The sequence below is a fragment of the Schistocerca americana genome, chromosome 6 (genome assembly GCF_021461395.2).
Source record: "Schistocerca americana isolate TAMUIC-IGC-003095 chromosome 6, iqSchAmer2.1, whole genome shotgun sequence".
Lineage (NCBI taxonomy): Eukaryota > Metazoa > Arthropoda > Insecta > Orthoptera > Acrididae > Schistocerca > Schistocerca americana.
Window position 1 is genome coordinate 355,474,749 of NC_060124.1, and position 144,179 is coordinate 355,618,927.

Consider the following 144,179-nt stretch of genomic DNA (forward strand, 5'->3'; position numbering starts at 1 on the left):
TGCGCCTACATTCCCCATGCCCATGGCCTTCAGCACCCTTTAGACTTCAGACTCATCAACCAGCTGTCTCGTGAATGAATGGCCATTGCCAAATGGTGGCCAAGAATAGAGCTTGACAGCCAACGGTGAAACACACTGGTGAGCACAGCAAGCTCAATTCAATGGCTGCTTCACAACACTGCCATGTGCATTCTTCCCTCAACACCAGCTTCTCTGAACTAAGTAGATGGTGTTGTCCTTGAAACGTATCCTCATCTCCCACAATCCTCCTGGCCTTAGTTTCCGCTAGTGCCCTGTCCCACACCCACCTCCACCCTGCCCCATTCCTACTGCTCTCAGTTTCCTTTGTCTCCTCACCCACTCCACCTGACACAATCCTTCACTCCAGTCAAGCGACACAACTAATTTATTTACATTCTACGACAACTTCCCATTACCACATCAATTAAACAAACACTACACAAATACTATAGAAAGTTGTATAAACAAAACTATTACAGAAAATAAGTTGATACCTGATTTAGTGTCGTGAAACCATGCAAAAATATAATAAAACTACCGGAGAAACCCAGCACTGCCTAGGCATTTATTTATAACTTTGTGTCCATGCCTGTACCATGCAGCATCTGGCCTTGTGCTTAATGTTTATAAGGTCATATCTCCTGAGCTGTGTGTCATACAATGATATAATTATGTGGATATACTCTTAGACAAAAAAATTGATTGCTGGCTCACCGCTGCAGAGGCAAAGTCCAAGTTGTTCACTTAAGGGGGCCAGTAAAGTCGATCGCCCCTCAGAATTCTAAGTCCAGCGATATGTACGATCAAGCAGCACTGTGGAATTTGGAAGTGTTTTCCTTTCCTCGGGAGGCTGCAAAGCTGTAACTGCTCATGCTCTAGTGATAAATGTTGTGCAATATATCCAGGAAGTCATGAGATTTAATCCACTCCATTCCATTTTTTTTAATCATATTTTGGTTGTCTGCAGTCAATCTGATGGAGCTCAAATATAATTCCCTTTACTTTCTAACCCTCCTGTGTATGCCAGAAATCTCCACAACAATTACCCCCACACAGGGCTCGGCTGTGTCAAGACCACGTTTGTGCTTGGGAATTTACTTGCACATTTGCCAACTTACTCACGTGTGTTACTACCAGATGAAGGCATTGCTATGGTTGTGTTTGTCTATGGTCATTTTCTAATTTGAAGTTTTTTTCATCTTGCAGTTAAATATTGGACTTCGCTTGCTCAAAACTTATGAACTTTGTTCAAGGGTTGTAAAATAGAGCTGCAAGTGGAAAAAGTCTAATATTTACAACATATTGTTTTCTCTCGTATTAACAGGTGTGAAGGTAGCTCAAAACACTTGCACTGTGTGCGGAGCAGGTACTTTTAGGCAAGACTCTTTAGCAAAGGGTTTAACTGTTTCAAGAAATGTCATTTGTTCTGTCTTGATCCATTTTCTACTTTCAGGAAGTCTCAATAACTGACATATGTGATAAACCATGATGATTTAACCATAGTACGCTATTTGTATTCTGTAGACGAGATTCACATCATAATTTCGTTCATTGAAAATTCCTATGCAGTATTGTTACTGGTGTCTAGTTACGACATCTTTATGTTAACTTAAAGGAAATTGGTGGCTGAGCCATAAGAGAAGACATTTCCTTGAGAAAAGGGCAATGTGAACATAATATTTTGCAGCTGGTGGCTCAGTAAGGATGTTGTGCACTACAAAACACAAAAGGGTTGTGTCTATTGCAACTGGTCTTTGTTGCCAACAACTAAGAACTGTTATTCAGCTTATCACAGTAACCTTAACAACATAAGTCTATTCTAATGAAACAGAAAGTACTGTAACATAAGTGTGGCTACAACAACGTGAATGATGAATAAGATATTACTCATTCTGGACTTCAAAATGATTTGTGTTTATTTGTTGTCCTACGTCAAACTGAAACAATATGCAAATTTAGCATTTCATAGTTATAATTTATTTATTGATTTTGGATATGACTACCTGTAGCTATGTTATAAAATGGCTAAAATATCTTTCTTTCAGTGAGATTGGAACCATGACCCAAAGCAGCCATTGCTTCAGAACCGAAAAGTGGCTAGAACTAATAAACTGCAATGTAAAAGATAAAATTAGTTGTGATTTCCACAAGGAATGACCCACCTAGACTCGAAAGCATAAACTGAGATATCACACCTTTAAAGCAAATAACTTTATTCAATCAAAGTGATGAGGAAATATCAAGTGAATTTGTCAGCATATTTGTCTGTCATTCAGGAAGTAACTCGGCAGTCACATCATTGCCATACATATTCTGTGTTGTTGCTATGTTTCAGTTATACTACAAGCAGGAAGAATTCGTTTCATCAGACAATGTGAAGCCTGGCACGGAAGTGCGTACCTCTTGTGTATGAAACACAAGGCGAATGAGGAACTGGATACCAAAAATATATGTCAATGGATTTTATCCCTGTTTTTGATCTACAAGTGCAGTTAATAACAGTTACTAATAATACTCAGATGCTCCGACTGCAGATTAAACATCATAAATCAGTAACTGTCACAATTATTTCTGTTTTTCTTTCATAAGCACATTAAAAACTGAAGAGCTAATTCATGAATTGTGATCCGCATGTTTGGAGCATATCGAGTAGTTAGTTAAACTGCATATATTATGACAAAGTAAAATGTCTTTTGAGTGTTACAGACTCTGAAAATGTTTCTCTTAAGAATGCTGTCATTTGCACCACCACCAAAATAGAGGAACACAAATAAAGGACAGCTCAGTTTTTATTGCAAATCATGAATATTTGTAAACTACAAATAACATTATGTTCCAAATCAAGAATTAGCTGCAATGCAGGCTCAAAAAACTGTAAAAATTGGCACTAGTGAATAAGCATAGTGTTAGTTTGATTCAAGCTGCTGCCAACATGAAAGGAGAAGTAGTTATCATCAGAACAAGGAATAAGGAACAAAAAATGCAGACAGTAATGGCTGAAAAAATCATCCTGAAGCAACACTGTCATTAAGTCTATAAATACTGAAAGAATGACAAGTATCTACCCATAGTGATTTCAGTATAACCACTGCTGGTGTTTTGTCGTAAAAGCAAAGAGTATCCTGAGATAACAATATGTCCACCATGCTGAGCATTGTGCTAATTTTCTATGCAGTGCTTCACAGTCAGTGCACAGTTTTATTACCTGAGTCCCTGGTGGTATCATTTATGAACAATGTCTCTGTCCTACCACAATACTCAGATGAGAATTATCAGGGTGTAATATGACAGTTCTAGTACTTGCAAAGACTATCTATATGCTGTTGATTCATGATGCTAAACTGTCACTATGTCGGATTATAGCTCAGACTTATTTTCTGCTTGTGAAAGAGTTGCACAGCAGTGGGTGAATAGCATCGACACCCTGGTGCCCCACACATAACACAGACCCATGATGTGGCAGTAAATCACATTGAAATGCCATATGCTTGTGTCTTTCTGGCAGCACTTTTTTTCTTCTTTTGCAGTATACTTTCACCTTATTTTGGAAGTGATAAACAACTGTTACAATCTACCACACTATAACTCACACCCACTCTGTCCCCACCCAAACACAATCACAACCCCAGATGTTTCTTAAACTATGACACTGGATGCAGTTTCATACCTACCTTATTGGCTTCCTGTTGTCAGCTTTTTTACTCTGAAGATGAAGATGTCAGGTAAATACTAACATTTTATTGTGGTGAACATCCAATGTCCCCATCCTTCCAGCTCCACCATTCAAAATGCAATGAAAATGAATGACATAAATGCGCCTATGACTGATAAACAATATTATATTAACAACTAGTATAATGTAGCGAATTCTATCGGTCCTCTGACGATTACAAACTTGAGTGTTCTATAGGATTACTTTAGCTGATTTCATTGTGGTCATTTTTAATTAAAATAGAGGAAGAGGAAAAACATCTGGCTTTAAACATGTGATTGTAGATCTGAATGTATGGCTACAGTTGCAGCATACACAGCCAGTGAGATATCAAGAAGGTGAACATTCTCTCATTGCTTTAGTCCAGGCTAAGGCCAAAATTAATGGTTACAATTATTTATTTTACATTTAATTTAAAGTACTGCAACCATTTCAAGCATGTTCTGCTCATTGTCAGGCATTTATGCACACTAAAGATAGTTCTTGAAAGTAAATTATCTTAGCATGAACTGTTTCATTCACTGTTGTCACTGAAGTAGCTATTGGAGTATTTGAAGGGAAGTAGTGCCAGTGATTGGCCAGATATTGATCGCCAGTGGTGCCTTTGGTTGGCGTGGAGCTACATCTCATCATTTGTCATGATTGAAATCACAGCCTGTGTGGGTTGCATATAGTGTTTCCTCAGCTGTTGTGGTGCAATATTGGGTGATACAGTTTTTTAAAGTCAGTTGTTCACTTACATTTTTGGCATCCCACACTTCATCTGCATCCATGGCATACAGTTTTTTTAGTGCACTTTTCAGCTAATTTTGTTCTGGCACATAACATTAATCATAGCTTATGTAGCCTCTCCTTGGATGTTCATGTTTTGCAATGAAAGCTGAGCTGTCTTTTCATTTGTGTTCCTCTGTTTTGGTGATGGTGCCTATGACAGCAATCTTAAGAGAAACATTTTCAAAGTACGTAACAATCAAAAGACGTGTTAGTTTCACATAATGTATGCAGTATAACCACTCGAGATGCTTCAGATGTGTAGATCTTGTTTGGTAAATTAGCTTTTCAGTTATCAATGCATTTATGACAGAAAGACAGAACTAATTGTAACAGTTACTGATTTATGATGTTTAATCTGCAGTCGGAGCATTTGAGTATTATTAGTAATGATGCTGTAGTTCAGAAACACGAATACATCCATTGACATATACTTCTGGTATTCAGTTCCTCATTTGCCTTGTCTTTCATACACAAGAGGTACTCACTTCCATGCCAGGCTTCACATTGTCTGATGAAATGAATTCTTCCTGCTCGTAGTATAACTGAAACTTAGCAACAACACAGAATGTGTATGGCAATGATGTGACTGCTGAGTTACTTCCTGGATGACATATAAATGTGCTGACAAATGCACTTGATATTTATTTGTCAGTTTGATTGAATAAAATTATTTTCTATAAAGGTGTGACATCAGCATATAATTGTTTGTTTTTGAGTCCAGGGTGGTCATTCTACATGGAAATTGCAACTAATCCTGTCTTTTATATTTCAGTTTATTAGTTCTAACCACCACTGGGACAATTAGGAAGGGTCATTCATAGCAGCACTATAGTGGCACTGGGGTGATATGTTTGCTTCTGCAGTAAGGGCTGCTTTGGGTCACAGTTCCAGCCTCACTGAAAGATAGGTATTTTAGTTGTTTCGTAACTGGGCTACTGGTAGTCAGATCCAAAATCAATAAATAAATTATAATTACAAAATGCCACATTTGCATACTGTTTCAGTTTGATATAGACTGTTTTGAAGTCCAGTGTGGTGGCCTGGTGTAATGTTAAGCTCTCTCTATACAGCTTAAGCATTTTTGTGGACTTATTTTTTGAAGAATGACAGTTCTACTTTCTTGCAGTGCCAATGTCTTCTGCTAGCACCAGACGCTTCTCCGAAGATTTCACTGCTAGGAATGGGAAATTTTCACTCTCTCGCTCTCTCTCACTCTCTTCTTATTTAAAAAATACGCTACTCTTGGAATATCATTCAATGCACCAGAGCATATTTATTTCCACTATGTACAAAAAAACACCTAAACTCTATCACGTAAGCCCACACATTACCGGGCACCCAGAATCAGTTAATTACACATTTTTGAACACAATTAATACATAAGCTTTTATCGTGGCTGACTATCCACGTCCAGTCCACGTACTCTCAACGGCAGTTCAACGTCTACTAAACAGTCACTATCACGAGTCGCTCCATTTGTTTTTTAACAATCCAATGCTACATTACTCTTTGTAGCCGGCCACGGAGCTTCCGGGCCGTATTTGTTTATTCTTGACAGGTCGCGCTGAACACTTGCCAGCGCCGATGAATTATCTCCCTTCCAGTTTCGCCTGCACAAACAATAAATGGGTGCAGTATACCGTGCTCATCCTTACGCCCTGCTTTAAAATAACGCGTGTTCAAAAAGGCTGGAACACAAGTGTCTCCAGACTTTCGTAAAATTCTGGGGGCACTACATATCCCTCCCCTTAGCTCGAATACTCATTATTTTGCACACAACATATATTTTAATAATTTTTCCTCTGTCCACATTCATATACTTCTATCGCTGAAGTCCTTCTCTTTTCCGTGATTTCTAAAAATCTTCAACTAAGAACCTTAGTGGGCTGAAGAATCAGGACGCACGGTCACACTTCCACACTCAAACAATTAAATACAAGGCGCAGACAAGTAATACACAGGGAGATGTAACAACCGTCACAGATAAGGGGGGAGGTAGTGCTCAGGAAGGGCTCGAGCACATGTGCTAAGTAATGACGGTTGCACATCTCTCAAGTGAAATGGTATAGTAAGCTTAAGCTAAAGGAACAAGGGGGGACGAAGTGTATATTCACCTGTGTTCATAGCTATAGTAGTACAAAGTAATATGAATGGAGATTAAAAGAAATAGATATTAAGCCAGAGGTATCGAGTCAAATAAGCTAAAAGACAAGAGGGGACGAAGTGTATATCCACCTGTGTTCATAGCTATAGTAGTACAAAGTAATCCAAATTGAGATAAAAAGAGATAGATATTAAGCCAGAGGTATCAAGTCAAATAAGTTTCTGATGAATAATAGGATTGTGCAGACCAAATAGCCCGAAGAAAAGAAATAAAGTTACAACCATGGACAAAACATATTTAGTTATTAAGGCTATATAAGTGAGCTTTAAGCAATGAACAAGCGAAGAATTTAAGCAGGTAGGATGAAGGACTCAGGAGGAGGAAAGGAGAGGTAGATAGAAATTTTACCAGGAAATTTTAAATAAAATAGTGTGCAGAGGAGTACAAAAGAGACAAGAATATGAATCATTGTTAGAGAAGATAGGGAGGGCGCATCCAATATAGATGAAATGAGAGAAAGAGAGGCAGGTAGGCAGACCCAGAGGAGGCTGACCTATACTGTGCGGGCAGGGGCACCAAAATGGGGATTGACCTGTACCATAGTTTAGTATAAATGGAAGGGGCATACCTACCCAAGGATGAGGAAGAAGATGTTTCCATAGTATCAACCCTTATGTGGATTGGAACCCAAAGGGAAAGGGTGGTATAGTGACCTGAGAGAGTAGTGGAAAGTTTCTCCTGGTAAATTTGAATTCTAAAATTTTTTAAATAGAAAAGGCAAGTCCTGCACGAGGAGATAGAGTGGTACTCTTAAGAGAAGTAAGAAAGGAAATAAAAGAATTGGTTGCTAAGATAGAAGAAAGAAAGAAAGAAAGAAAGAAGACATCCCCAAAGACAGGAAACCCTTCCCACCCCCCTTCCCCAGGATCCCCACTTTGCCGGTACTTAAGTGAGAAGCCGGAGGGGATATGATGTTCGGCGTCTCCTGCAGAACGGACATTCTCAGCGTCACCTTTGAAGTCCCCAAAGAAAAGATCTTAGCAACTCCTATGGAACGGCAAATGATGAAGAACCAGTCACACATGTTTGTGAGGGTGGTATGAAGGGCGTGGTGTGTAGGTCGTGTCTGTGCCTATGCTACCCACCCCTTTCAAAATTAGATATAAACCCTCCCCAATCACATCACACTTTACAAAAAATATAAAACATTCTATAAAAATAGAAATTATATAACTATAATCAAATAGTTATTCAGTTAATCACTTCACTTTATATTTCATACACATGTTCAGTTCATGTCGTCTAGGTATCATTCTTCCTACACAGTACCATCGTATTATATCTCCTGTTAGAATGTTACCCTGTTAGTTTTATCTCATGCTTAGAGGTTACTGTTTATTGTGACTCCTTAAATTAGTCATAATCGTGTAGTCATAATTGGTCTCTTTTAACACTAATATGATAGGATAGCTTAAGGGCTATAAATAGATTACAGGATAGTTGAAGCTTGAAATCTTTCCTCAAAGTTTCTAAGTCTTTCTTGGTGTTATCTAAATCAGAAGTTACTATAGGTGAAGAGATATCAAAACTTAGTTTCTCTTCAACCTTTCATCCTATTAATTCTTCTACTTTTTCTTCTAAGCCATTCAAATTTATAAGGTCTACAGTCATTAACTTTTCTTTGAAGTTCTGTTCTACGGTTTCCACCCGTGATTTGACCCCTGAAATTTGCGCCTGTACTATGGGGAGCAACTTATCTTGTTTCTGGACATTGGTTTTTAGCGTAGTTAATTCTCGTTCAACCACCTCAAATGTAACATTACATACATTTTTCAAAGAGTCATATTTTTCGTTAAATAGTGTTTCCAAATTACTACATTTACAGTCTACATCATATACTAATTTTTGCACTAACCCTTTTAGATTAACTTCATTTCTTTGTTCTAAATCCTTAAATAAAATATTTGTCTGTTCACTCAGGTAATCGGACAATTCTTTTTTCAATTCTTGCATCTGATTACTTAGGATATTAACTTGTTCCTCTAGCTTTGTGTTTTGCAAATCTAACTTAGAGTTTAATTCTGCCTTCAGTTTGTCCTGTTTTGTGTTCTGTGATTCAAACTGCACTTTGATAAACCTCATTAATTCGCCTAAATCTGGCCCCTGTTTTTCAATTCCCATAGCCCCAACAGACTCTATGGATTGATGTTCTTTTTCCATTGTGTTTTGTTTTGCCTGTAATCTAGTGATCAATAAAAGTACACTTGCTTATTTCCACAACCCCCCACACTTCACAAACAATCAAAGGTCAGTAGTAGTTCACCCGGCGTCGGTGGAAGTCGGCGTCGGCACCAGTGTACGGCGGCGTCAGCGTAGGTGGATGACAGTGTCGGCTTTTGTGGACAGCTGCGTCGGTGTTGGTGTGATGTGATGTCGGCGTTGGTGTACGGTGGCGTCGGCATAGGTAGACGGCAGTGTCGGTTTTTGTGGACGGCAGCGTCGGCGTTGGTGTGGTGCAACTTCGGCGTTGGTGTGCGGCGGCGTCAGCGTTTGTAGACGGCGGCGTTGGCGATTTGAGACTAACTGCAGCGTTGTGCGATTTTCTTGATTCCCTTAATCATTTCACCATTTGTCAACACTGTATTTCTGGATAAGTATCGTGGAATCGCTCTTCAGCCTCGCTGTTATCGGTTGCTATGGCAACTCCCAACAGTTTTTTTTTCTTTTTCTTATAACTTCTTTAATATTTTCCCTTCTTCCTCAGGTCCTTTCTTTATGTCGCCACGTTCTTGCGGTGGCCCGGTGTAATGTTAAGCTCTCTCTATACAGCTTAAGCATTTTCGTGGACTTACTTGTTGAAGAATGCCGGTTCTGCTTTCTTGCAGCCGATGTCTTCTGCTAGCACCAGACGCTTCTCCGAAGATTTCACTGCTAGGAAGGGGAAAATTTCACTCTCTCGCTCTATCTTCTTATTTAAAAAATACGCTACTCTTGGAATATCATTCACCCAGAACATATTTATTTCCACTTTGTACAAAAAAACACCTAAACTTTATGACGTAAGCCCACACATTACCGGGCACCCAGAATCAGCTAATTACACATTTTTGAACACAATTAATACATAAGCTTTTATCGCGGCTGACTATCCACATCCTGTCCACGTACTCTCAACGGCAGTTCAGCGTCTACTAAACAGTCACTATCTCGAGCCTCTCCATTTGTTTTTTAACAATACAATGCTACATCACTCTTTGTAGCCGGCCATGGAGCTTCCGGGCCATATTTGTTTATTCTTGGCAGGTCGCGCTGAACACTTGCCAGTGCCGACGAATTATCTCCCTACCAGTTTCGTCTGCGCAGACAATAAATGGGTGCAGTATACCGTGCTCATCCTTACGCCCTGCTTTAAAATAATGCGTGTTCAAAAAGGCTGGAACACAAGTGTCTCCAGACTTTCGCAAAATTCTGGGGGCAATACACCAGAATGAGTAACACCTTATTCATCATTCACATTGTTGTAGCCACACTTGCGTTACAGCACTTTCTTTTCCATTAGAATAGACTTCTGTTGTAAGGTTACCGTGGTAAGCTGAATTACAGTTCTTAGATGTTGGCAACAAACACAAGCTGTGATAGATATGACCCTGGGGACAGTTTCGTAGTGCATAACATCCTTATGAGCCACCAGCTGCAAAATATTATTTTCACACTGCTCTTTGCTCAAGGAGATGTCTTCTCTTACAATTCAGCCATCAATTTCCTCTTTAGAAGTTAACACAAAGATGTCATAACTAGATACCTGCAACAATACTGCACAGAAACTCTCAATGAGCGAAATGACAATGTTAATCTTGTCTACTGAATGAAAATGGTGTACTACAGTTAAATCATCACAGTTTATCACATATGTCAGTTATCGAGACATTCTGAACTTAGAAAACAAGTCAAGACAATACGAATGACATTTCTTGAAACAGTAAACTCCTTCGCGCAGAGTTTTGCTCAAAAGCACTTGCTCTACGCACAGTGCAAGTGTTCTGAGCTGCCTTCATACCTGTTAAATCCAGAGCTAGCAATATGTTGTAGATGTTAGCCTTGTTTCGACTTGGGACTCTATTTTACAATCCTTGAACAAGGTTAATAAGTTTCGAGCATGCAGTATCAAATATGTAACTGTAAGATAAAAGAACTTCAAATTAGAAAATGACACACTAATCACCTGGTTGTACGACACCTAAGTTGGCGAGTGGCGTGTGGCCAGATACCAGGAGCTGATGTAGGGTAGGCAAACTCCCAAGCATAAACTTGGCCTCAACAGAGCCATCACTTGTGTGGCAGAAGTGTTATGGAGATTTCTGCTATTACAGTTGGGTTATAAAGTGAAGATATTTATTTTTGATCTCCATCAAACTGACTGCTTTTCCAGATAACTAAAATGTGATTAAAAATGGAATGGGGTGGATTCGATCTCGCAACTTCATGGCTACATTGCACAACATTTACCATTAGATCATGAGCAGTTACAGCCTTGTAGCCTCTTTAGGAAAGGACAACACTTCCTCCAGACACTTCTACAATCTATAGTGTCGCCAGACCACACATATGACCGCACTTACAATTCTGAGGAGCAAAAGATTTTATTGGCTATCTTAAGTGAATGACTCAGACTTAGCCTCTGTGGCGGCCGTCTGGTGGTCAGATTTTTTTGTCTAAAACTGTACATTCAGCAGCATATGTGAATATTTTCTGCAAAATAAATTGCAAGTGGAGTTAGTAGCAGCGAAGTAGTAAATTTAAGCACCCTGCACAATGCGGCAGTTTTTCAGGCATCTCACTGTTTATAACATTATATTTCATGAGTTTTGTGTCATACAATGATGTAATACTGTAAGTATATTCAGCAGCATATGTGCCTATTGTCCACGAAATTTATTGTGAATAGAGTTAGTAACAAATAAGTAATAAATTCAAATATCATGCAAATACAGTTAGTAGTAAATAATTAATAAATTATAATTTCATATCTCATGCAGTAGTTTTACTGGAGGAAGAGTGGGAAATTAGTATGCAATAAACATCTTTCCTGTCATCATTTTGTAGGGACTGTTTGTGAGGAAAAAAAAATACAAAGTTTTATTGGAAGCTGCTAAGCATTCTCATTCTCAAATTCTGGGCGAATGACGTCTGGGAACTCATATGTCATGTGCTACACTTCTTTTCCACTCCCATCCCTCTTGTAGTTAGGTCAATAAGGTATTTGTGTACCAACTTTGGTTGAAATCAGTCCATACACACACACATTTTTATATGTATGGATTCCACTGCTATCAGTGCAATTTTATATCAGGCTGGAAACTTCCCATATTTTTCCGTCATGCTGATGTTAATTAATTTTGTGAGCTACAAAACAATGGGATTTACAAAAGTATAGGCGCAAATAAGGTATCTAAGTTTTTATCCTCCTAGTAATTAATGTACCCATACTTGTGAAAAATGAATAGCATAACAAAAAGCGCAAAATTGGCTAACACAGTTATCAATAGATTGTAGAAAGGTAAGCAGTGTGGTCTGTTAATAAATTGAATTTTCCCTAATGAAAATGACAAGAGAGGATGAAAGTGGGGAAGGAACAGCAGGAAGAGGGAAAGGGAGGAAGGGGGGAAGGAGGGGGGGGGGGGGGAAGAGAGAGAGAGATAGAGATGAGGATACTCTTCTTCTTCTTCTTCTTCTTCTTCTTCTTGAGTAAGTACGTAAACCTTTGCAAATTAAGTCATAAAGATTAGGACAATAAACTAAAATGAGATACAACATTGCACAAAAAGCAGAGCAGTCATAGTTCTTTTACAAATTTATTTATTTGTTTTTCTGCTGTGTTAACTAGATATCACTTCTTGTGCAAGAACCACTGTGGAGGGTCTGAACTTAAAAATAAGTACAAACACAAAGACCACAAGTAATAAGACAACTGCCTGAGAGTGAAATTGTTTTGGGTCATCAGCTCATTGGAATTTTCTGTTGATATGAGTGCAAGCTGTTATTTTCATAGCAAACTATGAAAACCTTTTTAGTAAATAACATATTTCATCTTGTAAAACTTATTACTTTGAACATGAATCAAATAAGGTGCACATAATCATTAAAAATTTGATGGAGTTAAGGACGCAAGTTCTCCTGCTGTTATGTTTTGTAAAGAGGTTAGTGGGCTAGTTTGAGCAGCAAATCCCTGATAGTTCATGGTAGTTTGCAAACTGGTTCTTCTATGCACACTTTTCTACAACAGTTTCACCATCTGCACTGCTTAAATGCCGTGTATCACAAGGGCACCCATACTTGGAGGCACGTGGGGGCCGCAGCTCCCCTAGCTCTCACACACAGGATAAAATATACTGTAGTCAGGTGTTTTTCTTTCAATAAAATGATTTAAAAGGTGGTATTATGCAGGATTTTAAAAGGGCTTAAGCTGAAACTTTTTTAGGACTATTTACAAAACACAATTCACCTTCCAATATTAAAAATATGCCATATCCCCAGGTCTAGTGCTCTCACCCCACTACAAACTATTGTATAGGTGCCCTTGGTATATCACTTGGAGTACTGTTATTTAATAGGATAGATAAAAAATCTACTCACGAAGCAGTGGCTGAACACACACATAAAATACTGTTGTGATTGGCAAGCTTTCAGAGCCAGTGGCTCCTTCTTCAGGCAGGAGGGTTGTAGGGGATTGAAGAAGAATGAAGGAAAAGGACTTGAAGTACTGTGAATCATCTGAACTCTTGACACATTCCTCATATGATGCAGCTTTAGTTATGGCTTTTTGAATGTATTATCTCTTAATGCACATTTCTGTGTTTCAAGCAGTTTGCTGATGAGAAACAGCCACGAAAGATATACAGATGCAGGAATGTAAAAAGTTAAGCTAATTCATTAAAGCTTGTACTTTGCGAATGGTGGATGAAATCTTTTGGTTGCTTCTTCATCATTCTTAAACATATATATAAAAAATATGAAGAGCACAGAAAAAGAATGAACTTTGTCCACATTAGCAAATTGTTCAAGGTAGCAATTTTAAAGGTTTGAAACCAAATTACATTGATACTAATTGACAAAGTTAATGAATGCTAAAGTCATTTGGAAGAAAATGTTACAGACTTTATATTTAATATAAACTAATTCCTCAAATATTTAAATTCTAGTTTTTTTTGCAGAGTGTGTAGAGATTTTCAGGGCATGAAATCATGACCATCTCATTATGTATTTAGTTATATTCATCACTTCTTGAAAATATGTGGGGTATGATGGCAAAAACACTTTTTTATGAACCTGAAAGCTGGTTGAAATGTAAGCTGAATGTAATAATTCTTATATCACTTATACTGTATGTCAGACAAATAATGGAGCTATGTGTGACTTGTAGTCACCATTCATCAGATGCTATAAAAACATTATATCTCTCACTAGGATGGGCACGACTATTTTCAGATATATAAAAAAATTGTTTTAATACACAAATGTAGTGGAAATTTATAATATTCCTTAAGAAAATATAACAATTCTGAAGGTACGAAATTTATGCCTCACGTACAACTTCACAGTAAAAGATTCTGTGTTTAGATAAGAAACTTAAACTTGAAACTTCAACATCTAAAACTTCAGCTTCTTCTTTTGCCTTTTCTATAATCATTCTTTTTTATTTTTAAGCTCTTTTATTTCTTGAACTGTTTTCATCAGATTTTTTCTTTTTTCGGGCATCTACTCTTTTTGACGAAGCATTCTTCACAGCTAATATCACTGATTTTGTTATGTACACATTCAGTTGTTTCTCACTATTAAGCAAACCATTGAAATATTATACTACATTGCAAATGCTTCTTTCTGCAACAATTGTACCTTCTCCTAAGTTTTCAACTAGAACCTCTTTGTTAATAGCAAAGCCTCTTCCAACTGCAGCATTTCCATGAAACATGCATAACAACTTCTGCACAAACTTGATGAAGTCATGGTTTGTACTTGGCAATAAATTCACCAGAAAGTTATCAAGTTTATCCTTCTTAGGATTGAATTGTTTCAGTTGTTTTTCAGAAAATTCACAAAATTTAAAGTATTCTCTCTTCACTATGTCAGCTGTTGATGGAGTTATATGTTTTTTGACACGAATTTGCCCACACAATTGTCAGTTGAGAATTGCTCAGACTAGAGCTCTGCATAACTACGACTCAGGGTGATAAATGTCAGCCACCTTTAACTAATTTAATTTCAAATAACTCTTCTCAGCAACTTTTAGATACAGACTTTGTAAAATACCAATGCACTCATTTCTGAAAATACCCACTTATAACTCAATGAAGCCACACCTCCAAATTTCTCCATCTGTACCTGCAAACCAAAATAGCAGATTTGCTAACATGGCTTGCACAGACTGACAAATATGTCCCCTACAGACAAAACTCTTAAGAATTCTGATGAATACCAGGTGTACCTACGAAGAAGTCGAAAATTGGGTGTCTGATTGGTTTGCTTCAAAAGACAAACATTTCTATTGGCGTGGTGTCCGCAAATTGCCAGAAAGGTGGTCAAAATGTATAGAAAGCAATGGTCAGTATTTTGAATGTTTTTACTTTTCAATTCAAAATTAGTGTTTTATTTTCACAAGAAAACGCTCATTTCATACCGGTACACCTGGTACATTAAAAGGACTACTGGATACATGTTTGGGGTTAGCATTAACTTACTACTCCCTTCTAGAACCACACCTGACTGACACACAAAACAAAATGCATGACCACCCACTCAATGTCATTACTTTCATGACTACCTGCTCATTTTCACAACTTTCATAACATGTAGACACCATGTATTGGCATGATATGTAAAGTAACATCTTGTGTTACAAGGGAAAAACATGCTACTTGTAAATAGTGGAATAGAAAATATTGCAGATAAAAGTAAATTTTTATGGTAAACATTGTGTGTAAGATTTTTTCGCAATGAAAAACTATGTTTGAAACAAAGATATTTCTTGGAAAGCAGCTTTTATTTGCTGTTTTAACTTCATGTGATAAGTTGGTAATAGGAAGAAAATAGCATTACTTTGTTCCAACATGTGCTTCTTGGCCCAATGTGAAAGGTCTGTGTAGAGCACTTTCACTTCTTGCCTGCAACAATCCTTCAAAACCTGGAGTTACTTTTTTCTTTTGATGTTACCAGAGGACTGATAAAAACAAATTATTATTATTGTTTTATTATATTTTACCTCTGCAAACAGAAGATTGGTATTCTCCACACTGTTGCTCTTCAAGTCAAAGTGAAGCTCTCACCACCAATGAAATCTGAGCTCCATTATAAGTTTCTCAATGTTGAAAAAGAGGGGGATGTTTTTTTGTGATGACTACCTCTCTGACAGGCTTTGTCAGGAATGGATATTTTCTCAAATATTTCTTCTTCATAAATGACTCCCAATTTTGTATCAAATGTTGATTAACACAACATTAAATGGCTTAGGTTTACATTGAGCTTCAACTGTGATCTGCTCCCAATTCTTTGGAACTTCTGCTACTGCTAATGTGTTAATCAGTCCCATATTCTTATCATACTCCATAGAAGTGTCTTCTCTAATAGGAGAAGTTACTTTCACCATCTCCAAAAGTTTCAGATCACTCATAGGATAATTAAGATACCTAGGTACAGTTTAATTCTTGCTATGGCCTGAAAACAAATCACAAAGAACTTCAAGATGTTTGATTTTCTTGTGCAATAATTTTGTCACAAAGTCATTTAAAAAGGAAACAACTTTACTAGCCCCTTTTCTTCCAACATTTTTAGTGTAAGTAATAGAACACTTAAGCTGCATCTGAAAGCTGAGTAATATTTAATGACTAAACAGACAACTGCCTTTTACACGAGATTTCACAAGTACTTATGCTTGGTAAGTACACATTCTTTTGGTAGTACACACAGATCACTTCTGTATTTGACTTGTGGCCTCTTAAACGAACCTCTCTCTTTCTGGAATAAAATGTTTTGTCTTTGACTTTGTGTACTTTCTAGTCAATGGTTTTCTTGTTAATTTCTTTCAATACTCTTTTTCTTCATGTCATTATCAAAATTTTCAGGTAACATTGCATTCTGCACTTTCATCTGAGCAGTGTGCTTATTGCAGGTTAAGCATGTATCAGTCCTTTGATGTCAAAATTTGTTATTTTTCGTGGAACATTTCATGCAAGTTTTTCATGAAACACTCCTCTGGGAGCTACACCTTCTTGATCTTGTGATTTCGATAATGACTTGACCTAGACTAAAATGAATGAATGTGATCACACACTCCACATACTGCCATGGAGGCTTTTCTGTCTAGGAATGCCTCTCTTGAAGCTGTGCTTCATCTTCATTCTTTCTTGATTGCCTTCTGTGAAGTGTTGTAAGGAGACCTGTCGTATACAACGATTGTTCCAGTCTACCTTATCACTACTTACCACCTCAAAATACTTTAAGTTACAGCTGTGGCCTTCTCCTAGTTTGTGTGACTGAATCCTTAATTTCTTCATGACCGAACTCATTTGTAGTTGTACTCCCCTTTTCTTAACACTATTAGAATCTTAAGGTCTCCATCTTTCATCATCAGATGAAGTATCAATCATCTAATAAAAATAATAAACTATTAAAACTGAAATGAATCTCTCACAACACATGCATTACTAAACAGAATGTCTCAAACTAAAGCAATGGTTTTCACTAATAACAACAATGCACAACAGAGGAAGATTCTCTTTTTTTTGCTTCGACGTTGTTTGCCAATCCACAAGGAATCTAAAACTTGATACACAACATTGGATAAAGCACATTTATTCCCTGTAGCAAGAAACATTAGAACTCTCTTTCCGTGGATGCCTAATCTAAAATCAGTTATACCGTGTGGAATATTTATATCATTGCAATGATCGATCAGCAACATATATGACATGGAGTCCTACATCTCATGGCACACGTAACTCATTTTTGAAGAAAAGTGGACGAAGCATGTTTTTTCCTGTACTCTTCGTATATTCCTAACATGGTCAGTCTGGGGGCGATCTGCAATATATGGTAACAGAAGCAAACTTCATATGCCAAGATAGTTAAAAAAGCATTTTATTGGATCACTGATTTCAACAGGGCTACACTGTCATCATGACATACTAACCACCAGTGTTACAAATTACTTCACATGCATGTGCACTTCCCACTACCATGAAGACCTACACCACACATTAGCCTCATGAATGTACTAGGTGTAACGGTATGAAATGAGCGTTAAGATACAAATGTGTCAATAGGGAACATTTGTTGTTAAAGAGCCTTAATTTTTTTGTTTTGTTTGGTTGGTATGACATCTGTCAAAGATATTTAGTATACATCAAGTCATGGAACAAACAACATCATATGTTTTCATCGTGTTAACAATGTCGAATTTTGTACCAGAAAGTGATGATTTGCAGAAAGCATTAATTTTTTGTTTTCATTTGAATAAAAGTGCTGCAGAGTCGTATCGAATGCTTGTCGAGGCATATGGTGATCATGCTCTATCAGAAGCAAACATGCACAAGATGGTTTCAACAGTTCAGCAATAATGATTTTGATGTAAGAAATGAAGAACGTGGAAGACCACCAAAAAAAATCAAAGACGCCGAATTGCAAGCAATATTGGATGAAGATGATACTTTGAGTCAGAATCAAATGGCAGCAATGCTAAATGTTGCACAACAAACAATTTCTGACCGTTTGAAAGCTATGGGAAAGATCCAAAACTGTGGAAAATGGGTGCCATATGAATTGAATTAAAGACAGATGGAAAACCGAAAAACCATTTGTCAAATTTTTCTTCAAAGACATGAAAGAAAATAAATTTTGCATCAAATTATTATTGGCAATGAAAAATGGATTTATTTTAAGAATCCTAAACACGAAAAATCATGGGTTAATCAGGGACAACCATCAACGACGACTGCAAAACCAGATCGATTTGGCAAGAAGACGATGCTCTGTGTTTTGTGGGATCAGATAGGTATGGTGTATCATGAGCTTCTAAAACCTGGTGAATCTGTGAATACTTACCACTACCGACAACAAATGATCAATTTGAACTATGCATTGATTGAAAAAAGATCAGAATGGGCCAGAAGACATGGCAAAGTAATTTTTTTACACGACAATGCACCTGCACACAAAGCAAAACTGGTTCAGGATACAATCAAAACACTTGGCTGGGAGCTGCTACCCCACCCGCCGTATTCACCAGACTTGGCCCCTTCCGACTATCATTTGTTTTCATCAATGGGATACGCATTGGCTGAGGAACACTTCGATTCCTACGAAGTCAAAAATTGGGCGTCTGATTGGTTTGCTTCAAAAGACAAACATTTCTATTGGCGTTGTGTCCACTAATTGCCAGAAAGGTGGTCAAAATGTATAGAAAGAAATGGTCTCTACTTTGAATAAAATGTTTTTACTTTTCAATTCAAAATTAGTGTTTCATTTTCACAAAAGAACGCTCATTTCATACCGGTACACTGGGTACATTGAGGTCACCGTGTTCACACTATTCTGTCAGTTGCCACCTAGTAGTGATCATGACTAGTTGCAATTGGTGCTATACAGTTATGTTTATGTTTGTACATAATACTTTTGACACGCCAACATGAGGTGAAGAATGTGTTGTAAGAATTCAAAAAGAATAAGATCCGATGATGAGAGCACAGCCCTGTTAAAATCGCTCATCCAATAAAATGTTTTTTGGTTATCTTGGCTTCTGAAGGTTTCTTCAGTTACCAAATATAAAACAACTGGATATGTTAAATAGTTAGTGTAGGGTACACCGTCCTATTTGGAGACTAACTTTTTTTATTTTGTCAAAACTCTTTATCTGATTGTACCTCTCCTCGTATCTGCTCAACTCCACATTTACCAGGAAAAGAAAAATTAGTTTGTCTCTCTTCCTTTATTTTAATACAAGTGAATATCAGGAAAAGGCAAATTAGTCTGTTTCTCTCTTCCTTTATTTTAGTACAACTATAATAAAACTGTGACAATGTAAAATTCCTCAAGTGAGAGGATAAAAAATAATAAAGGATAATTGACAAGAAAAAAAAAAAGATGAAAATGTTAAATAAAACTGCTAAACTAATGGAAAGTGTTACTTCAAAGCCAGAGGAAGTGTGATATATTACAAAAAGAAATGTATAGTCTATAGTATATTTATTGCATATGGGACTGAAATATTATTGACTATGCACAAACGTAATTCACAGGAAAACATTTTTGGCTGCTAACTTTTTGATTTCTTTCATCATTCATTAATAATAATAAACCTCTTAGCTGCCAAACGTACAGCATTAACCCACTGCAGATGTTGGCAATGAGATTGATCTCACAGTTTCACAAAATGTGTAGCTTGTGCCAAAGGAAAGGTAGAAAGAATTTTTAGTTTCATGTGTGAGTCCGTTACAAGCCTATTTCTACACAGCAGTATGTGAATTACATTACACTGTACAACACAGACAAAACTCTTAACACATGCTGCACTAAAAAGTGTGAAGGTTAAGATTCTCTCAGATATTAATAACCCAGATGTAGCCATCAGACCATTACTTTTCACAGTATATATAAGTGACCTAGTGCCTAATGTCAAAGGTCCATTACACTTTTCGTAGATGACACTGTTGTAGACAGAGAAGTTGCAATGCTGGAAAATTGTAGTAAAATGTTGGAAGACCTGGAGAGGATCTACACTTGGCGCAGGGAGTGGCAACTGACCCTCAAATGTATTGCACATAAATATACAGAGAAAAACCATTATTGTATGACTGCAGAACAATAACTGGAAGCAGTCACATCCATGAAATATCTAGGAGTATGCATAAGAAGATATCCATAAAAGTCTAGAGTATGTGTATGGAGGTATTTAAAGTGAAGCAAACACATGAAACTAACTGCAGATAAGACACATGCCAAACTGAGATGCACTGGAAGAATCTTCAGAAAATGTAGTACACCCACAAAGGAGAGAGTTTACAAAACCCTCATTCAAACACCACCTAAATATTACTAATCAGTCTGGGACCTGATTTAAGAAACAGAGAAGATACAAAGAAGAACAGTGTGTTTTGTTAAAGGTTAATTTAGTAGGTGCAAAAGCACCACGGACATGCTCTAGCCACCCCCGTGGAAGATGCTGCAAGAAATGCATTCTGAGTCATAATATGGTTTACTGTTAAAGTTTTAAAAGCATACTTTCCGAAGAAAATCAACCAATATTTTACTTCCTCCAACTTATACCTTGCGAAAACACTGTGAAGGTGAAATCAGAGATATTTAAGCTCGTGCAGAGAATGCCACCAATTGTTCTTCCCGCAAATCACTCACAACTGTAACAGGAAAAAGGGGAAGTAAGAGTGGTACACAAAGTACTCTCCAGCACACACCATACAGTGGCTTGCAGAGTTTAAATGTACCTTTTGTTAACAAAATTGATTGTAACATTTTAGACTTGTATTGTGAAAAAAATTAATAGAGAAGACACTAAGACAACAGGTTTAATTTGTTTTTCTGAGCATTGGTTTACAGCGATTAAATTTTCTAGTGCACATTGGCAATTTACCACAGTGATAAAACTTTACAGAATTAAATATTTTAAATGACAAAGTTTTCAATTTTTTAACAATTGGTTCAGTTAGGCTTCTAAAAAAAAGTGAACTATGTAAGAAAACAAAAGAATGATATGAATATAATAGAGGGAAACATTCCACGTGGGAAAAATATATCTAAAAACAAAGATGACGAGACTTACCAAACAAAAGCGCTGGAAGGTCAATAGACACACAAAAACAAACACAAACATACACACAAAATTCGAGCTTTCGCAACCCCTGGTTGCTTCGTCAGGAAAGAGGGAAGGAGAGGGAAAGATGAAAGGATGTGGGTTTTAAGGGTGAGGGTAAGGAGTCATTCCAATCCCGGGAGCGGAAAGACTTACCTTAGGGGTAAAAAAGGACAGGTATACACTCGCGCACACACACACATATCCATCCGCACATACACAGACACAAGCAGACATTTGTAAAGGCAAAGAGTTTGGGCAGAGATGTCAGTCGAGGTGGAAGTAAAGAGGCAAAGATGTTGTTGAAAGACAGGTGAGGTATGAGTGGCGGCAACTTGAAATTAGCGGAGGTTGAGGCCTGGCTGATAACGAGAAGAGAGGATATACTGAAGCGCAAGTTCCCATCTCCGGAGTTCTGACAGGTTGGTGTTAGTGGGAAGTATCCAGATAACCCGGACGGTGAAACACTGTGCCAAGATGTGCTGGCCGTGCACCAAGGCATGTTTAGCCACAGGGTGATCCTCATTACCAACAAACACTGTCTGCCTGTGTCCATTCATGCGAATGGACAGTTTGTTGCTGGTCATTCCCACATAGAACACTTCACAGTGTAGGCAGGTCAGTTGGTAAATCACATGGGTGCTTTCACACGTGGCTCTGCCTTTGATCGTGTACACCTTCCGGGTTACAGGACTGGAGTAGGTGGTGGTGGGAGGGTGCATGGAACAGGTTTTACACCAGGGGCGGTTACAAGGGCAGGAGCCAGAGGGGAGGGAAGGTGGTTTGGGGATTTCATAGGGATGAACTAAGAGGTTACGAAGGTTAGGTGGACGGCGGAAAGACACTCTTGGTGGAGTGGGGAGGATCTCATGAAGGATGGATCTCATTTCAGGGCAGGATTTGAGGAAGTCGTATCCCTGCTGGAGAGCCACATTCAGAGTCTGATCCAGTCCCGGAAAGTACCCTGTCACAAGTGGGGCACTTTTGGGGTTCTTCTGTGGGAGGTTCTGGGTTTGAAGGGATGAGGAAGTGGCTCTGGTTATTTGCTTCTGTACCAGGTCGGGAGGGTAGTTGTGGGATGCGAAAGCTGTTTTCAGGTTGTTGGTGTAATGGTTCAGGGATTCCGGACTGGAGGAGATTCGTTTGCCACGAAGACCTAGGCTGTAGGGAAGGGACCGTTTGATGTGGAATGGGTGGCAGCTGCCATAATGGAGGTACTGTTGCTTGTTGGTGGCTTTGATGAGGACGGACGTGTGAAGCTGGCCATTGGACAGATGGAGGTCAACGTCAAGGAAAATGGCATGGGATTTAGAGTAGGACCAGGTGAATCTGATGGAACCAAAGGAGTTGAGGTTGGAGAGGAAATTCTGGAGTTCTTCTTCACTGAGAGTCCAGATCATGAAGATGTCATCAATAAATCTGTACCAAACTTTGGGTTTGCAGGCCTGGGTAACCAAGAAGGCTTCCTCTAAGCGACCCATGAATAGGTTGGCGTACGAGGGGGCCATCCTGGTACCCATGGCTGTTCCCTTTAATTGTTGGTAGGTCTGGCCTTCAAAAGTGAAGAAGTTGTGGGTCAGGATGAAGCTGGCTAAGGTAATGAGGAAAGAGGTTTTAGGTAGGGTGGCAGGTGATCGGCGTGAAAGGAAGTGCTCCATCGCAGCGAGGCCCTGGACGTGCGAAATATTTGTGTATAAGGAAGTGGCATCAATGGTTACAAGGATGGTTTCCGGGGGTAACAGACTGGGTAAGGATTCCAGGCGTTCGAGAAAGTGGTTGGTGTCTTTGATGAAGGATGGGAGACTGCATGTAATAGGTTGAAGGTGTTGATCTACGTAGGCAGAGATACGTTCTGTGGGGGCTTGGTAACCAGCTACAATGGGGCGGCCGGGACAATTGGGTTTGTGAATTTTAGGAAGAAGGTAGAAGGTAGGGGTGCGGGGTGTCGGTGGGGTCAGGAGGTTGATGGAGTCAGGTGAATGGTTTTGTTGGGGGCCTAAGGTTCTGAGGATTCCTTGAAGCTCTGCCTGGACATCAGGAATGGTGTTATCTTGGCAAACTTTGTATGTGGTGTTGTCTGAAAGCTGACGCAGTCCCTCAGCCACATACTCCCGACGATCAAGTACCACTGTCGTGGAAACCTTGTCCGCCGGAAGATTGACGATGGAATGGTCAGCCTTCAGATCACGGATAGCTTGGGCTTCAGCAGTGGTATTGTTGGGAGTAGGATTAAGGTTTTTTTATGAAGGATTGAGAGGCAGGGCTGGAAGAAATTCCTGGAAGGTTTGGAGGGGGTGATTTTGAGGAAGGGGAGGTGGGTCCCGCTGTGACGGAGGACGGAACTGTTCCAGGCAGGGTTCAATTTGGATAGTGTCTTGGGGAGTTGGATCATTAGGAGTAGGATTAGGATCATTTTTCTTCGTGGCAAAGTGATATTTCCCGCAGAGAGTACGAGTGTAGGACAGTAAATCTTTGACGAGGGCTGTTTGGTTGAATCTGGGAGTGGGGCTGAAGGTGAGGCCTTTGGATAGGACAGAGGTTTCGGATTGGGAGAGAGGTTTGGAGGAAAGGTTAACTACTGAATTAGGGTGTTGTGGTTCCAGATTGTGTTGATTGGAATTTTGAGGTTTTGGAGGGAGTGGAGCTGGAAGTGGGAGATTGAGTAGATGGGAGAGACTGGGTTTGTGTGCAATGAGAGGAGGTAGAGGTTTGCTGGAAAGGTTGTGAAGGGTGAGTGAGTTGCCTTTCCGGAGGTGGGAGACCAGGACATTAGATAGTTTTTTAAGGTGGAGGGTGGCATGCTGTTCTAATTTGTGGTTGGCCTGTAGGAGGATGCTCTGAACAGCTGGTGTGGATGTGGGAGAGGAAAGATTGAGGACTTTTATTAAGGATAGGAGTTGACGGGTGTGTTCATTGGCTGAGTTGATGTGTAGGTGACGGATTAGGTGGGTGAGGGCAATGGAGTGTTCAGTTTGGAACTGGTATAGGGACTGATGGAAAGAAGGGTTGCAGCCAGAGATGGGAACTTTAAGTGTGAGGCCTTTGGGGGTAATGCCAAATGTCAGACAAGCCTGAGAAAATAAAATATGGGAGTGTAATCTGGCTAGGGCGAAGGCATGTTTGCGGAGGGAATGTAAATAAAACTTAATGGGGTCATTGTGGAGGTGTTGTGAGGGTGACATGGTATTAGAAGGTGGAAAGTGTAACATGAGGCTGAAATGAAGATGAAAATAAAAATATATATGGGGAGAGATAAAGGTGAACTAGAAAGCAACTGGAGATCTGGTGTAAAAAAAGGCGAAAAAGTGTTGGTTAGAGCTGGGCTATGTTGATCCTGTGATGAACTTGTGTATGTAGACAACGATGTGCATAAAGGTTAGGTGGTTGTGTTGCCACCAAAACACGTTAAAGGGTGGAGAAATTCGGGAAAATTTCGAAAAAATTCCATTATGACAGCTGCCATCCATTCCACATCTAACGGTCCCTTCCCTACAGCCTAGGTCTTCGTGGCAAACGAATCTCCTCCAGTCCGGAATCCCTGAACCATTACACCAACAACCTGAAAACAGCTTTCGCATCCCGCAACTACCCTCCCGACCTGGTACAGAAGCAAATAACCAGAGCCACTTCCTCATCCCTTCAAACCCAGAACCTCCCACAGAAGAACCCCAAAAGTGCCCCACTTGTGACAGGGTACTTTCCGGGACTGGATCAGACTCTGAATGTGGCTCTCCAGCAGGGATACGACTTCCTCAGATCCTGCCCTGAAATGAGATCCATCCTTCATGAATCCTCCCCACTCCACCAAGAGTGTCTTTCCGCCATCCACCTAACCTTCGTAACCTGTTAGTTCATCCCTATGAAATCCCCAAACCACCTTCCCTCCCCTCTGGCTCCTGCCCTTGTAACCGCCCCTGGTGTAAAACCTGTCCCATGCACCCTCCCACCACCACCTACTCCAGTCCTGTAACCCGGAAGGTGTACACGATCAAAGGCAGAGCCACTTGTGAAAGCACCCACGTGATTTACCAACTGACCTGCCTACACTGTGAAGCGTTCTATGTGGCAATGACCAGCAACAAACTGTCCATTCGCATGAATGGACACAGGCAGACAGTGTTTGTTGGTAATGAGGATCACCCTGTGGCTAAACATGCCTTGGTGCACAGCCAGCACATCTTGGCACAGTGTTACACCGTCCGGGTTATCTGGATACTTCCCACTAACACCAACCTGTCAGAACTCTGGAGATGGGAACTTGCCCTTCAGTATATCCTCTCTTCTCGTTATCCGCCAGGCCTCAACCTCCGCTAATTTCAAGTTGCCGCCACTCATACCTCACCTGTCTTTCAACAACATCTTTGCCTCTTTACTTCCACCTCGACTGACATCTCTGCCCAAACTCTTTGCCTTTACAAATGTCTGCTTGTGTCTGTGTATGTGCGGATGGATATGTGTGTGTGTGTGCGAGTGTATACCTGTCCTTTTTTCCCCCTAAGGTAAGTCTTTCCGCTCCCGGGATTGGAATGACTCCTTACCCTCTCCCTTAAAACCCACATCCTTTCATCTTTCCCTCTTTCCTGACGAAGCAACCAGGGGTTGCGAAAGCTCGAATTTTGTGTGTATGTTTGTGTTTGTTTTTGTGTGTCTATCGACCTGCCAGCGCTTTTGTTTGGTAAGTCTCATCATCTTTGTTTTTAGATATAAAACAAAAGAATGTATAGATGAGCTTGCCTTAGCTACAGTGAGGAAGATTATCAGAAGATGAATTAATAAATTAATATTTACCTGAAGAATGCTACACAGGGCATGATTGATTGACCTGCAATAAAGCACAGAACACATCACAAATGAGTAGCTATGTGCATGTGCCTGACTCGTAGTGTGAACAAAATTCTTGGTCTTTTTGCAAATGGTCTTTTTCTAATTTTCAGACACTGATCAACAGCTTACAGTTAGAACAAGGAAGGAAGATAAGTGTTTAACAGCCTGTGAACATCAAGGTAATTGGAGATGGAACACAAGCTTGGATTTAGGAAGGAAATTGGTGTTGCCCTTTCAAAGGAATAATCCCTGCATTTGCCTTAAGTTATTTAGGGAAATCACTGGAAACCTAAATCAGTGTGGCCAGATAGGGATTTGAAGAGTCATCCAAATGCAAGTCCAGAGTGCTAACCACTGCACTACCCTGTTAATGCTTAACGTTAGAAGTAATCAGAATAGCTGTTCAGATTAGAGCAAGTCAATGTATCGGTTATCTGGTTAAGACAGTTGGCATTCCAAACAGTGCACTCCTTCTGGTTCCACATATAATGTCATTGAATTCCATGACGTGATACTTCTCAATCAACTCACTGATTAGTTCTTCTAATGGCCAAACCTGCCGTTTCCTAGAAAGTTTACAATATTTTTAAAGAGAAACATGCAGTTGATTCTTGCATATTTAACAGACATCCAAACAGTGAATCTTTTGTACCCTAATTTGAGGGCCAACAAATATTCACTCTTTCAATTTCGTTCCCCTGGTCTATGGGAACTTTGTTTTTAGGAACAGATTTGCACTCTCATCACCATCCACTTATTTCACAAATTCTGAATCAAACCTAGTGTGATATGTAATGGAGATGACAAGATTTTGTCAGGTTGATGAACAACAATTGCCTGTCCTGGATTGAATGACTCTCTCTATGGCTAGCTTTCCTTAATATAATGTTTGCTTCTATCTCTGCTATTCCACATGCACAAGATGCAGTATAATTTTGCACAGCGAAAATTTTATAGAAGCAGAATTGCTATCACTTGAAAATCTCCACACATCTGTCATGAATAGCCATCATATACGATACTGCATAACAGATGTGTATTCATACAACTTTTCTTTGTACCAACTGCATGAGCTTTAGGAATGGATGGAAGATTATTTCCATTATGTAGCAAGACTCCTTTCAAGCTGATTTTTGAAGGGTCATTGAACAAATACCAATTTTTGGGTCACACTGTTTTAATTCACCAATGTTTTCAGTGCATTTGAAATCAAATCTTCAGTCACATTTTTGTTGTCAGTTGGAGCTGGTGTGGGCCTGTTCCATGAGGCACAGGATGAACTGCTGATTTTAGAGATGAATATTTAACTGTATGTTTAGACTTCCAACTAATTCCAGATATACTTGTCAAACAGAATCCCTAGGGTCGCACCATACCATGGGAACTGCAAAAGGTATATGAGGGGTTCATTTTTATGTTACACATTTGGCACAAAAGATTTCTGGAGGCCCAAACTTATTCTTGTCTGTTTTATTGTCAAAATAATATTTGTAAACTCTTTTAATTTGAAGAGTCAAATTTCCTCTCTGTAACTTTTAAAGTGAGTTTGGCACAAACATAAGAAAAATTGATTTAATCGTCTACACATTTGCAAGACATGTTCCTCCTTTTGAAACACAATGCTTCAGAAAACATACTATTACCTGACCCTACACTTGTCAATTCACAGCTAGAGAACACACTACATTAAACAAAGCTTCTACTCCTGTGGCAAATGAGCAAAACATTTTCTATCCATAACAAATCTTTTTGCTTATCCACTGTTGGAGCAAAGTTTCACTGGGGTGGGAAAGCCATTATGATGAGGGAAAGTTCACTGTTAAATGTTTTTGTCATTCCTGAGATCACAGACAACAATCACCTAAAGCAATTATATCAACTGTTGACACAATTAAATTCTCTCAATCACTGTTTTCAGCGCCCTACGCTAATAAACGTGAAAAAAGTTTTTTTTTTAATATTTCTGACTTAATTTTTATTTGGCAGATGCAAATATACATGATAGTTGAAATTATTTATTTAAAATTTTCATTGTCCACTAGTGTAATGCTCCAAACTTCCATTGCTTCATTCTTGGAATAATGATTTTTTGTGTATTGAACATGGTTTCAGCCTTTTGGATGACAACAGTATTACACATAATTAATGGAAGTGCATTTTTATGTCTTGATTAGAACTAATAGTTTGCATTAAGTAAAGCTACTATCCTGACTTCATCTTCTTTATTTTAAATCCTTGGCCACTTCTTCCAACTTTTTATTCTACTTGCTTCTCCTGGCATTTTTTGTAGGTGATTAGGTCATCATCTTTTTTCTCTCTTCACATTCATATGTCCAACACTTACTTCCATTTCTTTCCCTTATTAATTGTATCCAGTTGATCCAATTGCCTAAAGAACTTACTTTCTGAAGTCACAGCCTAATACACACATACATCATTGATACTTGGGAAAAAATTGAATCAAATATTTTTAAGCCAGGCAGCTAAGCAGAATATTATTAGGACAACATGGAAAAATAATGTTCCTTTTTACTGCAAGAATGGAAATTACAGAATGTAAACAATAAACAAAGATGAGAAAAGGTAACCATCTCTAACTGATTGACATGTCGTATATAGGCACACACACCACCACAGAGATTTAACTTTCAAGTCACTGCTCTTCTTGTAGTAAGAAAACTTTCTCATAACCATTCTAACATTGCTGCATCTTTTGACAGCAACCTGCCTCCTCTACCATACCTCTCAGCCATGCATCTTACCTTCCATCCTGACCTCAGCCCCCCTTCAAACTGCTGTTAGCCAGACTTGATGGAGCTACAGGCGTGTGCATTAGTGAGAGTGAGTGCGTATGTGCATTTGCTCTTGACAAACAGTAGTAGCTCAAAAGCTAGTTATGTGTCAGTAAAATAGTTCAACCACCAAAAGACTGAGTGGTTACCTTTGTTGGATATATCCACAGTTAAAATATCTTTGAAATCAAACCAATGTATTTACTGTATCTCACAGTTTATTGCATTTTCAGGCCTTTTCACATGTTCAGTCTCTTGCAGTAATTTATTTTATAAAAATCATAAAAGAATAACAACATTTGAAGCTCTGTTTTATAAGAAAAGATTAATTACAGCAAATGACAATACAAACACCTGTACAATTTGAAGTGGCAGGAAGATATCTTCACAACAAAGTGTACTGTAACAAGTTTTAGTGTGCCAACTACTTGTAACTTTGAAAAATTAATGACATTAAAAAATCAACCATTTTTATTTTAACTTGCCAAGACATATACAGTAACAAAATACACATTTAAAACAAATGTACAGCATTAGACCATAAATATATAATCTCCATTTATGGAATTAGCTTGAAAGAGTGCAGCTGCTTGAAGATGGCTTTGGTGTTAATGCTGCACTCGTGAAACAATGACCACAGCAGAAGGCACTAGACCTAGAAATGGAATAAAATGATTTTTAGAAACATGTTATCTATGAAAATAGTATGTTAATTTTTGTAGTCACTTAGTAACGGTGCTCACATATTTCAATTAGTAGCTCCCATAATACTATTTGGATCCAATAAAGTGATTTAGAGAGGGAAAACTTCATGTTTTATGGACATTAATAAGAACAGCATGGCCTATTTGTTGACTATAGCATATTAACAACACCCACAAATATATGTGGTTGAAACAATGGAAAGACAAGCACATCCCAACACAGTGTCAAAAATAAGCAAGAGACATATCCTGGCTCTACGTTTAGCCAGTACAGACAAATTCACGTTAATTTCTTTGTACAAATGGATGCACAAGAAGCAGGATTAGAAGAGGGCTGCATCCATAAAAGTTAGGATCCTTCCAATGCAGACCAGCAGATCACTGAACCAAGATGGCAGGCCTCTTACTGTTGTGGTGTTATGGCTAACTTACCAAGATGCTGTGTCGATCCTGGCAGTGAGAATAAATCTGAGACAATGAGACTAAATCTGAGACGAGAAAAGAAAAGAATGAATATGACACACAATTTGCCTCTCGGCTGCCCAGTTCTCAATAGGCACTAACCAGAACACTTCGGGAAAGCACTGTATCAGGATTGGTGTCAGTCAATCTTCTTCTTCTTCTTCTTCTTCTTCTACCACCACCACCACCACCACCACTTGGACATTTACATGCTGTCTAGTACTTATCTTCAGGAGAAATATCAGTACTGTCAATAGATAACGTACAAAATTACTAGGAATCAGAAACTGTAACATCTATTTTTGGCAAAAATTTGCATTCTTTTGGGGTAAATGACTAGACACACAAATTTAAAAGTAAGACACACAAAGCCTTTGTTCTTTGAAATTGACTGTTAAAAAAGAAAGTACTGATTGGGAACTTTGTGACTGGAATGTTTGCTTTTGCAAAAACTTTAACTCCTTTTTCTTCTAAAAGGCTCTTCTTTTGGCTGTATTTGAGCTTTCAAAAATGATTGTTCTGTCGAATAGCAGTAGCACTTTCACACCGATGAACTGAATGCATCTCTGATTGTACATGAAATTCATTGAAATTTGACATTTTCTGTTTTCTACTCCATAATGTATTTTGGACTTTCCTGAACATTTTGGTATATAATACATTAAAATCAGACAATTGTGAGACCTTCACATAATATTTTTAATATTGACGTGTGACTGTCAAATTTTGCAGCTACGCATATACTGCCACAGTCGAGCAGTTGTATTTTGGAAACTATACAGTCTAGAAGGCTGTGAATTGCTTTGTTTTGTGCCTACTGCCACGTCTCAGAAGTTGGCATTACGAATGAACAAATCAGTCCTTTGTTTCTGATACTATTTTTCATTGAAAGTAGTATGATTATTGGCTATTTTTGTAGTAAGCAATTGTTCTGCTTCTATTGCTTTTTATACGTAAATAAAATAACTAACCGTAAAAGTAACTTCAAGAAACGCAAATTTGTGGGTAACAGATATGTGAGACCTGCGTTTTCTTCTGAAGTACTTGAAAACATGTGTGGTAGCAGGGAAGGAAACCACAATAATGCTTCTGAAGTGACCAAGCCCCCTTGTGCATGGAAAAGGAAAGTAACTTTAGAAATGGGTAACAGTGATAAAAGTAATGATACTATGGACACCGTCATTATTGATCTGCAAATCATTGCACAAGTTCTTTCTGAAACTGTCTCTTCCTGTCTTTGTGGTGGTGAAGTTAAACTCTATGAGGATATTGGAGCTAGAATTGGTGCTGTGTCTAAATTAATAATTAAATGTCAGAAGTGCAAAAACGAAAAAGCGTTTCATACTTCATCAAAGTGTTCAGGCAACGAATTGTATGAAACTAATGAGAGACTGTTCTATGGCCTTAGGTGCATTGGTTAAGATGCAAGGGCTGGTAATGTTCTCTGCACTGTGTTGAATTTGGCAAAACCACCTTCTAGGTATACAAAATATGTAACAGCAATTGGAGACTCTGTAAATGCTGTGGCTGAAAATTCAATGGTTGCTGCATCAGAAGCTGTTGAACAAAATGAGGGTGACACAGACATCAGCACTGCTGTGGATGGATCCTGACAAAAGCATGGGTTTAGTTCTAAAAATGGTTTTACATCTGCAATAGGTATTGACACTGGAAAAGTTATGGATTTTGAAGTTCACAGTAAGTATTGCCAAGGTTGTACAGTGAACCAGGAGAACAGATTACTTCATAAGCAGCAGTGTATAAAAATTATGATGGCACAAGTTGAAGAATGGAGGTAACAGGAGAGTACATATTCCAGCGTTCGCAGGAGGAGAGGTGTGTCAGATATGTGAATTACTTAGGTGATGGAGACAGCAAGGCTTTCATTGCAGTACAAAACAGTAAGCCATATGATGTTCCTATACAAAAACTTGAGTGTGTAGGACATGTCACGAAAAGGATGGGAACACGTCTGCGTAACCTGAAAACCAAGCTGGGTAACACAAAACTGTCTGATGGCAAGACAGTAAAACGTGCTGGAAGACAAACGGACAAAATAATTGATGAATTACAGGAATATTATGGGAAGGCCATTTGAGATAACTGTGACAATTTAGAAAAGTTGAAAAGAGCTGTGTGGAGCACTTTCTTTCATCGAATATCAACTGATGAAAAGCCATGTCATGCTTTGTGTCCACCTCCACCAAACACTTAGTGTAAATATACCTCCACCAAACACTTGGTGTAAATATAGGCAAGCTGAATTTTCTGGCACCATGCATGAATTTACGCATAAACATTCTCTTCCTTTGGCAGTAATGGAGGAAATCAAACCTATTCACAGAGATTTGGCAAATTCTGAGCTACTAAAGAAATATTTACATGGGAAGACCCAGAATGTGAATGAGTCCTTCAAAAACGGTGTGTGGTGTCGTGTGCCTAAAAATGTATTTGTTGGCCTTATGACTCTAAAGTTAGCAGTGTCTGATGCTGTAATAATTTTTGGTGGGAACTATGAAAGAATTAAGCTCTGGAGAAGTTAGGGGGGTAAGATTTGGACAGAACACATCTAAAGTACTGCGGGAACAGGATGAGCTTTGTGTACGTGAAGCAGAGTTAGCTGCTCAGCAAATGACAAAACAAGCAAGAAAGAAAAGGAGGCGGCAAGCACTGGGCTGTTGTGACACTGAAGAAGATGCAGAAATGTAAGTCTGTAGAAGAATTTGTAATAAAAAAAGTTTAAAACCTCAATATCTCTTAACTACATTTTTGCAATAAAAGACCCTTTTTCTAAAAAGTACTGATGGTAGAGACATGAAATTTTCACAGCATGCCAAGTGTGAGGTTCAACACTCATGGAACTAGAATAATTAAAATATCCTGAGTTGTTTTGTTTTATGTTCATTTATTTACAAAATTATCAAAAAAGTGTGTGTCTGAGAAAAAAAAGGGATAACATATCCCACAATACAATTTAAGTAATAATTCTAGTTCAGTGTATCTAGAAAGGTGCATTCAATAATTGTGGAAAATTGTAAGTTGGTGTCTTAAAAAGTTTCCAAGATACTGGGTCACAAAATTCGATAATTTAACATTGGCAGCATAGCACATACAATGTCCCCTTATAGTGTTTCTGGACATTACTTGTCTTTTGCTGCTGAATTTGATGACTACAAAATCTACAGACTATTACTTTCAACCTTTCATGGGCATTCATAGCCATCTGACTCATGTCTGACAATGCCACAGATAGAACTGACAAGTCAGTTAACATAGAAGTAGAACCAAATGTATGTTAACTTTACAGATATGTGTGTGTGTGTGTGTGTGTGTGTGTGTGTGTGTGTGTGTGTGTGTGTGTGTGTGTGAGGGGGAGGGGGGACCGGAGTTTTCCTGGATTTTCCGGTTAAAAACACCTTTTGCCAAAAATTCACTTTTCCCTGGGGGAAAGTAAATTTTTTCTGTGTTTAGTGACAAACTTTTCAATCCTTTGAATAGTGAAGATTTTATATACAGCAAAGAACTTCCCGACACTTTCGGAAATGAAACCCAGCAAGAAACAACACGTTTTGTAAAGATCATTGATGTACGACAAAATTTACAGTGCATATTTTCGTATTACGAAAGTACACACACATTCCACCAAATACAGCATGATAGCTTCTGAAGCACAGAAATCTAGATTGCAACACGATTTTGTCACACAATTACAGCTCATGTCACACAATCTCACCAGCCAATGACTGCAGATATTGAGCAATAGGACATGTGATGAAGTCAGCCAATAGCAACACCATTGGTAAGTAGCGCAAACACACAAATAAGAAACGTTAATATGCATACAAATTAGCTACAAGCAGAGCAGTTAAATAGCAGCAGTGGAATATTTCTGACAAGCATGATTATGAATTTCACTGCTGTGCACCAAACATTTCAAGGCTACCTGGCTGAATACATGTTCCGTCAACTTTTGCATAAAAATGTGTTATGTGTGAAACTGCTCAAGAACTCATTTCGCAGTTTTTTTGAAGAATAATTATATTTTTGCCAATGTTTCTGCATAATTTGTAAACCATGATAGTATTAAAAGAAATGTGACAAACTAACCTTCAAATTTGGTCTTTTTAGCATTTTTTACCCTTTGAGACATGAAACACAAGTGTGCCAGTAAAATTTTAAGTAATGGCATAATTGGCTGGTCTTTTGGAACCCAAAATCTTTGTAAGCACCTGTCTCTCAGTGTTAAATTTTGAATGAGAGTCTAACGGTCTGCGATTTAAGAAAGGCATCACAAATTCATCTTGCCTAAAACGAAAGTTACTTTGAAAGGAATACTTCTCAAACCACCACTTGCAATATTTTCCCACCACTTGTTTGAAGTGTAAACAATTGTGACACCATCCTCATCGAAACTAGGTCCACGAGAAAGACGCATTGAAAGCAATTTATTATTACAAAGTATTGCTTAGTCTGTGACACATTTTGCTGATGCCAGACGCTTGTGTATGCACTGCGTTTTGTGGGTGTAAATAGTGCATTTTCTTTGCAACTGAAGTTTTATTTCGGTGTTATTCTCTCGTTTATGTTTTATTGCTGCAGTATTATTCCGTAGTAGTGGGCTAAATTATAGGTCTTTGTAACAGAATACCAGTCCTTACCTATCAAAATTACAAAAATTTAACTGGGAACTAAAACAGTGAAAAATCCCCCTGAATTCTAAAAAATTCCCGCATTTTTCCTGGATGAAAAAATTCCATGTTTTTCCTGGATTTCCTGGTTGGCTCTGGCTCTGAGCACTATGGGACTCAACTGCTGTGGTCATCAGTCCCCTAGAACTTAGAACTACTTAAACCTAACTAACCTAAGGACATCACACACATCCATGCCCGAGGCAGGATTCGAACCTGCGACTGTAGCAGTCGCAAGTTACAGATTTTGTATTCCAAACGCTACAGCACAGAGTGCAGCTGTAGTGGCAGATGGCCGTGAGCATAAGCAAACTAAAATTTTGACATCCAGAAGGAAGACGAGCAGTGTGGGGAAACAAGCTGCTCCTCTCTTTCACAGGGCATCAGCCCACAGCAAAAATGACACACATTGTCACAGGGATCGCCGATCTCTTCTGATGATGTAAGGGTCGTAATCGAAATCCATGATGGACCACGGTTAGTCACTTCACTTATTTAAAACAAGACAAGGAAACAACGAGCAATGCACAATAGAAAACACTCTGGAATCGTTACTGTGTAACTGGTTTTTGAGGTAAGCAGACTATTGTTAACAATGTAGTTCACGCCCGACCTCTAGTGGTATTGGGTCTATCACAGTTCAAAACATTCGCCACCTAATTTGCAACATTAAAATTTCCTGCATTATACTGTCTTTTGAGCTTTAGCTACTGAACAAATGTACGCATTTCTAAGTTATAAAATGCTAGGTCCCATGGCTGAGTAATGTGTCGGATTACGCAGCGTCTATCTTAAATAGACCATACAACTGCCCACAATAGATATGGCACCAGATCACTGAATGCACTGATATGTCATTGCATTCGTAAACTTTTTATTTTGCAAACAGATCCTTACACACAATATCTTTCCAAAATGGACTTCGCCAGATGATAGAAATACCAGTAACTGATAATTGATTACATTTCAATATTTATATGCAGAAAACAAAGCTACTGCAAACTATCTCTAATAAAATAGTTCGCCTTGATACAATTCACCATTTCGTAATGAACTGTATCAAGGTGAACTATTTTATCGGGGAGTGTATTAGGTAATTTCACAGTTTCACATTGTGAGGCAGAAATCGCATCCATTTCGCATTTATTGCAAAATGAAATTTTTTCCATTCTCTAGAAATCACACACATTATCCTATCTTTTGAAACTAATAGTTCCTTCTTCGGGGAGCGGAAAGGGATAGATTGGAGAAGGTTAAAAAAGATGAGTCCCTCCTGTCCTGAATTCTGAGTGACCTGTCCTTCCTTTTCAATGGCCAATTAATCCCTCCCTCCTCCTTGAAGAAGTAACTATTAGTTCTAAAAGCCAGAATAATATATATGTGTGTGTGTGTGTGTGTGTGTGTGTGTGTGTGTGTGTATTGGCAGCACTGACATTATAGTTTTCTTGAGACAATTTTCCCTTTGATACAATGTGGCCTTTTCAACTCTACACATTAGGCTTACCATCATCAGATACCATTGCAAAAAGGAAAACTGAATCACAAATAAGTACAAATTGTGGAAACAAAACTACTACTTTTATTCCTTCTTTCTGGAAGTGGCAATGAGAAAGTGCACAGATACAAATTAATTTCAGGTGGCTTCTGTTAAACATGTGATCACAAGTTATTCCACAGCAGATGGCTGACTTGTCAGGGTGTATGCATTATTGTTCTCTTGTAAATGAACTAACAGGTACAACCACAATGAAGTTAGGAGCAATTATTATATGTTCACATTTGTCTGGGCCTATTAAGGAAATTGGGACTTTAATGACAGATTTCCCACATCTGATGTGCATTATTTTTATCATTGTGCTGCTTCCATGACAGTTTCTTTGCTTCCATCACAGTTTCTTGTTTCATTTTCAGACGGTGTCCATACTCACGAATGTATATGAATAGAAACGTAACAAGCTGGAGTCATCAACCTGCCCATGAAACTCCTTATTTGACAATAACATTATTGATGTATGTAAATATTTTCTTTTTTTATGCAAATTACAATTCAAACATTTCAAGTCACTGCAAATTCAATACGAAGCAAGTTAAGGAAACCAGTTTTGAACATGACATGATCAAAGCAATTAATTTCAGTGACACTACATCGTCATGGAGTGACAATAATTATGTGCCACCAAGTCTTAACACTGAAACATTATATTTTGATAGCTTCAGATAGCTATTTTGATAGTTTCAATTTGTGAAATTGCAGACTGTTATCATGTAAAAAAAATTTAGTACCCAAAAGCAGTTTTGTTCTCTCACTATTTCCCATAAGTCAAACTTACGTTATAATGTAATCAGAATGAGAATGTTGAATCACTGCTTCACACTACTGAGAGCTACTGCTATTTTCATTAAGTTTTCTCACACATACACAATTAAAAAAAAAAAAGTGTTACACCTCTAGTAACATTTTGGTAAAGAAAATCTTCAGCATCTCAATTTCTCTCATGCGATTTTTGAGAGTGCCATTAGTGAAGTTGTGTTTCTCTTGCATGTTACAAAAATGGAAAAGTGGAATTTAGAGCAACACTACGCCATCAAATTGTATGATAAACTTAGGGAATCTGTGAGTTATACCTTTGAAAAGTTGAAACAGGCGTATGGGGAACAATCTTCATCAAGAGTAGAAGTTTTTTGCTGGCACAAATAATTTTTGGAAGGCCGAGAGCAAATTGAAGATGAGCTTCACTCAGGGAGACCTTCAACTCCAGAAACCGATGAAAATGTTGAACATGTGCGTGCTCTTGTGAGATTCTTCCTCCAGGACAGACTGACAATCAAGTGTTTTACAAAGATGTTCTTAAAAGGCTCAGATAAGCGGTGAATCGAATGAGACCAGACACTGCAGATAAGTGGATGCTGCAACATGACAATGCCCACGCCACAAGGCTACTCCTGTCACAGAATTTTTGTCCTCTAAAGACACCCTTGTTGGTCCACAGACCCCCCACCCCCTCTCTCTACCTATTTACCTCAACTGAGTCCTTGTGACATTTTTATTTTCCCGAAATTGAAAAATGTCAAAAGGGCATAATTTTGGGACTCTGACGAATATTCAAAAGAATATAACCAACATATTAAAGGCCCTAATAATTGAAGCCTTTCAGTGTTAGTAGCAAGAATGGACATGATGACTCCACTGGCATATAGCTTCTGAAGAGAATTACTTTGAAGGGAACAAAGTTATTGTTTGAAAACAATAAAAACTTTAGTAGATAAAAGTCAGACTCACTACTTTTCTCTTACACTTTGTACAGGATAGAATAGGACAAACAAGAGCTACATTTCCTCAGCATTGAGGCCCAACTGGATAGCCAATTTAAACATCGCACTATCAATCAATTAACAAGCATACAATTTAGGCTATAGATCTTAATGGATGAGTTCCGAAACATATACCACACTTATTCTCTGTAATAATAAAAATAAACTTAATACTTTACCAAGAGCTTCCAACGATTTATTGTAGTCATCATCTGTAAATATTTTCTTAGGAAAATTTGTCATTAGAGAGAATGGTCCAGCTCCATCTGTCCTGTTTAACTCAACATACAATCTAACTGCTGCCAACTGTTCTTTTGCTCCAAATGTTTGTGTGAGGGCTTGTCCATTTGTTAATCTTATCTGAAACATAAATAAAATAAACAATTTATTTTCAAAATCTACTGAATATGAAATTCAAGTACTCAAAAAGGAATTCTCTTCTGTCTGCCAACGTCAAGTTTGGTTGTCAACTGCCAGACCCAGACAGGCTAGTCTAAAAGGTGAAAACACAATGGGAAAGGTAATAGAAAATGTACATGTGGTAGCAGAAAAGAAAACTGAGGATCAAAGGATGTGAAGTGTACTAACAAATCCAGAATATTCGTTAGGGGGTACACACGGAAGCAGTTATCAGCATCTGTACTGGCTCAAAACATTTGTGAAAAGTGGGTCCTGGTAACATTTCATATATAATTTAGACAACTTCTTTCAGAACAGTAAACACTTTTGACATGAGTAAATTGTTTTAGAAGTTGATTCCGCTAAACATAATACATGTATCCATGTAAAAGAATATATGGAACCAATACCTACAATGTTTGAAATGATCTCGATGATAAGGCCTGGAGAATGTAGTGACCTATATAAACACCTAATTATTTCAAGTAACAAATCCTCTGAATGTTTTGTTTTAGGGTGCAAAAACAACTAGGGTCATACACGTCCATGTCAAAACTATAAGAGTTAAAAATCGACTACATGCCAATCCCAATCGACATAAGACAAGATGGCTTTGCAGGGATGTGCAAAAAGGTATATAAAATACCCCATAGAGACATGGAGATCCAAAAAACTAAATGGCCTTTGCCATCTTGCTACGATGGATAAAAAGTTAAATGCGGTTAACAGCCTACGAGTCATTTGCTAAAACGGCCGATTACTCAGATAAATGGAAATGTCGTGTGGCTAGGGCCTCCCGTCGGGTAGACCATTCGCCTGGAGCAGGTCTTTCGATTTGACGCCACTTCGGCGACCTGCGTGTCGATGGGGACGAAATGATGATGATTAGGACACACAAGCACGAATGTAAACAGTTAAAAAATGGGCATTCTGTCAGGAAATGGTGGACAGTTAAAACTTGGGCACAACGGGCACAAAGTGGTGGGGGAGTGCCACTTAACAAATGGTGATAGCTAAAAAGGCTGTGCCCAATATGCAACCTAGTTAAAATGACCTCCTTGCGGCAAGAGGGCCGAGAGGAGTTTGTCCAAGTCGCCAGGAGAGGCTTAATAACCTGGAGCTTATTCCCATGAAGGGAGGACCAGTGGCAATGCCAAAATGACACCACCTCCTATCAGATGGCAAAATAGAGGTCATCAGAAGGAAGATAAAAACTAGTGAGCTGAGGTATAAGGACTGCAGCCTTAGCAGCAGCCTCGTTTTCTGTCAGACTGACATGACCAGGAACCCACATAAACATCCCGGTGGCTCCATTAAGAGGGAGCAAGTGACAGCTTTCCTTGACCCGTTGCACTAAGGGATAAGCGGTGTACAGCACACAGAGGCTTCGAAGGGCGCTCAGGGTGTCTGAGCAGAGGACACAATTGAAGAGCCTGTGGCATCAGACTACTCTGTGGCCTGATACAGGGTGAAGAGTTCTGCTGTAAATACTGAGCAGTGTGCTGTAAGCTGATACCGAAAAACGTTGGCACCAATGACGAAGGCACACCCGACACCATGGTCAGTCCAAAAGACATCATTGTACACAAAGATACTATCACGAAGTTCCATGCAAAGGTCGTGAAACTGAAGGGGATAGAGAGCGGCTGGAGTAGTGTCCTTAAGAAGGAAATGAAGGCCAAGGAGAACACGGGCTGCCCTTGCAGGTTGCGTCAAGTTAAGCTGTCAGAACGAGAGCTGAAAGTGAACTCCAGAAGATAACAAAGAAGAGGGGCACTCCCTATACTGGCAATCAAAGTAGTCATAGAAGAAGGAGGCATACGATGGGTGGCCACGCATGGCAGACAAACGGCATGCATACCTGCTGAGGAGAAATACACAACAGTAGGGAAGTGGTAGTTCAGCAGCTTCTGCATATAGACTCTCAACCGGGCTAGTGTAAAAGGTGCCAGTGGCCAAATGGACGCCATGATGGTGGATAGTTCTGAGACAACGTAAGAGGGACAGACATGAAGATGCATAAACAAAGAACTCAAATCTGGTTTCTAATGGACAAGGGACCGGTACAAATGGAGGAGGGTGGTTCGATCTGTGCCCCAGGAAGTACCACTGAGCACACGTAGGACACTGAGAGACCGTGTACAGCGGACCAAGAAACTTTCCAACTGATTATGAGGCTGAGGAACTTCGTATTTTCAACAAATGGAAGACCAACAGACCCAAGATGTAAAGACGGAGGGAGAAACCAATTGTGCCACCAGAAGTCCATACAAACGGTTTTGTCAGCGGAAAACCAAAAGCCAATGTTGATGTTCCATGAATAAAGACAATTGAGACATTGCTGAAGATGCTGCTCAATGTAACAACTCTGTGGAGAACTGCAACAGATGGCAAAATCGTCAACGAAAAGGGAGCTGGAGATGCCCGGCGGGAGAGAGGCCATTACAGGGTTAATGGTGACAGCAAGGAGGGCAATGCTCAGGACAGAACCCTGAGGCACACCGTTTTCCTGGATAAAGGTGTCCAACAAAGCAGAATCCACACGTACCTTGAAAACTCAGTCTTTTAAAAATTTCCCGAGGTAACGGGGCAGGTGGCCAAGAAAGCCCCATGTGCAAAAGTACACAGAATACCAGACCTCCAGCAGGTGTCTTAGGCTTTCTTCAAATTGAAAACTGTGGGCACAGCCTGGGATTTCCACAGAAAACCATTCATGACATGGGTGGAGAATGTGACACGATGGTCAACTGCCGAACGGTGCGCTCGAAGTCCACAATGCGCAGTGGTTAGTAAATTGTGAGACTCGAGACACGATGCCAGCCGGGCATGAATCGTATGTTCCATCACCTTGCAAACACAGCTGGTGAGAGAGATGGGGCGGTAGCTAGAAGGAAGGTGTTTGCCCTTACCGTGCTTAGGTATGGATGCGACAGTGGCTTCATGCCAGCATCTGGGAAACATGCCCTCTGCCCACATGCGGTTGTACATATTAAGCAGAAAGTGCTTGCTTGCATCATGAGAAAGGTGTTGTAACATCTGAATGTGAACAGTGTCTGGCCCTGGGGCGGAGGATCAGAATGAAGTGAAAGAATGAGCTATCTCCCTCACAGTGAAGGCAGCATTGTAGCACTCACGATTCTGAGAAGAGAAGGGTATTGCCTGAGCCTCCTCTACTCGTTTCTGATGGAGGAAGGCAGGGTGATGGTGTGAAAAGATCGAAATTTCCGCAAAATGGCGGCCCAAGGTGTTGGAGATAGCAATAGGGTCCACAATGACACTGTCTGCTACTGTCAGGCCAGAAATTGGGGAATAGATCTTGGTCCCAGAGAGCTGCTGGACGTTGGCCCACATGACAGAGGAGGGGGTGGAACTGTTAAAAGAACTAGTGAACAAAATCCAGCTAGTTTTTTTGCTATCCCAAAGAATGCACTGACACTGTGCACGGATTTATTTGTAATGAATGCAGTTTGCTATCACAGGATGACGGTTAAAAAAGCGGACAGCACGTCACTGCACGTGAATTGCGTCGTGGCATGCCTCATTCCACCAAGGAACTGGGACACGGCATGGTAAAGAGGAGCTGCAAGGAATGGAACATTCTGGGTTCTGGGAGTACCTCGGAGGGGATGGTACATATTAAAGTCACCGAATAGCACAAATGTGTGAGGTAGCTGCCCAATAAGCTGGAGGAAGTCTGCCCAAGTGACATCAAATGATGGAGGGATATAAATGGTACAAATGGAAAAGGTCAAGTGAGGAAGGAAAAGGCGAACTGCAACAGCTTGAAGATGGGTAGTCAGGGAGATGGGTTGACTATGAACGTCATCCCGTACGAGCAGCATGACTCCCCCACGAGAAGAATGCTGACCTCGGGGGAATGTCAAAATGGACCAGAAAGAAATGCGAAAGCTCAAAGTGTCATGGGGACGCAATTTTCTTTCATGAAGGCAGAGTACAAGTGGACGCTGGGATTCTAAAATCAACCGTAAATCCTCTTTGTGGGATCGATGGCCACAAATGTTCCATTGGAGGAGAGTCATGAGGAGGAAAAAAGAAGGGGTGTCACCTCGGTGGCTGCTGAGAGCCAGCCTGTGAAGACACTACTACAGGGCGCAGAGGCACGAGGATCGTGCCCCCTGAGGTCCACAGAAGTGTCGGCTTCTTTGTGCAGTCTGCATGTGGAGCCCAATGCAGAAAAACGGTTGGAAGTGTGCACCTGTGACATGGAGGCCGGACAGGTGAAGGTAATTCATAGCAACGCCGCTGAAGGAGATTAGAAGGCTGTTTGCCTTTGTTGGACTTCTTTAAGCCTTTCTGGTTAGCACAGCAAGAATCAGGTGTTGCTTGGCTGGGGGGACATAGGAAGTCTCGATGGGAGTATTCCTTCTGTCCTTTCCGGCCTGCCTGTTGTGCATCTGGTGACTTTGGCCATGCGAGAGTCTGATGGCCTTTTGCACAGCTGGACGAGGGGACAGCGACACTACCATGACACTGGGAAATTTCCCAACCTGAGAGGTGAATCTGACATTGCATGTCTGTGTGGTCATGTCCTTCATGGAGCGAGATGTAGCAAGAACAGTATTGTAAGTGCCAGACAGTAGAAAGCAGGGTTTGTGACTAGAAAATAACTTGTGAGCAACTGGATAAGGAACTTTTTCCTTTACCCGGATCTCCTGGACAGCCCACTCATCGAGATACACAGGACAATCTCGAGAAGAGGCAGCATGATCATCATTGCAGTTGATACAGCTGGGAACAGGAGGAGGAGGAGAACTGCCCTCGTGCGCATGCCTACCACAGGTCACTCATTTGGCCAGCTGTCGGTAAGACGTGGTTGAAACAATGACACTAGTAGCAGCCCATCAGGTTCAGAATGTACTGTCAGACTGTGATAACTGCATAGCCTGCTTGGATCTTGGACGGAAGCACCACTCTATCAAAAGTGAGAAAAAGAGTGTGTGTGGGCACTAACGATGCATCTACATTTATCGCCCAATGGATGGCAATGATACAATGATCAGAGAGGTACGTTTGGATTTCTGCCTCAGTCAAACCATTGAGCAGTCTACAGTACATATGGCAGGAGAAGAGCTCTGACTGTTGATGTGGCCTTGGCGCTCGTGCTTCATACATCCACGATGGCCAGTCAGATTGTCAGCTTTTGTTTACCTTACTGTGGCAACACCTCAGTGTTGCCGTAGTGCTGGGTGACCGCTGCTGGCTTGCTGCCCGTCTGTGTCGAATACGCACCTGCGCTACCAGTTGTCAAGAGCTCTTCTCTCGACGTACGAAGTATTGTGTAAATAACACCACAGGAAGAATTCAGAGTTCTATAGGCCACAACACGAACAGGGTAGCTGTGGAGAAGTGAAGCGGGAAGCGTTGTACCTGAGAATCAGAAGTAGTCTGCAAAAGCAAAGTGCCATCACATAATGAGAGCAGGATTTCAAAGTGCCAGCAATTGCATCAACACCTTTCTGATTGAGAAACGGATTTACCATTGCAGAGGACTGATTGTCTTCAGTACATGGAACCATGAGGAACGAGGGTGCAGCTGGGAGGGTTTTTGAATCAGGAGTTTTATTCCGTTTACATCTGCTAGACGTGGACTGCGAAGATGATGATTGGGTCATTGTGAGAAAATGCCCCACGATTGCCAGTGTCTCAGATGGCGTGCTCTTTTCAACTGGGGGCCTCCTTCACAAAGGGCTGCACCCTCCTTAGGTGATTGTTCACACCTCAGGTCACACCTCCCAAACACCTGGCAGCGGGCTCTATCGGCAATTTGGGAAGGTAGCAGCTCAGGCAATCACCCCTCCCCTGGCCTGGTCTGCACCAGGGGGTACGTGCAAACCCTACCTGTTGGCTTGGAGCTGGGAATTACGCATTATCCAGTCACCTGTTAGGTGTCAGACACGTGGGCTGCCCTTCATGAGTGCACAGGGATGAAGAAGAAAAAGAGGAGCCTCCAACGCTGAAGCAAAGGAAGGACAGGAGAAGGTGAATGAAGAAAGGAAAAGGGAACGAAAAACAATGGTGAGACTGTTCTTATGTCAGCTACAGACAATGCGGAACATTCCCGAAAACACACCAGACATGTTCCCCAAGGAACAGGAAAAAGGATAACAAGAGGACAGACATGCAGCATGGAAGGGGAAAGGTGCTGCAAAGACTGGGTCCCATGGTAGCCAAGCACGAACCCGCCAGAGAGTGGCAAGTCTCCTGGGGGGACCTCTGAATGTGCTAGTCATTATGTGATGTAATATCTTTCAAAGGCTTCTATAATCATATTGGTAGGTATATAGTCATTTTTGCTGAGCTTTATCCACATATATTACTAAAAGACCCTGCTCTGTTTTTCTGTCTGTATGTGAAGGCTAATTTGAGGAACAACTGTAGGTATTTTAATATGGTTTTTGCTAATACAGAGGCTGATTAATGAGGAAGGATCATGTAACTTAATACTGGAGTGACAGACAAGTCATCCTGCCTTATATACTTAGTGCTACCAATGTGAAGCTGGGGCTGGTTACTAGTTGATTCTAAATTTATTCGGGATGAGGTCATAAGAAAGTGGTTAACACCAGCTTTTTCTAGTGAGTGAGCTGTTCCGTAACACGAGAGTCGTACTGACACTGTAAATTTGCATCCTCTGTTAGCAGACAATAACTTATTAATTCAAATGACAAAAAGAAAGGGCAAGAGGATAGACCCCTTAAGGAAAGGAAGGACCATCTTGATCAGAACAAGAATGAAGCAGGAAATCGGCTGTGTCCCATTAAAGCAAACCATTCTGGTATTCACCTCAAGTGATTCAATTCTCAATTCAGAGAGAAGAATTTGTCAGTTGGTCATTATTTCGCCGAGTCCACAGTGGTATGCTTCCTCAAAGTATCCTGTATCTTGTGACTGGTATAGTCAAATGCCTTAGAATGATCACAAGGATGACAAATAGAAGAAAATACTCATGAGCGGAGGGGGGAGGGAGGAGGAGGAGATGGTTAGAAGAGAGAAAATGATTTTCCTGTCCTCAGTTATAACATCAAATGTTATTACTATGCCATTTCACTAATAATATAAAAGCTAGGGAGCCCACACTGGGTATCCACTGTTGATAGGAAAGTGAGCTAAATGTTATGAATAAAACAAAGGCTGTACCAATGCCAAGTACAAACAATCATCTCCTGGTGTCATTTGGTAGGAAGCATATTAAAATATTCAATTATCTCTTAAGTTTACAAACAATGGGATGGTCAGAGACAACTACTTAGATCAGAGACAACTACTTACAATACAGAAAAAGCACTGAGCACTGCAGGCACATCACACATCCAAGTGCATGGTCACACGCACGCTTCACTCACACTAATGGCATTGTTTGAAATTTATTCAGAAATTTACATAATTATTTTGATTTTAGCTTCACTCTGATCATAAATGTCTTCATAAAAACTTTATAACAGGATATGCAGTTTGTGTCTGACAAACTCTAGTGTCATATGCGTGGCCACATACCTGCAGTTTGGCTTGAGTGTAATCCTTCTGAGGTGGGGGCTGCACCTGAGATGCTGGCGTAGGCACAGGTGATGTGGTCGGAGAAGTAGCTCCAGTTTCTGGCGCTGGGCCCATTGCAAACTTTGTGCGCCTTGCAATCTTGTCCTGTTCTATCTGATCCTTGACTCTCTGCCGAGCCATTTTCTCCTCTAATTTCTCACGCTTCCGCTGTTCCACCAGCTTTTTCATTTCTTCCTCCTCAAGCCTGGTCAAAGAAAACAGACATAATAAGAATATGTACAACATAAAAGAAGAAAAGAGAAACATAACAGTGATGAACATTAACAGAGATCCACATGGCCACAGAATAACTGTTCTATTGAAATGCACTATCTTATGATTTTACACTAATTACGATATATTCCTGAGTCACAATAAAAAATGAAAATTTTTGTAGCCGGCTTTGTTGTAGTAACAGCAGCTTGTTTGCACATAAAACATATGGGCAAAAGTTGCTGGCAGCCATTGCTGTTCATTCCAGACACTGTATGTAATAAATGGCATTTATAACCTCCTTCTGTGGTTCAAGATTTCAAGTACAGGGGAAGACTTTCCCACAAGTATTGATTCACTGAATAAAGAATGTGTGTTCATTTCTCCAGCAGCATGATGAATAATCACATCTGGACTCGTGGCAAATCCATCTGATCAACAATCAATACTCTAGTTAATCCTCAGGATGTTTGATGCGGTTGCAGTTAGAGCTTTGAGCATCTCAGTCCAGTAATCCACCCCAGAATATGTCCTTACTTTGTAAGCAGGAATTTTGGAACACTGATGTAGAAAAAGGCTGAGTTTAAATTGTTGCCACACTGTAGAATGGAAGTTATTGTCTACTATAAGTTATTGTCTACAATAAACACTATCATTTTCCAATCAAATAAAACTTATGGAAGAAGCTCAAACAAGTGAAAAAGCTCCAAGATATTGAATTACCTCTGTCACATGTCATCATCATTATAAGACAGTTACATATAAAATGGAAATGTGGTTCTACCTTAAGCAAACATCCACAACAGGTATTTATTTTTTTTTATTCATGCATTAAGACTCCTTCCGCTACTCAAGAGACTTATCAGTACTTCTGGACAGCAACATTGCTATGAAAATAAGTGCTAACATCTCTTGATGGATTGTTCCTCCTTTGAGCTCCGTATCCCCCAACTACAACTGCTGGTCATGGAATCAGTAGTGCCTTGCCAATTATCTTACAAGGTAAGATTTATTTGGCAGTCATTTCAACCCTGTGATAGCTGGGATCTAACCACACTCAGCTGAATGTCACTGTTCTTACTGAGAATATTTTCGCTGTTTTAATTTCGACAGTTCTCCACAGACCTGAGTCCCATCTTGACGACTGGAAAGAAAAAAAGTCTTGGCTCAACAACTCTTGCTTACTGGTTACCCTCTTACCCTTCCACCAGCACGACCTCCTGGCTTAGGCAGTAAGATATGTGCTATGTGGAACCACACTTTCCGATCCTTCAGGGAAGGATGTTCCTTTGCTGTCCCATGGTGTAAGGACACTCTTCCTGGGAGCAGATGCTGGATGCTTAGGCTAGCCTCCCAGGAAGCCCTATTGTGCGCATTCTGCACATGCATGGCCATACCTGCTCACACACGCTAGCAGTTGGTTGTCCGATTGCTGCATGTCACCTGTTTGCCCCCACCTACCCACAGACAGGCACTCAAGCTGGAACAGCAGGCCTTACGCTAAGTTTATGTAGGAGCTGTGATAGTGATAAAAGCATCGAATAGAGCAGCAACTAAAGCAAAGTATGGTTCTTAGCTTTTATGAGACATTTAGTACAAAGCTTTGATAACAGCACGGAGCTGACTGATGGTAAGTGCATTCGTACTGGCTCTGGAATGGGAGCCAAGGTAGTGTTAAATTATCAGATAAAACTTTTCATTAATTTCTACGTTGACATGATTACATTACAGTTCACACTTAAGTGTCTGGCAATGCGTGTTAAGAACCACTATCAGATTATTTCTCAACTTGACTGTCCCTGTCTTGAATAGCTCATGGGCAAATGTGTCTGTGCAAAGTTCAATTTCTCTTATTTATTTTGATCAAATGATGGAAAGTCCAGGATGGAATAATGAGAAGCATCACCTATCCCATCAAAGGCAAGGCTGCCTGTGAAACCAGCTAAGCTGCAATCACTGTGCTGCTTTCTACACGGTCATGACAACCAAGGATAGCTGCTAGGGCACAACAAAAAGGTGTGTGTGTGTGTGTGTGTGTGTGGTGTGTGTGTGTGTGTGTGTTTTGTCTAATTCTGATGAAGGCCTGTTTGGCCGAAAGCTTTGTCTGACAAGTCTTTTTGTTGTGCCTATCTGAGAGTCAGCGTTTTCGCTTTATGGCTCAACTATTCTTTTCATATTATTGTCTTATTTTATTATGATGGTCACTTTCCCTACGCAGATGGGAATTAGCAAAATATTTTACGATTCAGAGCAGAAAGATTGTGATCGAAATTCCATAACAAGATCTCGCTGCAGTCAAAAATGCCTTTGTTTTAATGACTGCCACCCCAACTCGCTTTTCTTATCCCTGACACTCTCTCCACTCCTTCACAGCCCAGTTGGAAAAAAAAGGATGAGCGATTTACAGTACTTTACTCTTGAAAAGCACACCACATAGATACATACGAAAAAATAAAAATGCACATACTTTGCTGAATTCTGATACCCGTCTATTAGTCAATAATTTAGAGGTCTCATATTTTCTTTCGGTGTTGATGCAACTGTTGTGAAAACTGTAACAAAAGTAGCTAAAGTTTTATGACAAGATTGTCAAAATAAACACTTTAGATGTTGATGCTTTCAAACAAAAAAGCGGATGACACCTACGATATTTAAAATTTTCTAAACTGTTCCTGCATTTTTTAGTCTGTGATTTGCCACACTGTGATACAACTATAACTTTTATTAATCTAGGCTATGAAACTTCACTTTGTTAACCCACTATTATGGCAACAAACTGTAATTTATGTATAACGTTCAGGAAACAACTTGTATATGCATGACGTTGCTGTCTGGCAACATACACAGTCTGGCTGCCTCGAGCTAGGCTGTGTTCAGAGTCATTATGTTGGCAGAAACAGTTCAAAAGTGATAGTATTTGCTGAAAGTCGAGTGCACCTAAAGAAACATGAAAGCAGCTGCAAGAGTGAATTATTTCTGTCACTTAGATGACATCTAGTCAGAGTATTAAAATTATGCTTAATGATGGTGCAGATTATGTTTCCACATACCTGTAACTGAATGATAATTAATCAATATTTTTGATTTGTTGCCATATTTTGTTTTCTGTAATTCTCCTCACCTATCCGACAAGTTCACATTCGGTGACGGCTTGAATTGCTGAAGAGGATGACTGGTATACCCACACCAATATGCAGGCTTATGTGGAACCCCTTGAGTTTATGGCTGCAAAAGGCTAATGCATTTGCGGCATTCAATGCCTCACATATTGTCTACGATGCAACCACAATATTGGCTGCTAATGGCAACATGAGGTGGGACTGGAGTTAGCTGTTGCTGAGCACACCATGAGACTACGGAGCATAGCTGAACTGCTTAGTTGAAGAATAACTCACAAACATTGTTTCAGTTCTAGTGGTGTTGATACAAAGCAGAGCAATGGCAAAGATAAACAAAGCAAACACTGCATTATATCTACAACAGTTGTCGAAGTTGAAAGGAACCCAAGGAGTTTCGCATAATCGTAAAGAAGTGGCATATGAGATATTGGCATTTCTGCAAGAAGAGTCAGTGGAATCTGCAGTGTCACATACACCGAGTGTGCGGATGATTGACATGAGGAGTACAATGACAACAATACGTGCTTAACAAGGGAAAATGATACTGAAACAGATGTCGAGCTATGTAGTTCATCATCCTTGTCAGACAGGGAGTCACAAATCCTGTCTTTGGTGGAAAATAGTAAATGGTAATCGTTGTCCAAGGAGTTGGAAGATTATCGTGTGTGTGTGTGTGTGTGTGTGTGTGGCCGCGCACGTAAAACCAAATGGGTATTTGCTCGGGAATTTGCCCAAAACAGTTTTAAATGCCAAAAATCTGGGTATTTATAGAAAAAAAAGTACCAATTAAAATAAGGGATGGGATGATAATCCCGATATTGAAAGTTAATAACTGTTTACACTTCAACACACACGTTATTCATTGCCATTATTACTAAGAACGAAAGGAAAGAAGAGAAAAGCATTTCTTTTTTTAAAAAAATAGCATTCCAAACTGCTATACCAAGGAAGGGTGTGTGTTGCTGACATCTGCTTATCATTTACAATGTACTTTTTCCTTTTATCAGTTCTACTCTTCACTGGATAAACTTTTTTTTTCTTTTTCCCCCCAGTAATATAGCATAAGTGAAAATACTATGTACTGGCTACCAACTTAATATAAACTATACTTCATTTCAAAAATTACTTTTAAACTTGAGTTTTGTTTTATTTTTTTATTTTGCACAACCCCAAGAATTGATCTCATTAAAGATGCAAAAAGCTTTGTTAACGGTCCAAATTTATTTCCCCTAATAACTCTTCCCTAAGTCTCAAGCAGCTTTTTCAACTTGGTTACCGAATCACTACAGAAGCAGTGTTGCAAAACACCTTTTCTAATGCAAAATGTCAACATTGCTTATCAATTAATCCTTAAAATGTATGAATGCCTGGCCATTTATGAATTTTGGGCATATTCACAGGGATTTATTCTGGGCATTTGCCCCAGCTTATAAATGTCCAGGAATCTTAAAACACCACTACCCAGGAATATGATTGTGTAGTGCATAAGAAAAACTATAGATATTCAAGGGAGGACAAGGTGCACTTGTTACAAAACTGGCATTAGCACATTTCAGGGTTGCTAGATACAATTTATAGGATGTGCATGATAGTGACCTACTATGTTATGCACATCAAATTGCACACGACAGAGATTACAGAGATTTTAAGGGAAGCAGTGGACGATTGCAAACTTCAAAGAGTGCTGCAGATTTGGAAGACGTAAAGCAACAAAATTTCAGACAAAGTGTCAACTTGATGATGCACAGCAAACTAAGGAATCAACCTGAAAATTTGTAGAAGAGATGAACAAACTTATCCCATCATTTAGTATGGAATTTGTTTTCAACTCCGAACGAATGGGATTTGAAGAGCGAACGCATATGGAAGGAATCCCGGAATAGGAGGTACCAAGAGAGTAATATTAAGATCAACTAACAACAATGCCTAGACATATTCATAAACAGTTATGCCAACTATTAATCGGGATGGTAAATTGGCTGGAAAGTTATTTATTGTGCTTTGAGAAGTTGGAGGTACTCTGCCCCTACGATCAGTTCTCAAGTACATGATCTTGCAAGGACAGTAGGGAAAATTTACATCACAGCAAGCAAAAGTTGGAAAAGGGAATAAGAAAACTACAGCTATGGTATGAGCACTGCTTTTGGCCAATAGCTAGAGAAAATAATTTGCTTTTGCTCGATTCTTGGTCTGTGTGCAAAAACCATACTCCTTTAGAGCAAACTATCTCTCCTCAAAAGTGTGTGACAGCAATTCATACCACCTGGAACCACTGGACAAATTCAATCTCTGGATTTTTCCCCCTCCATTCCTATAAAACATATTATCACACTACCTGCAGCAAAGCCTTAAAGGATAGCCAGTTTCATGATAAACTACAAGACAGACTGTTTCGCATTTGGATGCATGCCATGACATTCCATCATTTCTCATCACCCCGTTACACCAATATGATTCTATATCAGGGTGTATAGGTGAACAAGATGAAAAAATTCACGTGTTTTTCACAGATTTCCTGGTTGTCCTGAAGTGATTTTCCTGTTGTCCCCTTGTATTTACATCCTGTATATGCACTCTTTAAGAGTAGGTGCATAAACTGAACGTCCTGCTCGGTTTATAACTTCCAAGGAGTTCGCTTTCGATCTTGATGGTGCAAATCTTTGTGATCACTGTGGTGCAGCATTTTTAATTTGGTGTTCATGATGCAAGTTAATGGTTTGTTTTGAACATTTCTTGAATGTCAATGATGTCTATTTTGTGAAGTGTAATAAATACATCCCACAGGAGGTTGATCTCTGCACTTCCTAAAAACTAATTTTCTATCACCCTCCTGATGCACATGGTGAGTAATTAGCAGCTAACATTTTTCCTGTCATAATTGTTAACACACCACTTTCAAATGAGCCTGGCTAAAGACTGAACTTGCAACTTTACACTCATGGGGTTCCTTGTTAGACATTTCTGCCATTTGTATTTTGGTTATCATCTGATTCATCACTCGAGACTATTTCAGTGTGTTATGAGGCCTTTGAACTCCTTTCGTTAACCTTCGTATTCTAATTTCTTGGAGACCCAGAACAAGTGACTCGACTATGAACTACACATAATATAGACAATTTTGTTCATTCTGAAAATAAAATTCGAATTTTACAGCATAATGCTAAATAGACAGCAAGAAAATGATCTGCCTCTGAAGCCTGTACAAGTGTGTGTAATTCAACAGGTGTCAAACTGGCATGAATTTCACTTCATTCTTGCATATGCACAGCACAACCACACAAAGTATGTAGGAGTAACACCACTGACATTCTGACTATGTGTCAGGAAATTGACTTATTTGTAGCAACACAGCTATCCACGTGGACATTGTGATGATGCCTGGAACCGCAAGGACTGTCAGGTGACATTTGTTGCGACTTCCCTGATGTTGCAGCAGAGAGGCGCATGCCCAATGACAACACTGGAACCTGGAGTGGCACCACATCTTTTCAGACAAGTCCTGGTCCTGCATACAGCGCCATGGTGGATGTATCCACTTGTGGAGGCTACGAGTAGAACAAATGTTACCAGACTGCATTTCTCTCTGTCATACAGAGCCAACGTTTGGGTAAAAGTCTTGCAATTTTTGTAGTTTATGTATAATATATGTAATAATATGCAACAAAATACTTGTCAGAGATTTGTACATTATCTAATACAGATTTTCTAAATTGAACTTGCAGTTTTGCGTTCATGATATTCTCTCTCTCTCTCTCTCTCTCTCTCTCTCTCTCTCTGTGTGTGTGTGTGTGTGTGTGTGTGTGTGTGTGTGTAGCTGCACTTTGCGTTATGGTATTGATACCATCGGGTACACAATACATTAGCCCCTACTTTGTACAGGCAGTCCTACCTTCCAGGTATGTGACAAGCTAAATTCTATTTTCAAATGTTCCTTTACAAAGGAGAACCGAGGAGAATTGTCTCTATTTAATCCTCGAAACCACTGAAAGGTTGAATGTAGTAAGTATTACTGTCAGTGGTGTTGAGAAACAACTGAAATCGTTAAAATGGAACAAAGCTCCAGGGCCCGATGGAATCCCTATCATATTCTATACTGAATTTGTGGCCGAGGTAGCCCTTCTTCTAATTATAACCTATCATAGATCCCTTGAGCAAAAAGCTGTGCTCAGTTCTGGAAAAAAGCACAGGTCGCACCCATCTACAAGAAGGGTAGTAGAAGTGATCCACAAAACTTAACATTCAATAACCTTGACATCAATATGTTGTAGAATCTTAGAACATATTTGGAGCTCAAATAATAATGAGGTATCTCAAACAGAATGACCTCCTCTATGCCAACCAGCATGGATTCTGAACACACTGGTCATGTGAAACCCAAATCACACTTTTCTCACATGACATACCAGAAGCTTTGGATCAAAGCAGTAAATGGATTGCAATATTTCTTGATTTCTGAAAAGCGTTTGACTCAGTACCACACCTATGCTTAGCGTCAAAAGTACGATCATATGTGACGTCAAGTGAAATTTGCAACTGGACTGAGGACTTTTTGGTAAGGAGGATGCAGCATGTCATCATGGTCAGATGTAGAAGTAATTTTAGGTGGTCCCTGGGGAAGTGTGTTGGGATCCTTTGATGTTCATGTTGTATATTAATGATCTCACAGACAATATTAATAGTAACCTCATACTTTTTGCAGATGATGCAGTTATCTACACCAAAGTACTGCCTGAAAGAAGCTGCATAAATAATCAACAAAATCAAGCAATTATTTACAGAATAATAAGATCCCACTCCTGTGATTCAAACTGACCTGCAGTCTCTCCTTAAACCCTCAAGCCCCTCACAAGGACTAACACCTTTATCCATAGAACTTCTCACCCCACCCAAACCACGCAGCCCCACCTTTTACCTTCTTCCTAAGATCCATAAACAATTATCCTGGCCGTCCTATAGTTTGCTGGCTTCAAAACACCCACCGAGCATACATCTAAGTTGATCAGCACCTGCAACCTTTAGTACAAACACCTCCCTCCTATATCAAAGATACCAAGATCGTCTTGAAATCCGTGCCTGTACCACTTCCACCACACACCTTGCTTGTCACCACTGATGCTACCTCTCCCTATACTAACATCACCCACATACATGGTTTGTCTGCTACTGAACGCTTCCTCAGTCAGCATCCACCTGCTTCCAAACCTGTGACAGCCTTACCACTCACTTTGATCAACTTTATATTTACTAACAACTACTTCACCTTTGTGAGGCAGACATACAAACTGATCAGGGGTATGGTCATGCGAACCAAGATGGCTTCTTCCTATGCCAAGCTTTTCATGGGTTACTTGGAGGGGGCTTTCCTGGGATCTGTAAGTCTTCAACCCCTGGTTTGGTTTAGATATGATGATGACATTTTTTACCATATGGAGCCATGGTGAGGCTGACCTGTTAATATTCCTGGACTCTCTGAATACCTTCTCCCAATTAAATTTCACATGGACCTATTCCAAATCCCATGCCACTTTCCTTGATGTTGATCTCATTCTCACTGAAGGCCAGTTATATTCTGTCCACATTTAACCTGCTAACAAACAACAGAACTTAAATTTTGATAGTTGCCATCCTTTCCATTTGAAACATTTCCTCCCATACAGCCTTGGCATTTGAGGCAAACGTATTTGTTCGGATGCAGACTCTTTACAGGAATACACCACCATTCTCACCTCAGCCATCAGTGGACGTAATAACACCATCAGCCTAGTTCAAAAGCAGATTTCCTGGGCCATCACATCCAATTTTGATATGTTGATCCCTCCAACCAACAACTTTGGAGCACACCACTGGTCCCTCAGTATTATCGTGGTCTAGATTGTATTAATCAGCTAAGTTGACGAGGCCGTCACTCCCTAAAATCATGCCCTGAAACAAGATCTATTCTGTCTGAGATTTTGCCCACAACACCTAGAATAGCTTTTTGCTGTCCTCCTAATCTCAGTAATATTCTTGTCAGGCCCTATGATCCTTCTGCACTCATCTCCCTACCATATGGCTCCTACCCTCGGGACTGCCCCATAGCAAGACTTGGCCTCTGCACTCTCGTACCACCACATTTATCAGCCCTGTAACTGGCGAAACATCTACTATCAAAGGGAGAGCCACATGTGAAACGACACGTCATATACCAGCTGTTATGCAAACAGTGTTTGGCCTTTTACATTGGCATGACTGCTACCAAACTATCAATTAGGATGAATGGGCATAAGCAGAGGATATACACTCGCAACACACAATATCCTGTTGCAAAACATGCTCTACAACATGATGATAGTGACCTCTGTGCCTGTTTCACCACACACTCCATCTGGATTCTTCTCCCAGACACCAGTTTCTCAGAACTCTGCAGGTGGGAACTAGCGCTACAACATGTTGTTGGTTCTTGCCACCCGCTTGGCCTTAATTTATGTTAATTTCTTCTGCCTTGGCATTTCTTCATAGTAACTATTCCTTTCTTCACTACGTTTCAGTTTTCTATGTCTTTCATTTTCTTACTGGCCTGTTTTTCGCACCCCCTCCCACCTCTGTTATGTACAATGCACTCAGTTTTTCACTCTTATTAACTCATGCACGATGTTTAAGCAGTAATCTCTGCCTTGCATATTACCCTGCCTTTCTCAATTAAGCTCTCAGATTTTCAAATCTCATCTGAGGCAGTCCTCAACAATCAGTTTTTCCTTCTCATCCCGTCTGGCAAGTCTCCCCTGACCTGATGTTCTGAGTGACTTCATGAAATCTATCCCTTTTCCTAGACCCCTCTAGTCCTTTTCCTCCAGCTCTGTTCCTTGCCCTTCAATCCTTCTGCATGAAGAAGGAGCTGCTGGCTCCGAAAGCTTGCCTAATTATAACCTTCCTTTGTGTGTGTGTTCAGCCACCACTTGGTGAGTAGATTTTTAATCTATCCAATATTATTTTGCATAAATATCCAGTCAGACCTTAATAAGATTTCAAAGTGGTGCGCAGATTAGCAACTTCACTAATTGTTCAGAAATGTAAAATTGTGCACTTCATAAAATGAAAAAAAAAAAAAAAAAAAAAAAAAAAACACAGCATCCTCTGACTATAATATCAATGAGTCACTGTTGGAACCAGCCAACTCATACAAAAACTTGGACGTAACGATTTGTAGGGATATGAAATAGAATGATCACATAGGCTCAGTCGTGGGTAACACAGGCCGTAGACTTTGTTTTATTGGCTGGATACTGGGGAAGTGCAATAAGTGTACAAAGGAGACTACTGACAAATCACTCTAGAATATTGCTCAAATGTGTGGGATCTGTACCAACAGAACTAATAGGGTATATTAAACATATACAGAGAAGGACAACACAAACTGCAGGTTGTCACAGGTTTGTTTGATCTGTGGAAGTGTGCCACAGAGATATTGAAGGAACTGAACTAGAAGACTCTTGAGGATAGATGTTAAATATCCCGAGAAAGTCTGTTAACAAAGTTTCAAGAAACTGGGAATATACAACAACTCTCTCTGTATCGCTCATATAGGGATCATGAAGATAATATTAGAATAATTATTGCATGCACAGAGGCAGTCAAACAACCATTCTTCCTGTGTTCCGTGTTCCGTACATGAATGAAACAGGAAGAAACCATAATTAGTGGGACCTACCCTTTGGCATACAATTCACGGTGACTTGCAAAGTGTAGATGTAGATACAGATTATATTACAACAAGATAATGCAAGACTGCACACTGTCCATGCTGTGCTGATCTGCCTTGACAGACAGTGTGTTTGTTTGGTTCATAGTCCAGCATGTTCTCCAGACGATTCATACGATTCAGCCACTGAGTCATGGGTTGCTGAGAGACTGGCATGCCACTACTTGCCAGCCACTCTGATAAATGAACCCTGGTGTAGGGGTGAAGCAGCATGGAATGGCATATCCGTATCTGTCATCCAAGGTCAGCCTGACTTACTATCCAGACATGTTAAAACTATTGTTGCTGTCAGAGGTGGCAAACTTTTCACTAATGCACAAATCACAAACAAAATGAATCACATATGCTTTCTATCATGTTGTATACACACAATAAGAAAAATTTTAGTACAATAAAATCCTGTTTTTAAGTTCCCACATTTTATGTTTTCCCACTTTTCTCATTTACTTTTGTTGGTCCCAACAGAAGTCCTATTCTCTCAACACACTGCTTTCCCATCATTAATGATTCATGTAACATTTCCTGCATTTTAGCATTTTAAGTTTTTTCTGATGTTATCACAGCCATTAATATGGATTTTCATACAGTTTTCTGCAAAATGCACTTCATACTCCTGCTCAAAGTCAGATTTGGAACTAAGCATTAAACACAGATGATATGCAAAGTTACTGATTGTTTAATGCAGCATTAATGTGGTAAGCAAGATTTTAGTTCACAGCATGTTGGGTCATGAACAGCTGTATTATAGGTTCGCAGTGTTCGAAAGTCTGGAAAGTATGCTGAATCACTGCCTTAATGATAAACATGATCTGACAATAGTTATTCTAGTAGCAACCTTCCTTCTGCTAATTGTGTTGTATTACAACAGCTTTAATTTAATTCCATGGTCATTTATACAAATAAACACCACTTTTGAAGATGGCCATCTCAATAATGGTCTTTCATGAATCATTGTTACTTCCGTGTGAAATACGCTAATCCATACTAGGCGTGCTGTCTTAGATTGGTACAACTTGATGACAGACGTAAACATTTCTCAAGATGCTCCATAATATAACAACAATTTCTGCCCTCTTTCTGACCCGAGATGTTCCTGAACGGAGTGACCTCCTGTCAGCAACAAGCTGCAGATTTTGTACCCACTGTTCTCTGTTTACAAAGACTGGCAGCTTCAGATTTTTAACCACTAAGTTTTATTTACTATAATATTATAATTATTATCAATATTAAGTTTCACATTAGGACATTAATATCATTTTAATGTGGTTTCATGAAAGACCTTCGCTTCTGTGTTTTATTTACACCATTGGACATGACAGGAACACAGAGGGAAACACCCACACACATTTGTGTGTGTCAGCAATCAGCCACTGCCTTTGTGATTATCGTGAAAACAAAGTGCTAACATACACAAATGCGCATTTCCTTCTTCGTTCTGATCATGTACAATGATGTAAATAGAGCACGGAAGCAAAAAATCTTTTGTGAAACTACATTAAACGACATCTGTGTCTAATGTGAAATAATTATTAATAACCACTACAAAATTATGGTAAATACAACTTGTAACACTACATTGGTTACAACATTAAAGTTGGCAGTCTGCAAACAGAGAGCAACAGACCAAAATCTACAGCTTGTTATGTTTTCTCTCATTTCCTGTATTTTACACCTCTTTTGGGTCAGTCCACTGAAAAATGTAAAAAAGGGGCTTTACTGTATTTGTTACACTTCCTGGTGTTGAAATTTGCGCAGTATTCAGTGTAAAATATATTATCAAGAGTTTTACGTTAAGTGTTATACATTGGCATTAAATATTTTTTAACTTAAGAGAGTCATTATACTACTACTTCTACTATTATTACAACAAATAAGCAACACTGTTATCCTAGTAGAAAATGATAATGACCCTTACTTCTTTCTTGCTGCAGTCATTTCTTTCCCTGAGCGAATTCTCAGCCTTTCTCTTTCTAAAGCTTCTTGCTTCTCCTTTTCTTCTCGCTCTAGCCGCTTCTGTCTCATTTTTTCTTCTAGCTTCTTAAGTTGTTCTTTTTTCTCTTCCTCTGTCAATGGTTTCTTCTCTTCTGTTGACTCTGAGAAATTACTATGTCCAGACTTTGCAGCATGGTACTCTATTTCAAGCTGGGTAGAAAAAAGCTTCCCACAGCTGTAAAGAAAAAACTTAAAGTTGAAAAACTCATAAATGATAAAAGTTCTCAAGTGATGACATGTTTTATATTTTCTTTCTGTTTTGAGAAAGTTCTGTTATCCAGAATCATGTGCATTATCTACATCCAATAACACTACACGACAGATTAATATCAGGGTGTATATGCGGACAAGGAAGAAAAATACCCGGATTTTTTCTGGTTAAAAATACATTTTCTCCCGGGTGAAAACACACTTTTTCTGTGTTAAGTGACAGTATATTTTCCCTTATCAATCCTTTGAATGGTTAAGGTTTTATACAAGGGCGTAGAATTTCCCAGCACTTTAGAAAACGAAACTCGGAGAAAAAGACAAGTTTTGGAAATATGTTTTATGTGCAGCAACATGTACGTTGCATATTTTTGTATTAAGAAAGTATACATTGGAATTCCAACAAACACCGCATGTTACTTTCTGAATCATGGAAATCGAGATTGCGATTCGTTTCTGTAAGCCAATAATAGCTCATGTCATGTGATCTTGGCAGCCGATGACAGCGGATATTCAGAGCATAGGACACGTGATGTAGTCAGCCAACAGCAACATCACTGTTACGTAGCATGAACACACAAACAGAGAAAGTTAATAGTTTAAATAAATATACACAGTGTTGCTACAAGAAAAGCAAAGCTTTCACATATAATATTGGTCTCTAAGGTTAATAAGCTGCAAGAGAAGCTAAGATTTCGCATATAATTTTGATCTTTTTTGTGTGTGTTACACTTTAAGACATATCACACAAATGTGTCAGCAAAATTTGATTTGCTAAATGCTAGAAGGAACATGGGTCTGGGAAGTGGTCAAATAAGCAAATAAGAAATATAGAGCAATTGTAAGGGAGCAAAAGGTAGGATTTAAGAGAAAGAAAAGATCATAAATACCCATAATATGGTAGACTTTCTGATTTGGTACATCTTCATATATTTTAATTTCTTTAATCTGCAAACACAGTGGTACAATTCATCACAAATGCATGATCCAAATTTAAAGTTCACAGTGTGTCAAGTACACATGTCAGTTAAAAGCCATTACACGTGAATTTAAACAATGTGTACTTCTTTGATACTACTGAATTTGAAGCATTTGTGCAAATGTGAATTTCACTCTAGTGTCTACATGGGAGCTAAGGGGGAAGACAGACACCCATCATGTAATTGCTGGATCATTATTGGCATACATATATGGAAACCAGGTTGAAAACATCACAAAAACTCTATTGACAAAACACCACCACAACACTCATTGATAATTGTACTGGTAGCAACACCATTGTAGTTACAGTTTACAAATATTCATAGGTGATGAATCTCATTTAGCAAAATGACATTGCAGTAACTGAAGGACATCTATCACTATTTCCAAATAAACTTCTTCACAAATACTGGTCCAACTTAAATACCAATAACATATAAAATATAAAACATTATAAAATTTAACTCACTCATTACACTTTAACGACTTGGCTGTTTCAGAGCTGCTGGCACTTTCAGTGCTTTTGGAAGGCTCCACAGAATTTTCAGTACTATCACCAATAGGTGCTGTATCTATCACAGAAGGCTGTGTTGTCTCCATTGCATCAGTGGTGGCATCAGAAGAAGAAAATGGAATGGATTCATCTGCATGAGCAAGTAACCTGCAACCACCAGAAGTTAACCGTCAATTACTTCAGTAATTAATCCTAGACCTACTGAGCCATCAGTCTTCTATGAGAAGGTAAAACTAAATACTCAAATGGAAAACAAGACAAATTAATATTAATAAATTAAATTTAATGTAACTTTGGTGACAATTATTTCTCTAAGTCTTCAAATTCACAACTTTGTGTTTCTGGTTTATTCAGTCATCATTCCACTATAAGGTACGTATATACGTATACATTCAGTATTAGCAACAAAGGAGCAAGAAGAAGATGAAACTTGTCATTTGTTGCCCAAAATGACCAACAGTTTCTTTTACACAGAACATGTATTTTTTCAATATCTTCTTAGATGGCACAAACCTGAATGTGACTGGAGCCAAGTGTGAAATGTGCAACACAATACATTAACAAAAACTTTTACATTTCTTGAATTTCTTTTATTTTTATTTTAATCTTTATTTGAAAATCCAAAATTCATTCACTTTTAGTAGTTTCAAAATTTAAATTCAGCCATTATTCACTTTGCTTCACTGTGCCCAGTACATGTACACATTATTTAAAAATATGCTGTGTATCAATAATTCTCAATAATAAAGACAAATTCACAACCCAACAGATGAGTGAAAAAAATGGAGATAGAAAAACAGTATTAAGCTCTAACAAGTGGAACAATCATCGTGAAGCACTGTACCATATTCAATATGGTGGAAAAAAGATTTAATCTTCAGAGAAGGACTGTGGTAATGTGCACCACACAGCATTGTGCAATACTAGAAATGATAAACTGGATTCTGATGGGTTTGAGATGGCCTGCCCGCCACGAATTCCTCTCCTGTGCCAACAGTTTCACACCAGAGAAGCACTTGTACCCTATTTTCTCAATTATTTGCTGGATGTATTCCAATCTCTGTCTTCCCCTACTGTTTTTACCCTCTACAGCTCCCTCTAATACCATGGCGGTTATTCCCTGTTGGGTTCGCACAAGTCCTATCATCCTGTCACTTCTTCACGTCAGTGTTTTCCATATATACCTTCCTCATCGATTCTGCGGAAAACCTCATCATTTCTTACCTTATTGGTCCATTTAATTTTCAGCATTCCTCTGTAGCATCTCACCTCAAATGCTTTGATTCTCTTCTGTTCCAGTTTTCCCACAACCCATGTTTCATTACCATAGGATACTGTGCTCCAGATGTACAAACTCAGCAATTTCTTCCTCAAATTAAGGTCTATTTTTGATACTAGTGAACTTCTCCTGGCCAGGAATGCCCTCTTTGTCAGTGTTAGTATGGTTTTTATGTCCTCTTTGTTTTGTCCAGCATGGGTTATTTTGCTGCCTACATAGCAGAATTCCTAAACCGTAATTTCCAATTCCAATATTACGTTTTTCGTTGTTCTCATTTCTTTTGCCTTTCTTTGAATTATTCTCAATCCACATTCTGTATTCATTAGACTGCTCATTCCATTCAACACATCCTATAATGCTTGAATGAGGATAGCAATGTCATCTTATCACTGATATCCTTTCACCTTGAATTTTAATCCCACTCTTGAACTTTTATTTCCGTCACTGCTTCCTCTATATACACAGTGAACAGTAGGGGTGGAAAGCTACATCCCTTTCTTTCATCCTTTTTAATCTGAGCACTTTCTTCTTGGTCTTTCAGTCTTGTTGTCCCCTCTCTGTTCTTGCACATATTGTATATTACCTGCTTTTTCCTACAGCTTACCCTTCCTTTTCTCAGAATTTCAAATGTCTTGCACCATTTTACATGGTCAAACACTTTCTCCAGGCTGACAAATCCTATGAATGTGTCTTGATTTTTCTTCAATCTCATTTCCATTATCAACTGCATCAGAACTGCCTCTCTGGTACTTTTGTCTTTCCTAAAGCCAAATTGACCATCATCTGAGAGATCCACAATTTCCTTTTCCACTCTTCTGTATATTACCCTTGTCTGCAACTGGATGCATGAGCCGTTCAGCTCATTGTGCAGTAATTCTTGCACTTGTTGGCTCTTGCTATCTTCAGAACTTCCTCCAATGATTTTAGATGGAATGTTATCTATCACTTTCGCCTTATTTGATCTAGAGTCGCCCAAAGCTCTTTCAAATTCTCGCTATAATACTGGATCACCTACCTCTTCCCTGTTGGCTCCTGTTTCTTCTTCTAGCACGTCATCAGACATGTCCTCCTCCTCATAGAGGCCTTGTACTCTTTCTACCTATGCACTTTCTCCTCTGCATTTAACAGTGGAATTCCCATTGCACTCTTAATGTTACCACCATTCCTTTTAATTTCACCAAAGTTTGATTTGACTTTTCTACACTGATGGAAAAAACTGCAGTACCAAAAAATAATTAAGGCAGAGTAATAAAATTTCAGAAATTCATTTGACTAGGTAATATATTTAAGTGATTAACATTGCAAGATCACAGAATAATGTAAATGTGAGGTAAGCCATTGAAAATGTGAAATGCCGATACATTAATAACTGGTGTAACTGCCTGTTGAATGCAAGCATGCAAAAGTGCATTCCTCATGTTGAACAGGTGCCGGATGTTAGTTTGTGGGATGGAGTTCTATGCCTGTTGCACTTTATGTCAGTCAATAAAGGATGGTTAATGCTGTCTGTGGATGTAGGGTGGGTACTCAAATTTGGGGGAAAAAAAAGGTTCCTGTGAATTCCAGGTGTGAGGAGGAAGGTGGTGTCCAAAAGCTCCTGATAAATTCTTAGTGAATGGATTTGAGGGGGAGGGGAGCACACCACAATAATGACATGTTTTCCTCTTAGCTGAGCCATATACCAACCATAGGGAGTTTAACAGCAGTTATTAAACATTGATAATTTACATGGAATAATATTCATATAATGAATACATTTTGAAACATTATGTATTTTAAAATTTGTGAATTTAAACTCAATAAAATTAAATTTCAATCCTAGGTTAATAATGCGGAATTCCCTGAGATTTCCCTAGTTTTTCCAGGTAAAATGCAATTCCCTGAGAACTCCATGCTCTCCAGAAGAATAGCCAGCCTGTGGATGACGCTTGAATTGTTGTCTGATGATGTCCCATATTGTTCGACTGGAGACAGATATGGCAGACATGCAGGCCATGATTAAGCAGGCCAAATCAACATGTGGGCGCTACAGAACATGTTGGGTAACAACAGTGGTATGTGGGTGAGTGTTATCCTACTGGAAAGCACCCCCTGGAATGCTGTTCACGAATGGGAGGCAGGACAACAGGTTGAACCAACAGACAGACATACAGTTTCGCAGTCGGGGTCACTGGCACCAAGGCAGAACCAGATTTCAACAGAAAACGCGACAGATGTCCACCCTGCCCTCCAATGAGCTCTTGCTTGACACCACTGAAGTTGCATATGAAACTCGTTTGGGATCAGTGGAATGCAAACTACAGGACTCCTGGCTGAGCTGTCCTTGAAGTAACTGATTTTTAACAGTTTGTTGTGTCACTGTGGTGCCAAATGCTGATCAAATTACTGCTGCAGATGCAGCACGATGCACCAGACCCACAGGCTGATTACAGTGGTCGCCTGGAGACCAGCTGCAATATCGCAGAAGGGCATCCAACATCTTGTAGCCCTATTACACTATGTCGTTCAAACTTAGTGAGGTAGTCTTTGTTACCTTAAAGGCACTCTTCACTAACATTGACGCATCACATCCAGTCTCAATGGTAACTAATGCTCACAACCGTTACATCATGTATTTAAAGCAAATATGATCTGCTTCCTCGTAGTTCCGCTATTAGTGCCACTCTTATTTGACTGAATAGATGTCATCTTTCAGATTTAGAAACATGCCTACCACCTTTCGTTTATGTCACACAACTCTTTCTTGGTGTTGTGATTACTTTTCCCCTCAATGTATATGCCTAGTCAAAAGCCAACAATCATTTCTTTCTTGATTCCCTCACGTTTTTCATGCAACCATTTCACCTTGGCTTCCCTGCACTTCCTGTATGTTTCATTCCCAAGTAAGCTGTATTTTTGTATTCCTGAAGTTCCCTGAACATTTTAGTACTTCATTCTTTCATCGATTAGCTGAATTGCTTTTTCTGTTACCCATGGTTTCTGTGCATTGTACCTACGTCCTTCTTTCCAGCTTCTGCGATTGTCCTTTTTAGAGATGTCCATTCCTATTCAGTTACTGCCTACTAAGCTGCTCATTATCAAAGTGTCTACAGCCTCAGAGTTACTTCATGCATATCTCTTGAACCCCACTTCTTGCTGCATATATTCTTCCTGATTAGTCTCTTAAACTTGAGCCTACTCTTCATTGTTACTAAATTGTGACCTGAGTCTACGTCTACTCCCCGCATATCTCAAAACAATTCGTTAAAATTACAGTGATGATATTCCAACTGCTAACACGCTTGTGCTTACTATGGCTGAGATGGAATGAACAGCTGTAGAGTTTTCTATGAGGATAAATGGCTGTGGTTGCTTACACTTGCCCCAATCAGCTAAAGGGAAGAAGTAATGTGGACTGTGCTATGTATGAGGCGGAACCATGGGCCTCATGGAAAAAGGGTGACCCGGCTGAGTCACGCGATTTGACTCTTAGTCAGATCACAAGGGGTGGCCACTATTGCACACATTGATCACGTAGGCTGATGTGAGGATCAATGAACTATACTCGACAGGATGTATCTGGAACATCTTAGGTGATTAGAAGTTAGTAGACAGGAATACAATTAAATACTTAGCTTTAATTCAGCATCAGCAATGAACGTCGATCTTGACTTTGTACAATAATATTTACAAGTGCAGTTATAAACTGAAATGCGAATACCCCTTTACAATTCTGATTGCTTCACACATACAGATCAATTAGCAATGCATGAATTGTATGTGGTGCCGGGTTAGGTCGTAGCTACTGACTTAGCTGAAGGCTATGCTAACTAGCGTGTCTGCAAATGAGATCTCTGAAGCTACAACAGGTGAACAATTTTTATTAATGTCGGTTGAAGAACTGGGCAGTGCTCTAGCTTGTCTCGTAAGACCAGCCAAGTAGCGGCGCTTGGTCTGCTAGCGTCGACAGTGGCGACTCGCGGGTCCGATGTGTACTGATGGACTGCGGCCGATTTGAAGCCTAAAATCTAGCCCTGCGGTGACACCACAGACTACATGGCTGAAGCTGACGTATGGTCTAGACCGTATGTTCCTGTCCGGCTATGAATTCAAACATATTTTTCCCATTATTGCCAAGCATCCATGTTTTTAGTGTTCCAACTAACCACTCCATTACTGAATTTGATAGTGGGTGGAACATAGCAAGGGTCAGATGCTCAATGCCATCAGACTGACAGAATGACTAAAATGGAGATGCCATAAATTGAGGGCCATTGTTGGAGACTGTTGTGGTGGACGCCTCATCTGTGGCGGAGAGAAAGGATGAGGTGAGGACAGTAGTCAACATTTCTGTAGTATTTATATATAGGTTATGCAATGTGCTTGCAGCTGTTATGCAACAATTTTACTATGATGTTGTCCAGTGCATTGGTAATTTTCAAGTTTGTAACCAGTTTGATTCTGTAGTTATCATAGCAGAAAACCAGGCTGAAATACATCATGATGTGTCATGACAAATGAGCCTCTTTTTGCAGTTGTTCTGACTTGATCTCACTTCCTGGTCATCAGGACTTCACACTATTAACTTCCCCAAAGAGTAGTAAACGATTGTGGAACATAATAAAAGATGTCAGATTTAACTTGAGGACCAGTGGAATGAGTGTATTTTAAATGCATCTCCAACTTGTCATTGTTTTTTAGGACCATACATGCTCACACTGCAAAACCAAATTTAGTTTTTCAGGGGTTTAGGGCATGGCCCTTCTAATGAAACTGGTTTATTTTTTTTTAAGTGGACTACAAAGAGCCATTTTTGGTCCTTTTGAAAGAATCTTCAACTTTGCCTTCAATTTGAAACTATGGGAAAGCAGTAAGAAAATAAAATTTTGTTATCTTTTATATTCTGAATCTTTCTACTGGTCAGTTATTATTTGCAAGGTTTCAGGTTCATCCTATTATTACTTCTGGAGACATAAAAAAATTAAACTTCCCTTTTTCTTTCTTTCTGTTTTTCTTACCCCCTCTCCCTACCCCTCCCCGACCCAACTTTGCTCCAAATTACTAACATGGAAAATTGCTGAAGTGCAAGGTGGCTTTTTTAAGGAAATATTTCCGAGATATTACGTCTCAAAGTTGCAGAAAACTCGGGGTGTACTTTAAATAGTTGCACTATGGAAAGACTATGTATCTGGGAGTATTATATTGGCGAAAGTAAAGTTTTAGCACTGTTCATTGGGAACATTTGCGAACATTCAAAGAAAATTTCAGCACAATCTTTAATGGACATGCGGTATTTTTTTCCAAAACTACACCATTTAGCATGGAATGGCCCAGAATCTACTTTATCATTGGTGTAAGTGCATGCACATATCCATTCCTGATGGGCAATGTCTCTGATTTCAGCTTGAAATTATGTTTGCAATAGCCACATACTGCTTCATTTTTTGGAAGACTGGTGACAGTGTTGCTCCAGCCGAAGACCAATTTAGGCATTGTTAATAGAATATGCAGCCTTTTGACACTGCCTGATTTGACCATGGACTGGAGCAAGCGTGTCACCAGTTGTTCACAAATAAAGCAGTGTATTGGCACTGCAGATTTGCTCAAAGGTCCGTCATCTTTTAGGGATGCACATGGGACAGCAATATTTCTGCTTCCAACATTTTGGCTGATAATTGTAGTCATCTTCAAGGTGAGCCAGTGACAATTAAAACCACATGACACAAAGATATACTGTGGAGTAAATGCACATGTTCAGAGAAAAGACATTTAGGACAAAAAAAAATCATTTATAGCCTACATAAAACTTAATGCTTTTAAGAATAAAGTGTAGCAAGCACTGAGCCAACAAAGCCACAATGGTTATAAATTATGTAATTATTAAAATGAATGGCATGTATTAGAATGTCAGGGGTTGAAGACTCAGAAAAACAGTTCATCTGAGAGCAGAAACATGAAATGAGTTTTTTTTTTTATGATTTTCGAGCTAGAAACTCTCGTCTTGGTTGAGCAGTTTGGCTGCTAATTGTCCACTCTCTCCTGGGGTATTGCTGTGTGGAAAGGAATCCTTACTGGATAGGATTGACAGAGGACATTGAAATAGCTCATTGAAGGGCAGCTCATTTAATTTTATCATGGAATTGGGGAGCCAGAGTTAAGCTATGATAAGTGTGTTGGAGTGGCGGTCATTAATACAAAGGTATTTTTCATTGCAGCAATGTGTTTTCATGAAATTTCAATTGCAAGCTTTATTCCCCAAAAGCAAAAATATTTTGTTTGGTCTCGCCCTCATAGGAAGAATTGGCCATCATAATAAAATAAGATATATCAGACCACACAAGGAAAGATTTTGGTGTTCATTTCTCTCACATGCTATTCAAGAGTGGAATGGTCGAGAAAAAGTCTGAAAGTTGTTCTGTAAATTATTGTCAAGTATGTAATTATATCTGGCATAGTAGTGATGTAGATACGAATGCACATACCATGACACGCCAACCTGTGCTGTTAAAAAAAAAAAAAAAAAAAAACACTTTTCTGCAATATTTCCTTCCACTACAACACTTCATGTGAGCAGTTCGGCATTATAATGTGGCTTTAAGTGAAGTGGATTTTTAATATTGCATAAATATTGTAAAACATTCAAAGTGACTACACTCCGCCATAACATTGTGACATCCCATGTAGCATAGAATTGTACAGAGGTCGTATTGAATCCAGAAATGTATTTAGGCCATACTGAGTCTATGTGATGCAGTTTATAACTTATTTTTAGTTGTCATTTATACAGAGAACTTGTTTGTTCTCCCCCCCTCTCCCCCCTTCGCTCTCTCCTGCACTACTACCACAATGCGCTCCCCCCCCCCCCCCCCCCCCCCACCCAAGTCAAGTAATGCATGTACTTGTTTCATTTTTCCTCTGATTTTAAATTGGTATCTCTTTTGCATTTCTAATATTAACATGCTTGTATTTCCTTCTCGAGAAATCACAGTACTGCATGGCATGCAAAATCAGTGTGTCCTAATGGCTTTTTCTTTATCAATTTCTTTCCTGTCTTCAAGCCATTGTGCTTTTTATTTTGGTTCCAAACAGCTTGCCCTGCTTATGTTTTGCATCCAAAGTATTTTTGTATATCCTTGTTTCATTTATAAGCTAACATATTTCTTCTTCAGGTCTTTTTTATTCTGCCTTCCTTGTCTATATCTTGGCTGCTCGTAAATTAATTATTTTCTGTTGTAGTGTATCCTCCTTCTGTATCACTGAATCACTATCTCAGCTTTCAGTCGGCCAGTAGTTTTTGCCTGTAAATACAAATTCCTCTAATTATTTTCTAACTTATCAGTGTCTGCTTTTCTAATGTGGTTCTCCTTTTAATTTCTTCTTTTGTTCTTCAACTTATGTTTCACTATTACTGTCTTATCTACAGCATGATTTCCTAACATACACTCCTGGAAATGGAAAAAAGAACACATTGACACCGGTGTGTCAGACCCACCATACTTGCTCCGGACACTGCGAGAGGGCTGTACAAGCAATGATCACACGCACGGCACAGCGGACACACCAGGAAACGCGGTGTTGGCCGTCGAATGGAGCTAGCTGCGCAGCATTTGTGCACCGCCGCCGTCAGTGTCAGCCAGTTTGCCGTGGCATACAGAGCTCCATCGCAGTCTTTAACACTGGTAGCATGCCGCGACAGCGTGGACGTGAACCGTATGTGCAGTTGACGGACTTTGAGCGAGGGCGTATAGTGGGCATGCGGGAGGCCGGGTGGACGTACCGCCGAATTGCTCAACACGTGGGGCGTGAGGTCTCCACAGTACATCGATGTTGTCGCCAGTGGTCGGCGGAAGGTGCACGTGCCCGTCGACCTGGGACCGGACCGCAGCGACGCATGGATGCACGCCAAGACCGTAGGATCCTACGCAGTGCCGTAGGGGACCGCACCGCCACTTCCCAGCAAATTAGGGACACTGGTGCTCCTGGGGTATCGGCGAGGACCATTCGCAACCGTCTCCATGAAGCTGGGCTACGGTCCCGCACACCGTTAGGCCGTCTTCCGCTCACGCCCCAACATCGTGCAGCCCGCCTCCAGTGATGTCGCGACAGGCGTGAATGGAGGGACGAATGGAGACGTGTCGTCTTCAGCGATGAGAGTCGCTTCTGCCTTGGTGCCAATGATGGTCGTATGCGTGTTTGGCGCCGTGCAGGTGAGCGCCACAATCAGGACTGCATACGACTGAGGCATACAGGGCCAACACCCGGCATCATGGTGTGGGGAGCGATCTCCTACACTGGCCGTACACCACTGGTGATCGTCGAGGGGACACTGAATAGTGCACGGTACATCCAAACTGTCATCGAACCCATCGTTCTACCATTCCTAGACCGGCAAGGGAACTTGCTGTTCCAACAGGACAATGCACGTCCGCATGTATCCCGTGCCACCCAACGTGCTCTAGAAGGTGTAAGCCAACTACCCTGGCCAGCAAGATCTCCGGATCTGTCCCCCATTGAGCATGTTTGGGACTGGATGAAGCGTCGTCTCACGCGGTCTGCACGTCCAGCACGAACGCTGGTCCAACTGAGGCGCCAGGTGGAAATGGCATGGCAAGCCGTTCCACAGGACTACATCCAGCATCTCTACGATCGTCTCCATGGGAGAATAGCAGCCTGCATTGCTGCGAAAGGTGGATATACACTGTACTAGTGCCGACATTGTGCATGCTCTGTTGCCTGTGTCTATGTGCCTGTGGTTCTGTCAGTGTGATCATGTGATGTATCTGACCCCAGGAATGTGTCAATAAGGTTTCCCCTTCCTGGGACAATGAATTCACGGTGTTCTTATTTCAATTTCCAGGAGTGTATTATGTAACCCATGATCTTCAAGAACATATTTTCATGTAATTTTGACTGGTGTGTTGCTATAAGAAATTTGCATGTAATGGACAATATGAAAATCTCACTACTTTTCACTTCTCCCAAGTAATTTTTTTACTCTAGTGACACCGTTATGCCTATTTTCATCTAACAACACTGTCACTTGATTTATATTTTCTTTTACTATTTCATCAATTGATTCATTTAGTCACTTATTTTATTTGTATTTCCATCATCTTTTACGACTTTGCTTATAAAGCACTGCAGTTCTGGCTACTGTTCTGACAATTATTCTACCATTAAGTTCACCTGCGGTTTAGGTAGTAGTAGAGGGTTTTTTGGGCGCACTACAGCAAGGTCTTCAGCGCCCGTTCAGTAACATAGTGAGACGGGTGCGAAGAAAAAACTCAGAACAGTTATATAAAACGGAACATAAAACACGGGGAACAATTGTTGAAAAATATGTGCTCACCCACACCGAAGCGTGGGATGAAGCAGGGCGTTAGCAGTAAAACATGGACAACACAGAAAGAAAATGGTACAGCGAGCTAAAACAATGTAGCAGATGGAAGTGGCTGGCTGACCGCAAGGAAAAACGGGAGGAGTCAGCCACTCTGCAATACAATAAAACCTCCAGCCTAAAAGTTTAGGCCAGAGTCCAGACACATCACAAAACTTAAAAACCCTAGACACACACATCTCATTGTTAGCTAAAACACAAGGCAGATCCCCATCAACTTGTGCTTCTGCCCTTACATCACGGTACAAAATGCAGTCTGTTATTTGTGCCGGACAGAGATGTGCACACCAGAAGCATCACAAAACGGAGGATCCTCCTGCCGTAATAAAAAGCTATGTGTGAGAGGACAGTGCCCGATCCGAAGACGTGTGAGGGCCACCTCTTCCCGCCTGAGCAACCGGCAGGAGGAACGCCACGGCCGAGTGGTTGACTTTACCAACCGCAGTTTATTGGCCGTCACCGCCAGCCATTCGTCCTCCTACAACTCCATGCACTTCCTGTGGAGTGCAGAGATGACAGACTGCAAGGGGATAAGACACTGGACTACATCCTGCTCTCTGCAGGCCTCCTCGGCAGCCCAATCGGCCTGTTCATTGCCCCATATTCCGACATGACCAGGCACCCAGCAGAAGGATACCTCTTTACCCCGCTGTTGGAGCAAGTACAGTTGGTCATATATCAGCTGGACCATCTCCTCAGTCAGGTACAGGCTCTGCAGTGATTGTAAGGCACTAAGAGAATCGGAGCAGAGAAGAAATTAATCGCCCCAAACACGATTCATCTGCTCCAGTGCCTTCAGGAGCGCATGGAGCTCCACTGCGAAAACGGTGTATTCAGCAGGGAGGCAAATCCGGGTAACATGATCAGGGAACACCACAGAACAGCCCAGAAAATTCTCCTGTTTGGAGCCATCAGTGTAAACGACAGTGAAACCGTGATGCACATCTAAAATGTTAAAAAACAGAGATTGGAATCTAAAATCTGGTGTGCTATCTTTCTTAAAATTAGTCAAATCTAAAATAAGTTTGGGTCTCCGGAGGAGCCAAGGTGGGGATCTGCTCCAACTGTGACATAAAACACGAAGACCAGCCATAGACATCGCAGCGAGGCAATCCTGTGCGCGAATCCCATAGGGCTGCGTCGCACGTTGCTGATTATGAAATAACCGTGCCAGAGGAGGCTGAGCAACGGTATGGTATGCAGGTGTGGACAAAGTGGCGGTTCAACAGCCTCAGCACAGAGGCTTGGTATGGGGCTAGTTCGCGATGCCCCAGTGGCCAACCGAAGCCCTTCATGGTGCACAACGTCCAACATCTTTAAGTAAGAAGGCCTCGCAGACCCATACACTGTGCACCCATAATCGAGCCGAGATCGCACAAACGCCCTGTAAAACTAGAGCAGACAAGTCCTGTCAGCTCCCCATGTACTGTGGCTAAGACATTTTAAAAATACTTAAAACCTGAAGTGACTGCCGTTTCAGGTCTTTAAGATGAGGTAACCACGTAAGCTTTGAGTCAAAAATGAGCCCCAGAAATCTCACCGTGTCTTTAAAAGTAAGAATAGTGTCCCTCATCCTCAACTCAGGAAAGGTTAAAATCGAACGAGAACGGTGAAAAAGAACACATACAGACTTCTCGGTGGAAAACTTAAAACCACTCTTCTGCGCCCAGTCATCCAAACGTCTAATAGTAAGTTGCAACTGACGTGTTGTCGTTGCACGGCTTGAAGAAGAGCAAAACAAAGAGAAATCATCCACAAACAAGGAACACTGGACAGGACTTTTCACTATGGATGTAATGCTATCAATAGCGTAGGCAAAGAGAGTCACACTTAAAACGCTACCCTGAGGGACACCGTTCTCCTGCTCAAAGCGATCAGACAGGACGTCACCAATTCGGTATCTAAAATATCGTGGCGAAAGGAAAGACTGAATAAAAAGAGGAAGACAACCACAAAAACCCCATTCGTGAAGCTGCTCCAGGATGAGACGCCTCCAAGTGGTATCGTAGGCCTTCTCAATGTCGAAAAATACACCTAGAAGGTGATGACGGCGTAGGAAAGCTTGTTGTATAGCTGCCTCCAGGAGGGCAAGGTTATTGAAGGTGGAACGAAACCTCCTGAACCCACACTGAAAGCGACTAAGGAGTTGCTGGGATTCTAACATCCAGACAAGGCGGCGGTTGACCATCCGCTCCAAAGTCTTCCCCACGCAACTAGTTAGGGCAACACTACGGTAGCTACTCCGGCTCATGTGGTCTTTCCCAGGTTCAAAAAAGGAATTAAAAATGCCTCAGGCCACGCGTCAGGAAAAGTGACCCAACGCCCAAATGGCATTAAAAAGTGCGAGGAGGATTTCTTGGTTGCGCATTGTGAGGTGCCATAGCATACTGTAATGGATCCTGTCGTGACCAGAGGATGCGTCACGAGCTCCAGACAATTCAGAATCCAGCTCCCACATAGAAAATGGGCAGTTGTAGACTTCATGAGAGGTGGACTGGAAGTCCAGACTCCATCTCTCAGCAACTGCTCTATGGCACTGGAAACCTGGATCCTGGCTGTTTGTTGCAGTAACTGTGGCAAAATACGCTGCCATAGTCTGGGCAATGTCTCGCGGATCCGTTTGGAGAGTGCCATTATTCATTACAGCAGCTATGGGGCACCTCCCTCCTCTGCCAGAAATTCTCCTGATGGTCTCCCACACAATGGAACTTTTGGTGGAACGATTAATGGTGTTCAGGAACTTTTGCCATGACCTCTTCTTGCTCTCACAAATAATGCGGCGACATCTTGCCCTCGCCAACTGAAAGGCTGCAAGATTATCAGCAGTCGGCCGACATTGGAACCGACGCAGAGCCGCACGCCTGGTCCTCATTGCAGAGCGGCATTCGGCACTCCACCAAGGGACAGGTGGCCTCTTCCAGTGGCCTGTGGAATGGATACTGCAGCGGCGTGGTGGACCGTTTTGGTAATATGATCCACCCACGCCTCAACATTCACACAGTGTTCGAACTGGTCCAACTGGGTATAAAATGTCCAGTCGGCTCCACTGAGCACCCATTCATCAAGTGCATCATGTGGGGGCAAGTAAAGCGAACATACAGTCAATGGATGACGCACATGCACGGACACAGTGACGGCCTGTAAAGCCGTCGTAAGTGAGAGAGGCGAGGAGTGGTAGTCCGTCCTGACAAAAATACCTACGCCTCCTCTAGCTCTCTCTCCACGCAAGTCGTCCTTTTTGTGGAGTGTATAGCCTCGTAGCTCAGGGGAGTAAGAGGGATGGAAATAAGTCTCCTGGAGACATAGACACAGTGGTCTACCCTGAGATAGTAGACGAAGTTCCTCCACGGAGCTGATGTGGGAGTGGTAATGGTTGTACTGGGCTTCGGAACATCCTCAGCTGCTGGAGGCGCCAGGGGCTGGCCCAAGTTCACCACTGTACCTTTGTCTGCCGTTTGAGTAGGGGCTACTGGCTCTGAAACAATGGCTGCGTTGCAAGTGCACTGACAGCTGCAGGTATTAGTGCCAACACTCACCACCTCTGTCTGCGTTGAGGCATCGACTTTTGGAGTAGGCTTCTGAACCAGGGGTGCAAAAGATGTAGCAAATGTGGGAGGTTGCACTGACTTATAGATCTTCTTGGCCTCACCATAGGGGATACACTTGGTTGTTTTTATTTCCTGGACTTTGCGTTCCTCTAAAAATATTCGGCAGTCCCTACTCCAAACAAGGTGGTTCCCAGAGCAATTGATACATTTGGCTGGAGAGGAGCAACCAACTCCTTCATGAGCAGCCTTGCCACAGTTGCCACAAGTCGCTTCGCCTTTACATCCTAAGGTGGTATGCCCAAAACGCTGGCATTTCAAACAGCGCATTGGGGTCGGGAAATAAGGCCTCACACTAAGGCGAAGGAAGCCAGTTTTAACATGTTCAGGAAGTTTCATGCTACTGAAGGTCAAAATAAAGGAGTCGGATTTGACAAGATTGCCATCAACCCTCTTCATAATATGTTGGACATCAACGATACCTTCCGGAGCCCACTCACGTTGCAGTTCTTCCTTGGGAATGTCAACTAGATCCCAGTATGTCACAACACCTTTGCTGTAGTTCAAGGTGCTGTGCAGTTCAGTGTCTATGGCATACTCTCCAAGCCATTTAGCAGATTGGAGGTTAGTTGCTTGCTGGGAAGTTTAATTTGAGTGTGTGTGTGTGTGTGTGTGTGTGTGGGGGGGGGGGGGGGGGGGTTGGGCTGACCGACGTAGTTTGCAGCACCGGAATTTGTTGGTGGTAAGTAATTTTTTTTTTTTTTTTTTTTTTGTCATTTAATCTGCAGTGAAATTGGGATTGTGAGGCCGAAAGTGCAGGAGGTCAGGTCCATATGTAGGAGGATAAGAGTGGAGATACTTCAGGATAAGGAAATCAGGCACAAGTACATAACAGCGATCTCAGAAAGGTACCAGTTAGTTGAATGTAGTCAACTACAGTCATTGGAAAAGGAATGGACAAGGTACAGGGAGGGACACAGTACTAGAAGTGGCTAGAGAATATCTTGGAACAGTAGTGTGTAAAAGTAGGATGAAGCAAACAGCTTGGTGGAATGACACAGTCAAGGCAGCCTGTAAAAGGAAAAAGAAGACGTATCAAAAATGGCTACATACTAGAACTCAGGTAGACAGAGAAAGTTATGTTGAAGAAAGAAACAAAGCCAAACAGATAATTGCAGCATCCAAGAAGAAATGTTGGGAAGACTTTGGAAACAGGTTGGAGACTTTGGGTCAAGCTGCTGGAAAACCATTCTGGAGTGTAATTAGCAGTCTTCGAAAGGGAGGTAAGAAGGAAATGACAAGTATTTTGGACAGGTCAGGAAAACTGCTGGTGAATCCTGTGGATGCCTTGGGCAGATGGAGTGAATATTTTGAAGAGAAATACGATCAGCAATGTTTCAGATTTCGAGGTAGAATGGGATAGGAATGATGATGGAAATAGGATCACATTTGAGGAAGTGCAATAAAGCAGCTGGGGTGGATGAAATCAAGTCAGAACTCATCAAATACAATGGAATGTCAGGTCTTAAATGGCTACACAGGATAATTGAAATGGTGTGGGAGTCGGGACAGGTTCCATCAGACTGGACAAAAGCAGTAATCACACCAATCTTTAAGCATGGAAACAGAAAAGATTATAACAACTACAGAGGTATCTCTTTAATCAGCGCTGTGGGTAAAATCTTCGCAGGTCTTGTTGAAAGGAAAGTACGAGTATTAGTTGAGGATCAATTGGATGAAAATCAGTGTGGGTTTAGGCCTCTTAGAGGTTGTCAGGACCAGATCTTTACCTTACGGCAAATAATGGAGAAGTGTTATGAGTGGAACAGGGAATTGTATCTATGCTTTACAGATCTAGAAAAGGCATATGACCGGGTTCCTAGGAGGAAGTTATTGTCTGTTATACGAGATTATGGAATAGGAGGCAAATTTTTGCAAGCAATTAAAGGTCTTTACATGGATAGTCAGGCAGCAATTAGAGTTGACGGTAAATTGAGTTCATGGTTCAGAGTAGTTTAGGGGTAAGACAAGGCTGCAACCTGTCTCCACTGTTGTTCATATTATTTATGGATCATATGTTGAAAACAATAGACTGGCTGGGTGAGATCAAGATATGTGAACACAAAATAAGCAGTCTTGCATATGCGGATGACTTAGTTGTGATGGCAGATTCAATTGAAAGTTTGCAAAGTAATATTTCAGAGCTAGATCAGAAATGTAAGGACTATGGTATGAAGATTAGCATCTCCAAAACGAAAGAAATGTCAGTGGGAAAGAGATATAAACGGATTGAGTGCCAAATAGGAGGAACAAAGTTAGAACAGGTGGACGGTTTCAAGTACTTAGGATGCATATTCTCACAGGATGGCAACATAGTGAAAGAACTGGAAGCGAGGTGTAGCAAAGCTAATGTAGTGAGTGCTCAGCTATGATCTACTCTCTTCTGCAAGAAGGAAGTCAGTACCAAGACTAAGTTATCTGTGCAATCTTTCGACCAACTTTGTTGTATGGGAGCGAAAGCTGGGTGGATTCAGGTTACCTTATCAACAAGGTTGAGGTTACAGACATGAAAGTAGCTAGGATGATTGCAGGTACTAGTAGATGGGAACAATGGCAGGAGGGTGTCCACAATGAGGAAAGCAAAGAAAATGATTCTTCTTGAGTTGTGATGTTTTGTGTATTTATGGTGTACTGAATGTGTTTTAATTTATGCAGGGATTTTTGAGGTTGTGGTTTTGGTTTTATTTTTCATAGTTGTAGGTGGTGTTTTGGTATCGTCATATGTGGTTGACCTATATAGGTCAAGGGAAATGTCCGATCACAATGTTCATAATTTTATTTGAAGGTATTGGTGTTTTGGTATCGTTATCTGGGGCTGACCTATATAGGTCATGGGAGGTGTCCGATTCCTGCAGATTTTGTAGGTGTGGCGGATTGTTATAATTCTTTTTCCCTTTTCTTTTTGTTCGTCATTTTGTGTTTTGGGATCATGGTTTGGTTCTTTTTACTATTGTATTTAGTTTGTCCTCACCCTAAAACCCTCAATTTCCCACGGTTGTCCCATTAGTTTGAATGAATTTTTGGAGGGAGATGTTATTGTCTACTTTCTACGTATTTTCGTGTTTGTTGCCGTGTGTATGAAGTGACGCCATAGACGCCATATTGGAGACAGAATAGCCATTTCTGCCATCCTGATGACATGGGTCAAAGCAGACGTGTGGAATTGGACACTTCTGTATTCCCAAAAACTGCAATCATTGTTGCACTTGAAAGTAGTGAAATGGAGCAGCATAGAGCAAGCAAGCAATATCCTGATTGTTTTTATTATAACCAATTGATCAATGAAATGAAGGGAAACATTATTATATGTGTCAGAAAATAATGTCTTTGGAGCTGGTCCAACAAAATTAAGCAAGATTTTTGAGTTTCACGAAAACTGGCAAAAGCATCAAGGAAGCTGAAGGTGGAAAAAGAAATACTGGTACACAAAAAAAGTAAGTGTGAATAGACACTTATAGAAAACATAACATGAAAGGTTACAGAACTTTTTGGTAATTAAGAATGTAATGGAATTTTTTCAGGCAAAAAAGACTGTTTTATTTGAGCAGACAGAAAAAAGTATTGAACAATTTCAAAATAATGACTTATGATTAGGGAAACAAAAACTGACCTGAAGTCAGATTTTCAAAATTCTATGGATGGTGTCCAAATTGTTGTGTTACTGTACTGCATCACATTCGATCAGCTGGTGAGTACCTAATTTTGGTGGACATCCCAAGATAACAAGCATAATCGCCTGCAGTTTGGAATTAAAAAGGCTGTATGCTCATCACTGTGAAGAATGGCTAAGAATGGAGTCTCTGAAAAAAAATCTCAGAAAGGTGAATTCAAACTTGAAAATACTGATCCCACAGATATAATTCAATTCAAACAATGGTTGCACAATGACCAGGACACACTTGAAGCCACACAACTGGTGTGGAAGGAATTTACTGAAGACTTAGTATCAGTTTAGGCTCTTTCTAACCATTACTACATCGTTAAAAAACAAAGCCAGCAGTAAATGGTAAAAGATGATCTAAAACTGCACCTGTTGTTTATATTGACAGAACTGCCGAAAAGAACTGCTTTATTTTATTATTTGGAAGATTAAAACCTTCTTTACACTGAACTCTATTTACGTTGATTGTTCTTGGGGGGAAGGAAGGGGGGGAGGGAAAGAGAGTTGTTTGAAATTATGGCCAGAAATGAACTGATGTTTTGGTCTTTATACCAGCTCCAGTTGCAGCAGTTCGTATCATTTCTGCCTGTAGCTGACTAGGGCAAGTATAAGCAACAAGAGCCACAACAAGCCTGCCTCTCAGACTGCCTCCTGACATCGGTATGATCTCTGGTCCGAATAGTGCTTATAGTGACTGGGGAGGGATGGAGGTTGACGATGGCCAGCAATGGGAGCTAACGGAGTGGAACCACTGTCATTTTCTAAGCCACTTCCTCATGAATTGAACACAGCGTTGGCAATGAATCCATATAGCAGGGAGATGTCACTTGATATGGAGTTGCTGTCACGTTTTTGTTTGAAGCAATTGTATAACGATTGGAATTCATGATATCCAGTGATTTACGGTGCTATACAACAAGTTCGTTTATTTGGATAGAAGCATATGTGGGCTGAAGATGGCATAATGAAATGCTGAAACTGCTTGATTTCAGAATAAAATAAAATAATATCTTAAAGTACACGGCTGTTGGGGAATTTAATTGACAATGACAATTTGATACAGTGCTCCAACTATTGCTGTTTATAGCTTGCTCTCTTTTTGTAGCCTTTCTAGACTGATCTACACTTCTACAACTTTGCTCTGTTTTGGATTCTGTTTATAGCCAGCCATTTATTATGTGAACTCAGTTGTCACCAAACACTTGTTACTGTCATTTATTCCAGCAGTTTACCATGTACTGTTTCATACTGAATCTTACCCTACCTATGCTGAGTAGGACAGAAAAAAAGACAAATAAAAATTGTTGTTATCAACAAATAATGAGCACTGAATGGGATCCATTCCTGTGGGTGTAATGCTATCACAGTAAGTGCAGCTGTTTTCAGCCTGAATGCTGGCTTGAACACTGCAATTCTTCACTAGCCATAGTTTTACTGGAATAAAAAATTATTGTCAGAGGTGAAAGGAAAAATCCTAAGTGTGATTGGACATTTGAATTTGTAGTCTGGCACAAGCCCACAGAGTAACACACCCCCCTAGCTCTTAAAATTTAGTCACAATTAAAACACTACAATGAAGAATTAAATAAAAGTCCTAGAACAATTAGACAAAGGCACAAGTGGTAAGCAGTTGCTGAGATGTTTAGGGTGGGAACATCAACAAACTTTGTGTCTGTCACTGAGAATGAACATGGGAGTTTGTCAAGAAAAGCAATGAAAACAGCAGAAAACAATGAGCTAGAAGGGACCATATTCAAATGGTTTTTGCAGCAGAGAGTACTGGAAAACCTTCTTTCAAGGACTGTCTGCAAAAAAGCAAAACATTAAGCTAAGAAAATTGACGGCAAGGGATGAGGTTCGCGAGTTGGATTTAACTAGTGAAAAATTACCAGCTGACCCAAAGCTGCAGAAAATTTTATCGAAAAATTCAAAACTGAAGCAGAATCTTATGACCCTGAATTTTTATACAGCACAGATGAGACAGGTCTTATTTGGAACACTTTGAAACAATTTTAGCTTCTAAAAGAGAAACTACAGCTCCTGTCCATAAGGTCAGTGAAGACCATGTTACCGTGCTGAGCTCTGCCAACTCTACAGGAAACCACAAAACACCCTTTCTGTTGACAGGTTTTAGTGAAAATCCCCAGGCTTCAAAAAATGTTAAAAAGCTTCCCATTTTTTACAAGAATCAACCAATGGCATGAATGACTGTTACTTTGTTTCATTTTGCAAATCGTATGATTCAATTTTCATATCTGAAATAAAAAAATTACTAAAGGGAAAGAAGGCACTAAGGCGCTGTTAACTCTCAACAAGGCATCCACCCACACCGCAGACAGCCTTCTTGATAGAGAAACACTCTTCCTGCCACTAAACACAATGAGTTCGCTGCAGTCAATGGGCCAATCAGTTATCAAAACTATGGAGTGACATTACGGAAGACAACTGTTGACAAAGCTTTTGATAGAAGATGGAAATGAAGAACATAGACAATGAAGAACATATTGCGGCTCATCATCAAATACCAAATTAAAAAAAAAAAAAAAATGCTGTGATGTGGCGGCAGACGTGCGAAATTTTGTGAAGACAACCATACTAAGAGCAGCGTGGAATAGATTGAAAGGTATTTAAAACAAAGATGAGGTACAGAAAGACAAATATGAAAAGAAGAAGGATGAAAAGGAAGAGGAAGAAAGAGAACTGGTAGAGGACGAAATATCACTTGAGAACATACGATCCTTTTGAAAATCCCTGAGCACTCCAACTGCAGTGTAGAGGATATGAGTGAGTGGCTCGCTTGTGATTCCTTGGACCTTGGATTCCAAATTCTCAGTGCCAATGAAATCATTCAAAGTGTGAGAGAGGAAACTGATGGACGGGAGGATGACAATGTCAGCTGGTGAGAAGTTTCCACATCTTGACACTGTACTATCATGGACGGAGCAGCAGCCTGAGTGTGACCATATACAGCTGCTCACCATCAAGCAGATAAGAGACTTGGCCACACAAAAATGATTGAAGACAGCAAAAAAACTCTGACCAAACTGACACTGCATGGAATTCCAATACTGTACAAAATTGAAACAAAATTGTTTTTTAGTCATTAAATTAATGTTACAGAAGAATGTTTATGCACAGGATAGAGTAGCATGGAGAGCTGCATCAAATCAGACCACGACCACAACAACAACAGTATATACATACATGAATTTAGCTCGTTTTTTTATTTGAAGAAATGACTTGTTTTCATGATTTATCCAATCATCCAGAAATTTAATTACAAAGATGGGTCTGATCTCAAGTCATCCAGATAATGGGAGTCATATATATAAAATAGTGTCTTGGAAGGAAGAGCTGTAGATAAACTGGGAGGCATCCTGGTCAACACATGTGGAATTGTCATATGAGTTGATGCCTCGTCAAGAGTTTTTTTAAGTGTAAGAGTACAGTGTCTGGTAGCTGGTACGGCAGGGCCAGACCATCGATGGGTGAATGATTTCTCTTGAACCCATTAAAAAGCAGCTTAGCTGCCGTTTCACTGTAAGGTTCAAAGCTTTGAGCATTTTGCTACAAAATGGTTACTATACAGTTAGTGCAAGCAATATAATGGTTATGTGGGCATGTCCCATCATTGTCAGATTTAAGTGGGGTAATGAGATGGGAAATAACCCTGTCTCTCACAGTAAGGCTATGCCTGACAGTGAGGTGATGTCACATATTGCAATGGATTTTTATTTTTACCGATTGTTATGTTACATGCTGCAGACAAGGCCAAACCCAAAACAAGTACAGAGGAAGGGCAGTTATTAACATTACTGGTGGAATGAAGACTCATCAGGCTTCCGAAGTGCAGGATGCCGGCAGTGACTTGAGTGAAACGCTGAAAATTATTTTCTCTTGCTAGTCTGGAGACATCAATCCCTCCCCTCCCCCATGATAGCATTAATATGCTAACTTCCATGAAATATTCCTGGTCACACCCTACATTTAGTGGAAGAGTTTATGACAATCAGGCACTCTCGCTACGATCTTTTCTTGCACTACTTGGTATTACTGCAATATTTTCCTTAAATGGCCTGAAATACTTTGTATTTGGCCAGCTCATGAATCTACATACAACTAACCCCCTTCCCCATTCTGTCCTTGAAATGGCACTAGACACTTCACCAAGAAGCTGTCGCTTTCTTGGTTGGTCTGAGGATGTGGAATGGATGCTTCAGCAGTTTGGTGAACTGTGTTGATATTATGATCCATTTTTGCATACTGTTTGACCCAAGTTATGTGTACAGCAATTAGATTTCCCTACTAAGCAGCTTAGATTTGGATGGTGATTAGCTGCCAGGTGTGCCCAGATTAGAAAGTGATGCATAGAGAGCAAATCTGTACTACATCTCACTTAGCAATGTCGATGAAGGCTTGGAAGCATGCACAGAGGTCAATGATGGAGAACGGCTTCCTAGCTGTACTGAAAATCAGATTCCATCTGTATTCAAAAGACACAATATTCTGAGAACAAAAAACTACACAGAGGAGAAAAAGGAGGGGCAGCTGCGTTAAGTATTAAGAGTCACTTTGTCCGGGCACCCTCATTTGGCAAATACAAGAAACGTGAAGTATCCTTACTTTACATATGCATTGTAACAGCAATAGCTTGGTGCCAGTGGGGAGAGCAACAAGCAGCATGAATCATGACGATAGCTACTTTTCTTTCTGCAGAGAACAAAGGGATGAGCCTATTCTAAGTGACGAAGGGTTTAAATTTTGTTGAGTTTTTTACAGAATCTATCCAAGGTACCTGCATGAACTTCTGCCGAGTTTCATCTCCATTTGTAACTTGGTGTATGTTTAGGGCCATTTTAAAAGGGGATATTTCTTTGTATAAAAAAAACCTGAAGTTTGGCAAGCTACTCTTTTTGACCTAACAGTGCCAGGAACCTGCAATTTGTGATCCTCAAAAAACTTTTTAGTGCAAAACACAGAAATAATTCAAGTGAAGATAAGAAAGCAAGGGTCAACAGAGGCATCTGATCCCACCCGTTGGCTTTGACTCATGACATAAGAGTGTTATGGTGTGTGACGTCACGACGGTGCGAAGTTTAGCTTGTGTCACGCGTTTGTACACGTTGTGTTATGCTGTCGGTAGTGCTCTCTGGCGGTGTGTTTGTCGGATGTGTGTTTGGTTGTGTAGTGGGTTTAGTGTGTGCTTGTGAAGTGTTTGTAGGTGGTGTATAGTTGTGGTTGGTGGTGCTCTCTGGTGGTGTTTGTGGGTTGCGTGTTGTGTGTCGTATTGGGTTCATTTGAGATGTGGTCGTTGATGGGTTTTGTTGCGGTGATTACTGACTGTCTAGTGGAATATTTTGCAGTGAGTTGACGGTTTAGTTTTTGTTATTTCTAAGTTACCGTAGTGTCGTTTTTGGTTTGTCATGTCTGAATTTTTTAGATTACTTTTGTTATGTCATTGTTAGGTATGGATATGACCAACAAGATTAACAGTTTTCGTTTGTGGGGGATGATGGGCGACAGTCCAATGTCGCCGATAAAGTTTCTTCAGCTTTTTGGTCTTCTGGCCGAGTTGGTGAAACGTTCAGTCTGCGGAGAAAATATGAGGATAACCAAAGTTCCGGCGTCTCGGACAATATGTGGAGGTGTCGGTGGGATGACGTATGGCGCTCCATACGCCGAGGTTCCTAGTTCAAGAAGTCTAGGTTGAGGATGCGAGAAAATGTGTTGATGAGTTATCATTTTTGTTATCAATCCTCCCATAGTTTTTGTGCGCATGAGGTGGGTGTGAGTGAGCGGATGGTGCTTGACTGGTATTCTTTTTGTTGTGGTGTTTGTTCTGAATACATCAAATACAGGGGTAAGATGGGTGGGCCTGGAGTAGTTGTAAAGATTGACAAGTCGCAGTTTGGTAGGAGGAAGTATGGGGGGGGGTAAGCCTGTGGTTGGCTTATGGGTGTGGGGGGCTGGGTGTTCTGAATGTGTTTTTAGGGTTGCTGAACGGCATACAATAAGGGAGTCAGTAGGTTTGATTCAGGAGTATGTAGAAAAGGGTAGCACTGTAGTTTCTGATGGGTTTTCTTCTTATAGTGAGTTGAGTCAGGTGGGTCACCAGCACTTGGTAGTTAACCACAACATCAAGTTAAAGAATTATGAGAGCAGGGCCTGTACTAATACAATAGAGGGGTTTTGGGGGCTGTTAAATCTGTTACTGAGAGGGGGAAGAGGCGATTTTCTAACCTCCAGTCTCATTTAGATGAGTACTGTTGGCGGAAGAGCGTCCCTGAGGGTTATTGTATTTTTAGGGTTTTCTTAAGGGCTGTCAGTAAGATGTATAGGTCGAAGGTTGTCTACATCTACATTTATACTCCGCAAGCCACCCAACGGTGTGTGGCGGAGGGCACTTTACGTGCCACTGTCATTACCTCCCTTTCCTGTTCCAGTCGCGTATGGTTCGCGGGAAGAACGACTGTCTGAAAGCCTCCGTGCACGCTCTAATCTCTCTAATTTTACATTCGTGATCTCCTCGGGAGGTATAAGTAGGGGGAAGCAATATATTCGATACCTCATCCAGAAACGCACCCTCTTGAAACCTGGCGAGCAAGCTACACCGCGATGCAGAGCGCCTCTCTTGCAGAGTCTGCCACTTGAGTTTATTAAACATCTCCGTAACGCTATCACGGTTACCAAATAACCCTGTGACGAAACGCGCCGCTCTTCTTTGGATCTTCTCTATCTCCTCCGTCAAACCGATCTGGTACGGATCCCACACTGATGAGCAATACTCAAGTATAGGTGGAACGAGTGTTTTGTAAGCCACCTCCTTTGTTGATGGACTACATTTTCTAAGCACTCTCCCAATGAATCTCAACCTGGTACCCGCCTTACCAACAATTAATTTTATATGATCATTCCACTTCAAATCGTTCCGCACGCATACTCCCAGATATTTTACAGAAGTAACTGCTACCAGTGTTTGTTCCGCTATCATATAATCATACAATAAAGGATCCTTCTTTCTATGTACTTAGTTAGGTTTGGGGGTGGGGGGTTGGCTGTGGCTCTGGGAGGGGTGGGAGCTGGTAAGGTTTGGGGAGGTAGGTGGGTGGGGGGTTGTCATGGATTTTTGATTTTGTTGTGGATATTTTTTTTTTTTTTGGGGTGTGATTGTGCCTTTTTGTTTTTGGATATTATTTGTTTCATGGTTATTGATGTTTTTGGGGGGGAGGGGGGGTTGGGCTGGGAATTTTATTTGGTTGTGGCTTATTCTGCTGGTGTGGTTGTGTGTGTGTGTGTGTGTGTGTGTGTGTGTGTGTGGTGTACGACCTTGGGGGCAGCACCGATGATTTGTTGGGGGGAGTTGTTGTTTTTTTTTTTTTTTTTTGTGTGGGGCGTTTTCTTGCTGGTATTGGGGATTTGGTTTTGTAAGTTGTTGTTGACCTGTGAATGTGAAGGGGAGTATTCGATTTCAATGTGTGGCTGTAGTTGTGGATGGTTTGGTATTGTGAGTTGTTGTTAACCTATATAGGTGAAGGGAAGTGTTTGACTTCGATTTTGTTGTTGTAGGTGGTTTTTTTGAGGTAGCAGCAATTGTGGAGGTGGTTGTAGTTTTGGGTTGTATGAAGTGATATCGGTAGTTTCTGTTGAGCTATACAGGTCAAGGGAAGGGTTTGATTCCGATTTTGTTGTAGGTGGTTTTTTTGAGGTAGGTGGTTGTAGTTTTGGGTTGTATAGGTCAAAGGAAGTGACTGATTCCAGTGGATTTTGTTTTTAGTTGATTTTGGGAAGGTTGTGGTTGTTTTGTTTTATCATTTTTCTTGTTTGGTTTAGTGGCGCGTGTTTGTTTTTAGTTTGTCCCCACCCAAAAACCCCTAAATTCCCCTGCTTGTCCCATTAGTTTCATTATATTTTTGGAGGAATGTGTGTTTGATGGTTTTTAATGCTATTCTTACGTTTGTTGACATGTTTATGTAATGACGTCATAGGCGCAATATGGGAGTAGTTGTGAATGGTTGCTGCTGCCATATTGGTAACGTCATGGGTCAAAGCAGACGGAATCGGATGCTTCCATTAACCCGAAAGCAATACTCAAGGCACAATCTCTATTCAAACATAATGAAAAACACTTCCAGAAGAGGGGGAAAAAAAGGGAAGCTGTCATCTGACTTCAACAAGGAATAGTTTGTGAGTAAAAGGCATTGAAAACATGATGATTCCTCAGCATACATTCTCTCTGTCTGTCAGAAAATTAACAATTCAATGTGATATCAGCATCTAAAGAAGTGACCAAAAGTACCAAATGTACTAAATCTTGCCCATTTTTAACACCACCCATCTCAAAATTGACATCTCTGATCTTATAACAGTTTGCATCACAGAAAACAGGGAGTTTAAATACATAGAACTGTGAGGAGTACTGCACGAAGTGTGATGCAGCAGCTAGTGTCACTAGTTGGTGTGCAGCTGGTCGCCCGTTCAAACCCAACTGCCTGCTATTATTTGACAGTTAGCACTTCTCGGTTCCGGGAGGCTACTGAAATTTCTTATGCTTGTACTTGTTTATGTTTTCTGGAATATTCAATGTTTGTATAAAATCGCCGTGTTCTCCATCCAGAAGTTCAGTTGGCACTAGTTGGTGTTTGTAATAAATGTTCTTTTGTGCTAAGTGTTCTGCTTCAGAGACAACCCTGATTTCAGGTTTGGACTTGATTCTGGTTACGACGTAACAATATCAGAAATGTCTATTTTTATTTTGGAGTAATTTCAGATAGAATGCAAAAAGTATGGGTTTTGTCAGCATATTTAAATATTGTTTGTTAATTAGGTTGCCACTAAATTCATGTTCCCCACTTTCTTTACAAAATGTGTTTGAAGTAATATTGTGCTGAATTATATTATGCTATAAGTTCAAAATTTCAAACTAGATTACTGCCCTGCAATGTAATGCTTTGAAAACCATCATAGTTACTACGCACACATTCCAAAGCTGACATTGATGCAATGGCTGACAGGAGGGCCATAAACGATTCTGTCATTTATGGTCTTTCCTATCATCCATTGTACCAAGTGAATTTGTCATGTGGAAATGAAATATCAATTTCTTTCGACTATGAAAAATTCTCAATTCTGCAGGCCATTTAACTGTGTCTTAAGTCTGCAAAGACTTAAAGTCTCTGAAAGAATTTCCTTTAAAGAACAAACAGATGAAGTGACTTATGGTTGGATGATGATGCCCACATGTGCTTTCAGCATGAAGCACTGCTTTTACATAGGCATGAATTTTTAAAAAGGTAACTCTTTTTGCATAAAAAATCACGTAGAATATGTCTATGCACAACTGATTTGGAAATAGCCAATAAGCTAAAATTTATGACACAGACTGATGATGTACAACAAGGTGAAAAGCTGTGTACATCAAGCAGAAAAGATTATTCCTCATAGAAAACTCCAAGTTGGTAAGGCCAACATTTCTGAAGATATGGATGTGAGTTTGTTTTCTGTTGGAACATCACGACTGAAGTTCCAATGAACTGGTTTGAAAGATAAAAAAGGCTGTGGCAAACTGAAAGGCACATCAAGTTGCAGCTGAAATTGTTAACAACAACAACAACAACAATAATAAAGATGTGAAAATGGATTGACCTTGAAGCAAGAGTACTGGAGCAACCTTGTGCAAACAAGCAATATGCTGATTACAACCAGTTGATCAGCAAAATGATAGGAAATTTTAATATATTATTACAGAACTAAGGAAGAATTCTGTTTCAGAGAGAATGATAAAAAGTCAGGAAAGTTGAAGATGGAAAAAATGAACATAGGTAAATCCAAAAATCAAGTGTGCAAACAGGCTTCTAGAAAACATAAGGCAAAATATTATGAAACTTTCAGGTGATTAAGAATTTATAGCAATTTGTTCAGACACAGTGAGCTGTCTACATTTTTAGTAAAGGAAAGAAGTTAGGAAGCAAAAGGAGGCCTATTTGCCACTTACGATTTAAAGCTAATGTTTGTTGCTTTTTGAAACAGCAATCAGCCTGAGGTTGTTTATCAAATTTTTATGGGTTACACCCAAATTTGTGTGTCACTGTATGTGCGTCACATTCAGTAGGTGTGAGTGTGTGTCCAACACATCAGAATGTAAAACTAATTTTTGTGCACAGCACAGTAAAAAAATATGAGTCAGAAATACAGTTTGTAGTTTACAATCAAAAGACCGTATGCCTGATTGCCGTCAAGAATGGCTAGGAACAGAGCTTTGGTGTTCAGAATTGTAATAAAAAAGGTGTTAATTTTAAGACATACATGGAGACACATACAGGCAAAATGTAGTTGTTGAACATTGTTGATATATTCAGGAGGCGATAACATGGTGAATATATTTGCTGCAAATCTTTCTACAGGCGAACTGACAATTTGCGCTAACACATTATCGTGTTTCCAGTGCCTTCTACTCACATTGATACCTTGTTGGAATGTGGCAAACATTTGTCACTGCAATATTGTCATGCAAGTTTAAGGGAAATTGTGCAATGGTAAATGATTTCTGATCATCATTTGCTTTATTTCTGTTTTCCGGGCGAGAAAGTTTTTCCAGGATGATTTATTACAGGTCCCTAACAGCATTGGGTCAGGAATCACTGCTGGCCAAACTTGAGGATTTATTTATGTGTTTAAGGTTCCAAAGAAACTTGACCTTGTGAAAACAGCACTAGCATCTACAGCAAGTTACAAACGGAGCTGAAGCTTGGCAGAAGTCCATTCAAATCCTGAAGCAGATTCTGTAGACAGTTTTACCAAACTTTAACATTGTTGAGCAGGCACACTGGGTCACTTGATTTGGAATGACCCACAACCGCTTAGCAAAGGACCAACAGTATTTAAAATGTCTCTTCTAGATATGCAGATGCATGGATACTTTCTGTGCGTAGTGCCTTTATTCCTCAATATGTTACCTGAATTCAAAAATATTTCACTATAACAAGAGAGTAAATTCAGGGGCGACCTTTTTTTTTTGTCTTTCCCCATCTGCTGAGCTGTGGAACCAGCAGTGCTTAAAAGTTTAGCCGAGGGGCTTGTCGTTTCGCTCATCAGATCTCCAAGTCCAAAAACTTGAGTGTAACATCGCAATTCATCAGACAACCAATTCATTGTGCCCTCATAGTTTTGAACAAGTTGTCTGTGATCTTTTTTCCCTAAATAATTTTTTCTCACTATAATGGAAAAAATGCTAACCGTACACTGTGTTAACTTAAGTTGGGCAATTAGCTCCCTGGACTTGAACTGGAAGAAGTCAGGAGACTGTCTGATAGTCATTTGTGTTAAGCTGCAGCCAATGTTACCTAGCTGACAGTACTGTGTGTAGTCACTTTTGACAGCTGTGTTACCATGCTCTACTTAACTTTATATTGTACTGTTACCTTTCCAGGAGATAAGTGTACATTGTTGTTACAGTAAATAACTTTATTAAAAATGTCAATACACAAGATGCTTTCAGTTTTGATTACAAACAACCCCCCCCCCCCCAAATGCATTTGTAAGTGTAGTGCTAAATTATTTCCTTATCTAGCTGTTGCAACAAGGTGGTTGAACATAAGTGCAACCTTTGCATCTTATTGTGTCTTTAGAGCGAAAACAATTTACAGTAAGAGAATGTATGCAATTGTTTGTGTGTCCAGAATTCATTGTTAAGTTGACGTTTACCAAGCTTTTGTGTACAGTGTATTTTTTCGTTACTGACGCAAATGTCATGTCTGGTGGCTTAACAGCCTGATTCACTACCGGTCACTGCATGACTTCTTGCACCATTTGCTGTGACTGAACAGAATGACTGATTCATGGGTCATTACAATTGGTAAATAAGGTATTACATTTATCAATGGCAGTATTCAAGCTTGCAATGTGATAATATTCAAATGAAACAAAATACCTGAGAACGTTGCATAACGCCGAGAAATGTCAATCGTATAGTAGCATATATGGAGGATATCTTATAAATTAAAAATAAAGGCACTTCTCGCTACAAGTTATGTAGTGGAACCACTTGAATTTTTCGTAGTTTATGCACGATATATCTACTACCACACATTTTTCGTGATAGTTTACATCGAAGTCACAAACACTGAGCTCCATTCTTACAGCTTTATCACGTAGTAGTAACTCACCATTCCATTGCCGGCTCCACACCTTGATTTCCGGTAACCTCCAAAGCTCGTACCCTAAATTACACAAAAAAGAAAAGTATGTTTCAGTCGGTTCATTATTCCGTTCAAAAGAACTAATGGGAACTCATGGTACTCGATGTGTCCCAATCCTTCGTTGTTGTACACGATGAATAATCACATTATTCTTAAAGCTGAAGCTGGTCAAAAAGGGACACAATAATACTAACGCTTTTTCTTTCGGGAATCCCATATCAATTAACGTTTCAATGTCCTGGGTTGCCATTGCAATCCGATTTTTTAATATTTCTTTTTTAATAAACAATGTCCACTTCTTTCCTCTCACGGTATATCAAACACATACAACTGTGAAGCACTGCCAAAAATATTCGACTGTAAGATATTCCGCTTGCCTCTTTGTTTACGTCGCGTACCAAAGGTTATCTCTGAATCCTTTCGCGGACGCATTTTGTGTAGCAACCCAACGAAGATAATTTCGTTGCTGACCTATTAAAAATGTGATCAACTGACTAAATTTACATTTTGATGATTTTTTTTGTGACTTAGGACCAAAAACTATGGTGGCGCATATATCACCACGGCACCTTTTTGAAGTCTTAAAACTGGTGGTAAATGAATTTCCCTCTTACGTTTTGTATGCTGCTACGTGTTGCCATGACAAGTAAAAAATAATGAACAGTGTTTCCTGTTTTTATTTTATTTTTTACTTTATTCAAAAAATACTTGTTATCGGTATTAAAATTTACTTATGACAATGTGAAAACGCCGGACCGGAAGCCGGCATTATGTGACTGCAGTACAAGCCTGGCTGCACCGACAGATAAACAGCTGATGTTTGAGTGCAATATGATTGTTTATTCATATAATTTTCCTCATTTTGATTGTACACTAAAGAAATTAGCGAGTATACTAAAATGGCTGGCTGCTATTTAATGGAAAAAATATGGTCCTAATTACATTTAGTTACATACACAGAGGTGCTTAACACATTTCGCCTGACATAAAGAAAAAGTGTGATTGCTGTTTTTGTAACACATGTGTGTGACCAAATTGCAGAAGTAGACTCAAGATTGAACGGTAGTCAACATTTGTTGTAATGCAGATGTTCAAGTTAAATGTTATTGTGCATCAAATATTGAGAAATGTATTACGGTACTGAAACCTTTCCCGCAAAATTAATATAACAAGACTATACAATATACTACTGGCCCATTGGAGATTACTTTAAATACATTTATACATATATTTTAAATTCAATTATTACTCTATGCCCATAAATTATTTCAATGTTGTATAATTTTTTGTCTAAACCAAATAAAAAAACGTCTCTGGTTGTTTTCTTTTGCAACAGGAATGCCGTTAGTGTATAGTTTCCACTGAGACTAACACAAAGAAGAAACGTTTAACAGAAGGCAAGGTAGCATGCAAGGAAATGATTTTCAACTACAATGGCTTCTAACTTGCGAAGGATGCAACCAATTTTAATAGCTTCCTATATGCCTGTGAGTGTGTGTCTATCTTGTCAATTTAAGTTCTAGGTGTATGAATAGTCATCTGTCTGTGTGAGCAGACTTATTCACCCCATCATTGAGTTTGTGATGGTAAATGTAAATGGCATCAGCTTTAGTGTTATTCAAATTATTAAGAGACCCAGTATGCTTAATCTCTTTCCCACCTTCTTGGGTGATTTGAGAGCAGAATATGGAAAAAAGACATTAGAATTACAAATGATGTAAACCTGGAAACTGCTGTAAGTCTCTGTTTGAGTTTAGCTGTTCTACCTTTACCACATATTGACTTTATGGAGACACGTTTTTTAATACCACCATAATAGGAAAGGAACAGCAGATTATTTAAACAGTGACAATTACCACCATAATAATGTAGTTGTTGTTGTTCTTGTGGTCTCCAGTCCAAAGAATGCTTTGGTCCAGCTCTCCATGCTGCTCTATATTGTGCAAGCCTTTTAATCCCCGAATAATGTAAACAATTTTGAACTTGCTTACTGTATTTATCTCTTTAACAGCATAAACTACATAAAGGAAAAGTAAATTCCAGCAGTAGATATAAAACAACAAGCGAAAAATAACAAAGAAAGCAAGCAAAATGAGAATTAGGAAGCAATATGGGAGTATACAAGCATAGCACAGTCTTAGCAGCCACTTTCAGAATGGCAGAACACACACACAGCCAGGTGTTCTCTGGAGCCAGGTCGGTATGGTCAAGTTGTCAATATCTGGTCCAATACGTCAGTGCAGCCAGGCATTTTACTGACACGACCGTCGTCTGATGCCAGAAACTGCTTTCACACAACACAGTCTGAATCCCTACAAAGCCTGAAAGCACGAAGAACTCAACGAGTTTAATCTTAACTCTCTGGTGGAACCTGAGCTTTATAAAACTTTGCAAAAATAGAATGAATACAGCTTTCCTTTTTTTGTGAGCTAGTGGTACCAGTCTACACAAATCGTGCCTCATAAACTTATGTGTTCATATAAAAGAATGAAAAGGCTATATCATTGTAACTTCATTATCTGCAGAATATTTCTTAGTCCTCAGTTGATTTGTGTCATGTGTCTGTTGCAGAAAACGTGGCTGCTGATCATAAGCCTAGGGTGGAAAAATTGGAGATGATGCATCTACAGCTACATCTGGATAATTACTCTGCAATTCACAATTAAACGCATGACAGAGGGCTCACCAAACGGCCTTCAAGCTATTTCTCTACCATTCCACTTTCGAATACCTCGTGGGAAAAACGAACACTTAAATCTGTCCGTGCAAGCTCTGATTTATTCTTATTTTGTTATGATGGTCATTCCATCCTATGAGGTCTGTTCGAAAAATTCCAAAACAATTGTACTCGTAATTTCGCACCAATGATGTGTTGGAGCCAAATGCGACTGGCATCCCTGCACACGCCTGTGTTTAATGTGTAACTGCCGGAAGTTCCATTGTTGTATGTCAGTTATTGTTCTGTGCTGTATTGAGCAGAACATTGTGTCGCAGAGTTTGTGAATTTCGAGATGGCAGGTTAGAGGAGCAACGCGTCTGCATTAAATTTTGCGTGAAACTCAAGGAAACCTTTACAGAGACACGCCAAATGATACAGGAAGCCTATGGCTATGAGTGCTTAAACCATTCTCGGTATTGCGAATGGATCACACAGTTTAAAAATGGACAGATGGAAATTAAAGAGGACCCTCTTTCACGACGCCCTTCAACGTCTACTGACAATGCTCATGTCAGGAACATCAAGGAAATTGTGAGTGCCAACCGAAGACTGACTGTTCGATAGATTCCAAAAGAATGTAACATTTCAGTTGGATCATGTCATGAAATCCTGACACATCTTGGAATGCACCACGTTGCTGCCAAGTTCGACCCACAGCTCAAGAGTCAGGTCCAGAAAGACTTTCGCCTCACAATCTGTAAAGAACTTTTGTATGAGAACGAGATGTTCCTCAAGAGTTATGGTGCTGGGTCCAGAAATGTTCTCCAAGACCAAAAAAAGCTCGTCAGATCAGGTCAAATATCAAAGCCATGGCGATAGTTTTCTTTGACTTTGAAGGATTAGTTCATCATGAATTAGTGCCAAGGGACAAACCATTAATCGATTGTACTATTGGGACGTGATGCGACGCCTACGAGAAAATATGAGAAGGAAGCGGCCTGAAATGTGGAGACAACTCATGGCTCTTGCATCACGATGACACACCCGCACATCACCCCTGTTGGTACGTGACTATTGCACAAAAAACGAAATCATTGTGGTGCCTTATCTTCTGTATTCTCCAGACCTAGCCCCTGCGGACTTTTTTTAATTTCCAAAGTTGAACACCCCGCCGAAAGGACAAAGATTTGCAACGATAGAAGAGATGAAAGAAAATTGGCATATGGCACATCGCGCGACTCAGCAAGAGGCGTACCAAGGCTCGTTCCGGAACTGGAAACGGCGTTGGGAACGGTGTATCAACTGTGGAGGAGAGTATTTCGATGGAGACCATGCACGACAAGTAAAAGGTAAGAGTAGAAAAATTTTATGGACAAAGTTAAGGGATTATTTGGACAGCTGTTGTATGTAGGTGGCCAGCGATAAAATATTTTCGTACCTTGTGGACAAAGTTGGCGATTGAAATTTCATGAAAGATATTGCCACAACGAAAATCGCCTTTGCTTTAACGGTTGCCGCCCCACTTAGCGTATCATATGCATGACTCTCCCCTATTTCTCGATAATACAAAACGAGCTTCTCTTCTTTGAACTTTTTCGATGTCCTCCATCAATCCTACCTTACGCAGATCCCACACCACACAGCAGTAGTCCAGAAGATGGTGGACAACACAGTGTAAGAAGTCTCTGTAGTAGACCTGTTGCGTTTTCGAAGTGTTCTGACAACAAATCGCAGTCTTTGGTTGGCTTCCTAAGCATTTAGTTGAATTTACAGCTTTTAGGTTTGTGTATTCTATCCTTTAACCGAAATTTATCCAATTCCTTTTAGTGCTTATGTGGATGACTTCATCGCCACTCTTCTCATAATACAGATATCTTGCATAAATCGTTTTGCAGTTTGTTCTGATCATCTGATGACTTTAGAATAACGGCATCATCTCTAACAATTTAAAAGGGCTGCTCAGATTGACTCCTAAATCGTTTACGTAGATCATGAACGACAGAGAGCCTCTAACACATCCTTGGGGGACGCCAGATATTACTTTTGTTTTACTCGATGACTTTCCGTCAGTTACTATGAACTGTAACCTTTCTGACAGGAACTCTCGAATCCAATCGTGCAACCGAGAGGTCGTTTGTGAGGAATGGTGTAAAAAGCCTTCTGGAGATATAAAAGGATGGAATCAATTTGACATCTCCTGTCGAGAGCACTCATTACTTCATGAGAATAAAGAGCTAGATGTAAAGAGCTAGATGAGTTTCACAAGAACGATATTTTCTGAATCCAAGTTGGCTGTTTGTCCATAAATTTTTTTTCTTTGAGAAAACCCATAATGTCTAAACACAGTATATGTTCCAAAATCCTACTGCAAATCGACGTTAGCGATATGGGTCTGTAATTCAGCGCATTTCTCCCATTTCCTTTCTTGCTTGTTGTTATGACTTGTGCAACTTTCCAGTCTTTAGGTACAGGTCTTGCGATGAGTGAGTGGTTGTATATGATAGTTAAAGTATGGAGCTGTTGTATCTGCATTCTCTGAAAGGAACCTGACTGGAATACAATCTGGACTGCAGGCAATGCTTTTATTAAGTGATTTAAGCTGCTTCACTACAATGAAGATATGTACTTCTAAATTAATCATGCATAACAAGGAACTAGCTACTGCAATCTCACAAGAATAAGAATGTATAGAGTTCAACGAAATGTAAGCAGTTCAATTATTCCCAGTTGTGGTGTGACATATTAATTGCAACTTGCCCTCCAAATACGCCAAAACGATTTAAGATCACAGTTTTTGAACACTACCACAGGGTGGCTCAGCTTGATGTGAAATTTTCAGTGAAACTTGTATCATCCAAATCTGAGGGGTCAAAAGCAAAGTTAGATGTGTAGTAATGGACTACAGTACGTACAACTCGGCAGAAGAGCAAAATTACAAGGCATACTAAATCACCTGTTACATAATTACTCAATGTCAATGAATATTTTCAGCTCATGCATATTTTGCAATGTGTCCTCAGCTACCCTCCAATTAATTTACTTACTGTTTAACTTGTATGGGTAGATTCAGCAAGTGCACAAGAGTTGTTCCACTTTAAAACATTGAAACAGAGATAATAGCAATGGTGTTTTTTAATTCCTGGATTACCAAATTTTAATAACAGATCAAGAACCACAGTTTCAGTGTAATATGTTGTAAGCCTTGGTGAAGATTTGTGGTTATAAACTGCCTAGACTACTGCATACCACTCACAGGTTAATGGAAATACTGAAATGTTTCACTGCACACTGAAGAATGTCATACAAATGTATACTACAGCTAAACTGAGTAATATATTAGCAGTGATTTTATTTGGTTTCCAGAATGAAAACAATTTTAAAATAAAATATATTTTACATGGAACTCCACTGAAATAGCCCATGGACTTCTTCCAGTTACCACATATCGCAATGGATATTAACTGAAGTTTATGTGCATGTTAAATTTTTTGTGAATATTTTTAAAGGTACTGAGGAAGTTAGAATGAGACAGCTGGTTCCCCACATTTCAGCCAGTGTCTTTTAAAAAAACATGAACATATTCGTATTTTTTGTGTGCCAACAGGAGCTTTTTCTGCTGGTTTTCTCCTTTCCCATATTGCAGCAGGGCATATTACTCATATGAGAAGAAATATATTTGTCAGTAAAGTTTAGACAATTTACTTATCTGAAACAGAAACAATGCAAAACCAATTTAACATCCCAAATCCGTTTTTACGTGCAAACAAATTTTGCATGTGCTTCAGTACTACAACATGGGGTTCCCAGATGATGACGGATGTACTTTACAGCGTATTTCTCCGCGTCAAGTCACTTTATAAACTACGTTTTCGCCTCACACCGGACTTATGTGTGTCTTTTATGTGTACAGGTAGAGTAAATTTGAACCTATGTACCTCAGAAATGGATAAAGATATGAAGAAAATTTTCAAAGTTGTTCGATATCGGGACCTTAGCAATACATTATAAAAATTACAGCTATTTATTGTCCATAGTCATCTGGGAATCCGCGACTGGGCTTTGGTACCCAAAAAACAAAGTATTGGAGTGTCTCTCAATAACGAATAAAGATTTTTGAAAAGAGGGAGATGGCTCCTCTAGATAAGTGCCTAAAGAATAAACCGTTAAAATCTGAGCAATTTGCTACAGTTATTTATTATTTACATGTGGCCTCACACCGAATTTTACGTGTAGAAGTAGGATAACTTTGAACCTCTGTAGTTTGGAAATTAATAGAGATATCAAAAAATTTCAAGGTTGCTTTGAGATGGGGATCTTAGGAGTATATCATAAAATTTCAGGCGTTTGCTTCAGCTGGGTTATGGTCTGCTGGTGAAGGACAAACTATAGTAAAATAACCGTTTTTGGGTATTTCCGACGAACTGGCCATGAATTAATGGTGCCTCCACAAGTTCCATGAGTACCACCACAGACGACATAAAATGTAAAAAGAACCAGCCAATTTGCTCCATTTGTTATGTATAGAAATGGCTCCTAGCCCAAGGCCTATACAGAACACTGTACCTTACCTTTGTATCATCAATGGAACATGAGGTATGAGCACCAAAAAATCCGTTTTTATGCATGGCGTTTTGGAACATACTAGGAACACATACTGTTGCATGCATACCGATGCACTCAGCTTGTCCACTGGAGAAAGATAGAACTGTGAAAGGAGTAGCATAATCGAAAGGTCAAAGCAACAAGTTTTAAACAAGGAAACTTATAATAGTTGTGGTAATTCATGGTAAGTTGAAAGTAACTGATGGATATATGTAAAAAAATTTTAGTTAGCTAAATGGCGAAAAGTATACTGGTATCCAAAATCTATGTAAGGCATTAGGGCAAAAAAATGTAGAGAAGCTAGAAATGTAGACTGCAAGACAAAAATGTGTTAAAAATAGTATATTCACTTTTTGTCAGAGAAAGGAAAATAAGAGTTGGGACCTAAGAAAAAAATGGCTCTGAGCACTATGGGACTTAACTGCTGTGATCATCAGAACTTAGAACTACTTGAACCTAACTAACCTAAGGACATCACACACATCCATGCCCGAGGCAGGATTCAAACCTGTGACCATAGCGGTCACACGGTTCCAGACTGTAGCACCTAGAACCGCATGGCCACTCCGGCCGGTGAACCTAAGAAAAACAAATCAATAATTGTTTTCCAAAACAGAACAATCTAAGTATAAGGTTATTTGTGAAGTATTTATAAAATCTATTTATTTTCGAAATAATATATTGGTGTTTATTAATGTACTGGGTTTTCACCTGGTAGTGTGATGCCACAATGGTTTTATGGTTTTTCATAGTAGAGCAGGAAGTTTGTTAACCTTTTGATTCTTCTGTCCTGTGTTTATCATAGTAGAGTAGGAAGTTGGTAACCTTCTAATTCTTCTGTAGCAGGTTCTGGATTTTTTGTTTTCTGAGTAATGCGGGTCTGCCTTCAGTCATAATAGTGGGCTATCCAATAGTCGTTGCACTATGAACCATCATATCTGATTGATCCTTCAGAAGTTTTATTTACTCTGTCACAAACACGCTATTCATATCTTTTTTTCTTAACTTTTTGCTGTAGTGGATTCTATATGTTTCTGTTCGAAACACAACAGATTGTACATTTCTTACCAATTTGTATTAAGTATTTGTGACACTTTTTGACATCATAGTTTTGAAGAAAATATTTTCCTGGGCTGAGGGTCAGTTGATTGGACCCCTAGCCAGAAAAAGAAATTGGAGTTGTGCTGGAAGAAAAGAAATATTATTAATAACAACGGAATTCATGAAAAATCTTAAGCTTTGTGCAATATATGGCAAGAAGATGACAAACTGCAGATGTACATGCTTTTTCACATCTCTGTAAGGTGCTTGAGGATGTAGCCATTTGGCTTCAAAGTTGACAGCATGTAAATCTTAAAACAATAAATAAAGCTGTGTGATCATTTTCTTCTGGGTGCGTCCCACAGTCTCAATAAATTTGAAAAAGATATTATCCCACCTGGCTGTGTTCCAAAATATTGTATTTGCAGTACTAGTTTCAAACACTGACTATTCTCAAGTGCTTTTAAAAACGTACAACATACCATAATAAAAGGAAACAGGAAAAACATGAAAGTTATATAATTACATTGGATTTAAACACACATACTATTTATCTATGGTAACAAAATGTAGACACATCATGCCAATTCGCTAAAAAAATCATATGCCATGTATATTTGTGCACAGTGTGGTCGTCAACAGTGATCTTCTAAAATACAGGGTACATGACATGAAAATACTTTTGAGAACAATAACATAACTGCTATTAAAATGTCGCATCTTAATGATGCTTAAAATTTTCCCACACAGTCATGCACATGTAATAGTTATATGAACGAGTGTATATAATGTGATATGTAGTAAACATAACAAGGTCAATTTTTGTGGTATTTTTGGCTAGAAGTGACATTTTAATAGTGTCATAATGTTATAGTTCTTGTAAGCACTTTTATGTCATGCACCTTGTATTTTAAAAGAGGACAGTTGGTGAGCATGTGCACAAATACACAAGGCAGGCAATTTTTGAACAAATTGACATGACATATCCACGCCTGTTACGATAGGTAACTACTATCTTCGTTTAACTCCACGTCTAATGTAGTTACAAGACTTTCGTGATTTTGCTCTTTTGTTTTATTATGGTGAATTGTATCTTGTTTAGATGCACTTGAGAATGGACAGTGTCCAAGACTAGTAGTGCAAATAAAATATTTTAAAACATAGCATGGTGGGATGATGCCATTTTTCAAAGCTGGGTGAATAAAGAAAGGGTCAAAAAATTGAAGTCTTTTGTAGTTCACATCTTCCCCATCTCTATCAACAAGGAAACAAGTTTACAATCAGTGTGTTCCCAGTTTTGATACATAGCAGTGAGAGATGAACTTTTTATGTGAAAGCCGTTCTAAAACTGTGCTTGCTTGGCGAGAATTTAAGAAGTGGGTGCTGGAAATTGTTGGAAGGGACAAAAAATGAATAAATTGATCAAGGAATAGACTGGAGTAGAAAACATAATTATAACTGGATTAAAACAAAGTTATATTATTTGAGACATGCAGTTGGTCTAATGGATGGTAGATGGGCCAAGAAGGTTTGTTTACTATAATCCAAGACAAAAGAAAATATCGAGTCAACATGCTAAAGGAAGGTGAGGAAACAGCATTACAAAATATGAAGTGACAATGTGAATAAGTGTAGCCAAGGATTGTATGGAAAAGCCTAGAACAGGACTTAGTGTAGTAGTGGCTGTCAAATGGCTGCTGATGGACACACCATATAACTCAATTTAGCAAATATAACTTGGAACCGGGTTTGGAATCTTCTTGTAGGTTATCTTACAATATGAATTACTAAATCACCTATGTGATGCATACTGCAGAAGTTCCATATATCTGACAATCTACCATACTGAATCAGATCTCAAGCACAGTTTCATTCATTTTATACACACAATTATTAAAACAAAAAGTTACAAGTCAAGAAACAGTACCTAGTGTAACTTTTGGTATGTGGCTTTTGTATCTCATCCTAGGACCATGATTGCTTTCTTCTTCTGTCTCTTTCAAACGTTTATCAGTTTCTTTGTGGTTGCAGATGTAGACATGGTCATCGCATGTAGAGACAAAATTGTTGTTATGTCCTTTTTAGAATCGTTGTCCTTCTTGACTTATGGAAGATAAGTCCTTTAGTGGTCGTGAAATTGAATAAACGCTTTTGTATTGGAGATAAGACTTCAAATTTTACTTGTTGTGGCAATGACATCTACCCCAATTGTTTTGCTGAGATTTTAGGAATAATCTTTTAAGATTAATGTTCTTTAAATGGAATTTTGAGGGACATTGTCGGCAGCTACTTTCCAAAAACTCTTAGGTGAAGTACTCAGAAGATTGAAATCGCAACAGTGTATGTTTTATATTTATTACATAATTGTATTTTCTAAAGACATGTAAGAACATTTACAACAACTAGAGGAGATGTTCCAGGCGCTATGTACAACATGTTTGACACTCAGTGTCGATAAATATCACTTTGCAGCAACAGAGGTGAATTATCTCTGCCACTCAGGCGGATGTGAAACTGATACATGTCTGTTGTATGTGACCACCACATACTACAAGCAGCTACCATCATTCCTAGTATTATGCAAATTATTAAGACCATTTGCTAAGGATTTGCCAAAATTGTTAAACTGTTAAACCATTTGTTAAGGAAAGGAGCGAAATTCCAATAATCTGCTGACTGTGAGACTGAATTGAGAATTTTTAAGCAAACATTGATAATGACTCTGGTATTGGTGTTTCCAGATTTTGAGTTAGCGTTTGTTTTATAGTGTGATGCAAGAAGTCTGGCCACTGGATGTAGTCTCTTCCAAAATGTGGATGGTAAGGAATCCACAGTGACATACACATGAGATAGTTAAATAAAGCAGAGTGGAATTATTCAACAACAGAAAAGGAGATATTGGATGTCATCTATAGTATTACATATTTTTATTGTTATCTGTAAAGGAGAAAACTTGAAGTTGTAACATACCACGCTGTACTGATGTGGCTGCTAGAACTTAAGGCTCCTTCAAGCTGGCTAGCGTGATGGGCTCTGAAATTATGTGAATATGATTATGTTGTTGTACATAAACCAGGCAAAAAGGATAGCAATGCCGATGGCTTGAGTATGAAGGTTGGAGTCTTGCAAGTGCAGGTAAAATCTGTGCTGAGTGACAAGAAGCACAGGCTGCTGACGCTGACAGACAGGGATTTAGGGCATCGCTGTAGTTTACCACACAGGAGAGCTTGTTGTATAGAATGACAATGTGGAGACCATGTGCAATGATAACTGGAGCTTTGAAGAATAGAGTGTAACAGCAAGCACATGATCATGTTTTAGCGGATCATGGAGATCACAGAACAACTGATCAATGGGTAACAAAAAAGTTTTGGTGGAGAACTAGGAGACAGGATACTAAGCAATATGCCAAGAATGCTGTAAGTGCACACAATGTGCTGACCATAACTATCAAGAGGTGCCACTACAAAGGTTTCCAGAAGCATTCAAATCATTTGAAATAGTGGGAATGGATATTATATGGCCTTTCAATCGAACACCAGTGGGTAAACATAACATATTGACCATTATGGATCAATTTCACATTTTCTCACAATGGTTGCAGTTCCGTGTAAACATGTGGGTACAGTGGCCATACCATGGTGAACAACTGGTTGCCTAAGTTTGGCATTCCCAACATAATAATCACAGATGAGGCCACTAATTTTTTATCTGGTATGAAAAAACAGATGTGCCATCTACTAGAGATTAGATTAGATTAGATTAGTTTTTCGTTCCGTAGATCCGTGCTGAGGAGATCCTCGTGGATGTGGAACAAGTCAATATTTTTTTAAGCTGAAATAACAATACTAATAGTGTGAATATATGTAATACATCATTTGTTTCTATTGCAAATTCGTCAATGGAGTAGAAGGAGTTGGCCACTAGTAAGTCTTTCAGGCTCCTTTTAAACTGATCACTATTTGTAACTAAATTTTTTATGTTTGCTGGCAATTTATTGAAGATGAGCGTTCCTGAGTAGTGGACCCGTTTTTGAACTAAAGTAAGTGCTTTTAAGTCCTTGTGCAGATCATTTTTGTTCCTGGTATTGTATGTACGAACTGAGCTGTTTGTTGGAAAAAGAGATATATTATTTAGGACAAATTTCATTAAGGAGTAAATATACTGAGAGGCAGTAGTTAGTATACCCAGTTCTTTGAAGAGGTATCTACAGGACATCTCTGAATTTACCCCACAAATAATATGTATTACACGCTTTTGGACTCTGAAAACTTTTGTTTGACTTGAAGAGTTACTCCAAAATATTACACCATATGACATCATGAAATGAAAGTAGGCAAAGTATGCAAACTTTTTCATTTTCATGTCGCCTATGTCAGCTAACACTGGAATTGCAAATACAGATTTGTTAAGGCGTTTCTGCAGTTCTGTGGTGTGCTGCTCCAAACTGAATTTATTATCAAGTTTTAAACCCAGGAATTTAAGACTATCAACCTGTTCTATCTGCTCTTCTTCATACTTTATGCATATGCTGGGTGGAAACCTCCTACAGGTTCTGAATTGCGTATAGTGAGTCTTTTCGAAGTTTAATGTCAGTGAGTTGGCTTTAAACCATTTATTATATCCATGAAAATATCATTAGCAGATCTTTCTAGAACTACACTCGACATACTATTTATTGCAATACTTGTATCATCTACAAACAAAAGGAACTCTACTTCTGGCAGTGTAACTCATGAGAGATCATTAATGTACACAAGAAAAAGCAATGGCCCTAAGATGGATCCTTGTGGGGCACCACATGTAATTTCTACCCATTCTGATGATGACTGATGACTTAATTCACTAGTCTCTTGCACTGACACCCTTTGTTTCCTGTTAGCAAGGTATGACTTGAACCATTTTGCAGCACTGCCCATGACACCATAGAATTCTAATTTATTTAAAAGGATGTTGTGGTTCACACAATCAAATGCCTTTGACAAATCACAGAAAATACCCGCTGCTTGTAATTTGTTATTTAATCAATTAAGTACTTTTCACTGTAGTTGTAAATAGCCTTCTCGATATCAGAACCCTTCAGAAATCCAAACAGGTGTTCTTGATAATATGTTATTTGTGGTCAGATAGTTGAGAAGCTGCCTGTACATTACTTTTTCTAAAATTTTTGAGAATGCTGGCAAAAGTGAAATTGGTCAATAGTTTGATGGTATCTCTTTATTCCCTTTCTTGAATAGAGGCTTAACATCTGCATATTTTAGCCAGTTGACTGGTTACACAAGTAACTTAGAATTGTACTAAACTCACAAGAACTTGCCTTAATTAACTTTGTTGGTATTTCATTGCAACCACTAGAATGCTTTGTTTTTAAAGATTTTATTATGAAGTTATTTCTTTTGGTGAAGTGAGTGACATTTTCATGCACCTGAAGCTATTTGTAAAGGCTAGTTTCAGATATTCAAGGGCATTATTTACTGATCCTGACAATCCCATCTTATCAGTAACAGATATAAAGTACTTGCTAAATAGATTTGCCACATTATGCCCATCAGTTACTGATGTGTCATCTACCCTTAATGCTATTTGCTCCTGTTGCTTTCTGATTTTACCAGTCTCCTCTTTCACTATATCCCATATTGTTTTTATTTTGTTCCCTGACATTGCTATCTTCTTCTCCTAGTGCATTTGTTTAGATGTCTGATTACTTTTTTTAAATATTTTACAGTATTCCTTGTATTTAGCTAAATCATCAGCATTGGAGCTATTCTTGGTCAACAGATACATTTTCCTTTCTGTCTTACAGGAAATCTTTATTCCTTGTGTAATCCATGGTTTTATTATAGTCTTGTGTTTAATTTGAGTAACTTTTAGAGGAAAACAGTTTTCAAAAAACATGGTACTGACATTGTTCATGAATGTGTTGTATCTTTCATTCATATCATGAGCACTATAAACATCTTTCCAGGTCATATCTTTGAGCTATTTTCTAAAACACTCAATTTTTGGTTGATTGACTACTCTCCTGTACTCAGATTTATCAGTCTTGATAATCTGCTTAGAATTTACATCTAAAACAAGGAGCTGCATGTCATGATCTGATAGTCGATTTATTACAGGTTTTATGATGTGATATTGTTCCTTAGATTTGTCTATAAAAATGTTATCAATGGATGTCCTTGAGGATTTAGTGATCCTAGTTGAAAAGTTTACAGTGTGAGTTAGATTGAAAGACAACATTACTAACTGGAGTAACTGTTTACTGGAAGACTGCATTAGAAAATCTGTATTGAAGTTACCAGCAATCATAATTTCTTTGTTTCTTCCTGTTAAATAACCCAAAAGAACTTCTAGATGATTTATGAATAGATTATAATTTCCTGCAGATGCTCAGTAATTAGTTACTATTATAGAGGATCTGTTATGGAACTCTGCTCTTGTTGCACGTGCTTCTAGATGCTGCTCTAAACAGAATTTATTAATGTCAATGTTTTTGAATTTATGGCAGTTTTTAATAAATGTGGCAACTCCTCCTCCATCCATATCCGCCTTGCAGAATTAGGAAGCTAGCTTAAATCCTGAAATGTCTAACATATCTATACCAGCGGTCACTTGATGTTCAGAGAGGCAGATTATGTCAATTTGGTTAGATGAATTCATTTCATCAATACAAATGAGTAGTTCATCAACTTTATTTCTGATTCCTGGAATGTTGTGGTGTAATAGAGATAACTGATACTGCATACTAATGGGATTATAACTGCTTTGGCGAAGATGAACTGGCAGTTTGATAACTTTCTGTTAAACATTGTTTAAATGGAGGCTGTATGCTAAAATCTGACTCCTGTTCATTTGTTTTCTCAAACTGAGTGTGTCTGCCAATCTCTCTTAAAACTCGTTTTCATTCCCCCTTCCCTATCCTAAAAAAGCATTCCTCTGACACCTGTGACTACTGGTATTTTACTACTTGTGACAGTGTTCCAACTTAAGTTTTCTGCAATCAACCCAGACAGTTTTCCCTTCCCTTTCCTATTGAGGTGAAGACCATGCCTAGTGTAGTCCCACCTATCGATAGCAACCACAGCAATCAAACCAATATGGGACCCTATATCCGTCCTAAGCAGTCACTCCAAGTCCAAGTTCACCCTCCTGACGAAAGAGTTCAAATGAGGCCGATCATGGCGTCTGAACACAGACACAAATCCCACACTCGTATGCTTCGTTGCTGATGCTATCTTCAACAGGACACTCTCTATGGAATATTTAGTGTCTCTGTCAATGCTATTTCCTGGACCACCCACTATAACCATGGAACCCTCCTTTGTGAAATCCTTGCATAAAGAACCTACATCCTCTGTTACCTGACCCATATCTGCACCAGGCTTGAAAAAGTAGTGACCTGGTACTCTGGACCTAGATTTTCCTGCAGTAGTTGGCCAACACCTCTAGCATGGGAGCTACCTAACAACAGAACTTTCTTTCTCTTTACAAATTTTCCTACCTTTTTCAAGTCCTTGGAAGCTTGTTGTGCCCTTTCTATAGCTTCATCTACATGAGGCTCATCCGATTCTGACTGAGGCAACATGTCAAATCTGTTTTCAAGATTTATGACAAAGCTGTCTGATGCTCTCCTTTGCCTGTTCCCCCTATTACCTGTTGCCACTTCCCACCTCTGTTCACCCTTCTCCCTCTTTAACCTGTGCAGATCCTCCCTTGCCTTGCGTAAGTCAGCTTGAGGAGCTGTAATTTTCCCTTCCTGTTCCAGTATTTTCCTGTCTCTACTGCAGATCCTACAATATCACTGGTGAGCCTCATTTATATCCCCATTTCCCAAGCCACTACATTCGCCCCAATGAAAGAAGCTACAGCACTCAGTACAGCACACCCCAGAACTAACCATCGTACGGCATGTCACACACTTCTCACTCATGGTAAAAATAGAAATCGTATAAACTGATTTAAGTACTGACTAAAACGTAAACAAAGGACCCTAGAAACTGTTCAGGCAGATATAAATAAATTGAAAGAGTAATGAAAAAAACTGGTGATTACATATAAGTTTAAGTCATTGTTAGCTTACGATACGTGCGCCTGAAATTGAGCCTAAAATCCGTGCCACAGGCGCGAGAAGAAAAATAAACTTCTAACCCCGTTTAATCTTCTTTAAAACTTCACTATCACTTCCACTAATGTAACAACACTTATATTTATATCAACTGGAAACAATTACCTATAAGTTTAATTTACTGCTTACTTACAGTTCGCGCGCGTGAGATTAGGCCTAGGGTGCGTGCTACAGGCGAGCGAAGAAAAATACGCTTCTTATCCCGTTTAATCTTATTTTATACTTCACTCACACTTCCACTAATTTAACAACACTTAGATTATATTTATAAAAACTATAAACGTCTAAAAACAACTTAATAACAACGCTTTTTATAATTATTTATTGCAGCAAATACTCGAAGAGTCCGCGTCGGCGCAGTGTTGCCAACAACATTCGAAAACTCAGAACTAGTTCTTTTTGCTTTCAATCAAATGAAAAATAGGGAGCATGTTGATATTATTGCCAAAATATCGAACAGTTATGTAAACAGCCATCAAAACGGTTGGGATGTCTATCTCCCATATGTCATATCAGTATATAACTCTAAAGTACGTAGCAGTGTTAGGTTCTCACCATATGAGATGTGTATGGAAAGCAATGCCACTACTACACTTACACTGACAAAAAATAATTAATGTAGAGTAATGAAATTCTAAGAATACATTTGTCTAGGTAACATATCTTTGATTAAAGTTGCAAGATAAAAGGTTAATGTAAGCACCAGAAAAGCTGTTTCAGTTGAGAAATGTGGTATATTAATAACCAGTGTTACTGTCAGAACGTTGAATTTAAGTATGCCAACGTGCATGCATTGTGTTGTACAACTGCTATATGTCAGTTTGTGGGATGGAGTTCCATGCTTATTGCATACTGTTGGTCAATACAGAGACAGTTAATTCTAGTTGTGAATGATGCTGAAATTTTCGTCTGATGATGTTCATATCTGCTTGATTGAAAACATATCTGCTGACTGGGCAAGCCAAGGTAACATGTATACAATCTGTAGAGCATGTTGTGCCACAACAGCGGTATGTGGGCGAGCGTTGTCCTGTTGGAAAACACCCCTGGAATGCTGTTCATGAATGGCAGCACAACAGGTCGAATCACCTTACTGATGTAGAGATTTTTGGTCAGTGGGATAACCACAAGGCCGCTCCTGCTGTCATACGGATTACACCCCAGACCATTACGCCAAGTGTAGATCCAATGTGTTTCAGGCATTCACCTGGCCCCCTTATCACTAACACATGGCCACCACTGGCACCAACGTTGAACCAGCTTTCATTAGCAAACACAACAGACCTCCACCCTGCCCTTCAGTGAGCTCTCGCTTGATACCATGTCGAAAAAGTGGTGGTCTGGGGTCAGTGGAATGCACATTACAGTGCATCTGGGTCGCAGCTCTTCCTGGAGTAACGAATTTGTAACAGTTCGTTGTGTCACTGTGGTCCCAACTGCTGCTCAAATTGCTGCTCAAATTGCTGCTGCAGATGCAATACGATGCGACTGGCCATACACTGAACATGATGGTCTTCAGTCCCAGTAGTGCCATGTAGCTGTATGGAGCCAGTTCTTCTTGCAACCAAACATTCTCGTGATGACTGCAGCCAGCAATCACGTACAGTGGCTACATTCCTGCTAAGTCTTTCTATGATATTGCAGAAGGAACATCCAGCTTTTTGTAGCCCTATCACATGATCTCGTTCTAACTGCGTAAGGTACTGACAACGGCGTCTTTGTCACCTTGAAGGTATTCTTGAGTAACATCAACTCATCACATCTAACCTCACGATCAATGCTCACGACCATTACAGCATATATTTTAAGCAAACCTGATTTGCACCCTCATATGGCCCTACTAGTGCCACTCTTACATGACCGGCACAGCATCTGAATAGACATCATCTTTCAGATGTCGAAAGATGCCTACCAACATTCGTTTATGTCACACAACTCCTTCTTGGTGTCGAGATTTTTTTTGTGTCAGTGTATTTTGCAGGCAAGTCTGTGCAGGATTAGAGTTAGGCATTGTAGCAGCTTATGGCAGATGCTAAGCACAACAGATTGGCGTTCCAGTTGCAGTAACAGGGCTGCTGATTTGTGGTGATATGGACCAGGCTCGGCTCTCTAAATCCTGTCAGCACAACAGTAAGACACGGTTCTTGCAGTACAGGCAAGGGGATTTCTCCACCGATAGGGTTCAGTGATGTTGTCAAGAAAGTGACCAGAAGCAGCTCATTGGCATAACAGGTGTGCCGCTATCCTTTATAAACAGCTGTCGTTTTGTAGCAGCGTCATTGACAGCCCAGCAGTACTATCAGGGTGTGGGGGTTACCCTGATGAGGGGACGACATGGAGCCATCAGCAGCAGTCTTGAGTTCAGATCTTCCTTGCTGTACTTGCCTCTTGTATTAAGTCCACCAGACAGACATGGTGACACGGTGCAGCAGGGCTCTCCTAGGCCCACTCCATCAACGAGCTATACTCCTGCCATGGGAAGCAGCCAGTTGAGTGCCAGGAACGACAGCTCCCTTCTGCCATTGACAGCATAGGCAACATCGCACCTCACGGCCTAACTCACTGGGATTACAGCCATTCACCACGGAGCTGACTACTGCTCCAAGATTTCCGACCACCAGTGAGTGCCGCTGATACAGTACGCTGCTGGTGCGACTCACTTAACTGGGTCCCGTACCACATATTGGGCACTGGCGTCAGAAATCCTGGGCATGTGCGTTGAAGATAGCCTGCTGGACGTTAACTGCCACCTCGCTGCCCACACGGACCTCGTCCCTTGCTGTGAGGCGCGTGGTCACTTCCGCATGCTGCCAGTGTGCGACTGAGCGACATACAGTACTTTCGACAGTCGGGCCGCCGCCGGCCTTCAAACCCACCACAACACCTAGTGACAGAAGAAGAATCGACAACACCTACAGCTGCCGTCTGTGGATGGAGAAGATGACTCAACTACTGCAGGGTTGCAGTCTTGTCAACACATGGTGGGTTGACTGCAGTCTCCCTGTTTCTTTTTTTTCCCCTTTCATCTGGTTTGGTTCCATCAGGAACAGCTTGCTCCACGACGTTATTAATGAGATCCACGACAGGAGGAAGGGCAGAATCAGTCATAAATTTTTAATCTGTTTATTGTAGGTTGATTTCAGCTACTGTGTAGCTATTTTCAGTGCATTATATCTAAGTTATGACAACTCATTGTAAATGTAGCAGCATACATTACAGATAGCAAACATGTTACACAATGCTGCCCTTCGTCCTATCGTGTCTGCGAGAATCATGACAAGTCTTTGGTCAGATGAGTAACTGCGTTTAAGCGTATTTGTCGTTTTGGAGTTTAACTGATAAAAGGAAGCAAAGTTTTCAATACCGCGAGGGTTACCATGGACAATGTGTTAAATATAGAAGAAGAAGTGGATTAGACACAAGCACACAATGCAAATCGGAGTGACAGGGTGCACTTCAGGACAAGTGGAAAGAAACAGCTTCTCTGAAAGCTCCAAAGTACGCAGAGTAATTGCAGAGAAAACTTGACCACTGTTGGGTTGAAACCGAGTCTTAGAACGTGAGAAATAGAACGATTTCGGAGAGGACGGAAAGAAGGGAAAGAGAGGAACCAGAGAGGAGGGAGAAGGAGAAAACTTAAAGGGACAGGGACTGATTTGTGGATAGTTTGCCTCTTCTTCCAATACGTCCATCTACCATTGGTGTGTTTGAACCTGTCAGTCAGCTAAGGGGGAAGACAGAATTTGACGATTGGTGTGGCTAGTTGGAGAATAGGAAGATTAAGATAATAAGGCACAAAATGATAACTTTGCTAAAGTCAAGGAGTGTAACGCAGAAGTTCCGGCTCATGTATAATGTAGAATTGTGGAGTCTTTGGTAGAAGAAATGAGTGTGGGTGTATCAAAGTGATTACGCGTGGGGCCAGCGACGGGGGTTCAACAAGTGCAGCAGTATCTACTACGCTGGAGGTTAATGGGTGTTGTTTCAGAGGCTGCAGATCCTGGGCCAGATGCACAGGGAACTGAAGCTATATGTTCTTTTAGATATTGTGGTAGAGACACAGAGGCTGTTGATAGTTGTGTTGTGGGTGTTGTGGCCAGATTGGTACAGACGCATATACAGGGTGAACATTAAGAAAACCGACAAACTGTAGGGACAGATTTATGACTGGAAGTGGAGGAAAAAAGGTCCTATGAAAATGTGTCTGGAAATAGATCGTTGCCGCGGTAGATGGCGCTGACTAAAGACAGTTCCTCTGATCACGTGTTGTGTATGCCTTGTTTTTGCAGGCTGTGTGATTGACGCAGCGTACTGTAAGCGGAAGGGTAGTTCGATATTCATCTCGAGAACAAGCTATGCCCGCACACCCACCGTCGTCGCGACTGCACAGATATCTCTTTGGTGTTCTCCGTCCCCCCCCCCCCCCTTCCCCCTCCGGCAGCGGAGCTTATCTTAAAAGATTGTGTATACAGGGTGGTCCACTGATAGTGACCGGGCCAAATATCTCACGAAATAAGCATCAAACGAAAAAACTACAAAGAACGAAAGTCGTCTAGCTTGAAGAGGGAAATCAGATGGCCCTATGGTTGGCCCGCTAGATGTCGCTGCCATAGGTCAAACGGATATCAACTGCCTTTTTTTTTAAAATAAGAACACCCATTTTTTAATACATATTCGTGTAGTATGTAAAGAAATATGAATGTTTTAGTTGGACCACTTTATTCACTTGGTGATAGATGGCGCTGTAATAGTCACAAACGTGTAAGTACGTGGTATCACGTAACATTCCGCCAGTGCGGACGGTATTTGCTTCGTGATACATTACCCGTGTTAAAATGGACCGTTTACCAATTGAAGAAAAGGTCGATATTGTGATCAGAATGCCCAACAGGCTTGTGATATGTATGCTGCTCGGTATCCTGGACGACATCATCCAAGTGTCCGGACCGTTCGCCGGATAGTTACGTTATTTAAGGAAACAGGAAGTGTTCAGCCACATGTGAAACGTCAACCACGACCTGCAACAAATAATGATGCCCAAGTAGGTGTTTTAGCTGCTTTAATTAATATGATATAATGTCACAAGACACCCGGAAGTTGCTTTGGGTTAACAGGTGCACAAGAGAGCCAAGCATTTTGGAAGGAATTCAGTCTGTGGTGAGCATTACAGTGAGAGAGGCTAATGGGACTAACTGTTAAAATATTGCGAGCGGTAGCACCATAGGTGATTCATTTGTGAGGCTACGTTCGGAAATATGTTTTCTAGGAAAGAATATGGGGAACTGTTGTCTGAAGGCAATATTCCGAAGCATGTTCGAAAACAATGAGTTAAAAACCCACAGGACAGACAAACGAGATGCCGAGCATAAGAGTCTATGGAGGCAGACCACGTACTGTTACAGGTAATACGTTACAAGAGTAATTTATTAAGATAGAGTTCTCCAGCGTCGCTTTTAGTTACAAGTGGGGCCAGTGTCATTTTTAGATTGTAAGTGTGGCATGAAGAGTTAGAAGGTGTCTGTGCGTAAGCATGGCATGGTGCATAGTAGTGAAATGTTTCCTATTATTTAAAATAATGGGCAGGACATGGGGCTCTTGAGAGATATTGTGAGGTTGAGAAACACAAGAGGAGATTCCAAGATTACTATAGCTGTAATGCGTAGATGAGTGATATTATAGTATGAATTGTAATAAATTATATTTTGTCGTTTGTTCAAGCAGCACGCAGAGAGATATGTATATCGTTAAAGTCGATGTTCTCCAGTGAAGGGAATAAAGTCATTATTCTTTTTTATGTGAAACAAAGGAAGTTGCTTAGAGTCCTATTTACTTCACACACCTTCTTCTGTCTAGATGCCTGTAAGATTGCCTTGTTTGCAGCTGTAAGTTAATTATGAATAATAATCTTGCTATTGACTTAAAATAACTTACTGTTTTTTGAATATGTACCTCAAATAACACTAATTATCTGTGCAATTTTGTTACATATTTCAGCAGCTTAATTCCGCTGGGAAGTGAAAGTTTGTTGATGTGTGATGTGACGATTACGCACCATTAGCGTGCTGTTTTATATATATATATATATATATATATATATATATATATATATATATATATGTGTGTGTGTGTGTGTGTGTGAATCTGTTTTCTGTCATTCTATCAACACGCTCCTTCCATTTCATTCTATTCTCTTCTACCTCATCATTAACTGTAAGGATTTGTAAACTTGGTGTTACTGTTTCATTCCTAATTTGATTCATTTTATTACAGACTCTTAAACATGTTATGAAATTCATTTCTGCTGCCCGTATGTGTGATTTTTCTTTTTTTTGTTACTGTCCATGATTCGAAATCATATACAAGAGTAGGTACAGCCATGACTTTATAGAATTTCATATGCATTTCTTTCCTTGTTTTTGTTCTCAAAGTTCTTCGAATTGCCCCGCAGACAGCTTGATATGTATTACTCTTCTTCTCAATATGTTTGTCATAATTAAAACTAATATCACATCTTAAATAATTGAAGTGTGATAATTGTTATAAAACTTCCTCATTTATTATTATTTTCGACCTGATTGGATTCTTTCCTTTGAAAGCCATTATCTTTTTTATTTGCAGATGTAGTTAAGTTGTAATATTCACCCTTTGGCCGAGTGCACATACTGCTCTTTCTGTTTCCTGTATGATTATCTGGTCATAACAGTATTTAATGCTACACTAGATCCTATTTTAATTCCTAAGTGTATTGAATCTGTCCACTTTATAACTGTGTCGTCAGTAAATACATTAAATAAAATGGGTGACAGACTGCACCCTAGTCGAATACTCTGATTTATTAATATTTTATCCGACATTTTAGATCCTGAACTTATAACGTTCTTATATTTACAGATCTATGCGAGTATTGTGACAGAGCACAGAGCACAGGCATGTCCGAAAGGAAAGACACCACATAATTATATGATGATAAAAGATTTCGATTCTTTACGAAATTAAACAAGGAAGTCAGCTAGCTCACTTACACGTAAATAAAAAGTAAACGGTTTAACAAACATCGACAATGTTGTTGTTGTTGTTGTTGGGTCTTCAGTCCTGAGACTGGTTTGATGCAGCTCTCCATGCTACCCTATCCTGTGCAAGTTTCTTCATCTCTCAGTACCTACTGCAACCTACATCCTTCTGAATCTGCTTAGTGTATTCATCTCTTGGTCTCCCTCTACGATTTTTACCCTCCACGCTGCCCTCCAGTGCTAAATTTGTGATCCCTTGATGCCTCAGAACATGTCCTACCAACCGGTCCCTTCTTCTCGTCAAGTTGTGCCACAAACTCCTGTTCTCCCCAATTCTATTCAATATCTCCTCATTAGTTATGTGATCTACCCATCTAATCTTCAGCATTCTTCTGTAGCACCATGCATGGGGGCTTAATTAAATAGAATGCAATTATTTTTAATTTTAGTCGCTGACTGTCCGGTTACGCAGTCTCGTAACCGGTTGGCCCTGACTAGTATTACTCCGCAATCTGACTGTATAGAATAACAACAAAGAATGAAACGAAATTTCCGCTAACACAATTAATTAATTAAGTCCCCAGCAACTATAGAAGCTACGAAACAACAAAGCACAAGTGTAACTGTTCTGTGTGTGGAAGTGTGATTCATAGTACACATCTGGCACGGTTGTTCCTCAATAAGACAAGATATTTTAAATACCATTTACACTGAAGTAATTAAAAAAAACTGGAATACTATAATTGCACATAGAAACCAGAATTACAGTCTAATACATGAACACAAGCCAGATGCTTTGTTGACTGAACTTGTGGCCAAGCGGCATTGTTAGTTAGGAAATTTAAAAAAAATAAAAAAATGTTTTTTACCTTCATATATATTGACGAAAAATACACTCTGATCATTACAACATCCCCATTCGAGCAGCATCGGCTGTCTAGCCCATCAGAACAACTGCACACGACATGCTCACAACTAGTACTGCTATAGACATCCTCTCAACAAGCACTGACTACGGCAACCTCAGAACCACTACTTCCCACAGCAACTTCTGAACAAGCACTGCCAGTGGAGGCGGCGGAATAAAACTCTTTGGCTCAATCTCTGGCGCTGTGACTCGGTGTAGCCACTTTTCATATGCCCCTCCTCCACAGGCTAGAATTTGATTGTATTTTTGCCAGCATTGGTGGTGAAAATAGCACCAAATTCGTCCAAAAAAATGCAGACAAAAATAAAAGATAATATTAATAAGTAAATGTCACATAACTAAATAAATTCTGGCTTTGCACTGACCCTTCAATAACATAATATATAAAATACAGTAAGGAATACAAATGCTTTCAAACATGTGATTTTACATAATAGTTTACACAAGTATAATTCAATCGATGGCACCACCAATGACTAATAGGTGTAGGTAAGAGTCTCATAACATTTCATAAACAGTAAATACACAAAAAATCAGTTTATACAAATATTCATATAAAATCCTCCCAATAGTTCAATAAACAAGTAGCACTCATCAGAGAAGTTGACAGTTCCAACAGTAGCACCCAGCAATGGTCAACAGGTGCAAATAGCAGTCTCATAACATTTCATCAGCAGTAATTAAACAGCTCCAACAGTGGCATCCAGCAATGGCTAGCAGGTGCAGACACCAGCAAGTGACATCATTTCAGTAGAAGCAGTTCTATCAGTGGCACCCAGCAATGTTGAACAGGTGCAGACACCAACAAGTGACATTATCTCAGTGGCAGCAGTTCCAGCAGTGGCACCCAGCAATGTTGAGCAGGTGCAGACACCAACAAGTGACATCATTTCATTAGAAGCAGTTCCATCAGTGGCACCCAGCAATGTTGAACAGGTAACAGTCCATAATATTCACTATTACTAATTAGACAGTTCATCAGAGTTCATTAGCCCAAATTAAACATCTCCAAGTGGCACCCATCATGTTGAACAAGTGCAGGTAACAGTCCATAATATTCACTATCACTAATCAGACAGTTCATCAGAGTTTATCAGCAGAAATTAAACATTTCCAAGTGGCACCCATCATGTTGAACAAGTGCAGGTAACAGTACATAATATTCACTATCACTAGTTAGACAGTTCATCAGAGTTCATTAGCAGAAATTAAACATTTCTAAGTCGCACCCATCAATGATGATAGGTGCAAGTACGAACAACAGTTTGAAGGCACACACAATTGCTTTCACAAAATTATTATCAATGCTCTTACACTAAACATACAAATAATAATAAACACACAAATGATATCAGATAATTGTTATATTAAATATTGCAAATACCCAAATAACAGTAAACCTATAATATTTATGGGTGTCAGTGCAAGCCACAACAAACAAGTAAAATAATATTTAGGAGATAGGTCGGTACCAATTATTTGGGATTAGGAAAGGAAAACACACAAAACACACTCACTCATCTTTCATCCACACATTAAGTACTACTGTGTAATTGAATAGTGTTAACTGTGTAAATGCAATTCTGTCAAAATTTGATGTTCGACATGTGTATCAAGTAGTAGTCGCAGCAGTGTGTAACAGTCAATAATAGTAAGTCTACGTCATTGCCATCATGTCAAGACCAATGTTTGCCAAGCCAAATCAAAATGCACAGTTGCTGAACAACTGTCAGTGTGCCAAGATATGCAATTACTTCCTCTCTCCAAAAAAAGGTCAACAGGTGCAAATGCTTAGTGATTTAACAAAGTGTGTGTGTAGACAATCTTCCTTCCACTTGAGTGTTCCATATAAACCAACAAAAAATATGCTCCTCACTTACTTTACCTCTTATCCACCAAAACGCCAATAATCATCAGCATCCCATAATCTTAACACTTCAATAATACCTCTTACGTTGATACATATAAACCTTATCATCAATATCATTTACCTTACCTCTTGTCCACAAAAACTCCAATAATCATCAACTTCACACAATCTCAGTACCTCAATAATACCTCTTCAATACGTAGACACATATAAACCTTATCACCAATATCATTTCACTTCCATAACAACTCTTTCCTCTAGTCAGTCTCCTCGAACAAGTACGGATAAAATCCCAGTGCAAACTTCAATTCATCGTCTCATACGATCTGAAGACCCAATGTCGACACACAACCTCTGTGTAATCCATCTGACCCAAATCTTCCACTCATTATGAATTACAAAATACATTTTGGTTGCCTTGTCCATCATTAAATAAAAGAAATGCATACATGACCTCTAACAGCATTTAGTTTGAATAACTTTCAGTAAGTAAGTATGAGTACAGAGAGTGAATGATCGTAATACTTCACAGTGTGTACACCACTTCAAGAATCATGGCAAAACAGAAGCAAACATGTGGAGTATTTCTTGTGTCAAGTGTCACTTGCTATTTCAATTGCTCACGAAGAATGCAGTGTAGTAACTGTCAGTGGTCTAAACCTAGTGTTGGTATGTCATGTCGTTAGCTTCCTTCCTATTAGCATAAATTTATACAGCTTCCATAAAACCTCCAGCTCATGTGACTTCAATGAAGTTTCTTGTACCAATGTCGTTCGTAGAATTATAGCAGTTCATTTTCTTATCTTAAAATACAAAGCACTGAGCGTAAGCAAAACATGCAATAGCGAGTAAATATACCAGTAGAGAACAGAATGTCAACAAGTGGATGCAGCACAATTCCTACAACGAGGCTCTGCCAAGCGAACAATCTATAATTAATACCATAGTGTGACCTAAACTCCATGTTCGTACACAGTATATCAGCATTTCTATATACCAAATTAAAGAGTAGTTATGACAACAAACAGAAATGTATAAATATGCAATCCATACGCAAAGCAGCAAATATGTATCTTACATAATAAACAGGTCATTAGCATCATATCAGCGTAAGCAAATAATTGTTCATATGTAATCTTAATAAGTAAACATGAAGGCGCAAGCAGATAAATCACAAAGTATAACCTACACACAACCATATCAGCACAATTAATCAGGCGACAATTATAATTTAAATAAATAAGCACAGCAGGCATATAATAAAAATATATGACATCAGTGAAAAAGTAGAGCAGCCAAGCGATGCATAATATACATAAGTAATAACCCTGTTCATTAATCAATCATTGTCAAAATCGGTTAACACAAGGTATAAATCACGTAAGCAGCAAATTACGTCTAAAGTACGTACCTAAGTGGAAATATGTTACCTGAAAAATAAACTCAATTAATATTTACCTTTTTAGTTTATTAGTTTCTTCTTCGAAATTACATTCTACCTGAAATTTTCTCAATAGCAAGTCCTCTTAACGTCGGACGCACACAGAATTTACCTGAAGTTCTTAAATATTTTATACAACCATATCCCGAAAAATACTGAACGTTAATAACATAATTTATCAAGTCACTATAGCTTTATACTGAATTTAATCAGAGAAATTAGACTGTGTATTTGTTTACGGCTGTCAGTGCATTCGCACTGAGCGCTCGATCAGCTGTAGGTACGCGTGACGTACGAAGTAATTGTTTGCGGTCAACGACTGCTTTGTGCGCCGCGCAGACTTGACTGTTGCTTTGAGTATGTGCCGCCGCCGGAAAATGGCGCGGTATCCTTGTACTCTCCGTGTGTTTACGTATAACTGTTAGTTTCTCAAAAGTATGTCATTCCACAAAATTTTTAACGTTCGATATATGATGTATTCGCTTAGAGCGTCGAGATTTAAGAGTTTCTACTTCAACAGTGTTATCATGAATAATTTTGCGAACTCTATATGGACCGTTATAAAGCAGAAAAAATTTGCGACACAAGCCTTTTCCTTTGTGAGACAAACGATGAGACTTAATTAACACCTTTTGACCAACTGACAAGGTTTTTAAACGACCAGGACGTTTAGCTGATTTCTCTCTTCTAGCAGCTGCAGATGCAATATTTTGCAAAGCCAGGTTGACAACTTCAGAATGCCGCAGAAGGCGGAAAAGGAAAGATTTCAGAAATGCGATTTGTCGGTGCTTTATTTTTTAATATCAATATAGGCGGTAAAGAAGTTGAATCATTAGGGAGTTCATTCAGAATGTTTTGAAAAATATGAAGATACTGATCCCACGTTCTGTGATTCTGATGCCGATAAAGTCGACACAATTTATTGATTTCCTTCATCCATCTCTCTGAAGCGTTAGATTGAGGGTGAAAAAGTGAAATGAAAATTGGTTTAATCTTACGACGCCGTAGAGTACGAAGCCAAATTTTAGAGCGAAACTGTGATCAATTATCTGATATAACTTTATCAACATGACCCACTTCTTTAAGAAAATGTTTGATGAAAGCGTTAGATACTGAACGAGCTGTTGCTTTGCGTAAAGGTGTAAAGCACACATATTTTGATGTCAATTCTACTGCTACCAAAATGTACGCAAAACCATTAGTAGAACGAACCACTGGACCGAAAAAATCGACTGCAGCCATCCCCTTTAATTTCGCTGGAATGATAGGAAACAACGGTGCTCTGGTGAGAAATAGTTGGCGGCTTAGCCTATTGACATAATTTGCATTTGGCAAGAACAGATCGAATACGTTTTTCCATATTACTGAAGTAGCAATTTTCTCGTAATTTATGAAAGCATTTTCTGGGACCAAAGTGTGCATAACTGAAATGTGTATACCAAATCAATTTATTAACCCACTCATCAGGAATGCAAACTAACCAAACAGAGTTGTCGACCGATTTTCGTTTAAAAAGAATATCATTGCGAACTAAATAATACTGTCTAATCGCTACGCTTTCCTTTCTCCTCCACTTCTCCTTAATGTCCTTCCAGATTGGATCCTTGTTTTGCTTCTTAGCGATGTCCTGGAGCGAAGACGAAATAAAATTTTCAAACGCAACACCTTGAATATACATCAAGCAATAATTATTTTCTTTGCAGTCCTCCTCAGCACTTTGTTTCAAACCCATAGGTGCACGTGATAAAGCATCAGCAATAATATTTGAAGAACCCTGTATGTAAACAATACTAAAGTCAAATTCCTGTAGATACAGTGCCCATCGTGACAAACTTCCATGAGTTAATTTTGTAGACATAAAAAATTCCAGAGCTCGATGATCGGTGTAAACCTTAGTATGTCTCCGATACAAAAATATGCGAAATTTTGTGAAAGCCCAAACAACAGCCAAGGCTTCAAGTTCCGTAATCGAATAATTCTTTTCTGATTTAGAGAGAACACGACTTCCAAATGCAATAGTTTTCTGTACTACAACGCCGTTTTCTTCTACCTATTGAAATAAGTGTGCACCTAGGCCTTTGTATGATGAGTCCGTCGCCAAACAAAAATCTTTAGATAAATCCGGATGTGAAAGAAGTGGAGCAGCAACTAAAGCATCACGAAGTTGTTCAAATTCTGATTGAGCTTCCTCATCCCAACGCCAATTAGAATTCTTTCCAGATAGTTCACATAAACGAGGTGTGGCCAAATTGTCCAATCTAACAAAGCGTCTAAGAAAATTACAGATACCAAGGAAACTACGAACATCACGTTTTGTGGTAGGAACAGCATAATTACGAATAGCATCTAGCTTCTCTGGATCAGGAAGAATACCTTCTGTAGAAATAAAATGACCGAGAAATTTCACCTGAGAACGACCAAATTCAGATTTTTCCAAGTTCACTGTAATGCCAACTCTGGCAAAAATACGTAATAATGAATCCAAAATTTTGTTATGCTCACTCCAAGAACGTTTAGCAATAAGAATATCGTCAACATATGAAGTAATATTGTCACGAAGATAAACAGGTAAAATTTTGTTTAAACTACGAATGAATGCTGCTGAAAATACAGTAAGTCCAAACGGTAATTTCCGAAACTGATAACAGTTACCATAGGCTAAAAAGGCAGTGTATTTTCTACAATCAGGGTGGAGTTCTATTTGCCAAAAACTTGCGCGCATATCAATCGTGGATAAAACTTTAATTCCATGGAAATGTTGAAGAAGTTCATCTAAATTTTGTGGACGGTCAGTTTCAGGAATGATGATTTTATTTACCTGTCTGGAATCCAGAACCAAACGAATTGACCCATCCTTTTTAAGAACGACATGTAATAGGCTGGTATAAGGACTGACTGCTGGCTCAATAATGCCTTGATCTAACATGTATTGAAGTTCACTCTTAACCTTATCTCTGTAAGCCAAAGGAATAGCGTACGTTTTTCCTCGAAACGGTGTGTGTTCTTTTACTTTAAATAAATATTGTAAGCCTTGTATAGCTCCTGTGTGATGACTAAATACTGTAGCATGTGAAGTCAAAATTTGGTGCAGTTCTTCTCTTGCAACGTATTCTGGCAGTTTAGCTTTCTTAACCTTTTCATTAATTAATTCTTAGCTAATAATTATATCATCCATACCGTCTCTGTATCTATTGTCGTTGTCATGAATGAACACATTGTCGTCATAATACTCAGCGAAAACATCAGAAGTAAGAAACCTTAAACAATTTGTGTCTGATTCAGATTTCGTTACACACTCGAAAAATTTCAAACATCTAGGCATTCTGGCAGTAGTCAAGTTCACACTTCCTTCCTTAAAGTTTAAAATTGCCTTATATGTGTTAAGAAACTCCATACCTAATATAATTTGTGTACTGAGTAATGGAACAATAATAAAATTAGCAGAAAATTCATATCCTTGACAAATGAAATTTAAGTTGGTCTGTTGTTTGACTTCCACACTTTTTCCAGAAATAGCTCCTCGAATTGTAGTTTTAGAAACAGGTAACACAGGACAAGCAATAGTTCTTACACATATACGAAAAACTGATTCACTAATAACATTCACTGGGCTCCCAGAATCTAAAACCGCAGTGAACTTATTCTTACCCACACATACTTCAATAACAGGATGTAAAAATGCGTCTACATTATTTTCCTTTTCGTCTAGCAAAATGTCTCTCATGTCTTCCAGGCGTACGTAGTGTAAAGTCGTAGTGTCATTACTTTCTGAACCGTCTATATTGCTGCCAGAAGCCGAAGCTACAAGTCATTGTCGATTGTTTGCGTCACGTCTTTGATTATTCGCGTAATTTCGCGAATCAATTTCTACGATTTGCACTTGTCTCTCGGAATTTCTGTCACGCGGAGGATGCCAATTAGGTCCCTCCTGTCTGTTAGATGTAAATTCTTGGTTGTGTCTGTTATTAGAATTTCTATTTTCCTGTCTATCTGCATGACTGCTTCTTGTGTAATTTCGACTGTCACTTCTGAAATTATTGTTATATCTACTACCCTGGTTATTTCTGTAGTAAGAATTTCTATTATTGTATGAATAATTTCTGTCTTGATGATACCGATTACTGTTTCCGTATGATTGATCATTCCGGTAGGAATTTCCGTTATTATAATTGTCTGTGTAATTTCTGTTAGAACGTCGGTTATTGTCATAAGGCTGGTATCTATTGTCCTGTCTGTTTCGTCTGTCATTCTCAAAATCACCCATATAACGTCCGTTCCGATCATTATCCCTTCTCTCTGAAAATCTATTGTGATTACCGTCACTGAAAAAATTACAAGAAGTCCCGTCGTCGTTGTCATACTCAAGTTCTTGTAGCAAAGTCTTAAAAGTCTCAGTGTCGTCTTTACATCTTCCGGCTAAAGCAATTTGTCTTATGGATTGTGGCAGCTTAGTTAAACAAATGCGAATTAATTCAGTTGGGCTATAAGGGTTGGAAAGGAACTGATTCTTTCGAATCATGTCTTCAAAGTATTCTGCTGGCGTGCGGAACTCAGACTGTTTAAAATTACGCTGCATAATAAGACTGTGTTTGACTCTGTCTTGCGTGTTTTCGGACCAATATGCCGATAGAAATGCATGATAAAAATCATTTAAATTATTACAATCTCTAATAAGTGCGCGCATCCGCGTCGCCGGTTCGTTTTCTAAATATCCACTCATAAATTCCAGTTTGTGACTTAGTGGCCAATTTGGTGGAAGTGCGTACATAAATTGATCTAACCATGAACATGGATGTATGTCATTCTTAGAATTGCGAAAGATCTTAAATTTCCGAACAGTTAAAAAAGTATTTATAGTCAAAGTTTTCACCTCGTGGCGACAAAGACCTACCGCGTCTATCCCAGTCCGAAAGTAGATTATTGTCAAGTTCGCGCGCCTGGCGCTCTCTTGTTGCATATCGTAAATTAAATAAATTATTTTCTTCAAAACCCGCTGTTATCGGTGATTCCAAATTTCTTCTACTGTCTTTTCCTACGATTTCGCTTTCAATTTGTTTAACTTGCTTTCGTAACGCCTCAAATTCCCTTTTAACGCGTTCATTAAATTTTCCCTGATTTTCAACATGTTTGTTTATGTTCTGGTACTCTTCGGTTTCTGCAAATAGCAATGGAGCTGTATCATCTGAATCTCTGTCCCCATTTAAACTAAGACTTGTCAATTTATTTGAAATCTCCTCATCTCTTTCCGATAAGTCACCTATTTGTTCTTTCTGTTTATTTGCGTCTTCCGTAAGTGTCGCGACTCGGGTTTCAGTATTGACACATTTAGTAGTTAACTATTCATATTGTTGTGTTAGGTTATTTATTCTGTCATTTGGTTCGGATTCCTCGATTCTTTCAAATATTTCTTCCTCATCGTGTGCACGTTGTAAATTTAACTCTGAAAATTTTTGTACTGTCACGCGATCTCTTTCTTCCTGTTATCTATCCTGTTCCTTTTGTCTAATTTCTATTGAAATTAATCTATTATTGTGAGAATTCAGAATGGGTTGTACTACTTCTCTAATTTCTCTCTTTAATTCATCTTTCATGTTTTTAAAACATGTCCCTATTCGTGAGTCTAACCGTGTTTCCATTGTTACCATATCAGTTTCTAACCGTGTTGCCACTGTTTTTAATTCAGATCCTAACTGTGAACCCAATGAGCTTAACCGTGTTTCCATTGTTCCCATATCAGTTTTAATTGTTCCTATTTGCGATCCCAGTGAGTCTAACCGCGTTTCCATTGTTCCCATATCAGTTTTAATTTCAGATCGTAACTGTGATCCCACTGTTTTTAATTCAGATCCCAAATTAAATATTGCACTCATCAACTGCTCCATATTAACTGGTTCGAAATTCTTTTCACCCCTAACATTTCCCGCAAAACCAACTTCTTCCGTCAAAGCTGTAAAGCTATCTGTGTTCGATACTATTCCAGAATCTTCTGTCGTTAATCTCGTATTCTGAAAATTTTTTGATTGTGAAAAATTTTTAACTGGTTCCGGCCTATTTTCCCGACTTATTAATTGTTTTCAACTTCATTATTCATCATACTGTTCTCCTGTGTTGGCGAGTTCGCCATGTCAACAATTTCGTCATTCTGACTATCCATCATTTTTGCCTTTTTCATCGATCGCGTAATCATTTACAAAACATACAAAACTCGTCACTATACGAAAATAACACACAATGACACTTTATCTTCAACAATACCGTTCACACGAAATGCTTCCCGACAAACACGATTAAAGAACAATTGAAACCTTCATAATTGCACAAAATTGTCAAACCCATATACAAGACATCAAAAATTAAATTTTGCAAAAATACCATTAGATGAATGACAAGACAACTACAAATGTTCAATTACCAAATCTACACGTGCAATATAGACTACAATTACTAAATTACGAATTACTACAACAATACTGCTGTCTGCTATTTTTACTATCAAAAGAATTCCAAGGGACGATCCTAAGCAGCGGTCGCCACGTGCATGGGGGCTTAATTATTTTTAATGAAAATAATTTTAATTTTAGTAGCTGTCTGTCCGGTTACGCAGTCTCGTAACCGGTTGGCCCTGACTAGTATTACTCCGCAATCTGACTGTATAGAATAACAGCAAAGAATGAAACGAAATTTCCGCTAACACAATTAATTAATTAAGTCCCCAGCAACTATAGAAGCTACGAAACAACAAAGCACAAGTGTAACTGTTCTGTGTGTGGAAGTGTGATTCATAGTACACATCTGGCACGGTTCTTCCTCAATAAGACAAGATATTTTAAATACCATTTACACTGAAGTAATTAAAAAAAACTGGAATACTATAATTGCACATAGAAATCAGAATTACAGTCTTATACATTAACACAAGCCAGATGCTTTGTTGACTGAACCTGTGACCAAGCGGCATTGTTAGTTAGGAAATTTAAAAAAATAAAAAAAATGTTTTTTACCTTCATATATATTGACGAAAAATACACTCTGATCATTACAACATCCCCATTCGAACAGCATCGGCTGTCTAGCCCATCAGAACAACTGCACACGACATGCTCACAACTAGTACTGCTATCGACATCCTCTCAACAAGCACTGACTACGGCAACCTCAGAACCACTACTTCCCACAGCAACTTCTGAACAGGCACTGCCAGTGGAGGCGGCGGAATAAAACTCTTTGGCTCAATCTCTGGCGCTGTGACTAGTGTAGCCACCTTTCAACCACATTTCGAAAACTTCTATTCTCTTCCTGTCCAAACTATTTATCGTCCATGTTTCACTTTCACACATGGTTACACTCCATACAAATACTTTCAGAAACGACTTCCTGACACTTAAATCTATACTCGATGTTAATAAATTTCTCTCCTTCAGAAACGCTTTCCTTGCCATTGACAGTCTACATTTTATATCTTCTCTACTTCGACCATCATCAGTTATTTTGCTCCCCAAATAGCAAAACTCCTTTACTACTTTAAGTGTCACATTTCCTAATCTAATTCCCTCAGCATTACCCGACTTAATTCGACTACATTCCATTATCCTCGTTTTGTTTTGTTGATGTTCATCTTATATCATCCTTTCAAGACACTGTCCATTCCGTTCAACTGCTCTTCCAAGTCCTTTGCTGTCTCTGACAGAATTACAATGTCATCGGCGAACCTCAAAGTTTTTATTTCTTCTCCATAGATTTTAATACCTACTTCGAAATTTTCTTTTGTTTCCTTTACTGCTAGCTCAATATACAGATTGAATAACATCGGGGCGAGGCTACAACCCTGTCTCACTCCCTTCCCAACCACTGCTTCCCTTTCATGCCCCTCGACTCTTATAACTGCCATCTGGTTTCTGTACAAATTGTAAATAGCCTTTCGCTCCCTGTGTTTTACCCCTGCCACCTTTAGAATTTGAAAGAGAGTATTCCAGTCAACATTGTCAAAAGCTTTCCCTAAGTCTACAAATACTAGAAACGTTGGTTTGCCTTTCCTTAATCTTTCTTCTACGACAAGTCGTAAGGTCAGTATTGCCTCACGTGTTCCAATATTTCTGCAGAATCTAAACTGAACTTCCCCGAGGTCGGCTTTTACCAGTTTTCCCATTCGTCTGTAAAGAATTCGTGTTAGTAATTTGCAGCTGTGACTTATGAAACTGATAGTTCGGTAATTTTCACGTCTGTCAGCACCTGCTTTCTTTGGGATTGGAATTATTATATTCTTCTTGAAGTCTGAAGGTATTTCGCCTGTCACATGCATCTTGCTCTCCAGATGGTAGAGTTTTGTCAGGACTGGCTCTCCCGAGGCTGTCAGTAGCTCTAATGGAATGTTGTCTACTCCTGTGGCCTTGTTTCGACTCAGGTCTTTCAGTGCTCTATCAAACTCTTCACGCAGTATCGTATCTCCCATTTCATCTTCATCTACATCCTCTTCCATTTCCATAATATTGTCCTCAAGTACATCGCCCTTGTATAGACCTTCTATATACTCCTTCCACCTTTCTGCTTTCCCTTCTTTGGTTAGGACTGGGTTTCCATCTGAGTTCTTGATATTCATACAAGTGGTTCTCTTTTCTCCTAAGGTCTCTTTAATTTTCCTGTAGGCAGTATCTATCTTACCCCTAGTGAGATAAGCCTCTACATCCTTACATTTGTCCTCTGGCCATGCCTGCTTAGCCATTTTGCACTTCCTGTCGATCTCATTTTTGAGACGTTTGTATTCCTTTTTGCCTTCTTCATTTACTGCGTTTTTATGTTTCCTCCTTTCATCAATTAAATTCAATATTTCTTCTGTTACCCAAGGATTTCTACTAGCCCTCATCTTTTTACCTACTTGATCCTCTGCTGCCCTCACTACTTCATCCCTCAGAGCTACCCATTCTTCTTCTACTGTACTTATTTCCCCCACTGCTGTCAATTGTTCTCTTATGCTCTCCCTGAAACTCTATACAACCTCTGGTTTAGTCAGTTTATCCAGGTTCATCTCCTTAAATTCCCACCTTTTTGCAGTTTCTTCAATTTTAATCTACAGTTAATAACCAATAGATTGTGGTCAGAGTCCACATCTGCCCCTGGAAATGTCTTACAATTTAAAACCTGGTTCCTAAATCTCTGTCTTACCATTATATAATCTGTCTGATACCTTTTAGTATCTCCGAGATTCTTCCATGTATACAACCTTCTTTCATGATTCTTGAACCAAGTGTTAGCTATGATTAAGTTATGCTCTGTGCAAAATTCCAACAGACGGCTTCCTCTTTCATTTCTTACCCCCAATCCCTATTCACTTACTATGTTTCCCTCTCTTCCTTTTCCTACACTCGAATTCCAGTCACCCATGACTATTAAATTTTCGTCTCCCTTCACTATCTGAATAATTTCTTTTATCTCATCATACATTTCATCAATTTCTTCATCATCTGCAGAGATAGTTGGCATATGAACTTGTACTACTGTAGTAGGCGTGGGCTTAGTTTCTATCTCGGCCACAATAATGCGTTCACTATGTTGTTTGTAGTAGCTTACCCGCACTCCTATTTTTTTATTCATTATTAAACCTGCTCCTGCATTACCCCTATTTGATTTTGTATTTATAACCCTGTATTCACCTGACCAGAAGTCTTGTTCCTGCTGCCACCGAACTTCACTAATTCCCACTATATCTAACTTTAACCTATCCATTTCCCTTTTTAATTTTTCTAACCTACCTGCTGGATTAAGGGATCTGACATTCCACGCTCCGATCCGTAGAACGCCAGTTTTCTTTCTCCTGATAAAGACGTCCTCTTGAATAGTCCCACCCGGAGATCCGAATGGGGGACTATTTTACCTCCAGAATATTTTACCCAAGAGGACGCCATCATCATTTAACCAAACAGTAAAGCTGCATACCCTCGGGACAAATTACGGCTGTAGTTTCCCCTTGCTTTCAGCCGTTCGCAGTACCAGCACAGCAAGGCCGTTTTGGTTATTGTTACAAGGCCAGATCAGTCAATCATCCAGACTGTTGCCCCTGCAACTACCTAAAAGGCTGCTGCCCCTCTTCAGGAACCACGCGTTTGTCTGGCCTCTCAACAGATACCCCTCCGTTGTGGTTGCACCTACGGTACGGCCATCTGTATCACTGAGGCACGCAAGCCTCCCCACCAATGGCAAGGTCCATGGTTCATGCCTTGGCAAAGCAGGACAGGGGATCTTGAACGTAGTTCAAATAAACGCATACATCGGTATAACAATTACACTGAGATGACAAGACTCACGGAACAGCGATATGCACATATACAGGTAGTGGTAGTGTCAGGTACACAAGGTATTAAAGGGCAATGCATTGAGGGAGCTGTCAATTGTACTGAGGTGATTCGTGTGAAAGGGTTTCCTATGTGATTATGGTTGCACAATGAGAAATAACAGACTTTGAACGCGGAATGGTAGTTGGAGGTGGAGGAACTCATTAATGTTTAACGTCCCGTCAATGAAGGAGCACAGTCTCGGATTGGGGAAGGATGGAATCGGTAATCTGCCGTGCCCTTTCGAAGGAGCCATCCCCCCATTTGCCTCAAGCGATTTAGGGAAAGCACGGAAAACGTACATCAGGAATGCCGGACGTGGGTTTGAACCGTCGTCCTCCAGCATGCGAGTCCAGTGTGCTATCACTACGATATTTCGCTCTGTGAGTGGTAATTGGAACTAGACGCATGGGATATTCCATTGCGGATATCGTTAAGGAATTCAGTGTTCCGAGATCCACAGTGAGAAGAGGGTGCTGAGAATATCAAATTACAGGCATTACCTCTCACCACGGACAACGTATGGCCGACGACCTTCACTTAACGACCGAGAGCAGCGGTGTTTGCGTATAGTTGTCAGTGCTAACGTACAAGCAAGGCTGCGTGAAATAACCGCAGAAGTCAATGTGGGAGAACGAGATACTTATCCGTTAGGAAAGTGTGGATACATTTGGCTTTAATGGGCTGTGGCGGCAGACAACCGACACGAGTGCCTTTGCTAACAGGACGACATCGCCTGCAGCGCCTTTCCTGGGATCGTGACTCACGCAACGATTAGACTGGCAGGCTGAGCTTTTTTTTTTTCTTTATTGTTATTTCATTCCCCTGCCACATATGGGCAGGGAAGGGCTGTCAACAGCACAATCCGCCGCTCTTCAGCCGAGCAACACGACAACTAAAACAAGAATAAAATGATACAGACATGAGGTGATAAAAAAGGGGGACATAAAACAGAGTAAGGGGAGAAAATGGAGGTAAAAATACGCTGACATGGAGACTTTCATGGGGGACAGTTAAAAAAGTCACCAGAAAGTTAAAAAACACAGTTGGCGATTCTTAAAATACAGAGAAGACACTGAATGCGCATGCACAGGTTAAAAGTCAGCCACAGTATTAAAAATACACTGGAACAACACACTTAAAACCCACTTGGAGCACACACGACGAAGAATAAAACTGCCAGGTGGGACCTGCCGCGGGAAAGGTCAGAGAGGATGGAAAAGGAGGGGAGAGCAAAGGGCAGCAGGGGAAGCGGCAGGATGAAGAGAGTAGGGGCGTCAGCGGGTACACTAAGAGGCAGGAGACACGTGGGGCAGGAGATGAAGAGGGAAGGCAAGGCAGGAGGAAGTGCAGAGACACTGAAAGGGGGCACAAGAGAGGGAGGGGGAATAGGAGGGGGAAGCCTCTCAGGAGGAGGTAGGGGGAGGAGAGGGAGCCCTGAGGAGGCAGGAAGACGGGGTTAGAGTTGGTAGGAAGGGTAGATGTCAGGGCGAAGCTCATCATCTGGGAGGGGTAGACGGTGGAAGTTGCATTGGGAAAGGAGATGGAGGGTGTGGAGATGGAGAGAGGGTGAGACACAACGGTAAAGGTGCAGTAACTGGTTGGGGGTGGACAGGAAGGGCGACTCCAGGGGGTGAGGGGGAACAAGGCGGCAGACAATATATAGTGTGCAGATGTGTTCAAGGAAAAGGAGAAGGTGGGGGAAGGGGATGAGGTCGTAGAGGGTGTGTGTGGGGGACGGAAGGCGGATGCGGAAGATGAGGCATGACGTTCGAGGATTTGGAGGGCTTTATAGAACTGGGGAGGGGCGGAAATCCAAGCTACACTGGCATAACAGAGGATGGGGCGGATCAAGGATTTGTAGGTGTGAAGGATGGTGGAAGGATGCAGACCCCATGTCCGGCCGGACAGGAGTTTCAGGAGGCAGAGGTGGTTGTGAGCTTTGTGTTGGATGGTAAGGAGATGGGGAGTCCAGGTGAGGTGGCGGTCGAGGGTGAGGCCAAGGTATTTGAGGGTAGGAGTGAGGTGGATAGGACAGCCATAAATGGTGAGGTAGAAATCATGGAGGCGGAAGGAGCGGGTGGTGAGGCCTATGATGATCGCCTGAAACTTGGAGGGATTGATACGGAGGAACCACTGGTTGCACCAAGCGATGAATTGGTCAAGGTGGGTTTGGAGGGTACGTTGGGACCGTTGAAGGGTAGGATAAAGGGCTAGGAAGGCGGTGTCATCAGCAAACTGGAGAAGATGAACTGGTGAGGGAAGTTTGGGCACATCAGCAGTGTACAGGAGATAGAGGAGAGGGGGAAGGACAGAACCTTGAGACATGCCGGCAGAGGGATAGAAAGTACGGGAGTTGGAATTGTGGATAGTCACATAGGAGGGGCAATGAGAGAGGAAGGAAGCAACGAGACGGACAAAGTTGATGGGGAGAGCATAGGTCTGGATTTTGAAGAGGAGCCTGGGATGCCAGACAAGGTGATAGGCATTCTGGAGATCAAGGGAAACAAAGATAGCGGAGCAACGGGAGTTAAGTTGGAGGGAAAGAAGATTGATTAAGGAGCTGGTCATCAGCAGAGAAGGAAGGCCGGAATCCACATTGGTTAAGGGGAAGGAGGTGGTGCTGGTTAAGGTAGCGGTGAATATGGTGAGAGAGGATGGCCTCAAAGACCTTACTGAACACAGAGGTGAGGCAGATGGGACGATAGGAAGAGGTATCAGTGGGGGGTTTGTTAGGTTTAGGGAACAGCAGGACACAGGAGGTCTTCCACAGGTCGGGGTAAAATCATGTGGAGAGGAGGACATTGTACAGGGTAGCAAGGCCAGACAGGAAGGATGGGGGGATTTCTTGAGGTGGCGGTAGGTGATGCCATCATGACCAGGGGCGGTGTTGCGTTTGGAGCAGAGGACGAGTGTGATGTCTTGTGCGGTGATGGGAGTGTTGATGTCTGAGGGGGGTAACCAATCCAAGTACTGGAAGCTAGGGGCGAGCGGGGGGACAGAGGTGTCAGTGCGGTCAAGGACGGTGGGGAAGAGGGAGTAATCAAAATGGGGATCATCAGGAATGGAGGAGACCTCGGATAGGTGGAAAGCAAAATGGGAAGTCTTACTGAGGTTGTCAGGAAAGGGTCGACTGTCATGGAGGATGGGGTAATGCGGGGTGGGATGGCTACCATTAAGGCAGTGGAAGGCTGACCAGTACTTGGAGGAGTTGACAGGGAGGGTGGAGTTGAGGCATGTGCATGTCTGGCGCCAGTCTCGGCGTTTCTTTGCTGCAAGGAGGTTCCAGATATGTCGCTGTAATTGCCGGTGGTGGGTGAGAGTATCCTGGTCATGAGTGCGGAGGAAGGAGCGGTAGAGCCTGCGGGATTCGCGCAGAAGGAGGACGGCCTGTGGAGGAAGTGTAGGGCGGTGAGGGTGGATGAGTTTGGTAGGGATATGCTGGCTGAGCGAGAGGCCAGCGCTTAAATACTCTATCGGGGGCGCCGCTATTGGCCGCTGGAACCAGGTGTTCCACTGTGGCGCCATCCCACTAAATGCGGGCTAGGACACGCGCGCCGCCACAGCTTACAGCGCGATGGTGCAGAGACCTCTAGGGGTCTTCGACGTCCATGACGTCTGGCAGGAATTCAAATTCTACGGCGCTCGGTACTAGAGTAGTGATCGAGTGTGGCGCAGACCCACGAAGTCATTGACCCAAGCTATCAACACAGAACGTAAATAAATGAACACACTGTACTTAAGTCTATAGCTCAAGACAATGGTTATAATACCTCTTTGATAAACAGCCTAGTTGAAAAATCCAAAGTATACTTAAGCACCATCACCATTACAAGCTAAGAAAGAAAGGACAAAAATTATGTCTCTTCCATTCCTTGGCAAGGAGTCATATAAACTTGGAAATCTTTTCAGATCACACAACATAAAAATGTCCTTTTACACTGGCAATAAACTACAAAATAAAACTGTTCACGATAATAAATCCACTAGAGACTGGCATAAAAATTCTGACATATACAAACTCACATGCTCCTGTTCTTACTTTTACATAGGTCAAACAGGGAGAACCCTGAAGTCGCGAAAGAACATATGGACTCCTTTAGACTCAAGAACTTAAGTAAGTCCAGCTTTGTATCAAACATTGCTCATCACGAACACTCTGTTGGCGATATGAATCACAATCTTTCTGTGCTACGTATTGCTGAGAAAGGAATACAGATGGAGCTCCTCGAACAATTAGAGATTTACATCCACAAACTAAAATCATCTCAAAAAATACTAAATGACCAAACTGAATCAACACACAGCTTTTTCTTCCAGAATTTCCAAGATGTCCTGCTGCCAAAACAACAGAAATGAAAATAATAACACACATTGATCTTCCTGCATTAATTTTGTTCTCCTTGAATTGCGATAACTATGGCTTCTGTAATTTGTATAAAAAATTAATTACAAAGTAAATATTCCACTTTATTTTTTATCTTTGTAAGGCTTTTAACCCTTATTACATTTATACTGCAAATATACGAGGGCGGTTCAGAAAGTAACCTCCGATTGGTCACAGTGCGGGTTGTGGGGGGAGTAGCGACGCCATCTGTGCGTTCACGCACTCAACAGGTCAGTCGGCATCAAGCCATGGTCGAGTGAACGTCGTACCTGCGCTAGTTTAGTTTTTGTGGCAGTTTGAAATGTGTGCTGCAATAGAAAACCCCGCCAAATGTGAAGTGCGTGCTGTCATAAGGTTTTTTACAGCCAAAGGATATTCTGCAGCAGCTATTCATCGTGAGCTTTGTGCCGTGTACGGACCAAGAGTTATGAGTGAAGGAGTTGTCCGTGAATGGGTACGTTTATTTAAAAGTGGACGAGAAAACGTTCATGATGAAGAGAGGAGTGGTAGACCATCATTGGTGACTGACGAACTCGTTCAGACAGTTGATGCAAAAGTTCGTGAAAATCGACGTTTCTCAATGTCGGAGTTGTCTACTGGTTTTCCACAGATTTCTAAGACTCTCTTGTACGAGATAGTGACAGCAAGATTGGGTTACCGTAAGTTCTGTGCACGATGGGTGCCCAAAATTCTTACCGACCACCACAAAACTCAAAGAATGGCCTCTGCATTAGACTTTCTGTCACGTTATGAAGACGCAGGAGAACCATTGTTAAACAGAATCGTGACCGGTGACGAAACCTGGATTAAGTACGTGAACCCTGAGACAAAAGAACAATCAAAGATGTGGGCACATTCAAATTCGCCTACCAAACCAAGAAAAGCCTCGCAAGATTTTTCTGCCAGAAAACTGATGGCAACGGTGTTTTGGGATGCCAAAGGGGTGTTTTTGGTTGAATTCATGGAACGTGGTACGACCATTAATCAAGACGTGTACTGTGAAACAATAAAAAAGTTACGACGGGCTATACAGAACAAACGCCGTGGTATGCTGACTTCCGGTATCGTTTTTTTGCACGATAACGCCCGTCCTCACTCTGCTCGCAGAACAACGGCCCTTCTTGAGTCCTTCAAGTGGGACGTTATCAACCATCAACCTTACAGCCCAGACCTGGCGCCAAGTGATTATCACCTCTTCATGCATTTGAAGAAATGGCTCGGGTCACAGCGGTTTGATGACGACGAAGAGCTCAAAGATGCGGTCACAGGCTGGCTCCAGGCACAAGCGGGTGATTTTTATGCAGGAGGAATTTCAAAGCTTGTGAAGAGATACGATAAGTGCCTCAATCGCTATGGAGACTATGTAAAAAAATGGTGCAAAGATGTAGCTGTAAGATGTATATATTAAAATATTTTTATTTAACTTGGTGTATTTTTTTAAATCAACCGGAGGTTACTTTCTGAACGGCCCTCGTAAAAACACTTCTGCAGCAAGTAAAATTTACTTAAATATAATATCTGTACTGGTAATATTTGTACTGTAAGTCAGTACAATGTATCTCATGACAAAGACCATTATGTAGAAAAGTCTAATATCTATCAAATATATATCACATTCACATTCTTTATAAAAACATCCCGTGTTTACTTGCTGTGAATCAGTGTAAAACCAAGTGCAGCTAAATACTGTGTATATTAGTGTATACAGTTTGATAATGTACAGTATGCGGACAGATTTGGTACGGATACCATAAGGCAGTGCACTTAAGAACCTAAAACACAAGGCACTATAGGTTTAATAAAAGCTACGTCATCGATTAATAAATTTCCGTCATTTCCGTCTGCAGAATCAGCACTGCATCTAGTTACACTTCCTCTACATGTCAATCTGATGAAGAGCCTACAGTGGCTTGAAAACATGTTCGTGGTTGAATAAATCGTATCAATAAACTAAAGAACGCGACTGATTGCATATGTATTACCAGATAAATCGCCAGTTTAAATTACAGTCGCAGTTCGCCATCCACAGTAGATATACTGAAAGTAAACACTTTTATTGTAGCCTGGCGTCCATTGAGCAACTGCTTACGCACACACTAAGTTGGTCTTGGCTGAAACTACGAGGGATGCGCTGTCTATACCGCAAGCGACACCTCTCCCAGATTTACCCTACACACGAAGTGCCTCATGTGCTTAGACCGTGTCGGTAAATAGTGATATGACATGGTTTATGGAGTGTTTTTGGAATAGTGTGTGAGCTAGTCTTTTTCACTGTTCTGATGCGTTTGGTGTGCATTACGAGTCTGTTTTTGTTATTATCAGGTGTTGTTTTTGGGGTTTTTCGATCATGTCTGTTTAGGTTTAAGTGAACAGGATATGGGGTATTGTCAAGCAATGTCAATGCATTAGTGACTCATATTTACAGACTATTTGAAAAGAGGAGGGAAAGTGATGCAAATTCCTTTCTTCCAGGTAGCGTACCTGCGAGAGCATCGATGATGAATGTCGTAATTCTGATGACTCTAAACTTCTTCAGGAGAAAAGTAGTTGATACTACTGGATTTCCCTTAGCCAGGAATGCTCTTTTTGCCAGTGCTAGTCTGCTTTTGATGTCCTCTTTGCTCCGTCTGTCATTGATTATTTTGCTGCCTAGGTAGCAGAATTCCTAAACTTCATCTACTTCGTGACCGTCAATCCTGATGTTAAGCCTCATGCTGTTCTCATTTCTGCTACTTCTCATTACTATCGTCTTTCTTCCATTTACTCTCAATCCATATTCAGGAGTCAATAGACTCTTCATTTCATCCAGCAGATGATGTACTTCTTCTTCACTTTCAGTCAGGATAGCAATGTCATTAGCGAATCGTATCATTGATATACTTTCACCTTGAATTTTAATTCCACTCTTTAATCTTTCTTTTATTTCCATCATTGCTTCTTCTATGTACAGATTGAAAAGTAGTGGGGAAAGACCACATCCCTGTCTTACACCCTTTTTAATCCGAGCACTTCACTCCTATGGAAGTGCTCCCCGTAGCATAGCAGTAACGTTTCCGCCTACCACGCAAGGGGCCCGGGTTCGATTCCCGGCTGGGGACTGGGTGCTGTGTGTCCTTCACCATCATTTTCATCATCATTGACCCGCAAGTCGCCGAAGTGGCGTCAACTAAGAAGGACTTGCAATACGGCGGCCGAACTCCCCCGCATGGGGCTTCCCGGCCAACAATGCCATTCGATCATTTCATTTCATTTCACACCTATTATTCCCTCTTGGCTCTTGTACGTATTTTATACTAGCCGCCACGCCCTATAGCTTACCCCTATTTTTCACAGAATTTCGAACAACTTGCGCCATTTTACACTCTCGAACGCTTTTTCCAGGTAGAAAATCCTATGAACATGTCTTGATTTTTCTTTAGTCTTGCTTCCATTGTCAACCACAATGTCCGAACTGCCTCCCTTGTGCCTTTACCTTTTCTAAAGCCAAACTGATCGTCATCTGACACATTCTCAATTTTATTTTCCATTCTTCTGTATATTATTCTTGTCAGCAACTTGGATGCATGAACTGTTAAGCTGACTCTATGATAATTCTCCGGCTGGTCCAGGCGGAGGTTCGAGTCCTCCCTCGGGCATGGGTGTGCGTGTTCGTCCTTAGGATAACTTAGGCTAAGTAGTGTGTAAGCTTAGGGACTGATGGCCTTAGCAGTTAAGTCCTATAAGATTTCACACACATTCACATTTGATAATTCTCGCAGTTGTCAACTCTTGCAGTCTTCCTAATTGTGTGGATGATATTTTCCGAAAGTCAAATGGTGTGTCCCCAGACTCATACATTCTACAAACAACGTGAATAGTCGTTTTGTTGCCACTTCCTCAATGATTTTAGAAATTGTGATGGAATGTTATCCATCCCTTCCGTCTTATTTAATCTTAAGTCCTTCGAAGCTCTGCTACATTCTGAATCTAATACTGGATCCTCTGTCTCTTCTAAATCGACTCCTGTTTCTTCTTCTATCACACCAGACAAATCTTCCTCCTCATAGAGGCCTTCAATGTACTCTTTCAACCTATCCACTTTCTTCTGCATTTAATGGTGGAATTCCCGTTGCACTCTTAATGTTGCCATCCTAGGTTTTAATTTCACCGAAGGTTATTTTGAATTCCCTATATGCTGAGTCAGTCTTTTGGACAATAATTTCTTTTCCGATTTCTTCCCATTTTTCATGCAGCCATTCCGTCTTAGTTTCCTATTAATTTCATTCCTCAGCGACTTTCCGTATTCCTGAATTTCCCTGAACATTTTTGTACTTCCTTCTTTCATCTATCAACTTCTTCTGTTAACTATGGTTTCTTCACAGTTACTTTCTTTTGTTTATGTTTTTATTTACAGCTTCTGTGATTGCCCTTTTTAGCCACAGCCTTGGGGATGTTTCCAGGATGGGATTTTCAGTCTGCAGCGGAGTGTGCGCTGATATGAAACTTCCTGGCAGATTAAAACTGTATTCCGGACCGAGACTCGAACTTTCCAGAATGAGATTTTCACTCTGCAGCTGAGTGTGCGCTGATATGAATCCCCCATCCTCCAGGCTGTGGCTAAGCCATGTCTCCGCAATATCCTTTCTTTCAGGAGTGCTAGTTCTGCAAGGTTCGCAGAAGAGCTTCTGTGAAGTTTGGAAGGTAGGAGACGAGATACTGGCAGAAGTAAAGCTGTGAGGAGGGGGCGTGAGTCGTGCTTGGGTAACTCAGCCGGTAAATCACTTGCCCACGAGAGGCAAAGGTCCGGCACACAGATTTAATCTTCCAGGAAGTTTCAAAGCTGACAGTCTCTGTACCAATTTGAAATCCTATCAAAATCAGACTGAACGTTTCTGAAGCATTTTTCAGACAGTTCTTCACTATAGATAATTGCATCGTCTGTGAAAAATCTGAGGTTTCTGTTAACTTTGTCTGCCAGGTCGTTGGTGTACAAAATGAACGAAAAGGGATCCGACACACTTCCCTTCCACATAGCTGAAGGTTCTTCTACTAATGTCGGTGGCTCCCCAGCCTAGATAACACGCTGCGTCTTGTTTATATCAAGAAATTCTTAACCCAGTCACAAATTTTTTTGTACCCCATATGATCGTGTATTTGTTAATACACGTTGGTGTGGCACCAAGTACAGGTCAATAAATACTACATCTACCCGATTTCCTTGATCCAGGGCTTTCAAGATGTCATGTGAGAAAGCGCAAGTTGGGTTTCGGTTGATCGATGTTTCGGAATTCATGCTGATTGGCATGGAGAACATAATTCTGTCCGAGATTCCTCATTATCCCTTTGAGCTCGGAATATATTCTAGGATTCTACAGCAGATGGATCTCAATGAAATTGATCAGTAGCTCTGTGGATAACTTTTGTTGTCTTTCTTGTAGAAGAGTGTGGTCTGTGCTTTTCTACAAATCATTTACCACAGTTTTTGCATCAAAGGATCTATGGTATGTTATGGTTAAAACAGGAACTAACATGCTACAGATTTGGTATAGAATCTGAGCTGGGATTCCGTCTAGTCTTGGAGCATAGTTTAACTTTGGCAAACTTAGCTGCTTCTCAAAGCCACTGATACTAATATCTGTATCACTCATCTCCGGAGTGCTGCGGCAAGCAAACTGTTTTAAATGCATCTTTATCTTCCTCAGTCACGCAATATTCGAAAATATGAATCAGAATTCCTGCTTTTGCTTTGCAGTGCATTGCCCTTTTGGCAGCCAAGTACGTTTCGTCCAGAATCTGCCTGTAGCGCTACACTTCGTTTTTCACCTAAACTACAGAAGTTGCTGTTTCTTTAAAAGTTTATTTTCTGTGAGTGTATGCCATTGACTACGCCTTCTGTCATGAAGTGTTCTACCAAGTACATAGGCATGCAGAATATGCTCAATCCTTCTTTTAATTTTGAATCACCGTTTTTCTACATGCCGCGAGGTAAATGTTTTGAGTTCCACTTTGAAATGTGACACGGCTGCATGATAATTATATAAAGTGTTTTGAGTTCCACTTTGAAATGTGGCACGGCTGCCTGATAACTATATAAATCTTCCTACTTGTTTTACCGGCTCTTTGTACTTTAATAATCATTTTTGTTACAGTCATCCAGAAAGAGATTAGATCTGTTTGTTGCCATTGTGTCAAACATTTTCCATCACGAATGGGCTACTGAATTATCTGTTCGAGGTAGTTTTCTGTTTAAAAGGCATTTAGCAATGTTTCGAAGGATGTCTTGTCAAGCTGACTCTGTAATTATCCCAGTGGGATGGTGAAAGTCTCTTCCAGTCATGAGATTATGGTTGGGGAACAGTTGTACTAACAATATGAGTTTTTCTCTGAAGTTGTCTGTTACATCTGGGGGTGACTCTGGTAGGTCATAGAAAGATCCAGTTACAACTTTATGCCCACCATTGATGCTGAGTCCTACTCAGTCTCGTATGCGTCTTCAATTTCTATATCGGTAAAGCTGTGTTTCTTTTTTGTTGTGGCAAATACATCACGTCCATTTCCCATGAGCCTCTTCTTTAGAAATACACTTAGACTTACCGAAGAAATCTGAGTACAATCTGTTTCGAGTTTTAGGTAGCTTTCTGTATCCAGTAATATATGAGCTCCATTACTTTTTAGGACTACTTCAAATTCTGGAACTTTATAGCAAGTGCTTCAGTAATGGCTACTGGGACTTTAATTGTTTCATCTGTGGGATCCTTTCTTTGGCTCTTACCCTAAATCTCCAGTGTCTCCTACAGCTATCATTATCTGGAGTGGATGGAGAGCTGCCTAAGATCCCTTGTATATTCTCCCACAGAGTCAGTCACATGTAGCACTGTCTAATGTATAATAGATTTTGGTCACTTTAGTTGGGAACTTACAATCCTTAACATTTGGAGAAAGTCCATGAAGTCACAGCATTGCTTGTCACAGAACCATCGAAGTTTCTGGTTCAAGACTTTTACTTGGCTAAGAACCAGAGAGGCCCGATTGGACCTGGGCACAATGGTGCAGAGTGTGAACTTCTTTAAAACCCCGGAGCAAGGTTGATCCTCTCTGCCCACCCTGAAGCCGCTACATTGATACAAATACGACCTCTTACCACAGAAGACAGGGATAATTGTTTCCAATGTGCTCAACAATCTGCACTTGCTTGCACCTTGTTCCCTCAATGACTGTTGTAATGTTGAATGAGACCTCCAGGGGTGTACATAGAGTGAAAAAAGTGATTCCCTCCTGCCATTTCCCCAAGAGGTACCATTATTTGCTTTAAGTTTGAACTACTGACGATTAGTAGAGTCTTATTCTTCAATGATTGCCTCTCCTTGACGAGGGAGACACCACATTTCTCAATAGGTGAAGTGTGCCTCACAAGCTGAGTTCATCAATGAAATTCACCAACAGCCGTGCAACTTAAGATTCTATTTTATTTTATTTTGATTTGAAGGCTATTAGTTTCAGCATTTCACTATGCCGTCTTCAGGCCCCGTATGCATCTCTCCAAATAAATGAAAATGTCATACAGAGCCATGAATCTCTGGACGTCGTGGATTCAGTCGTTACACTGGTGCTTCATTCGAATACTTGATAGCAGTTGTCGACTTGACTCTCCTGTACAGTGCCCCCGGACCTACGAATGACACGCCATCCAGTCAAGTCGATGAGCGCTGATAGATCCTGTACATTCTGCGAAGACGCTAGCCATTGGAGAGTATAGTAACTGGCTCACATTTGGTATTAGTACATCTGGTACATCACTCTTGGAATTTAGATAATCTCATCCATTTCAAGCAGATCCAATTGCTTAACAGCAGTCCACGACATTTCCCGTTGATTACAGACTACAGCTAAGACATCTCATGCCCGAGAGAAACATTCACAGGGGGCTGTATTCTGACTGGTCTAATGTTTATTTGGACAGTAATTTCAAATTAACCTAGTTAATATTGTTTTAATTCTAAGATCTTTTATGCTACAAGTGTTACAAGTTATCTTTAATATCTGAAGCTACAATGCTGCGATAAAATTTACAGGTTTCTCGAAAATCACTTTGTTTCTCGAAATTTGCAGAGATTATGCTTATTAATAAACTCGTAATAACAATATCGAAACAGTGTTAATTTAACATAAATGTCGACAGTATTAACCACCGTTGATGTGGGTAACTAAATGGATCACGGCGTGATAGTTGTAATATGCACAAAACACAATATTGCAACGTTGGAGTTGAACTCTGATCGCAAAATTTAAAAATCTACTTAGTTCAATGGGCAGTAAAAGGTGATACTGTTGCACTAGTGACGTAAGTTGCTACACTGCAGTAACGGGAAACGATTTTCCGAAAAGATTTTGTTGCTGACGTTTACAGAAGGCACTGTAGTAGCTCACAATATACAACGGAATACTTCACGAACAACACTCATAAGGGCCAGATAATTCTAAAAAATATACATTTTTGACAATTTAACAAGGAAAAGATTGTTTTTGAACTAGGATACTGTTGTCAAAAGTTGATGAAAAGTGCAAATATATTTTACAATTTACGCTTTGGTGCGGATCCTGCACTGCTCTCGTACATATTCAGAAATACACAATATATCGTGATACACACAAGCTTTGACGCAGTCAACGAAATATCATGTGAAAACGACACGAAGAGTAAAATATTAGAGTCTAGAATATCGAATCGGACCTATCTGGCACATGTAGCGACACACGTAGGAAAATCTGGAAGCTGGCTTATACCCATACATACAAATGGATGTAGGTACGTATATATGTGTTTCTGTATGTTTCACATCTCCTCCTAAACCACTGGACCGATTTCAACCAAACTTGTAGCACAGATCATTTACAGTCTGGTAACAAGCACTGTGGAGGTAAGAACTACCTATCAATAAAAGTGGTGGCGGTAAAAATGCAGCGTAGTCCACGACGCGCAAATACTCATATTTAAGTCAACCATTTATTTGAGAATGAGAGCACCTAGAGACTTGAAACAAACTTTACGCATAATTTCAAACCATTACGAAACTTTTTCTCGCCGACGACCTCCACAAAATAATGAAAGAAGAAAAGTTTATCGCTTACTACATTTTCGCTGTTCACGCTGTAAAACCACAAAATTACATCGTCATACAGCACGTAGTTCACGAGATAACACGTCATAAACATTGAACTGATTGAAAACGAAACTGCAGGGAGAAATTCACTAGAGATGCAGTTGAAATATTTGTACAAATACGTGTCGATTATGTTAAATGTATGTGATATGTATTTGACGCGTGTGTACGCGGACAATGCCACCAGGAAAATGATGGGGAAATGGACAGAGAAAGGAAAGAGGAAGAGATGGATAGAGACAGTAGTAGAAAGGCGTGGACAGAGAAAGGGAGATGACGATATGAACAGACGGAGAGGGAGAGGAAATGGACAGAGAAAGGGAAGAGGAGGAAATGGCTTGAGAGAGGAGTTAGGAGATTGAGAGGAAAGAGGGGGGCATGAACAAGGAGAGGGGGCAGGAGGAGATGGATGATGGACAGAGAGAGGGAGGAGGAGGGGATGGACAAAGAAGAGGAAAGGGACTAATAGTAGATTGGAATAAATACATAGTCGGACAATATCGGATGCTCAACTAACATGTAAATAAACGCGTGAAATGCACGAATGTTTAACTGAAATCAATGGTACCCTACAATGCATTTGTTTCTTTATAAAACAATAAATCTGTCATCAACCGAGAGATTGGTTTGAACACCACAGTGCTCTACTAGCCATTATCCTACTGGAGTCGGTATGTCGTTACCTACCTCTGACCTTCGAACTGACTTACGCAGCTAGCTTAGAGGGACCTGCAATTTAATGTGAACTCCGATCCATGGTGCAACTCGAATTTCTCACAAACATAGCAAAAGATGAAAAAAGTGATAAGTGAGGGATAAGAAAGTGAGGGATAAGAACTCCAAGACATACGGGGACCGAATGTGTGATCTTTCAATTCGTAGTTTGGCGTCATATAACTACACCACTGAGTGAAGCTTGTTCAGTTTAGGATGACTATCTATGCAATTGTGACCCTAAAACTGTCAGAGACTGTATTTATCGCAATTGCTCATGAACGTAAATTGGAAGCGATGGAAGAAAGGCGACATCAACACATATTTGGCAAACGTAGGGAGTAGGGCTCCAGGTAGGCCGTGCATGAGTCATACTTCCTCCATCGCATATATTGAGCACGTATCGTGAAGGAGATATCTCGTGTGAGGAGCGTAGAACTAAGATACAAAGAGATTAAGGCATGTACAGAGGTACACAAGCAGTAATTTTTCCCCTTGGTCAATATGCTATTGGAATGGGATAGAAATTCACTAATATTGTTACAAAGCAATTTCCACCACACAGTGTAAAGTATCGCACAGAGTGTACGTGTATTTCAGGAGGAACAGTGAATATTTTTGAAGGTGATGGTGTAGACTAATCCAAATAAAACATTTCGTTTGATTTGTGTCCAGTTCTTTCGATTGTAGATAGAATGAATTTCGCGTGTTGGTACTCCAGTTGCTATTGGTTTATTTATCGATTGTCAGTTTTGTTTCGAAGTTAATGTTGTGAAGTTTTGCTCGAGTTCACATAAAGTTTTCATCTGTGATTATGATTTGTTGGGCAGTTCTACCTTATCGTTGAAGCATGCCACACGT

The 144,179-nt window shown here is 40.0% G+C and overlaps 1 protein-coding gene across 1 annotated transcript; it reads right to left on the reverse strand.

The window, feature by feature from the left end:
- Positions 1-29,281: 29,281 nt before the first annotated feature.
- Positions 29,282-91,434, reverse strand: LOC124619459 (UBX domain-containing protein 1-like). The gene is made up of 7 exons (XM_047145858.1): positions 91,274-91,434; positions 91,047-91,100; positions 60,920-61,111; positions 59,186-59,437; positions 46,162-46,405; positions 38,427-38,607; positions 29,282-29,736 (listed from the first exon to the last, which is right to left on the reverse strand). The coding sequence occupies exons 1-7, from the start codon at positions 91,327-91,329 to the stop codon at positions 29,690-29,692; spliced, it is 1,026 nt and encodes a 341-aa protein (XP_047001814.1). The 5' UTR covers positions 91,330-91,434; the 3' UTR covers positions 29,282-29,689.
- Positions 91,435-144,179: the final 52,745 nt, after the last annotated feature.

Bases quoted from the DNA above. Each gene is read 5' to 3' on its own strand.
- LOC124619459 (XM_047145858.1), bottom strand. From the start codon at position 91,329: ATGGCAACCCAGGACATTGAAACGTTAATTGATATGGGATTCCCGAAA. The intron at 61,112-91,046 runs GTGAGTTACTAC...TGGTGGTTGCAG, and splicing joins GTGGAGCCGGCAATGGAATG to GTTACTTGCTCATGCAGATG. The intron at 59,438-60,919 runs GTGAGTTAAATT...TTTTCTTTACAG, and splicing joins AAGTCGTTAAAGTGTAATGA to CTGTGGGAAGCTTTTTTCTA.